Source organism: Hirundo rustica, chromosome 5, assembly GCF_015227805.2.
Source record: "Hirundo rustica isolate bHirRus1 chromosome 5, bHirRus1.pri.v3, whole genome shotgun sequence".
Classification (NCBI taxonomy): Eukaryota; Metazoa; Chordata; class Aves; order Passeriformes; family Hirundinidae; genus Hirundo; species Hirundo rustica.
Window position 1 is genome coordinate 36,085,224 of NC_053454.1, and position 123,299 is coordinate 36,208,522.

The following is a 123,299-nucleotide window of genomic DNA, read 5'->3' on the forward strand; positions in this document are numbered from 1 at the left end:
TATTGCATACAGCTTAAACGGTTTCTCTGAGCCACTTTAAGAAAGATACAGGGAAGAAAAGCCTCTCCTGACCACAGGTGTCCCCTCATTTGATGTCCCTGTTACATGGGATCTGGGGTAGTCTGTATCTCTGTTTTGGCCCAAGAAGTCCCCTTTTAGGGCAACGCTATTAGCTTTTATGAACTCCCCTTTACATATTTAAAGTGACTGTAGTTCCACTAATGGCTATAATTGTTCCAGACACCCATTAATTTTGATTTATTAACTTATTCAATTTCCCGTATTGTAGACTTGCCCACACTGTAAGTAATTTACTGTTTTAATATTGTGGGTCAATACTAATCATATTATCTGTAAGTTGTTTAATTAATAACAATTAGCACCTCCTATCAAGAGCTCATTTTCCTGAAAGAGCACTGTTAATGTGATTTTTCAGAATCATTACCTGTACCCACTCCCAACTGACTATTCAACATGTTCCACCAATAAAGATGCTTTAAGCAGCTACAGTAGCTTGTCATCTCCCATGATTTTATCAAGAATCTTGTCATATTTACTTTTTTTAAAGCCTTGGCCCTCCAGCTGAGTTAATATCATGTGCACCTCATTTTCAATGTCATAAAATAGTATTGAAACAGCATGCGAGTGTAGGAAAAGAGTTTGCCAGCATAAACAGCATCTCAAAAACCAAAGGGTAAATAAGAACTAAAATGGTCTCTCTATAGACACGTGTGAGTATATACTTCTTTCCTTCTTATGATTTTAAGCTGACTTCTGTTTTTTCTGAGCCCACCATTATTTTTTAATATCAGCCACTGGAATTACTGTGGTGTTTAAAAAGGAATGCATGGGTATTACAGTATTCAAGTCCCTCTCATAAAGATGCTTCCAACCCCTCTGTGGTGTAGCCACTTGGTCTTTCATATCAGCAATAAACACAGAAATTAATATTCAAATTAGTCAATATCCATTTGCAAACCAAATACTCATCTTCTATCAGTTTTTCACCAGAAAAAAAAAAAAATAAATAAATCGAGTTTCTGAATTTAAACTGAAATTAACCCCCCAAAACCTTCACATTAATATGCAGTGACTTGCCCAGTGACATAGCAAAAGCAATGAGCTGTTATGCATCAACAGACACGGATTGGTCACACTCATTTTAACGCAGGAGCTAAGCAGGAATGGGAAAGAACTAGAAGGCAGTGTGCTGGAGATGGGAAAGAAACTCGTCTGCACAATGGTTGGCCAATCCTGGCAGCACATCCTCCAGGGTGCTGAAAGCTTACATACACTTGAAAGAGGCTTAGATGAGCTCCTACAAAAGAAATCCTCCCAACCCCATTATGGAGCCCCTTTACTGGGGAAGTTTTTGCTGGAAAACCCCACCATAGCTCTTCTTTCCCCTGGGTGCCCACCAGTGGCTGGAGCTAGAGCCAGAGGCTGCTATACCCCCACCTATTGCTGGGTGTGATTCCCCCCAACAGTCTGTCCCTGCATAGCTTTTAAATCCAGAAGTGAAGGCAAGGGATCAAATATCCTGCTGGAGGATGCTACCTGAAGGGCTCAAAAAAGCCCTGCTAGTACAAAACCTCCCAGCACCAGTGGAGGAAGCAAAATAAAAGACTAAATATCCGCATGGCAAACTCATACAATGTGATTATAACCCAAGTGATTGCTTCTCATCCAACTTCCTACTCAATTTCACAATGAGGAAGGTATCTGCTAGGTGTAACCAGCTTAAGTCACTCACAAACCACACATCACTTTTACTGCTACATTAGCATAAACCCAGACTTTCCATGTGGTCAACAGAAATGCACACAGGAGCAGCTCTTGTGCTCTCACTGCCTCCCGAACCACGCCAGGAAATGTGGTTAACCCCACACAAAGTACAGCAACGCTAGCTGTGACATAGCAAACAACATGGCACGGAAAAAAAAAAAAAAAAGATCAATATTACTATTTTTACACAGATAAAGTCATGCAAAGGGAGGTGAATGAAGAGCTTGAGTAGCATGGAGAAACCCATGACAGACCTGAGCCAGGTCCTTGATCCATCCTTCTTCCTTGTGGTCCCTGGCATGGGACGGTCACCACTCTTCACCACATCCTCACCTTTACTCCCCTGAAACTGGCTCTGCTGCGGCAGGTGCCCATTCCAAGTTTACTCTTTCCCAAAAGAAAGGGAGGCAAGGGAGCCATTAATACAAAGTTTTAGAAAAACCATACATGGGGTTAACATGTCAAAAGCTGTCAAAAAGATATTTACCCCAACATAGCTGGAAGAGGTGTTAAAATACAATCCTTTACAGTCACTTTATCTTAATCTTCTATGTTAAAAATTAAAGACTGTATTAATACAGTGTCAGACTAACTTAATAGTACTCTTTTATCAAGTTGATACGATGGTAGCTAATTATTAAATGAGTTAATGTATGCCTTGTTATTTAATCTGCCATGACTGATAGCGAACTGTGTCAAACACTTATTAGACACTCATTCCCTCTACACCTAGCTGACACGAACACGGCTCACAATTAAACATCCGTGCTCCCTCACTGCCAGGCACAATCACATTGCCCAATATGAGCCACTAGATACTCCTTGGTCCAAATTAGGACCCTCTTTCTCTATTTTCCTTATACTGACGTTTCTTCATCCAGTTCAACATCAGCTTTTTCATTAAGGTGGTGGCAGTAACTCAAAACCAGACAAGATGTTTAAGAAGTTCTAGGGCCCATCAGGCTCTAGAAACTTCATTGAAACATCCTTGAAGCTTCATTGCAAGAAGCTGAGCTGGAATCCATTCAGACATGGCTTTTGGTAACAGCACTGCCAAGGGGGGATATTTCCTTTGATCACAGGAGGTCTTACTGCCACAAGGCCACAAGGTACTGCTCAGAGCAAGTAAATTGCTTCCCCATTCCCAAATATGTGCATGTTGGACAGTGCATTGAGCAGCCTGGCCTAGAGAAAGGTGTCTCTGCCCATGGCAGCATGGTTGGAACTGGGGGGGTGTTTACATTCACTTGCAATCCAAACCATTCTATGATTCTGATTGTTGGGCCACACTCTCACTGCTTTTCTGCACTGCCATTCAGTCCACCCAGTACCAGCATTTGGCTGGAAATTAAAAAAGACAACTACCTTCTCTCTTCTTCAGCCAGATTCACTGGCCACTCATTTTGGGGTTGCTGTTAGGGTTATCATAGGTTGGCACAATTTTGTTTTCTAGATATAGAGAAATGTAAAATGTTTTGCCCTGCCCTGACCGTAGAGTGGGTTGCGGGGGGGGGAGGACAAGGACCTATCAAAAAGCTAGCTGAGATATTGGCAGCTAAGTTAACTAATAGGAAATGTCGATGCAACTTTGGAGGGGACATTTAAAAACTAACTGCGGGAGATCAGCCTCGCACCCTCGCTTTAGAATCAGCCCTGAGGTAACGTCGTGGGTGGCGGGCGGCCTCGGGTCGGGCCTTGCTGCTCTTTTGGGTGGCCGGGCCGGGCCTGGCCGGGGTCTGGGGCCGCTGCCTGCACAGAGAGAGCCTGGGCCGGGCCTGGCCGGGGTCTGGGGGCCGCTGCCCTCACAGAGAGAGCCTGGGCCGGGCCTGGCCGGGGTCTGAGGGCCGCTGCCCGCACAGAGAGAGCCTGGGCCGGGCCTGGCCGGGGTCTGGGGGCCGCTGCCTGCACAGAGAGAGCCTGGGCCGGGCCTGGCCGGGTGTCTGAGGGCTGCTGCCCACACAGAGAGAGCCTGGGCCGGGCCTGGCCGGGGTCTGAGGGCCGCTGCCCGCACAGAGAGAGCCGGGGCCGGCTGAGCCCCTTTCCCTTGTTTACTGGCAGGGGAGGGGGGCAGCTGCAGCTCGGCAGTGCGGGGCCATGTGCTCAGACCACGGCAGAAAGGGCCAAGCCAGGGCCCAGCCTAATCGCCGCTGGCAGCGGAGAAAGCAAGCCTGGAGCTCCATAACAACTCTGAGCTGAGCCACACTGGATGAGACCGAGGGGTGGAAAAAAAAGACATCTACCATTTTTTTTCCATCAGCACAGCTTTGTATTTTTTTCAGCTCCTGCAGCCTTGCGCAGCTTTTTTTTTGCAACCCTCAACAGATGCAACCCTTTCATAGCAACACAGAATTTTTAAAGCACAATTCTTCCTTGAGAGAAAGAAGAAAGAAAAAACAGACGGTACATAGAACAGATACTGCACGAAGTCAGTTGGATGAGAAGTGAAAGAACTAATAACATTGGAATAGGATTGAAGAAGTGGACATTTTTAACCAGACTTTTCTAAGGAAAATGATAAAGAAATGAACTGTTCTTTGCAGCATCTTAGTATTATTTGGGTAGAATGCTATTCTAATCAAAATTAAGGACTAATATAATGGAGTTTTATTCAGGAACTTTGAAACCCCCACTCCTGGGTCAAAGGGAGGTCTCGACCTTTGAGACAAATAATTTTAGATCAGAAGAAGTATTTGTAAATAATACCCCAGATACACTGAGACGCTTTGCTGATAGAGCATCACAGTCTGCGAAAACTCCAGGCGGCAGAAGATGTGTGACATTGAGAGCAATGGACTATTTTGTCTTGTGGCAAATGTCTTCATAAAAGATCTTAGAAAGACTCTTCTCCTAAAGTAATGAGTGATTATGTCTAAATAGTGAAACTGACTGAAATTCCCAAGTTGTGACTTTCTTTGTTGTTCAATAAGAAAGTTAATAGTTTGTAAAAGGAGAAAAGCATGTTTTTAAAGTGTCATTCTGTTAAAGTTTTCCTTTTTTCCCTCAATTTTTTTCTTTCTTTCATTCTTTTAGTGTATGTTAATAAAACTATTTTTGTTCATTTTTAAGCTTAAGCCTGCTTTGTTTTTTTTTCTCCTAATCTCTCCCTCCCACAAAAAGAAAATTAATACTAAAACCCCTACATTAATTAGTGTTTCTGCCCGGTTTTATTAAATTAAAACCATTACAGGGTCAAACTGAGCCTTGTACTGAAGCAAGGCTACTGCTCTTGGGACCAGAAAGAGTGGAGAACTAAGAGCAAGATGCAAAGCTCAACATACCTAGTTTGCTTTAGGTCTTCTCAAATTGCTCCTCTTTCACCACTAAAAGAACTGTTGCCAGTACAACTGACAAGCAACCTAATATTACATTCACTTCAGATATCAAAGAATACACCCTTCCTTAGCAGAAACTTCTCAAAATCACCTAAAGCCACCAACAGGCTGGAGCGATTTCAGGCAGGCATGCACTCTTTAAACACCTGCATGAGCCATCCAGCTAACTCCCCAGCCTGCTCCATCACTTGGGCTTTGTTTCAGGGAGTTGAAGGTGGGATGCTTGGCTTCATCACTCCGTTATGGAGCTGGCTCAGGTCCACTTTCGAACCTCCTGGCCAGGGGAGCACGTCTGCAAGCAGCCCTGAAGTTCTGACTGCGTGTGAGCTTAGGAATGGGATTTAGCAAAGCGCCTCTGTGTCTGTTTATACCTCTGGAAAACATCCCAGTGGGCTTTCAGAGGAATCTGAAGGCTAGGAAAACGAATGCTTTGAGTTATTCACATACCTCTCTCACTTCTCTTGAGAAGTTTTTATAACTTCTAGGAGGCTTAGGACAAATCTTCACCAGGGCTTTTGGCTTCTGTATTGTAAGGTGGCCTTGCAACATGCCAGGGCATTTTGAAGTTCTTTCTACTGGGAAAAATCAAGAGTGAAGCAACTGGGTATTTTATTTTATTTGTTGACTTACTTGAAGAAAAGGGCAGAAAGCGTAATATTAAAAACCTGGCATAACTTCAGCTCATATACAGTCTCAGGAAAAGGCTTAGTCCTAAAAATGGAAGAAAGTTGTTTGTCTGCTCATAAAGAAGTAAATTGGAAATAGATTAAAATATAGACTGTATAAGAACAGTTTCCCACCTGCCTATGAACGTCTAAGGGAAATTACCTGAAAATGCAGAAATTGTTATACAGATCAAACAAAAGCACTTATCTATAATTACTGGACTTATCTGTTTGTCTCAGGACTAGCAGCAACAGCTCCCATTGTCAGGGGTAAATATGGTGCTGTGATTTGTATTCTCTTCTTCTATCTCTTCCACCAAGATCACTCAGGAAAGGCTTAGTTTATTAAAAAAAAAATTGTTTCCTTAACTTCACTAAATAAAGGCAGATTGAAGAGATTTGGCCAGATATATGAGGGAGGGAAAGAAAGCAAGAATAGCCAAAAGCTCTTTAGAGAGGATTTTCTTCCCTTTTAATAACTTTAGAGCTGGACCTGCTAGTATCTCAAAGACTTTGGAAAGTCACCTGGGAAACTCCTCACATTTCTGCTATGTCCTGGCTCTCATCCTACTTATTCAATAAATAATTATTAAAGTTTTAAGTATTCACAGAGGAAACCTCCTGTTGCTTAGGCTGAACAGGCTCCTGCCAACTTGACAAGCCAACACTGCACGGATGATACTGAAGCCAAAGGATAATTATCCGGTTTATGTGAAGCTGAAGGAAGTGAGTGCCCTGCTGGTTTGTAATCATTCGCTGTTGGCCAGAGGCCATAGGGACTTGTCTCCATCACACGCCCTCAAGTTTACAACTTTCTTCTGGGAAAAGATGTGCCTGTGCAGCTCCCACTCAAAGGTGAAAGTGGTTAATCACACTTACTATTAGAGCTAAGGAGGCACTTTTAAATACAATAGACTAGAATACCAGAAATATGTCTTATGTCCTAGGCAGGCCCAAAATGCATCTCAGTGTACAGCACTGACATCCAGACGATCCGTGTCACATTTGGCCCCGCAGCAGATGGAGACCCTTCCTCTGTGAGCAGTCACACCTCCAACTGCAAACGCTCACGACCCCACGGCTGCTGAGAGAGGACAAGTCCCTCCTGCCTGAGCTACTGCCCAGCACCACTGTGTCCCCAGTATCACCAAATGCTGAGGTTCCAGGTGAGAAAGGAGATGCCTGTGCCCCAATTCATGCACTCTGCAGCCATCCCTGCATCTGCCAACACTTCCCTTCCTGCCCCACAGGTCTCTCCCAGCAAAAGACCAGGAACAGCCCTTGTGCCGGGGCCAGGGTGGGAGCTGTTTGCCATCTCCATGTCATATTTATGGTGTTGCAATGAGGTTCTCATGTGCAAGTGGGCAGCACAGAGGACAGAGCATGGGGCTCAAGCTGTGAAGATAGACAAAGCTGAGAGGGATGGGGATGTTGGAGGGATGAGGTGGGACTGCCCCAGGGGCATAAACTGCACAGGCTCAGTGATCAAAGCAACTCCCAGTAACTTCTAAGCCACAAAACTGTCATTTCAGAGAGGATGTAATTGCTAGAGGAATTACTTAGTTAATCATCAGGGGACATCCATTATAACAAAAAAGAAAAGCTCTATCCGCGGGGCTCCCAAAAAATCAATTACTGAAAATGGTCTGCTGGGGCTCCCTGGAATCACTATTGGCTTAACTGATTATTTCTAATTTAATACAAATCACACACTCGCCCTCACATTTTCATCCACCCACTTCCTGGAAGACAACCTAATGCCTGTGCCTGGATAAAATATTCCACGAATCCCAAACCAGTGTTGCTGCAGCCTTTTAGAGATGAGAATTTAGATGTTAGATATTTTGGAGGATTTGATTGTGCCTTTAGGTGCAGCACTGAGCTCCTCCTCCAGCCCTCCAGACAAGAGCAGATCCTAGAAAATGCTGAGCGGATGATCCATTTCCAAGGATAGCTCCTCCACATTTCTTTCTTTTTCTCCAAAGATGACAGAAAGTTGGTACTAAGGTGTGCCAACAGCAAACTGTGGTGCTCTTCCATGGAGAAAGGTCCAAGTTCTGGCCATCTTCCTACCACTTTCTTCTCAGAGGAAAGGTATAAGCAGATAAACACATGTCTGGGCACTGCAAGTCTTCAGACAAGGGTTAGGATAAATTTCTGAATCAAACACACTCTTAGGATAAAATTAGATTTCCCACCAAGAAAATTTTTGCTAATCTTTGGCAAGCTTGCTTTTTTAACATACCATCTAAAATCAGAATCCTTGGATGAGGAGGAAGGAGAAAGTGAGAAATTTTGGCTATATAAAGGTTTATATTTTAAATCGCTCTCCCAGGAGTCCATCTCATGCTCCCTGGACAGATTTTCCATCACAAACTGTCCCACACATCCCAGCAGTAACCCCAGAGGTGGTGCACCTGCTTATCAAGGCAGTGCTGTACTACCTAAGCACAAGAGCCAGTGGAGAGAGGGAGGTGAACCCCACAATTCCTCTTAAGCAACCCCAGTTTCCCAGGCTGCAGCCACCATCTCCTCCTGCTTCCACCAGCTCAGAGCCCAGTCCTGGCCAGTAAGGAGGAGCATTTCATCATGCACCACAGTCAGGGAGCTAACAGGGAAAAAAACATATGGGAAGAAAACCTGGATCCTGATAGCTCTGGAGACTCTCTAAGCAAGTATTTTTGTATTTGTAAGGAGACCAGCTTCTGTCTGCAGCAGCTGCAATGGGTATTTGGGCCAAGTTGTGGCAGATGTAAAAACCATCAGTTTGCCTCTGCACTCTCCCATCCTATGGGCCTCAGCCACTCACCCCTCAGCCTTCTCCAGCCTCATTGCAGTTCCTTACAAAACAAGGCGCTGCACACTATAAGACAAATTATCAAAATCTAGCCTTTTCTGTTTGGTTTTTTTTTTTCAACAATGGCGACATTAGGAGGCCATGTGTATTTGTTTGGTGAGAGTGCAATAGGCTGTGTGATGTCAATGTTTTCTCTTTCAAAAGCAAGTGATACTGAAACTAGCCTCCTCTTAACTTCATCTATTTTTTGCTAGCTTTGGGGTTTTCTTAATACGCAGTAGGGAGTCTTTTAGGAAATGTGTTCTCTTTACAGCTTTTTTTTTTTTTTTGTCCTACAGTAACCCTTTTTAAAATGCTGAGTATATGCTTGCTCAGATAAATATGTATCTGAACACACAAGCAATTATCCTATTTTCATATAATTAATTTTTTTCAAGCTTCTATATGCATTTCCTGCTCATTTGACCATGCAATAATTAATTAGCATTAATTATCTTAGATTACACCTTCTCCATCTACACACAAATTCAATTAGAAAGGCAGGCTTTTTATAGCCCACTTCAGAGGGAACACCGCAAGCAGTGAAAACATATCTGTGGTGAGGACATATTTCACACCTGCCAGAGTATTGTGAGAAACTATTACTATTTTTCAGGAAACACCAAAATCAAAGCTAGAAACCCACGTGGTCTCTGCTGCATCCATGCCAGAGCCTTCCCCCTTCTCCTTCACTGTCCCTCTTTTCCACATCCATGGGGATATTTTCTTCCTGGAAGAAAGAGTATTTCCTTCCTCTGCATTTATCTGTACTTTGAAAGTCCTCTTGCTGTCTGGACCAGTCTCATGGCTCTTTGATGTCTTCTTGTCCATCTCCAGCTGGCACTTGCAAACACCCAATTTAAAGCCCTCATGCCCCAACTCTGATCACCTCCAGCAGCTCTTTCTCTGCACTTCAGGAGCCAGCAATTACAACAGAGGACCAATATCTGACATTGCTGGCAGATGAAAGGGCTTCACCTCTGCGCTGCTAAAAGCTGAATATGTGTTTTTCCATGCTGGGTGAGCGTTTTGGTGTCCTTCAGGAGGGGCATGCTCACTCAGTCCAGGGAGAGGCAGCTGGGTAGACTTTTCTGGTAGTGTAAGACCTTTTCAGCCAAACCATTTCACCACCTTTAGATCAAATCCTGAAGGAGTGAGACTGGAGGATATCGTGGTAATCACTGCCCTCCTAAATTATTAAGGATGAGATGGCAGGGAAAATTACCACCCCTGGATATCTAATGCTACTTGCATGCTACAAAAACCCAATCATAAGTCAACATGAAAGGAAGGAGAAAAGTGCAAGAGCCCAGACAATGCAGCTTAGCACAGAGGAAGTGGTAGCACAGTTTTCGTCAGAAGACCAACCACACTCGATATTGCCCCTGGGACTGAAGCTTTTGAATTACCAGCACAAGGAGATTAATCATCTTGCCCTTGAAAAAAAAAGAAAAATATATAAAAAAACCACCTCCAACCTGAGGCTGGGCAGATGAGCATCATACTGATGCAGGAGATGAATCAGCTGCCTGTGCTGACTCACAGGAACACCACTTGAATCAGCTGCTGCCAAAGGCTGTGCTGCTGAGCCCCTGCACCCACACACCAGAGGAGACCCCCCACCTAAAAGCTCTCAGGGGGAGGGAGGGAGGGAGCCAGGGATGGTGGGAAACATGTGCCTTGATGTGACATCTCTGTGCCACTGAGTCAGACCCTGTTGACTGATAAAAGCTTTGGGTTCATGTGCCATACACCTGCATATGTGTGTGCATATAAATCTGCATATATATATATGCACATATATACGTGCAACTGCTTACGCAGTCATACTTATACCCAGAGACAGTACACATGATTTGGCAGATGTTGGCACTGAGGGATATTTGCAGCTTCTGAGAAACTGATCATCCTTCAGCCACGTGTCATAAACCTGTTACCTGGAAAAGGGAAAGGAGTTTCTCCTCAGGGCATGTAAGCAGCCTTATCCTAGCCTTCCCAGCAGGGCTGGGTCCAGTCACTGTCTTCTGCCCGGTCTCTGAGTAGGTGACAATGCTCCCTGGAAGTGTTTGGTGGTGTTTCTGAGATCTCTGCTTCCTCAGAGGGGAGATGGCACTGACATTAATGCCCCTCATCCCCTTCCTTATGAAGTCCCTTTCTGTGGCAGGAGCCATTTCTTCCCCAAAAGATAATGCAAGGAACAAACTTGGCCTCCAGGTATGGTGGCAGGTCCCCACACCCGCCCACGCAGCTGGAGGCTCAGCTGTGGCAGGGAGATCAACAGCATCCCTCTTTCCCAACAAAGCCAAGAGGAGACGGGAAGAGAGGTGGGAAAGATGTGCAGTAGCCACTTCTGCAGTGTTTTGGTCTGGTCCCTTGCAGAGCTGGGTGAGGCAGCAAGAGGTTTGTAGGCTGCCTAAAAAGAGCATGTTGAGGCTGTATTTTGGAGTCATGAGCCTGCTGTTCAACTGTTGGTCCTAGTTTTGCTCCCAGAGCACTTAAGAGCATCTACCAAAATGCCCTTTGGTTGTCCTAAGCTTCCTACCTTTGCCTGAAGATTTTTAGCATGTGTCTCCTGGCAGTGTAGCCATTACACAAGCCTGGCACTCCTCTGTCTCCTCAGACTCCCTTGAGAGTGTTTTTGGCAGATGAGATTAAACCAAACTGCCCCAAACCACCCAGCACTTCTCCTTCCCAAGATGCACACTGAGGCAAGCCCCTAGGCCAAGCCTACCCCCGTGCACAGAACTGAAGGAATGAGGGAGGATGGTTTTCACATGTTGGTGGAAAGCAGGTCAAAGGATGTGCCATCAGCTGGGATGTATCTGCACCTTGTGGCTTCCTAGCCCTCTCCAAAAAAGCATCTTCCATGGAGGAAATATGCTCACCAAACTTCCCTGCAGTGCCTGAGCACGGCTTAGGCACATGTGATGGCGCTCCTCGACTGGGGATGAGTGCAGCCCTCTCTCAGGAGGCAGTCAACAGGACAGCTGTGGTTCATTACAGACAAAAATGAGATTGTCCGGTTTTGTTTGCTTATAGAATTTAGTTGTGTAGAGCGGCACCAAGGAGCTAAACTTTGCTGGGCAAATTATTTTCCTCTCACTAGGTTAATGATTTGTATACAGATAGATATGCCAGGACATGGTTACAGTTCATTATCTCATGGAGCCACGACCAAAAATCAGAAAATATTCCCTCAGGACAAAGTCTCCCAAATCCAGCAGCTTGACAGATAGGATTTGCATGAAGCTTGCCAACATCTAAAGATCCTTCCCACACAGCAGACCTAAGGATGCAAAAGCTGCCCTCAGGGCTGGCGTCCCAGCCAAATCCTACAGGAAACCTCCTGACACCTTCACCGTTGTGCAAATGAGAGATTTACACATAAGCATTCAGGAGAGGGAATTCACGCCCCGCGCATTTTGAATCCTCTGGAAATGCCTTGCCCGTAGTTAAATGGAGTAAATGAATTAGTGTTCCATGTCACCACAGGCTGTCAGTAGCTGGCATCCCCAGTGGCGTCTCTCGCCTGTGGATGCCGAAATCCCAGGCGTCAGGCAGTGCCGCTGGCAGCAGCAGCTTCTCACCTCGGGCAGCCGGGAGAGCTTGCACGGGGAAATCTTCCATGAGACTGAAAGGCGACTGCCGGGGCCGGTGCTGCCAGGCGTCTCCAGCAAAGAGCCTTCCATTCGAGGCCGAGGTGATGGGGAGGAGCCCTGCTCACTCAGGTAGTGACTCCCGCAGCACTGGGATGCGGCCCGAGGGTCAGGATTGCACAAACGGCTGCAGGAGGCTGTGATGGGAAGAGGTGGCTCTTCCTGTTCCCCTGTGTTTTGTGTCAGGAGGAGGAACAACCTCCCTGGTCATGTTAGAACAACTTCTCTTCCCCTCAGCGTCCTGCAGACGATTTAAATTTATCCTTGTGCCTAGCCCAAACCCCAGCTCCATGAGACCTAGCTCCCCTCACGTCCCTCGCGCTTGTCTCCTTGTGCCGCAGAATCCCGCAAAAAGGCTTGTGCCTCTCTGGGCTGCAGAATGCTGGCATCTCCTTCCACGTGTCCTCGGACACATGGAAAGGAAAATCCAGTAAGGGACAGAGGATGTGGTGGAGGTGGGAGCAGCACACTGATGTGTCCCACACCTAACAAGGCTCACCCTTCCTCTCAGCTGTCCCTGCTGTGGACTACACCAGCCCAAGAGCAAGCTGTTGCTGTTTGGCCCCGAGGGACATCAAGCCCTTCCCCAGGCTGCCCTCTGGGAACCATAACATTTTGTCAGAACAAGGAAAAAAGCAAGAGAAAAACCCAAAATGTCCCGAACCAAGCGCTCCCAGACTTTTCTAAATGAGAATTTAAACATCTGCCAGCCTATCTGCCGATAGCAGAAAGCAGATTGCAAGCGTAACAGGATGCAATCTAGACAGACAATTCCAGGGAGAGCACCAGAAGGCTTAATATTAGGACTATTGGCATTCACAGCCTTTGCTAATGCTTAACGATTGTTTGTGCTGATTTGGGTTGGCTTCGCAGTACGGAGAACACTTTCTGTTCAGAACTGAGAGAGACCATCAAGGCTTTCACTGACTATCTCTGTAGCTGCTTTCTTGCAAATGTATCTTTTCCACACCTTAATGTTAAATAAAGACATCAACAAAGTTAACGAACAAAAGTCAACTCCCCAGATTGTACTCTCAAAGGATGGACATTTTATAGGCAGTTTTCCACCCAAGAGCATTACTTCAGGAGAAAAAGCACACCTGCAGGACTCAGAGGGATATAATGCCACTGAAATCCTGCAAAAAGCACCAAAAGAATACAAGAGGTTTCTGCTGCCTAGGGCTACCTCTCTCTTCAGAGAAATCCCTCTCTAAATTGCCCCTGTTGCATCTGAGAGCTGTGCTGCTCTCTTTAATTTGGTGTGTTAAAGCCCAGGCAGGCTGGGTCACGCTGCCACTCTCTGAGATTGCTCCCCTGATTTTAAAGTGCCTGTGTACTTAAATTAAAAGCATTTCTCCATGCTTTGGAGGTGAGTTTGGCTGCTCACTGACCTGCACCAGCTGGTGCCCATCCTTCCTCAGGATGCTCTGCCCTTAAGGTTCAATCTGTACCAACACAGAGGTACTTTGGAAAGAAGTCCCAAGCCCTCACCTCTGGGGAAGGGGCACCAAACAGAGCAGGGCTGTGGGGACGGCCACCACATCTCCCAGCCACAGGTAAGTACAGACAGCTCAGTGCCTATTGATTAGCACCCAACAGCTGGAAGAGTGTCAGCACCTTTTTGGTGGCCTGGAAATAGATGTGAATCATTAAATCTCATTTAGTGCTTCCCATAGGATGAGGCCTGGCATACGATGAGTGTTTTTTCTAAATCCAGTGGCAGAAGAAAAGTCCAACAGGTAAATGGGGAAAAGTGGGGGGAATTTTTTTTTTTTTATTATGTAACAACCTGAATAATCTTGAAAGTCACACAACAACCAATGAATCTATTGAGAGGAACAGTCCCAGACCCTCAGCAGCCTGCAACATCCCACCCAGAGCAAACCAAGCCCTTCTTCTCCCTTCATTGGGCAGTAGCACTGACAGCATCCTGCTTTCCCCACACTCAGGCCAGCCAAAATTTGTGATACCTTAAAACAGAGCTGGTTTTACAGTACAAGGAAAAGGAGATGAATGCAGGTCCCCTACTTTCTCAACTGCACTGTGGAGAGGGAGGATATACCTTAAAAAGGAGTTTTCCATGGCTGCATTCTGTGGATGCTGCTACAGCCGTGGTGACGAGGATGTCAACTAGTTCCCTGCAGAAAGAAAAGGCTGTTGCTTTTCTGTGGGACCACAGGGTGGGCTGGAAAGGTGACTGGGAAAAAGGGTGAGGAGGAAGAAGGATGAGAGGAAGCTGAGCCCAGGACAAGCCCTTTACCTGGCAGGTTTCACTACACATCACATTTCTTACCTAGCTCAGTGCTCTGCTGAGGAGCAGCTCCCTGCCTTCACCCCTGCCACGACTAAAGACAGAAAACAAACAAGGAAAGCAAGCCAGGGGGCAGGTAATGAGGGCATGGTTAAAAAATGCAAACTCCTTGCAGCTGCTGGATGAATGCACAGAAGGTCCCTGCACTCCCATGCAGATACCACTACAGGTGTGCACGGGCCAAAAGGGCCTGGAGGCATCATTAAAACACACTGTCACCTCCATCCACAGGTGATGCACGTCAGGTACAGCAATGCCATGAGGAGCCTTCAGGTGGGGATTTTTACCTCCCCATTGCTGCTGATTTGCACGCAGCAAAACCATGGAGTTAGGAGAAATACATCAATGAGTTTAAATGGACTGAAATGTCAAAAACATCAATTCTAGGTGATTGATCCACCTCCCAGACCAGATCTTGCCCACCTTGCCTCAGGAAAGTTTGTTCTTAGTGTGACTCAGACTCTGACCTGCACTGAAGCCATAATGGCAAAATTCATTGCTCAAAAGCTTTGCAAGAGAAGTGTTCTTCTTACAGACTGTTGTCTGTAAGAGCCAACACACTGTGGGGGACAGGATAAATTTTATCTGCTGGGAAAACATCACATTCAAAGCACAAGAGGAACAAAAGAGAAATTAAGATCTTGTTTTTCAACATGCAAAGTGTGGGTTTCACCTAAGTTTGGAGTGAGGGGGGCATTATATTCATCAAACTTTTAAGCTGTCTTTCCTGAGAGCATTTATGCCTACATACGTTTACATCCCTGACAGTAATCTAGTACAGACACTTGTACACACGTACAGGCAGTGTCCTCTGTGCAGCTGACCTGGTGAAATCCCCCAGCAGATGCCCAGAGCTGTTACAAATATCAGCCTCAGCAAACATCAGCTCCGCTGCCTGTTCGTTCTCCCTGATGCAATTAGGACAGATTAACATGGGTGACTAGATGTGAAAGACAACTGCACCTCACCATCTCCATCCCACCCACATTTATTAATTTCAGTCCTGCCCTTTTCGTAAACTTGTTGCACTCTTGACCTCCCTCAGACGGAGAGTTTTTTCTTGCTCAAAAATTGAGAAGAGTTCTGGCAGGGAAAGAGTCAGCTGAAACAGTCAAAGCCACAGGAGTCCCATAGCAACAGCCCACAAAGTTTCTTTGATAACCAGGACACATGCGGGAGCTTCACGAGCTCCCTAGTGGGCTGCAGCCACCTCTCTTGACTCCTCTGTCAATCCCTGGTTTCAAAAGCCCAAGAAGGACAGTGAAATTTACATCATTACAATTCTTTTGCATGGGACATCTTGATTTTCTCTGTTCACTTTGGAATGCCGGGAGTCTGCTCTCTGCATAGACGTCCAGCAGCAGAGCAGACATCTTCAGGTTTGTGTCATGCTTTAGTCACAGTAACAGCACAAATGGCTTAAAAGTGTGATCCACTGACTAAACTGGACCACACAATCACACAGCACAGCCTTTAGGTAACCAGCTAAAGCACCATGATGTGTCTTCCAGATAAACCCTTGGTGGAAAGGCTCTGGCACTTCCCCTGCTAAATTATTTCACAAATTAAGAAAAAAAAAAATGCCACTTGCTCTTAAAAATGAGAACCTTTCAGGCTGAATTTCTCTAGCTTTAGCCCTCATCTACTGTGTTTTGTTTTGTCTTTGTCTGATTCCAGGTTCAGTCCACTCCCTGGCATCCTAGCAAAGAGCAATGTACGTAAAGTGTGCCCCCTCCTTCTCTTGTGACAGTGTGTTTTGTAACTCCCCAAGAGTGGGCAGCCCAGCAAATGGCACATCTCCACTATTTATCTTACTTCAAGCACTCAGCTTTTATTTTCTGCATGGTCTCCAACTGGGAGACTATTGTTCTTCCCGAGACTCTTAGAATAAGTCTGTCATGATTTTCTTGTCATGATGGAAACATGGGTCTGTGAAGAACTGTAGGTGGTTTCTGGTCCATCCTTGGTCTGTGTGGATGTTTCCTGATAGGTCTTACCCTGCTGAGCCTCTGGTGTAATATCTTCTCCAGGCAACTTCTTTAAGTGCAGATCAATCTTTACAGTCAGAAATTATTGTCCTGGCGATAGATGTGCATTGCTGCCAATTAGCCCAGGTTTTTCTTGCTTTCTTTCCAGAGGATGTGAAGGGCAGCTGATGCTCAGCATTTTAACAGAATTTAACACGGAGCAGATGCCTTACCTTGTCCTCACAGCTGCCAAAATCCCAATTCAGCAACTCCAAACCCTTCTGTTCAGGGGAGAGCTTTGCTGTATAAGCTGTCATTCCTGCAGACCACCTCTGAACTCCCTCATCTAATATATTACCAGAAGAAGCACAGCTCTCCAGCTGACTGCATTCCTCCATCCAAAGCTTCACCAAGCTGTGAGCACCAGAGGATAGCTCCCTGCGGGGCACACTTCACCCTTGGACAGCACCACTGGGCTGCTGGCCCCGGAGCAGCCTGCTCTGCTGGTGCCAAGCCCGTGCCCCTCCTGGGGACCTGTGGGCAGGGGGCAGGTGCCCTTCACTGCCAGTGGGTGACTGCTCAGCAGCTACTTGTGCAGCACCTTCCTGAACATCTCCCCTCCCACCAAGTGGGCTGTAACAGCGCTCCTCTTGACACCCTCCTTTCTTTCCTCTTTACCTGTCTCCAAAGTCATTCAATAAATCTTCCCCTTGCTTCCTCACGAATGTCAGATGAAGAACAGCCTTTCCTGGTATTTGCTGCAAAATTTAACCCCCGTTTTCTCTGCTTAGTTTTCCTAAATCAGCTGTGCCCTTCCATATCAGTCTTCCAAGCAGTAATCTGTTCCCCAGAGTCTCTTTGGTGCCTGTTAAATCCTGGTTTGCTTCTGTGCTAAGTATCCAAATACTTCCTGTTTATTTTCTGTACTTCTGGCATGATTTCTGAAGGAATTAAAACCAAATCTGTTTATCTTTGCTAAATCCCTCGGCTGATAAGGGTATTAGTGTTCTTATTTGCAAATGGAAGAGCAAGGCAAAGTAGAATTGGAAGTAAAAATCTCATAAAGTGAGTCCTTAATATGTGATGTCCTGAAAACATCCAGCAGTTGAATCTTCTGAAAATATCAGATAAATATCCTCTAAAATTCATGTCCCTTAAGGTGCTTCAGTTTAGGGACCTCTAATTAGTGGCATCCCCACTCTCTTGGTACTGAAGAAAATTGAGGATCCTGCCACAGAGGTGGAGAGCTCATCCACAGCTTTTTTGTGGAAGGAAATAAGATAAGTATATTGCAGGCTATGTGGCAGTCAGAGTCCTCGGTCACAGATAACCTTCCTCTATCAGAGCAATTACTTTTTAATATGTCTCCTAATTTTTCAGAGATGGAATTAGCAAGGCAGACATCATCCCAACAGCTATAATTATTATTTTTTCTTTAACTTTTTACCAACTTCATAAAATCATTTTTTCTTCATCTCTCAACACCTTATTAAGGGAAGCAGAAGACAGGGCAGGTTGTCACCACCAAGAAGCACTACAGCTATTTTTCATTTTGACAGTGGCATACTATATTGGAGACACTGGCTGCATGCAAAGGTGCATGTTGCCAGTTTAAGGCTGACCACTGAACATGCTTTGGAGTCCAGCCCTCAGCCCTGTCCAAAGTACCTGCTGATGCCAGTGACCAAAAGCAGATCCCACCTGCATCACCCTGCTGCCAGCCAGAAAGGGGCACATGTTGGCACGTTTTGATGAATGCCTTTTCCTGAAAGAAGAGAGAATTTGTGAGGTTTTTAAGCTGCTCGGGTTGTCAAGGGCTTCTGCTGGTGCCTCACAGGTGCTGAGTCCTGACAGTCTACCCTTCTTGCTCTTCAAATCCTGAGATAAAAAATGTACCTTTTAATATAACGCAGTGACTTGACTCTGATGTATGTTTGCATCTTTCAGCAGAGATTCTCAGCAACTTTTTGAAGAAGGGCTGAAGGGTAACTGTATATAACATCCCCACACCCACCCAAAGAAAAAAGATTGAATGCACAGCTCCTTTCTCTAGGTGCAAAAACCCTAGGCTACTGCCAGTTTGTGTCCAAACAGGAGATTCCTCGGGTGTCTTGCCCCTGAGGAGATATGCTGCTGACTCCCTGTCTAAATCAGTAGCAGGCATGTAAGAAAAAAATCAAAGCAAGCTGACAGCTCAGCTAGGACCAAGGACAAACTGCTCTGCCAGAGAAGGAAATCAAAAGAGACAAAGAAAGCTACAACATTTATCTTCTTTATACTTTGCTTCTAGATTAGAAATCCACACTAAAGAGACCACCAGCACACACACATTTACATTACTTTTGAACACTATTTAGCTGCTTAAATGCATGCTGCAAAGCAGTTAGCTTTGCATATAGCTTTCATTTACAGGGTAAAACTGATTTAAGCAGAATTTAACTCAATATAGTTGTGTCTGCACTAAAAGTGTGAAGCAACATGACACTTCTGCTTAAGGGCTGAGAACTTCCGAGTCACAGGGCAATGGCAACCCCATTACAAGGTTTGGGGTTCTCATCCACATACAGAACGGCAGGTTCTGCAGGATGTTTTCTCATCTGGGAGAACAGCAACCAACAAGTAAAGTTCTACTGAGCTTGTCAAGAAGACTAATGATTAAAAATTAAAAAGCTCTTTGAGTCTTGCAGCCCCTGCCTTTCCCAGCTCCTGCCCAGGCACACAGCTCTGGCATTTGCCAAAGACTGGCATTTGCTGTATCACAACCCAGGTCTCTGTATATCAGCCTGTTAACTGTTTCGTCGGTCCCTTCTAGTTTTCCCTTGGCACTTTTCCCTTTGCAAGACTTTCTTAGGAGCCAGCTTTCATTATATGCCAGGAAATCACAGGCTGCACTGCAATAAGTGGCACATATCCTTGACATCTCTCAGTTAACAGCAAAACTTCTTCCTTCCTCATTGAGAGATGAACTGTAGAAAATGACCAAATTCCTGATACATAAAGTTGTATGTTTAAATATATACATTGGAAAATATCTAACTGAAAGGGATCAGTACTTATTACTGAGACTGTCAGTAGTGTCACCAGTAGACATCAAGCTCACCTGCAACAGACACCTTTCCTCAGTGCTACAGACATGGAAAGCCTGTTTTCAGACACCTAATTCAAAAATGTGGTTTCAGGAGATCAGTGCTCAGTCACTCCTTCATTTTCTACCATGATGTTCTGAGGAATGTGAAGTAAGTTTCCAGGGAGAAAAGACATTCAGCTCCCTTCAGGGCCCAGCAGCCGAAGGAACTTAGCCTTCCATCCATCCCGTTCAACTTGTAGTCCAGCAAAAGTCACGTTCAGAGACACAGCAGAGAGAGGCCCTTGAAAACAAGACACTGCTCAGACTGGGACACTTTTTGCCAAAGCTGAGATGGCAGAGTGAACACCAGTGATTGCCAGCAACAGAAGCACCAAACTCCTGCAAAAGCCTCCTGCAGCCATCCCTGCTTCACACAGGCCCTGCTCACACTGCTGCCATGGGCTCATCATACGCAAGTGATCCGCCTCCATCACTGTCACCAGGAGGAGCACACAGGAGTCTCCATGGCCTCATCCCCCTGCCTGCTCCCTTAACGCTGCTGTGGAGCTGCAGGGCAAAGAGCTGCCAGCAAGCCAAGTGATGCCGAGCAGTGCAGCAGACCCCATGGGCAGCACGTAAGGAGCCATGCCAGGATGCCACCCACAAGGCTGTGGAAGGCTTTGAAGATAAGGAGAAAACCAAACATCAGCAGAGAAAGCAGAGGGAAAAAAAAACAGTAAAGGATTTGGCAGCTGTAGCCGCCTTTCCTCCCGGGTCCACCCGAGCCCTAAGCTATTCATGCAGCTGCAAAATACTCACACTTCAGGGGTTATCAAAGGGTTTTAATTCCTCCAGCAATCAGAGAATGGATGGATACAGCTACCAAATGTTGCTCTAGCCCAGAAATTCAGTGAGAGATGCACATTATCACATACAGGACCTGACACTAGTGCAGCAGTCCTGGTCACACCTCATTGCTCAGCAGTTCTGAGGAGGGTTAAAAGCACAGTTTTCCTCCCCAGAGCTGGATTGACTGATGACATAGCTTCGAGCCACCTGATGGCTGCATAATGCACTCGACAGAAACACAGCACAGCTCACCACACTTTGCTGTGACAGGCATTTTCCTGTGGGAGAACACTTAGGCACAGCAAACCTGACTGATGGAGTGAGACTGGTTGCCCTCTCTGCTCACAGGGAGGTGTTCTGGGGAAGGACAACCATGCTCTCTGCTCCTGCCCCTCCGGGTGTGTTGGTCTGCTGGACTGGGTTGATGCACTTGTTTTCCCAGCTTTGCTGCCTTTCCCAAAGGTGCTGCAGTCCAGGAATGGACACAAATGAGCAATGATGGAAGCCGGGGAGTGGGATGAGCAGAGCAGGAAGGGTTGATTTTGATCCTGAACGTCACCAACTCAGCTGCGTCTAGGATCTGCACACGCTGCTGAGCGCTATTCCTTTGCAGGTCAGCTTCTGGCCCTTTCTTGGAAGGTTATTACCAGAAGTCAACAAAATAAAGTGTCACTCCCCAGGAGTAACTACACACCTGGTGTCCACCCCTCAGCCCAGACCTTCCCCTACATCCTGCAAGTAGAGCTTCTGCTACTCTTGCATGGAAGATTCAAGATTTTACTCCTACAACCATGAAAAAGCAAGGTTGGGATCCCAGAAGGATGAGCTGTACCTTCAGAAAGGGTCCTCCTGCTTCACCTCTGTTTAAGCCTCCCTTACCCCTTCTCCTCTGCCAGGGGCTTCCTTTCCCCAGGGCATTCATCCCAACCATGATCCTGGGGGCAGGAATTGCCTAGCAGATGTCTAGCATGCCAAAATTCAGGCTTTCCAGCCAAAAATGCCTGAGCAATCACAAGGCTACAGTCACCTCCTTAGAGCTGTAAACACTGAAGAGCAAGCACAAAGACATCTCCACCCACTGGCAAAAGCCAATGGTTTAAAAGCTGAGCCATCTACAGCTCTTAGGAAACACACATCTCCCACAAACAGAATGACAGCATTGGGCAGACAACACATCACAGCATCCCTGCAGGCACCCCAGCCACTGGGTGACTTGCTCCCAAACAGGCAAACAAAACTCCTACGTGTTTACTCTGCAAAAACTCATTTGTGCAGTCCTGGAAAAGCCCCTTCCTGGCCAACATAGGAATGCAAAGAAATGACAAATAGTGATCTTCGATTCAGGGAAAAAAACGTGAGGACATGTCCTGTCATCATATGAGTCTGGCAGGGCCACTTCCTGCTGCCTGCTGGCATGGCTGCAGCCTCATCACACAAGCATCAGTGTGATCCCTCAGCTCTGAGCCTGGACACTCAAGCTCATGGATGAGCAGATGTCTCAGGACCTGAAAAAGCCCTGCTGAAAGTATAAACCAAAGCAAAATGACAGCTCACTGAACTGGTCCTGCTGCCTTTCCCTCACCTTGTCCCTCTAGGGCTTCTGGTGCATGCTGCTGTGATCCAGACATGGGCCCATGAGAAATCAGTGTCCCTCGTGACAGAGACAAATGTCTTCTGTGTGGAGAAAAGACATGAGAGATTTTCTGCAGGTCCGAAACATTACAGCAGACAGTCCTCTGGGCTCCAGAGGTTTGCTCCAGGAGGTGAAATGGGGTATCCAGTAAATTTCTTTCCTCTCACCTCACATAGCTGTTCACACTTTATTATGGGGGCAAGAAAACATGAATAAAAATGACATGGAAAGTTGAAGTCTCAGTAGTAACAATTGAATTATGGCTCTGAACTGGTGATTGCACAGAAATTCAAAGTCAAGAGTTCAGTTCATTCCTGCAAGCTATGTGAAGCGGGTAGCTAATACAAACCCACTTATTCTGAAATGCAGGGTACAGGATGAAATATTATCTGCACTGTACATCTCTCTGGATGTTTCATTTGGGGCTTTGAGGAGGCCAAGTACCTTGCATTCCTTCAGTAAGTCAGTCAGGTTTGTTCACTGCAGCTTTAGGAGGAATCTGGCTACAACTCTCATCCTGGCCACCCTGACATCCTTCATAGTGAGCAAGACTTCCTCTAGCAGAGGGGCAAGGCCCACGCTCTTTGAAACCACTGCATTAATTGTGCGCAATTACACATTATATACACGCACGCTCTAACTGCAGGATGCTTTTTACCTTTTGACCATGAAAAACGGTGTGGCCTGGATGGCTCTAGAAACAGCTCCAGGACATTGAGCTAAGTGCATTTCAGCACATTTCCAAAGAAGCTGAGTATCTGTTCTTTACAGCAGACACTTCCTTTGAGGAATGCATACAACTTAAATCAGGGGACAGCATGTTTGAGAGGTAAAAGACTTCTTGCCCCCAATTCTTTAAGGGTGAAAAAGTGTGGAGGGTTTTATGTCACTTCTCACTGTGGTCACATTTAATCACTTATCTCCCCTTTTGATAGATAAGGCAAAGTAAAATGTCTCAAAATGTCTCATCCAATAAATACATTGAAACAAGCAGAACTACTCCGAGGGAGTTCGTGTCCCTCCCATCTGGTTGCTAAGAGATACCGAGTAAACATGCATTGCAGAGCACACTACATTTGACAGGGGTACATACAACAGAAAGCCATTGTCTTGGAAGCCTAAAGATCCTGCTTTGTCAAGATGTAGCAGGATGGCACCGGGTCACTTAGGAGGTTTGTAGGTCGAGATAGCTGAGCACAAGCTGGTGGTGCAGGGGAGGCTCTGGTAAATGTGCCTTGTGCTCTGGGAGGCAAGACAGCACTGCTGGCTCAGCAGGATTGCTCCTGAGTTTATTGAGCCTGCTGATTACAACAGGCTGTCATTAGGGCAGTAAAGTTTAAAGAGAGAGACAGTGAGAGTGAGCAAATAGGGAAGGGAACCACACCTAAGCAAGGAAGCATTTAAAAAATGCACACGCTTCTCATATTCATACGTGCAGGTAACACACGCATGAGTGGTCCCTTATCTTCAGCACCGGAGCACAGTCAGAAAACAAAAGAATCCCAGCCCCGTTTCAAACTCCTGCTTGTGGCCTTTGGGTTTGGTGGTTGTTCGATGGGGTTTCTTTCTTTCTTTGTTTTGTTTTGTTTTGGTTTTTCCATTTTACCCACTCCGTCAGTTACCCAGGTTTGCAGCTGCTTGCTCATGCAAAGGGAAGATAGGTCTTTGCTCCGATGCAGCAGATTCCAGCCACAAAGGGCTCACGGGCACGGGAGGGATCTGAGCCATGCAAAGGAGGGTCACCTCTCCCAGCGCAATGCAAATTGCTGAAGAAAAGCACAGAGAGAGAGAGAGAGAGAGAGAGAGGCCCCGCCAAACCCTGTCAGCGCCGAGCCCTGGTTGGGCAGAACAAGACAGTGCAGAGGATGGAGGCGGCTGCCGTGCTGTAAGAGCAGCTTAGGGACGAGACAGCGCTTTGAACCCACTGAGAGACTGAGCACGTTCGCTCCTTGTCGCGTCAGCTGGATGTGCCGAACCGCGGGATAAAGATAAAGCAACCTCAGGCTTTGATAAAACACGCAAACTTAAAGGAGTTTTAAATATCGATTAAAGCCTGCTGGAAATCAAGCAGGTTCTGTGAAAGCACAAAACAAAAAAGCAAAACTGAGGCAGATATTGACCATTTTTTTCATTATTTACTTTTCAAAAAAGAGAGAGACCTAAGTCTGTTTACATGGATTTAGGCTGCACAAAATGCTGCTGAAGTCAGCTTTGCAGAAGTAAACACAAAGGTCTTCGTCAGAAACCCCGTGCATTTTCCTACATGATAGGGCCAGCCAGCCTAGCACCTTCCCAAGGGCTGGGGAGAACAAGCTGCCTCGCAAAGGTACAGAAGTGACAAGTGACACCCTGCCACCACCACAGAGCTATTTTAGCAAGTTTTAAGGGCAAACTTTTATCTCTAGTTTACTTCTGAACTGTTTCACAGAAGTTAAAGTAAAACCAAAACTCAGACAACAACCTGTGACACGAAAAACAAATTACTCAGTGATGATCTGAACTTCCTAGAAATCACTCTGATCTGCATCAAATGCACCGGATTTACCATCTCGGTGAAGCCCTTTTTCACCAGCCTGCCTTTGCCAGGCAGAGGACACATGGGGATTCAGCATCTCTTGGGCACCACTGAGGAACGCAGCGCTTGTAGATCTTCTCCCGGCACCCCGTGGGGTGAAGGACACACCGGAGAGGGGAAGAGGGTCTGGCCGGGAAGCTAATTCTCTCCTAAAATCCTCCCGGGCCCCGCACGCGTCCCGGACAGGCCGTAGGCACGCAGCCTGGAGGCTGCTCTACTTGGCGCAGTGGGAAGTAGAGGGACCCGCCGGAGGGGTCCCGTCCCCGGGGGTCCGTCCGGCGCCCGGGACTCCGGGCAATGTTTCGGAAGTGTGAAAGCCCAGCGCCGGTTCCCAGGGAGGCGATTTTGCATAGTTTTACTTCTGCTCCCCGCAGCTGCCCAGCTGGAAGGGCTCCAGCTCCGCCGATGAAAGCGGCGAGCGGCGCACGGAGGGGACGGCAGCGGGGACCTGTCCCCCGCCGGCGGGGGCTGGCAGGCTCGGAGGGCACCAACCTCCGCTCCCGAGAATGCGGGGCTGGGACGGGCAGCCAGATTTCCTCCTGCGGCTCCAGCTGTCCGGGCACGGCACCGTTTCTCCTGCGGCGAGCCAAGATCCCATAGTTTGGGAATGGTGCCGCTAGTCCCGCTCGTCACGCACCGAGCCGCGGGGCTGCGGGCGCTCCCCGGAATGAGCGCCCGGCCCATCGGGGGAGCAATCCCCGCTGGCAGCCAGGTGTCTGCGGGCACGGGGCTTCATTTTGGGGAAGCCTGAGGAGATTTTGTCAATTTCCCCCCCACCACTTTTCTTTCTTGGCTTTTCTTTTACGCTGTCAGCCGGCCACCGAGCGCTACCGAGCTGCACCCCCGAGCCTCCAGCGGCAGCCGGGGGAGAGCGGCCCGGGCACAGCAGACGGGCTCCCGGGGCCGTGGGAAAGCGCCGCCGGGGGACGCGAGGGATGCGGGACGGGGGCGTCCCACGGGGGCCGGCGGGGACTGGCGCTGGAGGGCGGTGCCCTTCGCCGCGTCCCGCGAACCCACCGCCGAAAGCAGAAAAGGCGGGGGGGGGGGGGACGGGGGGACAAGAGGGCGGGGGTGGGAATCCCCAAAAGGCCGAAAGAGCGTCAGCAGCCGGAAAAAAAAGCCCCGCGCGGTCGGGAACAGGGACGGCGCCGGTGACGGTGCTGGGGGCGCCCCCGCGCCGCGCGCTGGGGGGGGGCCGGGGGGAGCCGCGCCGCTCGCGCGGGGCGGTGCGCGGGGCGGGCGCCGACGTCAGGGCGCCGCGCGCATATTGATGCGGGGGCCCGGCCGCGCTCGCCAAGGAGCAGAAGGAAGCAAGATGGCGGCGCTGTAGGAGCGGGGAGCGCGGCGCCCGGGCTGTGCGTGCTGGATGTCGGCGAGGCTGAGGGACGCGGCAGAGGTCAGAGCGGGATCCCCGCGCCGGCCGCCTTCCCCGCCCGGCGCAGCCGGGAGGTGTCGCGGGGCAGCGCCGCGCCGCGCCGCCCGGGGGTCGGCGAGGAGGGGCGCCGCCGCGGGTCCCCCAACATGGCTGATTGACAGGGGCGGCGGGGGCGCCACCGCCCCCTCCCCACGGGGCCGGACCCGGGCTTCGCTTCGCCGCCCCTCCCCGCGCCTTTGTCTGCCGACGGGGGACGGCGGCCGGAGGCGCCCCGGCTTTGTGCCGCTCCCCGGCCCCGGGCGGACACAAAGGCGGGCGCAGCCCGGGGAGAGAGGCGGGGGGGGCTTGAGGGGCCTGGGGAGGGCGAGGGGGTGGCGAGCGGACCGCGGTGCCGGGGGGCTCGGGAGGGAGAAGCGCGTGCGGGCGAGACGGGGGCTCGGAGCGAGGCCTCCCTTTTTTCCGTGGAACGATCCACGCGAGCGTTTTGCCCGCCTTGTTAAACCCCGCCGTCGGGGCACAATGTGGCCATGGGATGGAAAGGAGAATCACTTTCCCGAGCGCGTTCCCCTAAAATAAGGCTTTCGGCGAGGTCAGGCTCGTTCCCCGCCAGATGACAGACAAGAGCAGCAATCTCACCACGCCTGAGTCGGACGCGCGGCAGCGTGCGCTCGCTCCGCGGCGTTTATCGGCGTTAAATCACCCCCTTAGACACCAGCGCTCCTTCTCGTGCTTAGAGTTAAAAGGGGGCTTTTCGGCTCGCGGTCTGAGTGTTGGAAATTCAGCAGACTCTTTTCTGCTAAGTAATTTTCCTTTTCGGAGTGAGGTGAAGGGAAAAGTGATGTGGTCTAGCGTGCTTTCATCGAAACGCTGCAGCCAAAGATCTCATCGAAAGATTTGCTTTCCATGATGAGCGGCATGCGAATGTGCAGGCTTTGAGCAGTGATCGGCAACTCTGAATGTATGTCCAGAATCATTTTCTTTTCTTCTTCTTCCTTTCAATGTGAAGTTTAAGAGTTTCGGAGATGAGGAGATAACACTGTCCCTAGTGAAAGCAGGTCAGTGGGTGTTGTTTGTCGGCTAATGAGGCCGTTCTATTCGCGTGTTAATGGCAGGTTGACTTACTGCAGCAGGGGGTGAGTGCAGTCACACATTCACTTGTGTATCTGCGTGTGTATTCCACTATGGCACTTTGGAGCTTGTAAAGTGCAAAACAGAACTTGGTTGCCGAAGATATTCAACAGGGAGATGTCAATGGTCAATAGTCCCGTCTGAAGTCGAGTTGCAGGGGGATCTAACGGCTGGTGTTTAACTCTGAAACAATGTACCCATCTTGGGTTTTAACCCGCAGAAAACCACTATTTGGAACCAACGAAAAAAAAAATCTCTGTAGGGCAGTATTTTGTCTCTCTCATAGAAAGCTTAGTATGAACTCTGCCAGTGAAGTCAGAAAACATTTAAATCTAGAAGCCAGGGTAAGGGGAGGAGGGGGAAAAAAGGGAAGCCAAAGATGTGGAAAGCAACAATGTTTTGGTGGTGGGATTAAACTGCTGTTAAGATGAAGAGCTCAAAAGTCATCTTTCAGTGGAAAGAGTTACATTTTGGGAAGTGACATTAAAAAAACCCTTTGTGAATGCATCCAGGGAACCTCAGAAAGTGGTTTGTCTTGCCTATACTGAACAAATCCTCAAAAGGAGACACTGAGGCACCTGAATCTACCGAATTATCATGGTTTGTAGTAAGGTTTTTAATGAGAAATTTGGCAGTGTGGTGATTCATTGTGGTGGCTTTTAGCCAAGAAAAGTGGTACTGTTTTGATATAGTACACATAATCTTAGACTTTGGCATGTCAGCATTGTTTAAAAAAACAAGAAATGTGTGCTTGTTGTGGAGTTATTGAGTTATTATAATGGACAGATTTCCAAGGTCTCTTGTTGGTACCAGTGCTGCACTGGGTAGCAGAAATACGACGTTGTAAATGTTTTGGCTTTTGCAAGCAGAATCAGGAGAACCTGTAGTTGCTGCTGGAATGGACATTTCAGCTGCCAAAGTTGGATGGGGCTGTTCCTTCTTGCCCAAGAACTTCAGATGCTGCTAGCCTGTCTTCCACAATGTTCCTATAAATATTAACAACAGCCAAACAGCCCTGAAGAAAATGGGGGGGAAACAATTAATCATATTTTGGAACAAATCTGCTGATCAAAAAACATAAGGCCAGGTTGGATTAATGTTATGGACCCTGGTCAGGTTTACCTGGAGTGCCTCACTCCTAAGTTACTTGCATGGACAGTAGTGTGCCTAAGCAGTGACTTTAAATCCCTTGTTCCTTTTTGTTCCAAGTGGAAGATGTATTTTGTGTTCTACAGGAGCCAAGTAAGGTCCTTTTTAAAAAGCTGACAATTTGTCAAGGTGGAATTCCAGAAGAGCTGTCAAATTTGGCTTGTCACAGCGAGTGACCCCTCTGCCTCTCTCACTAGGCTGCTGCACAGTAGCTCTAGGCATGGTAGCAGCATCTCTAAGCCAGCTTCACAACTGGAGCTTGAAAGTGGTAGAACAAAGTTGCCAAGTTTCAAGTAGAGTTGGTGGTTATCTTGGAAACTGTGCTGGAGAACACAACCACAAATTATTTTGGCAAATAATATAGAGTATTTATTTAGTCCAGCTCTTTGATTGCTGTTAAGGTAGTCAGCCAGCAGCATTAAGTGTTGTGACATCATTTTGAAAGGCAATGTGCTAGTTCTGAAATTGACTGGGATGTGCTATGATTCATTATTAAAAAAAAAAAAAAAAAAAAGAAAGCTGTAGTCTGAACAGAGATAAAGCATATGACTGCATCATGGCTGAAAGCCAAAAAGAGAATTGTATGAATCAATCACACTTGCAGCATTATTCCCATCCCTTACTTCATAAGGCAGTGAGTACCATCTTACTCATTTAGTGATATTCTGCAACAAAAATATGCTTTTCAACACTGAACAAGTAACTACTAACAAGTTGCCATAGTTCTGGTTGTTACTTTATCATCACTGCTTATATGCTCAATTTGCATACCTTATCCCAATAATCCTAGATAATAAAACCTTACAAATGGAAAGTACCATGAGTAATCAACCCCTCAGTTACCCATTGAAAAGAAATCACTTCTGCCTTACCTTAGGGTAGGTAAGTTTGCTTAAAAAAAAAAAAAATCTATATGTGTTTTCATATATATATGGAAAATCACCCATTTTGCCAATGAACTGCTCAGTGGGTGGATGCAGAGAAGGTGAGGTTAAGGAATAAAATTCTGACCCTCCAGCATCAGCTGGACTAATCCCAAAGACAGATGATGATTGACCCAAAAAGGTTGTTTGGATAAAAATATTGGGAATGTGCCTTGCATTACATAGCAGGAAGGAAGAAGGTAGAGAAAAACAAGGTCTGAGAAATAGAAACAAAAGCTAACTAATTTTACCCACATATCTCACACTGTTCTTGAAATGAGGAAAAAAAAAAGTCCAAACTTATAGGTGGATCAGAAAGAGTTTTCTACTAATTTTTCAAAGTAAAGAATTTTAAATCTGAGGTCACTTTAAAGAAAATTGCCATGCTTTGAAAAACACTTTAACAAATAAAAGCCATAAAGATTTAGACTCCTGTCTGTCTTTTCAAGCAGGCTTGTTCACCTCTGTAAAATACCTTCAAGAATGCTGAATCATCTTAGTGACCTGAACAAAATTGAGGCTGTCTTTAAAAAGTGAAGTTTTCTGTGGAGGTGGAGATTCCAAGTTGGAGTGTTGTTGCCTTGTAGTATACATATAGCAAGAAATCCCAGAAGGATTATTCTTACAGATAAATAAAGGCTTGCAGTATTTGACCTAATTCCTTGTGTGTGTGTTTTTCCTCTTACTGAAACAAAAATAAAAAATTAAATACAGGAGGCATTTCTGTTGCAGTGTGGAAAGGAATAGGCTTGTTCTGTGCTCAAGTTCAGCAAGAAAGGATAATTCAGCATTTTAAGCCTAATCAAGCACAAAGTTTTGTTAAACCACAACAGGCAGCTTCAAAGATGTGAGCAGGTGAGTGTTTAGATAGCTAAGATAACCAGCTCCAGCTCAGTAACCAAATACACCTTGGAAGTGTCTTCCCCAGGTACAGGGCAGTACCATGTGCACTCTGATTAAATACTATGATGCAATTTAGACAACATGAAATAATCTTCATGTGTTCTACCATTCTAGCATTACCTCTAAACTCAAATATATACCACATGTTTTCCCAGAGTACGAATACTGATTTTACCAGGTTTATGCACGGGGAGGAGAAGTTTCCAGGTTTAAGGTGAATTTTTGCCAGTGCATAAAGAACATTTTCTGCATTCTTTACTCTAACATAAGCTACCCTGTCCATAAACTCACATTTCAATGACTAAAGTTTAAACAACTCTTCTGCCTAATCTCCTTTCCAATAATGCATCAGCAGTCCAAGTTTGTGTTCCAGTGTCCTGGTGTGAGCTACTCTAAGTCACGTCGTGTTGGGAAAGGATTTGGCTCCATTGCAGCGAAACCCTGGCTTACCAAGTGGGTAGGTTTAGGTCAGGACGATGACTCTCCATGTGGTTGCGTGCACGTGGTTTGAGTGTTTACAAACAGTGTCCCAGCATCCTCAGCAGCTGCCTTGACGCAGCCAGTGAGGACAGAGTTCTAGGAATGTCCTTAGTCCTCACGGACGGCAGAGGAGGGGGGGAAAAAAGAAAAAAATGCAGACTTTTAAGAACACATATCATAGTTTGGGTTTTGGCTGAGCTTTCTGCAACTGTGTTGCACTCTAGACCGCTGTATCCTTTGTCGAATGCAGTTGTTTTTTTGCTCTGCGCTTGAGCGCAGTCTGGGCTGTGTTGACAGGTTTGTCTGGAACAGACTGAACCGAAGCATGAGATGGGGGTTAAGGGAATTGTTGCAAAGGTTTCAAATTATTTTTTGTGCCCTTCCTCCCCTTTTAAAAATGTACAATTAATTCAAGTCCCCAAAGCTTTTATAACAAAATAGCTCTTTACAATATAAGAATCCCACTGTAAATGGTTATATATTTTTTCCTAATTAAGCATGATTCACTGCCTGTTAGGATACTAGAACAATTCCCTTTTTAAAGAACAAGAAAGAAATCATGAATCCTACTAACTTTATGAGTAAAATCAAATAGCTGAAAGCCTTTATTACTTAATGAGACATGTTGACACAAAGAGGCGTTGCTGTTACAAAAGCTTATACCACTGCAAGGCAAGTTTTGGAACTCCATTAGCTGTAAGAAGTGTGGTGGTAATTTCTGCTTTTACCCAACCAAGTGAATAATGTCACCAATCGGTCGCCTAAAAAAAAAAAAAAAAAAAAAAAAAGTTGAAAAAGGAGTTGGGGGGAGAAGTGGTATTAATTGTTGGGGATGCCTTGCAAGGATGAAAATTTTGTGATTCTGTGAAAATGCAAATGCCCTGTAGCTGGTCAGAAGCACCCGACTGACAACGTGTTTCATGCTCTCCCCTGTGGACCTACACCTAACCTGTCAGACTAGTTCTGGTCCTCAGAGACACTTGAAACCTATGCCCTCCATGTGCTGTAGGACTTTATTATCAGAGGTTCTAACACTCCTTATCCAATCCCATGCACATTTTTCAGACTTTCTTAGGCAGTTCTGCAGGAAGCACTCAGAACATTGTGCAAAGCACTTGCTCTACAAAACGAATCCTAAGATCTGTTTTTTCCTCTTAGGGAGGAAGCAGTTGGTACAAATGCCTCTTCCACGTTCTGAATTTGTCTGGATGAGTCATGTTATTCACTGTCATGCAAAAGAGTAGGAAGGCTGATCACAGATTTTGTGTTATACACGCAGTTTCTGTGAGCAGTTGTATGTTCACATTGGTTGCTCCCATTTTATGTTGATGTCTATTATGACACTGTAATTTTATAATTACACTGCAGTGGTGTCCTCTCATTTGCAGGACAGAATGATTTGTGTCAGATCCAGAATCTGCTTCTGTTTCAGTAAGCTCTTTACCACCTTTCATTTTCTTTTCTAGCCTTTTTTTTTACCTACAGTTCCCATTACTCTTGCACTAGCTGGGTAGCAGAAAGTAGCAAGCAGAGTAAAGCACGTGAGAAAATATGTGACAAAGGCATTCCCAATTTTGTGCTGACTATTTGTTCCTTCTCTTGCCACTTCTAGCGCTGTTAGAGAGATCAAAGGGCAAACATTAACTCTGGGCCTGATGCTGGCAGGAGAGTTTTGCCCTCATCTTGTGTCCTTTAGTATCTTTCCAGATTTGTCTCTTCGAATGAAAAACAACTGTTCATGCAACACTCAGCCCCATTTCATGCCCCTGATGCTTTTTTTTTCATCTTTGTTTAATCTGTTTGTTCTTTCAGTGCTACTTCACTTGTGTTTGAAGTCACATTCTTTGAAGTTATAAAATTTTTATACTTGCCAAAGGACACAAAACTCTTTCAGCTCTTATGTAAGCAAAAAGAAGAAAAGAATTATTGCGCATTTTCTCTTGTGTGCAAGTAGTATTACTGTCCTCCTCATGGTAAAATGAGGAAAAGGAATGGTTGCAGTAAAACTGGAGTTTCTCCTGTTTTCCCAAAGTTAAAGACCACAGAAGTGAGGTATTTCCAAGAAACTTCAAGTGCATGTACAGCTTAATAAAAGGAATGCCATTTATCCCTAAAAGAGAACATATGAAAGCTGGCAAATACATGGGACTCACCTCTTCCTGGGATATGGAGCAGTGGCGGTATGTGTGCGCACACATTTCAGGTTTTAACAGACTTTCTTTTCAGAAAGTATGTTTCCTCTGCACTCCTTTGCTTGCTTTTCTATTTCATCTCAGGTTTGTCTGCCCAAAAATGTTCTGAAGTATTACTTAAATGGCAACACTAAAAATCAAAAACATGAAAGCTGAACAACTGGCAAGGGCCAGATTTAATACTTACCTGATTTTGTGTATCTAGTAGACATTTTGTGGGAAGGAAAATGTATGCTAGTGTGTTTCCCATCCCATGCACAGGTAGTTGCAAATGTACACATTACATACCTAGGAGCAAGTGAAAATACAGACCAAATAGGGAAAAACAAAAGAAATAAAGATTAAAACTGTCCAAAGCAGAAGAATACAGCCTTTTGGTTCTCTGTTGTTTCTATGGTGCTTTCCATACTTTACATGGAACATTTGTTTTCCTTAAATATGTTTAGACCTGTACTTTTATGCTTCCCTGTAATCCTTAATGCAGAGAAGCTTCTGTAGGTGTGAGAAAGCAGTGAGAAAAACAAGAACTGTGCTGATCTGTTTTCTTTCTTTCTATTACTCTGTGTAGTGCCTGAAAAGTGAGAAACCAGGTAGGAAGATGCAGATTTCTATCTATTTTTCCACTGTTTCTACGTTGTACAGTTGACAATACATTAAGTATACGTGGCTTTTTTTTTCCTAATGTCAGCTGACTTGTGATCCTTCAAACTGCCAGTTTCAGAAAGCCCTATTCATTTTTCTTGGGCTCGCCAAGCTACACCAGAGACATTTGGAGCAGTGAAGGACTTAGTCAGTCATAATACTTTGCAATACTGAAAAAAGAAAAAAGTAGTTTGAGGGCTTTCTTTTCTTTTTTTTTTTTTTTAAGGGAGAGGGAGAAGAAATGTATGGAAAGACTACCAGTATAGAAGCTGAAAAACTAAGTTTTACTCAGAAACCCCAACTTTTCAAAGCAATTGCAAGTTAACATGTATTTTGCTATAAAATGTAGACTCTAGCTGATGAATAAGAAGTTATGCTTCGGCAAGAGTGGGTCTAACTACTAACAGAATAGCTGTTTTTTCTTGAAACAACAAGCTGGTTGGAGATACTTTGTTGGACAAGCTGGAGCATGAGTCTAATTCAAGATGGCAAATCCGATGCTTCGAAATATAAGGAGACTGGATAGAGTGAAATTAATTATTGCACATTAGGAGGCACCTCATATCCCAGCCACGAAACAAAATCCCACTGTGCTTGGGGCTGTACAAACATAAGCCATTTTTGTTCTGTCTTACTATTTAATTCAGTAAAAGAGGCAGAGAAAAAGGGTCTGGCAGCACACAAGGGGCCAGAGTATTAGTAACTCTTGTTTATAGCAGAGGCAGGCAGCTCGCTTTCAAAAAACTAAATATTTGCAGTAAATAAAGCAAAGCTGCTATTAGTGCCTGCTCTCTGTGTGTGCATGTGTGTGTCAGAGGAGTTCTTAAGCAGCACTGCTGCAGCCTTTTCCCCAGGGTGCTGATGTTAATGAGCAGGCAAAACATGCAAAGAAGGAGAGAAAGGGTATAAAATTAATAAGCAACAATCAAGAGCCAAAGCACACAGAGATCATGCAATGTGGTACAAACCCTGCTGGAGTCATTCATTTCTGTGCCTTTTTTTTCTTAACCCTAGAAGACCTACAGGAAAGCTGTGGTGTAGCTGGAAACTGAACCCGTATCTCCTAAACCCTGGTGCTTTACCCATGATACCCTCCTTCCTGCTCATTCAGAAGTTTACTGATCGTTTTCTCTGCTTACGAAGATAACAGAAGTATCAATTTTAAGAAACAGAAACTAGATGCTTTTCACTTTTTTTAAAAATTTGGTTTTCAGTAGCATTTTCTGTTGACTGACAACATGTTCTGTTTTTGCCGCACAAACTTTCAGACCTCTAAATCAGCAGTGCTTATCCAAAACAACTCAGCAAATTAAAATTAAATAAATCTCGAGGAAAGGGATGACTTTTTGTTCACTGCTTTGTGGCAATGTTTACACCCTCCACTCCGAGTGAGAAAGGATGCAGGGAAGAATGTTATCTCCATTTTACTGGCTCTGAAGGAGTCTCCATGTACCTCCAAACAAATAATTAAAATAACAATAATTAAAAGTAGTAGTTGTGTCAGTTAATCACAGTTTGTGAAACAGTTATGACATTTCTATAAGTAGGTACTCCAGTTAACTCCCTTTAATACCCCTGATCCTCCTATTCATTCAGGCAAGATTTCCCACAGTCTGCAAGCTGTTCATGTACATCAGCTCCAATCTACCACACAATTCCCATTTGATCTGTTTTATCAATAAAGGTTTGTCAGGGACCACGAACCTTCATGTTGACATCACACTTGGTAGCAGAGCTCAAAGGAGGGAAAAATACCAAAATAAAACCAGTTATAATTTGTTGCCAGAAATCTCTCTGGTGGAGATGGGATACACAAACCTGCGTTAACCTGACATTAACCACAGCAGCATTCATAGCTTTCTATTCAAGAGTCCGCCTTCATCTCCTAGACCTGAATTGGAGATAGTAAGCTTTAGTGTCTCTGGCTTCTGAGAATTCCTTTTTTGTGGTTCATAGTCACAGCTCAGCCTGCCTGGTTACATAGTGCATTTAACCAAGAGCCCACCCCATTTATCTTCAGCACATTCACGGACTTGTGATACAATCCACGATGAACTGCATTTGGAAATAAAGTCCAATAGGTAATTTAGCTCGTGCAACATCTTTGGATGCTAGCAGACACAGCTGACCGTGAAGGACAGATGGATTTTTCCCTGCCATGTTTAGAGATACAATACCACTGCAAACTAGTTTGGAAAAAGATGGAGCAGATCATTTGGACCTGCCTCCCACAGTTGCTCCTCTCCCCACAGCAGTTTGGAGGTTCAGCCAGCCAAACCCCACGTGGCTCATGTGCATGTGGCCATGCTGCTTAACAAACACCCTCTTAGGCGTCCCCAGGCACCACTGGGTGCCACACTGCAGCTTGTGAGAGCTCCTGTTTTTCACCCATGGTCTTGGCTGCATGTAGCAGTCGTGGTTAAAGGCAGGGCTGTGATGTGCTGTGGAGCCTGCGAGCTTGTTCAGGTTTCCTCATTTTAACATGTAAACAGTATTGAGGCCAGGGGTTCAGAGCAAGATCGTCCACAGTGAGTCAAAAATAGAAACTTCATTGCTCGATAGCGTAGTAGCACTGGAGAGCGCTAGCTAAACGTACACACAACAGTGAGGAAGGTACTTTTCTGCTCTCCAGAAACACTACTAAGGAATTGGGTAACATTTACAGTAGGGCAGGATTTCAAAAAGCCTGTAGAAATGAATGGACACTTTTATTTTTTTCATTTCCCACTAATAAACCAGGGACGACTTCTTATCCAGGTTAAAGAGATGGAGCTCAACAAAATACAAGTAGTTCAGAGCAGCTAGTATTTAAAACCAGAGCTGCATTATCACTCAGAGAAGACTGCCTTAGCTCTGCTTTGTTTTAGCAGGACACTGGCATACAATAAGAAAGAGGTTTGAACAGCTGTGTGTTGCAGCGTTAAATGGCCTCCCATAGCTGAGGCACAAAAGGACAAAGCCTGTTTCTTTCCAGCTGCTCAGCTCAAATTGTATTCACTTACTTTTGCTACTCTCCTCACCAGTTCAGAGTTCAAGGACTCGTATAACTACCGTACCTTGAGTTCAGATAACAAAATATAACTACATGGAGGGAAACAAACAGAAAAGTTTTGTTCCTCAAAGACGACCACTTTTTCTGTACTCGGTCCCCTGTTTTGTTTCGGGGTGTGCACAGTTTATTTTTCTCCTTTTGTTTTACTTTCCCTCCCTGCACCCCCTCCCACTCGCCCTCTGCTGCGTGCACACCCTCTTCTTCCAGCCGCCTCTCTGGCTTGCCTGGCCGAGAAGTGCAGACTCAGCAGAGACTGGTAACACTTTAACTCTTTGTCCTGTTCTCAGCTCTGCCAGGAAAGGTCAAAGCAAATGAGACTTACAGCTGTGCTTGAAACAGAGCTGCTATAATGGAGAGGGACACTGACCACAGACTGTTCCCCCTGTTGCATGTTTCTGGTTTTTTTTTTTCCTTGAAGCATATAAAGTATGTGGCCAGCGTGAGATGAAACTTTGCATAGGTTTGGGTGGCTGGATCTGCTTATTTCTTGTTAAGAGGAAATGAAAGACTCGTGACTTTTGTTTGTACTGGCCATATCATGCAACTTCTACTGATAAACAGAAATCATTTAGGAGCTACTTCCTCAAATGCCTGAAACGTGGTCTTAATTTCATCAATGCAAAGCCAGCAAAAAGCTATTACAGACACGAAGTCTCTGTTATGTGTCTTTGAAGTCATTTTGGAAACTTTGGCAATGTGCCCTTATACAGTTCTTTTCCCTAAGAGTCACAGTTTTGCATTGTGTTCTGGGACCATGTGGGCTCCAATTTTAGTGACTTAGGGCAGAAAGGAGTTCCATTTTTCTTAAGAACAATTCAACACTGCCATTTGCTGACACTGACAGACGAACCTGCAGGGCCACCATCAACATTAGCACACATCCACGTGTGCCACGTACAGGAAAAAGGTTCCCACTTGCCCTTCAAACACCCCGCCACAGTGTCTCACAGGGCTGCAAGGGGTGTGCGCCAGCCAGGGCGCCGGCGCTGGTTGGCTTAGCGACATCACACTGGCGCCAAGCTTTACCTCTTGGCTTTGGCACTCCAGGTCACGCTGGTGCCTCGCCACGTGCTTATGCGCACATGGCAGCAGTGTTTACAAACATGACCCCAGAACTCTTACGGGCAGTTATGAAAGAGGCAGCGAATGCCACATCCCGCGCGTGAAGCTGACCTAGATCGCCAGAGCCGGGAACGAATAGCAAGGTGCTTGTACCAGTGCAGGCTCTGAGAGATGTTCAAAGCAGATGATTCTGCTCCCAAACTGTTTTGAAGTATCATTGTCATCATGAGAGCGTTTTCCACCATAAACTAAAAATAACTACTATTGACTAGCAGGAGCGGCGGGTAAGTGATTCAGCAACTCAGGGATAGAAGTGACTGTATTCTTCTACACTCTAAGCCTGTTTCTGCGTTGAACTTACTCAGTACACAAAATTTTCACAACGGGAAGGAAATCCAAGGCTGGCTTACTTTGGCTAAAAGAAAAGAGCACGGCATGACTGTGTAGTTCCTGATTGACAGTTCCTTTTTTATTCCTTTTTTAACACTCGCACTCAGGCACTAATGAATGCTTTGTAGTCAGGCTGTGACCATACATTTAGGAAAAAGATGCCTTAGTAATTTCAAATTAAATACTTGCATCTACAAAATATGAATACCACTTTATGGCTGATTTGGCTTTTTGACATGGGTCTTAAAAAAAACATAGCTGAAACACTGCTTCAGCAAATCAAGCACTGAATGCTCAACTGTCAAATGTCCATGTTCTATCTTCACATGTATATTTTTTACAGTATACATCTACTGAAAAAAAGAAAGCATCCCTTCCTTACCCTTGAAGCTCTTGAAAGAAGTTTGTATTGCACGCCAAAAAACTCCAAAGCAGTTTGCTTTCTAGAAGTAAGCAGTTTATAGTAAAGTGGAGTACATGATCCAACAATTAGTTCTTGACAGATTCTAGAATTCTTGAAGTTCTCAAAAATACATGTGTGTGGAGGAAGAGAGGTACTATAACTGTGAGTGATTGCTTAAGATAATCAGAGTTTTCTTGAAAAAGCTGCTAAATGAGCAAAAATAATCTGTCCTTGTTAAAAATCACTTCCAGTTTTCACTTCTGAATTGAAGAATTTAATCTCAGTTTTGCAAAAGCCTCCTAAATGATTAAAAATTCTTTTTCCCCCTCCCAAATAGAAAGTTTGGCTTTTCAGAAGCACAAGAGGTAGTAGAAAAATGGTAGTTCTATTTTATATTAGTTACTGTAATACATCTCAGTGTTTGTACATATCATAATGATAAAGCCTGTTGGAAAGACACATTATGAGCTTCTCCATGCCTCTTCTGCAACACAGTTCAATCCCACTACTGAATAAAATTTTTCTAAGTACAGATGTCATCTTTTCCAACCATACCCATGACAGATCTGCCATTAGAGTTGTCAAAATTCCTGCAAAGTTTCTTCACTATGTAAACAAAATGAAACAAGAAAGTGTGACGTGTTCACACTGGCGTGGTCACTAGCTCATTTCATGTGGTCTCTGATAGTTCTAACCTGAATTGGGGAACTGCTCTGCAGGTCAGCTCTTAACCCATTGTCAGTTTTGTCCAGTCTTCTAACTATTTTTAATCTTGTACTTAGAATGTGAGCAAATGTACTTTGTCAGTTATTGATGTCTTTTCACTGCTGAATGTTCATTACAATCTTCATTACACTGTATATAACAGATCTAGAAATAAGAATGGAAGTACTGAAAATAGGTCACTACTGTGTTCCTATTTTAAGAGCTCTTTGTAGCACTTCTCCTGCCTGAGGAAAGTAAATCCTTTCACCTTCCTGTGAAACTATACAAGTATGGGCAGAGTGAGAGAATGGAGAATTAGAGCCTTAGTGTAAAATCATCCCTTAATGTATATAGCTCTCCTCTTGGGTACATCATTGTGCATTCTCTAGAGTCTTTCTTCAGAAACCCTTAAGCACTTTTTAAATAGTCCTGGATCAGAAAGTACTGAGGTTTACAAGGACTGGATTATTAGTATTTATGATGTCTTTGGGCTTTACCAGCACATTTACTTTAACGAGTGTAACGACTGCACAGATACACAAATTCTGTCTGGTGAATTTTTGATTCAGAGAATGTTCTTATTGCTTATGATATTTTCTTACATTATATGAAGAGCTTCTTTTAGTCACCCAATGAAGAGAATATAAGGGAAGAAGTGATGCTTATGATGAAGTTTATTTTATTCAATGCTTTTAGCTGGGGGCAGGAGGTAAGGGAACAGTGTAAGATTACCATTGTATGCTATTAGGGTGAATACTGCCATTGTGTCAGTTTAGATGAGTATCTCAAAATAAATACAGACTCTGTCATGGATTTGTCCTCTAGGTAAAAAAGCAGTGGAAATCTTGTTTAACAAGTTCAGCAAAAGGCACACCTAAAGTTTAATTATATCTTCAGATGCATGGGTGCAAGTCTTACTGAAGAGTTTTACTCAACTCCCAGAGAACAGACTTAGGAGTTTTGATTTTTCTTATACTTGGATTGATCTGTAGTCATGACAGTGCACAGTTGGGGAAGAAAATCCCTTGGCGCTATAAACAACTATTTCCAGCCACAGATCTCTCTGCCACCTAGGTGTGTGGAAGACAGCAAGCTCAGTTCATATTTTTCAGTCAATACTCCTCTTTCCTCACCACTCTGAAAAGCCAATCAACCCAAAAACCAGGGGAAGATGGAGAAGAGATGAAACAGCATTTCTGGTATTTACCTGAGGGTTTTGTATTAATCACAGAATCACAGAATAATGAGGTTGGAAGAGACCTCTAAGATCATCAAGTCCAACCTATGCCTTAACACCTCAACTAGACTATAGCACTAAGTGCCATGTCCAGTCTTTTTTTAAACACATCCAGAGATGGTGACTCCACCACCTCCCTGGGAAGACAATTCCAGTGCTTTATTATTCTTTCAGTGAAAAATTTTTTCCTAATATCTAACCTGCACCTTCCCTGACGTAGCTTGAGACTGTGTCCCCTTGTTCTGTCAGTTGCTGCCCGGTGGAAGAGACCGACCCCCACCTGTCTACAACCTCCCTTCAGGAAGTTGTAGAGAGTGATAAGGTCACCTCTAAGCCTCCTCTTCTCCAGGCTAAACAACCCCAGCTCCTTCAAACGTATCTCTTGGAGCTGGGAATCTTGGATAGGATCTGAATTGCACATCAATTGTGCTCCAAAAGTTGAAGCACTGAGTGAGGCAATGAGAGGACTTCCTGACCTAGGAGGTAGACAGACCAGGTCAAATTGTTCCTCTGTCTCTCTTACTCATTGTTTTCTCAGCAGAAGATGGTTCCATAACAGACCAACTGCTTAATGGTTTTGCGCACCGAGAATAAAATGTACAGAACATCTGCTGGACAGTATATTAAGTTACACTAACAACTGCCCACAGCACTCAAAAGCAAGGTGGGAACATGTAATGGGCCTCCAAACTACAAGTTCAGCAAAAACCACTGGCAGAAAATATTTCCCATCACCCTACTTAAAAACAAGTCCTGTAAATTCAAGAGTCACAAGAACTATAATATGTGAATAAGAAAACAAAAACAGTGAAAGGAACAAGGACCATTTCAGATTTTTTACAGTACTGGGGGAAAATGCCCAGATGTGTTCTTAGAAAAGTGAGAAAATCCCACCTTACAGAGTGAGTTAAAAAAAAAAAAAAAAAAGAAAAGAGTCTGAGCCATACCAGCTTCCCATGTCTTTCAGTCCTAAAAGAAACACTTCTGTGCTTTACTCACCAGCCTGACTTTGGCCATGGCCAACCTTCAAAACGTCAAAATATGACAAAAGCCCTATTTCTAGCAGTCAAGTTATACATCAATGAAAGAAAGCAGCTGCATATATTTAACAGCCAAGCTGCAGAAACCCTGATTCATGAATTCAACAGAGATACACCAAAAGCAGCAAAATCAGACTTCTCTTCTACTCGTTTCACTATCCTGGCAGTGATCACTTTCCCTGATTTTTAAATCCTTGCTTGTAGGTCTACAAACATAGAGTATGGCTGTCCCAAGAATGGCAATTTCCATGAAACTCCACACAAAAGAACGTCATGCTTCGGTGTACAGTTTTGATGTGGAAAATTTGGGTTAGTTTAATTTTGAGAGGAAGACTGGCCAGTATCTTTCCTTTGTGAACTCCTTTTTGGCCTGCTCAAACCTGCTTGCACCCTTATCCAGGAAAATTCTCATACTGAACAGCCTTTCCCTGTACCAGTGCACAGCAGAGAGAAATTTGGTCAAGCCGTTCCTAAAAGTTGTATGAAATAGTCACAGAAGAGACCATTTGTTCCATCTTCTTCTCCCAAGTCAGCCAAATCAGAAAACTGGCACTTTTGATAAACAGGTGGATAATCTGCTCTAGAAGACCTCTGCTAATAGAGAGATGCTGTACTCTTCAAAGTCTTCTAATTTTGATGAACGTTTTTGCCTTTTGGACAGATAAAGCATTCCAGTTGAAGCCCTGCCAAGGCTTAAGAAGAAAAGTAACTTAATACCTGGCAAAGCCACAAAAAAGAGTCTGTGCAAAAATTGCCTTTTTTTCTCAAAAAGGTTGACATAACTGCTCAGCTTGATGTGCACTCTAACTCCAGGAACTCCTGTTCCTCATTCAGTGTTTTTGCTCATGATTGTTCCTGCCTTGAGACATTGCCCTTGGGCTACCAATGTAAGAAACGCCCCCTAAGAAATTCAGAAAAAAAAGATGGTGTGTGAAACAGAGAAGCTGGTGTCATCAAGGAGGAGGAACTGCATAGTGAGAGGATCTTAAGTAATTACACATTTTTGTGAGGGTCTGGTCTGATCCATTAGAATGTTCATTTCTTGGCCAAGGACCATGCCCATGTTATCTGGGCACACTGCTGCTTTTCTGTTCATAATGCAAAGAGTTCACGGATGAAGATCTGGACAACACAATAAACAGCTTAAGTGTAGGCACTTGTTCAATGTGGCAGTAAAGAGAAGTAGGGAAAACAGATGCAACACAGTACTTAATCTTAGAAGTATGTATGGCTTTATTAAGCCGTAGTGAATGAAGACAGAAATGTGTTTCAGAGAATGCAAAACACTAGAAAATATTTCTCTTGAACTATAGTGCCATGGTTTGTCCATGGGAAGATTGTAACTCTCCTCCTCTTTCTTGTTCCAGTAGCATTTTCAGATGAAATTTGCAAATTATGAGTGGTCCTATATATTCTGACTCCAAATACAATAGCTTGTGCTGGATCAGGGCCTCAAAACAGGCAGCACAGAATAAGGGAGCAGGAAGTAAAGCACAGTGAAAATAACTCTGGAGTGTGAGCTAGATAGCATATACTGAAGACAGAGAAGGGCTCTGAGGAGCTACCTTTGGCTCTCTAGCACAGTTTGAAGAAAGACAGTATTTAAAGAAGGTAGCAGCCAGCATATTTCAAATTGCTGAAAGGAAACAAAGACAGTGGGTGTGTTTAATCTAAAGACCTTGCCATCACAGCCTGTCACTTAAGCAGGTTCCTTTGTAAGTAGCAGACATTTCTGTGAATTACGACCATGTCTAGGGTCCTGCTCCTTAAGGATACAATCTTTAGCTGGTTTCAGTCTCATGGTTTTGGCTATAAGATGGTGGTTAGCTGAATGTATTACTGAGTGATTATACATTTCTCTGAGGCATATGCCCTTTAGCAGATCATGATATGAACAGACAGTTGTTTCCTTCAGTATGGCACTTCTCAGCTGCTGCTGGCTGTTTCCCTTTGTGCTCCTTCCTCTATAGACTTCACTACAGTATGCCTGAGAGTACTGCTGCAAAAACAGGGTCCAGAAAATTTCAGAAACACGTACAGACTGACCATCTACCCCAATAAGCTATTTTCTTCATTTGCTCATTTTTGCAACATCCCAGAAAGTTGTAGTTTATGCCACCAGCAGCAAGTGTGGCCACTTCCACAGTTCTTTGTAAAGCAATGGCACGAACTGTTAAATTATCTAAACAGAGCAAACAAGTGTTTGGTTTTTTTGAAAGATTAGGTTGAAGGAACAGGAAAAAGCTCTCTCCTTTAGTTCTTTCCTTTTGTTTCTAGTTTTAATATTTAATGAACATGTGATATTGTTTTAAGCTAGTCCTGATGGTCTTGTGAAGTTAGTATTTAAAGCAGATGGTTGCAGTGTTTTAATAAGGTGGTTACTATAGAAACACAGCACTGTGAAAGCAAGAGTTTCTGTAATGCATAGTTCCCTCACTAAACATTTTAAAGAATCCTCATCTACATGTAGCAGGCCCAAAGAATACTAACCAAGCAATGGAAAAGAGAGATAATATGCCTGGAGTATTTACTTCAGCTGGGGTCCACTTAAACCTAGCTGGATAGCTGACATTTTTGTGGCTTGCTAAAGAGCTGCTTGAAACAACATGAAACATGAGAAGAGAGATAAGCAAAAATATTGATGGAGGAGATGACTGTGGGCAGGAGACAGATCATTTCAGTTATCTTTTTTTAGAAGGCGAGTTGGACTGAAACATTAACACAAACAAATTTAAAAAGGCAAAACACCCCCAAACATTTAGCTAATACACCTAAATATTTACTTCATCATCCTTGGGCTTTTTATTTACTTCATCCTTGCATATTTAATGTTGCCTATCAACACACTTGTTGCAACCTAAATGCATGGGGAAGGATGCATCATCATGTACTTTCAAGGATTTGGGCTTTTTATTACTGCCTCTGGCTTTCTTTATTTTGCCAAAACTGTTTTAACCTGAGAGTACCTAAACTCTTCTGCATGTGCCAAAGCATTTTACAGGCTATGACACATACTTTAGAAATCCTTTAAAAATGTTAATTATATATATGAATATGATTTGAACTAAATCAGGACATTCAAGGGGGTAAATGACAGTCTTTTTGGAAGGGTTATGAGTGCCGTGTGCAAAACTGAGCAGGAAAGTGCTACCTCATCTGATTGTGTCCTTCCCTCTAGGAAATTTAGAAGTAGTTTTCAGCAGTCTCAGAGGGTGAATACATGGAGATACTGGTTGTAGAACTGTAGAAACTATGAAGCAAAGAAGGCTTCAAAGCAACACTGGATGTAAAGATAGCAGTTGTGAGAAATAAACATCCTGTCATACAATCTGGGTATCCTGCAGAAACTCCTGTCTTGCACTATAGTCAGCAACAGTGCTGACCTGTACTAAGTTCAGAGGGAACTGGAGACAACCGAGGCATTTTCTTTGTTTTATCCTTTCTTTTGCTTCTTTCTGTTCACCTAAACTCAGCTGGTGTTTGTGCTTGCATGTTTTTTGCTTCCCTCTGTACTTTAAAACACCTAAAGTGGGCAGGTTCAGTTGCAGGGTTTACCTCTGTTAGGGAGCTGAACATATCATCATTTCAAAAGCAAGAAGGGGAAAAAAAAACCTGTGAGAAACACTCAACTAATAGGGTTTTTCCTCTACACCGAGACTTAAATTCTTTCATCAGTTCCTGTTTCTGTATGGTCACATCTGATTCCTTTATGGGCTTTTTCTATGACTTAAAACTTTCAGAAAAGGAAAACCACACGTGATCTAAAACACCTCCCACTTTTCTGCCCTGTCACTGTGACCCTCACCACTGTCATCCTCTACACACCCGTCAAGATACATCTTAGCTACTTTGCTCTGTCCTTTAGTTTCTCTCCTTCCAAACATCCCCATTGCATACCCCATCTCACTTATGAGGCTTAGCCTGCCTCATTGCTCTTTGTATTTCTCTCATGCCTGTTAAGTATTACTGTGAGCAGCACTGCCCACAGGTTTGCAAGTTTAGCAAGTCTAGAAGTCAGAGGTAGTCCCTGCTCAGCTTTACAAACTGTCTGCTTTGGTTTTGATGTATTTACAGTGCAGCAGTTGAGCTATAGACAGATACTCAGAAATGCGTATGAAGCCCTTATCATGATGCTCACTGTTCTAAATAATTCTTCAGTACAGCATTCACTCTTTGAGGATGAGGGAACTCACCCTTAGACTATCTCCACATGCACTTACAGGTACATTAAACACACAGGCACAGCACACAAAAACAGACATCTCTGGCTCTGTTTTCATAATAGGAATATTTTTAGGCATGACAGATACTATGAAGGAACTCTGCCTGGCTGCACTCAGGATAGATGGGGCAGGCTATTTTAGGTTATTACATAGCAGTTCTTAAAAAAGAAAGCTTTGTAACTTGCAGACAAAAGCTGAGGGAAATCTGTCCCTCAGACACCAACAAAAGGAGCCCTAGGAGAATGTGGTCTGCATGTAGATTTAGCCCTGGACCTATTCAGTGGCCTCAGGAGAACTTGTGTGATCCATGAGTACCTGTTTCCAGTCCTGGCCTTTGACTGCTTCTCCATGTAGGATTGTAGTCCCTGCACTGAAAAGCTTTTTTCCCCTTTTCCTTTCATTAAAAAAAATGAACATGAGTGCTTTTCCACAGTGGTGATTAATTAATCTCAGAAATAATGTCACTGACTGCAGTGAGATCACATGTGAGAACTTGCATGCATCCATGGAAGAACTCATTCTATAGCCCTTTGGAAAGAAACATAACAGTGAGGGGAGTCAAAAGGGTATTTTATATACTTCCAGTGTCTAACAGGAGGCCCCCTAGCTCAGCAGATGCTGAAGACATGCCTGTGGTACATAAACAGCACATAAATATTTTTTCTGTATAATTTGTTAATTATTTTTAAGTGCAAATACTGGGTAGAGGTGCAAAGCTTGGAAGTGCAGCGAGTGAGATGGTGTAAAGTTGGGAAAATCCTTGCACCCTAGACCTTAAAATTCTGCTTTTATGATAGAATGTGAAAGTCAGAAGACGCAGAAAGCTCTTATAGGAAGATAACTGGGGGGGGGGAACCACACCAGAAAACAACCAACAAACCCATGCATAGTATGGCTTGCAATAGGAACATTCTGTCACTTGTCTGTGGTGGCACTGGCTTATTCTTCACACAAGCAGAAGTAGAAAAAAAGTCTGGTGATCACAGCTTCTGGGAGATTATCTCATAGCACTATCTAGGTTAGTTCTAAAGGTCTGGAAACCTTTTATGTTGATGTAGTCATAATTAAATGTGATCCAGTTGCATTTGTGGAATTAACTAATCACTGGTATGAGTAAGGGGCTCACAAGTCAGCCAGCAGTTACTGCGGGAAAACCTCTGTGGCTTAAACTGAAAGCTGTTGAGAAATGTTGATATTTAAATGGCAAACACTGTAGCTCAAGAACACGGGGAATAAGCAACTCTGCTTCTAACATTTCCTGGCATATGACAGTTTTGATAAGGGGATTACTCTAAACAAAATTCTCAGTCTCACGTATGTTCATAGCTTTAATTAGACCAAGCGTAGATGGAAATTTGCAGTCTGCTTAACCTATTTAAATCTCTGATACGTTTCCTTTGCACACCTGTTTGAAATAAAGTGTGAGTGGAAAGAATAACCTCGTGGTGCTCTTCCAGGGTTTTATTGTACAAGATAGGCTTTGTCTGCCTGAGTTGCCTTAGTTCCTTAGTATTTAAAGTAGTTTTTAGTAGACAACTGGGATCTGTGTGTGGAGAATGCTTGTTGGTGGGTGCAGCAGGAAACTGCAAGGAGCAGGCTACAAAGAGGATACTGTAACCTAAGTAGTGTGAAGACTCCACTAGTTAAGTCTCATAAATTGCCATGATCATGTGCAACTAATGCATAATCCTGTCCTGTAAATTATATTTTCTTTGGTAAAAGTATACTGTTCAGTCTTTCAAAACCACAAATTTGAATGTTACAAGCTAAGGGAGGTGGTTACTGCTGGTCAGCAGGAGCTATCCTCATAGGTTAAAGTGTGAATATCAAGTCTCTATATGTGATTTTACATTAACTTTTAAAAATATTCCATGTTTGCTAAAGGGGGTGTTAGGTCTGTTTAATTTTGAAAAACCACATGCAAGGGGGCTGAAGATCATTACTACAAAAAAAAAAAAAAACCAAAAAAAAACCCAAAACCAAAACAAAACAAGAAAAAAAAAAACACAACAAACCAGAACACACTATTGTGTGGTAAAATTAAAGTGGCAGCTGACAGATGCCAGCATCACAAGGATTACACAGCTGTACCCACCACACCTATCAGCCTGACCGAGGAGACCACAACCCACAAGCTACATTACAGGGGCTGCATATGTGATGACGTTTTTTAAACCAAAATTCTAAAAAGACCTTCCCATAAGAAGATATAACCACATGAGAACACTCTTGATTTATTAAAAGAAAGAAAAAAGTATGCTCTGTGAAAGTCCCTGCCACACCCCTGTTAAAATGGTGCTTTTTTGAACTTCATTCTAAGCTCACTGAAGTGAGTGAAATAAATCTAATTTCAGTGATCTTGGGATCATAAGTTTGATTAAGCAAATGCTGCCCAAGTGCCTAAGTATAAGTGCCTATGAAGGACTACATCAACTTTTCGTTAGAAAGCTTTCATTAAATTCCCACCTGAGTTATATTTCTAATGAGCCCACCAACCTTCGCGATCAAAGTTCCTAATGATTTGTACTTTAGCAGCAAGCTTGCCTGAACACTTGGGCTTTCTGGGGTTTTTGCCTTCTGACTTCTCCCTCCCCCTTATTTACTCTGTTCTTTTCCTATCAGTATGTGCCACTGTACTGTACACGGTGCAGTTACATTAGCATTTATCTGATGGAGCTGAAAGCCTAGATCTTTCTCTGTAACTTTTGTGAGCCAAACTTTAAAAGCTTCTCCTTCTCCTCCCCCTCCCAGATCCCTTCAGGGAAGAAGCAATATGAACAAGAACACGCACAGATCTTTCAAGAATACAAATTATGTTCTGAACAGAAAGTTGGCTCATGCATGTCAATTACTTGTTATAAAGAATAAAACATTCACCTATAGTTAACCTTTAGAGGGAATGGAAAACACAAAGTTATTGCTTGCTATATGCTTTTTACTTAAGTGGCAACTGGCAAGATGAACTGTGAAGGGGGGAAAAAAAAGCTCTAGAGGATTCTGGGAGAGTAATTTTGAGCCAGCAAAGAGAAAGTCTTGCAGCAAAGGACAAAATTGATTTGTTGCTAGGGTGTGCAACATGGGAAGAAGAGACATGCTCAGCAGTGGTGCTTAATTGTCCTTTCTATACTCACTGCACTGTGTGTAGCCAGGAAAAAAAATAAAGCCCAATCCTGAGTCAAGTAATGGAAATGCAGAAGAGTTTGGCCTGCCTGATCCAACGGAACTGCTTAAACTGCTTGCTTATGCATGTTACTAAAACACCTGTGGTTTTGGTCACTAGAAGTTGTGCCATGAATTATTCACCATGCTTGTTTCTGGTGTATCTATTAGTAGGTTTCTTTTCAAAATGCTTTTGCCCTGTATTGCATGTTCTCAAAGCAGTAGTGTCTTCAGGAGAAGACTGTATTGGCCTGTAGCAGCACAGTTGTAAGCCTGCCACCCTCATTAGACAGGATCAGCATACTCCATGACTTACTAATGTAAATGTATAGAAAAGTATAATTAGGAGGGCAGGAGGAATAGAAACTGCTTGGCCAGAGTGAAAGCACCAGAGCTGATGGACAAGGGAGTGAAACAACCTACTGAAATCAGATTAACATTTTTTATAAAGATGCAAAGACACAGAGTACCTAACCTTGACTCTTTTTTCTGTCCTCCAATATTAATAATAAACCGGATCTCACTCACTTCTACCCTTGCCTCACTCCATGCTGCTCCACACTGTTAGGGAGAACACACTCATACCCTATAGCACCTGTTGTGCTATAGACTTCTTCATAGAGTGCAAGGACCAAAATATCCACTGCAGTTTAGTGGATAAAATAAACTTTTTAGACCACTCTAGAAGTTACAGATGAATACTATTTTTTTAAAATAATAGAAATATTTCCTTCACATCTCTTTGGTGCCTGTGTATGGGTATAAAGTCTGGTTTCATATCTGAAGCCAAAGGCTTCTATGTTCACAGTTCAGACCCAAGTGGGAAGTTGACGTGTGAGGTTATTTAGTAGTCTACATCCTGACCTGATGATGTGTACCTCAAAAGCCATAAGGAGTAGTTCATCTCCACACTTGCTCCAGACACTCACATTCCTGACAGAGAGAGGCTGGTGCTTAACTGTAATACTATCCATGGTGACAGTCAGGTGATGGGGTTGTGGCTGGGATTGCTCAGGTCTTTATATTACTCTTGACTTTTCACCTTCTGGAGGAGAAAGCAGAGCACTAGAACCAGGTATCCAACTAGACCATTGGGATGTACAGGAACTACATTAAATCACTCCTGGTTTGTTTGGGGTGGAAGGTGTTAAATAAGGGCATTTCCTTCTTTGGGAAATGGGTACTTGCAATAGAAAGTTATTTTTAGTCACTCCAAGAGTTGATACACAGAGCCTTGACCTGTCTGCTGATAACACATTACCTCATTTGCAGCTTCACTGTTGACGTGTGCTCCACTATGTCCTTGCTTGAACCTGGCAGGCACCGTGTGGTGCAGTTGCCATGGAACTGTCTGAAGGATTAAGCTGCAGCAAGGATGTTACTACCTTTCAAACCAATGCAGAAACCCCAAATAAATTCTAAGTAGCAACATATCTTAACAGGAATGCTTGAGGGACAGGCTGACATCTGTGTTACACCAGGAATATCTGGAACAGTGCCATTTTACAGGAGTGCAGTAACAGCCTCACTGTTAATCCCACTGCTCAGACCTGAGCCCACTGTGTAATGCCATCGCTCAGACCCTGAACCAAAACACAACTAGTATGACTGCTGAAACCAGGGGAGCTGCCCTGGCCCACAGCAGTGCAACACCTGCCCTCCTCTCCACTATTTCTTGCAAAATTACCGGATATTTTTGGACAAAGCTAACAGGGCATCCTCGGCAAGTGTCAGTCTCCTCATAAAGCTTGTCACAAACCGTGAGTGGCTACCCTACAGATTCCCTTCCTCCTCTGCCAGGTTTTCACTGCTGCCAGCACAATGCCACATCCATCTGGACAGGCAGACAAGTCACACTCCCTTTGGAGCCAGGCTGCCTTTCCACGAATTGGCGCAGGGATGGCATGGCGGCATGCCGACGGACTGGAAGCCTTCCGCCGGGAGTACGCGCGTCACCTCTGCGGCACGCTCGACATCCCTTGGCCTGAGGCCCATGGCCTGCAATCCTGAGTCAATGCTCACACTGGGTTTGTCACCCAGCTGACAGTGTAGTGACCTTACTCCAGGACATGGATTTGGTTCCACGTGCTGCAGAAAAGATATCGTAGAAGCCATTTGATCATTTTGAGTGGGGCGTTCACAGCACTTCTCATGAACTAACTAGATGGGTAAATTCATCCTCCTGTATTTTTGCCACACCAGAGACCTTTTCCTCATCGTGTCCATCACTGTTACCACCTGGTCACACCACACTAGATCTCAGAAGGAATGAAGAACAACAATTGTTATTCACAGAAAGCTGAAGTTCACAATTTTGTTAGATTAGTTTTAAAAGAAAACAGAAAATCCTATTTCTTATCTCATTTCTTGCCTCTATAAACTCTTCTTCACCTCTCACTTGTTCTGTTCACTTTCTTCTAGTTGAAAAATATCACTGCTTTATTTAAAAATATGCTTTTATAAGCTTTTTCTTCCACTATCCAGAACCTCTTTTTTCATATCTAGCCTTATCCATTTCTCATTCTCACTCATCCCTTCTTGCTCTCCTTTAGGATTCTTCCTTTGATGTCACTGCTGTTTTTCACAAAGGCCAGACATCTGAGTAATCTAACCAAGGTCTGCATCTGCATCTGGACATATACAGCACTCTCCTTACTCAATTCTTAGCAGCTGCATGCTCCCAAAGCACTAACACATTTTCTGCCTCTGTGACTACCCTACTTCCCTTCACATACTTCAAACTTTTCTCTTCAGTCCTGTGACCAAACTTTGCAACCATCTTCAACTGTTTCCAAAACAGTTCCCTTCCCAAATTAAAAATTAGGAAGGAACTTCTATCACATTCCCAGCTTTCTGATCCTTTTTGTTCTAAGGCTCTCCAGCCTTTCACATGTGTGTCACTTTACTGTGTGTAAAATGTTCTCTGGGAAAACTTGTTGACTGGCACAAAATTCCTACCCTGCAGTTGCATGACTTAGCATGCATTAAAACAACACAGAATTTTTCTAAACTGTACCACCTGTCTGCCCTACCCTCTTCTGAAGAATTGCTCTGGGCTTTACTTCTGATTTACCTTCCCCAAAACATTACTTATCAAGCTTCTCTCCACAGAAGACAAGAAAGCTGAAAATCCAAAGTACTGTCCTCTAACCTGTCCAATTACAGTAAGTCTGTTACTTCAAAAAGGCCTGCTTAGTTTTACTTCTTACCTTCTCACCTCTCTCTGTGATCCCAAACAGGGAGTGTCTTCCATGAACCTGTTCCACTTGTCTCACGAGGAGCAACTAGCATAACCCCCACTGGGGATTGCAAGGTCCAGGACTTGACTACTGTCCAGACTTTTTTAAAATTACCCTTCTCTGTTGTCTCCTCGCTACTTCCAGTTCTTACAGATAGTGTTCCCTAGTGTCCTCTGACTTGTGGTTAAGGTTCTGTGTCTGACAGCTTTCTGCTGTTTGGTTTGAAGACATTTCCATGAATACCAGCAACTGTTCTGCTCACTACCACAAGCTATTGCAGTCATACATCCCTCCTGTGACTAGAAAAATACATATTAAGGTAGTTTTCCCAGCAAAGGCAGTAATATGGGATGATATTGTGCATATGCACATCCATCCCCCACAAAGGAAGTCTGATTCAACTGTCTGCTTTCAGCCATATATAACAGATTTAGTGCTCCAACTGTTGTGAAGATCAGAAGCTGAGAAAAGGAAAAAGACCCTGTAAACATCCCAGTGAGGGAACAACAAACGCGTAACTTCATGTCATTAAACACCAGAGAACCGTCATGGGAGAGAGCCCTTAAACATGTTCCAGCCACAGGAAAAGCTTCCTGTGAAGCAGGAGAGTGTCACTGCTGAAACTCTCAGTCACCCAAGAAAAGCAAACCCAGGGTAACCTTAGTCTCCCTGAGGCTTGGTGCTCCTGAAACTACCTGCTTGGAAAGCATTCCATGGGTCCCAAATCAGAAATAGTTCCCACTCCAGCCAGAATAATTAGTATTTGCATTTCAGCTCAGGAGTACCAAATATTAGTTCACAGCACATGTTCTTCATGCTCAGAATACAAGTAACAGTAATGGTACTGAAATCCCTGGAAAAGACCTTACCTCTTAGGTTCGCACTTGGGTCTAAAAAGCTCTGCAAGTAACTCAGGATAATGTACTGATTCTGGAGGAATCATCAGCCTGTTGGGGTTACTGATCTACTAATCTTCATGTTATAGCACTTCTACTTCTTCAGCAATGAGGTTTCTGTATAACCTGCTTCAGTGGGATAGAGGTACAGCTTTACAGGATCCTAATAGAAGCATTTATTCAGGGGAAACTTCAAGACAGAATGGGAGTTTTTGAGGAAGTCTCGGACTACATATTATTCATACTGAATTATTCATACTACCATAAAAGGCAAGAAAAAATTCTGTTACATTGTGCAAAAGTGATTTAGAATAACCTGTGCAAGGCTATAGGGAAGAAAGAAAGCATATGGCTGAAAACCCTCAGGAGTATTCTGGCTTGCACACAGCGTCATGCTCACTAATACAGTTGTTCACATTTCTATATATAGCTCTGTGTATCCCCAAGATTGTCAAGGTGTTCTGGATAGTTTACATAAATAAAAACCCAACATGTAAAGATCACTCTTTTCAGTTCCTGCCCTTTCCTTACTCTGAACAAAAATTTAGTTAACTATTTCAGATGAAGACAGATTTTTGTGCCTGTAAATCAGGCTACTTCATGCCATGGAATGCCCTGGACTCCAACAACTTCATCTTTGTTGAGGGTTTGGAGCTAACATAAAGGGAAGGTGGATTTACACACGGAAGTATGAATCCTACTTCCTGTAGCATTTGGCTTTTCCTTGTAACTAAGTTTATTTATCTGCTTAGCAAAGGAGGTCCAGTATCAAGGTGAAATTGCTACTGCACTTTTTTTATCTGTTTTATTTTCACGACACTTTAGCACCTCAGCTTCATAAGGCCGATTCTGGCAACTGTCCACATATCAGCAGGATCTTGTGGAGGTCAGCAGTTCCACAAATTACATATAGGACTGCTAACAGAATGGCACAGGCTGGTGTTACAGAGAGCGGGCTACCAAAACACCAGCAGTCCACACCAGCGCTCAGGTATCCTGTGGGATTGTTGTGTTCACAAGCATCTGACCTGTGCATTCTGTGGTCACCAAACCTGCATACCTGACTTCTGGTCAGACAGGCCCTAAGGACCATCTCTCCAGCAGCATTCAGATGTTTGGAGAGTCAGACTAGTACTTCTGTAATTCCATAGAATTTCTATCTATGTTTGTAAATCCCCATGACATGTCCATCTGCATGTCTATGTGCTTAAACACCACTGCACGTTCTGGCCCATCTTTCGCTCACCTCCTCAGTCTCACACTCAAGTTTTGCTGAGTGCCATGCTGCCATCCCTTCATAGGCTCAGCAGGAATAACCATGGCTTCCCCTCCGTGTCCCTGTGCACTGCGGGCACTCAGCCAGCAGTCTGGCTGTGCGTGTAGAGCTGCTTCCTCAGCAGCTGGCTCACGCCCAGCGAGGAGGCTGCCTCCAAAGCACGTGGATGCGCATGCAGCTTTTTCCAGCACAGCAAAGCTGTCCTTCTCCAAGTCTTGAGATCAAGGTCCTCAGAAGGAGCCAGCTCGTTTCTCCCTAAGGAGTTTGTCCATTCTGCCGACAGGAAAACTCTTATGTGCTTGAAAGTTTCACAGCAATTATTCCCAAATTTAGACAACAATGAACGCACATGCAGTGGAGTAGCAGTGAAAGCAGTTCTCAGCGTTTCATGTACACACAGAGCTGATGTTAGTCACGCACAGCAGCCAGATAGAAATCCAGCCTGTTGCTTCATGATCTCTGATCACTGTGGAAATCATTCTGTTGCCCACTCTGCAGCAGTCACCTCACCACTGCGTTCTCCTCCTGCATTTGCTGGTTTTCCCCATTACACAACCCACTTAGCTATTTTTCCTGAATTAAAGTTACTACCATTCCTTGCATGTTTCCATGATTACTCCATGATTATCTATGATGTAATTAAGAGCTCTGCCCATTTGGCATGGTGTATGCGTTCTGGAGTAATGCAGCACTCTGCACTCCTACTTGATGCCTTCTGGTTTCCAAGCAAGGCCATGGGGAGACAGACGTTCAGCTAAGCAGCAGAACCCAAAGGGTTTCTAGACCTAACCTTCCTGGCTTAATGGAAAATCTGTTTATTGTCCTCGCAAATACCCAAAATACTTCTGAAATAACAGAAACAGAATTCTTCAGCTTAAGCATATTTCCTTCTTTTTCACTATAATTAAGAATTGCCTGGAGTGACTCACCTTTCCCCATACAGCCCTTCTTGATGACTTCCTCCTGGACTGTACCCTCCCAGCAATGCTGGCAGCCATCAGAGTGTGAGAGAAGGAAGGGACAACCACCCTTGGTATTTTCTTCAGACAAAACTGTTCCTGAAGTGTTCTTTGGTGTGTTCATTATTGTTGTCCATAAAATAATGAAAGGAAAAACGTGCCTATGTTAGCCTGTCAAGGGAAGGAAGCAGGGCAAGAAGCTTGTTTTTAATTAGTCATTTCGTGAACATTTGTGCAAGGACAGACTCTGCTGCCAAACAGCATCTCAATTAGTACGTCCCTGTGGGCAGACCTTGCTTGGATTGATCTGTGTCTTACAAAGGTGACAAAGAGAAGGTGCTGAAAGGATTTGTTTGCTTTTTTATTATCTCTTTTTTGTGTTGCTAGGAGAGGAGGCTAGTAGAGTGGGTGGTGTCTAACTAGGAGCAGTGACCCAATTCATTAAACCTGGCTTGGCTCCTGTGGGACTGGAGTGAGACAGTGCAGAAGAGCAGGCTGGGACCACACTAGAGCACAGAGCAAAAGCTCTTTCTAGTGCTTTGTTAGGGAAGAGAGATGACACATGGGACAGTAAGGCAAGGATGAGGAAGGATTTGAGAAAGTAAAAGTACACTGAGCAAAGACACTCAAACCCAGACAGCAGGTTTTGTCACTAGTTGGTAATACTTTGCAAAGCATTTATCAAGCTCTCCAAACTTGGGGAGGATTTTGGGGAGGGCTGAAGAAGAATTGAAGGAAAGGATTACATTTTTCTTCAGAAAAAAATTAATGAAGAGTATTTTTTTCCTACTGAAAACAAGGTGTGCATCCAACGATATTTCACCAGAGAGATATTTTAAAGGTTTTGGTGTTTTTGTCACACAGCAGAACAGTGTTTTGCATCACTGAAACTCCCTGAGGAGTGCACTAGCATTTCTCAGCATGTTAATTGTCACATAGTGCAGCGGGTAGCTTCTGCTCAAGAGAGGGGGGTGGCAGTGAAGAGATTAAAATGATGATTCAATCAGGAGATTCTCAGAAATCTGCCTAGTGACAATTTTTTTTTTTAAAGACTCAGGCTCTGTGACATAGTTACAAAGGAGAAGTCTTAATTAAAATTAGCAGGCAGATGAAGCATTTGAATGGACATCTTTCAATTATTTTTCCCTTTCAGCTGACAGTAAACCCTCTCCTCCTCTTCTTTTTTCACAACAGCTTAAGTTTGCTTGAACAGTTCTGCTTGTCTATTTTCTTTCCATAACAACAAAAAAAATCCTTTAAATTGTACTCTCTCTAGAGTGCCATGCAAATAACTTGAATTTCTATGATTCCTTTCAGCCCAGAACAATTTAGAGGCAGTTCTGCTTATCAGCCTGTGAGTTAGTCTGTATATCACTCACTATCCCATTGTAGTTTGTGAAACAGGCACAGAAATTAACTTAGGGTCTGCATCACCATTAGCTTTTGCTGGGTGTCCATAACAGAAGTTACACTTGGTTTATTTGCAAGTTTATCAAATCAGAACAGAAATGTTGTTCAACTCTGGCTCCAGCTGCTTCTGTTTCTGACACCTGTTGACAGTTAGGGATGAAATTTTATGCACTAGGACAGACAAGCAGAAAGACAAGCAGAAACTCCAGCTGTGGAGATCCTAAAGCTAACATGAGCCCTTGAGCTTTCATATACATATACATATGTATATATATATATAAACCATGTAAGAATTCACTTCTACTAGCAGTAACAGTGAACCCTTCATGGTTTATATAGCAGTATATAGCAGTAAAGTCACGCCATACTATATGAATTCAGATATAGGTGTTATAAATGATGGTCATCAACAATTTAATTTGCACCTCCTGTTTCACTACCCTTTCATCATGCAGGAAAAGCAGGCAAAGCTCTATTGCATGCTTTCACCAGAGAAATGAAAACCCAAACCCATTTCATATCCTTAAGTCAAATTTTCCTGACTGAGCAGATAGGAAAAGAAGGATGTACTCTTGAGTAAGTGACAACATTTAAAGGACAGACAAATGAAATCTATTTTTGATTATCATTATCATATGGTTAAACAGAGCACAAGGCCAGGTAACTTGGCTTTTAAGTTTGTTACATTCCTAGATTTTGGAACAGCTTTCAGCTCAGCAACTTGCTATGTGTGTACTTTGCCAGGCAGAACAAGCCAGCTTGCTGTATTTCTTGCTAGGGTTTGGAATTAAAATGTAGATTCAAAGCAGATGGGGATGTTTCTGCAGCAGCTGAATAGAAATACACAGAAAATGAGAAAACTCGTCCCTCCCCTCCCCCTCCCCAACAAAGTCAGCTATCATCTCCTTCTGACAAAGGCCTATTCTTCTGCAGACCCCATAAAATTATCTATCTGGTGAAGATCTGAATTTATGTACTATCAGGGCCCTTTGTGAAGTGCTGGCAAGCCCTTGGGCCAGCAGAGCCTCATTGTTCGCAAGGCCGCTCTTTGAGAGGAGCAGAGCGACCTCTGTTCAGGAACTCCTTCAACGCTTGCTTTACGTACAAAGGGAAGGGAAAACAAAACAACGAGAACCAAAATCAGCGAAACAGAAAATTATTTCCTAGATGGCTCGTACCTCAACAGTGTTCAGTCTAACCTGTTCTCTACTGAAGCAGCACAGCAAAGCCATATTCCTGGATTAGAGGTTAGTAAGCACAGACAGCTGGTCTCCCCCCGGATCTCTCCCCTACACTGACCTTGCACAGGGAATCCCTCCCTCCTTTATCCTTAGATAAACTCTTGTTGTCCCTGAAACTGGAATAACTGTGCCATCTCACAGTCACATTGCCTCCGCATCTGTCATGCATCATTGTGAACCACCTTTGTTTTCAGCAGGGAGTTTCATGTCATTACCTACCTAAAACAGGATTCAATCAATGTGCTAGTGACTCTGAGAGTTTTCTTTACCATGGCACAGGAATATTTCTTCTGTTTGGATTTTTCTTTTCTTGGCTGTTAACTAAGCATTTCATGAGATGATCACTTAAAAAAAAATCAAAAAAGAACAAACTCAAAAAGCCCATCCACCCTCTTTTTTTTCTCTAGAAAGTCAGCAAATCAATTCAGTTTCAAATCTGATTGCTAATCGTTCTACCCTTGGTGGGTGCATTTTACTTCTACAAGCTTTGGATTCCCCTCTTCACTGTTGCGGTTTCTTTTTCTTAGTCTTTTCAGTGTAATTAGTCTCAGCTGTGATACTACGTATTTTCTTCTTCCCCTGGGCAAAATACACCCCCAAACAGTTTCTCTGTTCTTTCCCTCCCTCTTTAAATAGTAGTTTACCTTTCAAGAAAACACAACTGCCTCCCTCTGTGATACTGTCCTTATCTCCTCCATGCACAGCAAGAACAAGAATTTCTACTACTTGAGAAAACACCCATAAGCTCAAAGAGAGAAAAGGTCAACTGTGACAATGATTATGCATTTCTGAAACTCCTCATATCTAAAAAAATTCCTACTTTATGTCTGAACTACAGAACTAGGGTTTACCCTTGAAAAACCAAAAAAATCTTGCTATACCACTTGCATCACCTGCTACAAGGTGATGACACTGTTCTTCATTATGACAAAAGCTTGTTTTTCTGAATTGCTAGATGCCATTAAATCTTTCCTTCACCCCTAAAGATAGGCAAGAAAGCTCTTAGCTCTGTTTTACCACTGGAATGAATAAAAGGAAAAGGAATATAGAACTTTTTCTGTGAGACAAGAAGTGTAAGCACAAGATTCTCCCAGATTTTCTTTCTTTCTCAGCAGCACTCAAATACTGAGGCTGAAAATGAAGACAATAAAAGCAGCCAGCTGTGAGGACTGTAGAACTGGGGAAAGAAAGATTTCTGCTCATCCACCACTGATTCAGTTTTCCACTGTAAAGCATTTTCAATCCTGCTTGTAAGACAGACACTGAACATGGACCAAAGTCAAATGGGGTATGAATTTACATACCTTCCTGGGTATGGGGAATTTTTCAAGAATATCCCTCTTATCTAAGACCTTGTACTGTTATTTTTTATCCTTCCAGGGCTCTGCCTCAAATGCTAGGATGCTAAGTATGCATTCAGGATCAACATCATGCAGGGCAGGAAACTAATGCGCCTACTTTGTGCGTTTTGAAATCACCAAAGATTTTAAGAGAAGAAGCATAGTTTCTCATTTTTCATTGGGAGTGACTTAACTTTAACTAAGCTTTGTGTCATGAGTAGAGATAACAAGTGAGAGAACTGTGTAAATCTTCCCAGCAGATGATCTATTTGACAGGCTAATTTTGTCAAATGCACTAACTATAACATTGAAAGAGAAAGCTGATGATCTCTGCTCTTTTGAGGTGTCAGGTACTTAATATTATCTGTCTTCTTCATTCAGATACTATAAATCTACTTTTTTTCCTTTGAGAAAAGAGAAGATTAGAAGGAGAAGATGAGAAATACAGAAACTAGAGTTTAAAAATAAAGAGGGTTTTGTGGTTATTGTTTAAAAAGGCTTACAGAAGAGCTTTCCTTCAAGCAAAAAAAAAAAAAAAAAAATGCAAATAAAACATTGTCAAGCTATGAAACACTCAGTATTACAACAGAAGAGCACTGTGGGAGTTACTGGGGCATTTCCTTAATCGATGGTAGAGCCTTTAAGTTACTAGAATCTGTAATGTTTCTGTGTAAAAATCTGATCTCTGGACTGGTCAACATCAGTTTTTCCATCCATTGCAGTGGATGCAAGTTTATGGTCCTCTTTTCCATGTACAGTCCATGGAAATGCAAGTATTAATAAAGAAACAAATAATTTTGCAGTTATGTAAGTTGTTGTACCTAAAATTAATCTAAATTACGATAAGGCCACAAATGAGAACAAAAGTTAATAACAGACTGTTACAGCTGCTCCTCTTTTCAGTCAGCTTATTGAAAGCCCACTAAGTCTCAAGTCAAGCAAGTTAATTTTTAAAACTTAAAAGCTTAGCTGTTTGTTTTACAATACCTATGAATAGTTCATCCCTGAGCTTCTGGTCGGAAAAAAACACCCTATATCCTGTCCTAATGTGCTCAACATTTTGCCATGCCACGCTGTACATAGTTCATGGCCTGCAGCCGCAGTTTTATAGTGTCTGGCCACCCTGAATCCTTCAGGGAGAGTTACTCAGTTATGCTCCAGCATAACATGAACTAGTTACTGTTCATGTCTTCATGTGAGAAGTGCAAATCTACTCCTGAAAGATAATGTTGGCAGTACTTGCCTTAATTAACCTGGCTCTGTGTATTATAAATACATATCTGTAGCTTTAACAGAAGGAGGCAACAATGATGCTCAGAGTGCTTACAAAATGTGTTTCCTGCATTTTGTGCATTGTTATGTATTGGTTACTGCAGTTCCCTATGAGTCTATAATTGTGGTTGTGACCTATATAAGCAAAATAACTGGCAAAGGCTGCTGCCCTGTTCCAGCTGGAGAGTAAAGGAAGTGGTGTCACGTGCAAGCCCCAGCATCATTCAGCAGTTCCCTGTGGGGAGTGAGAGGGCTCTCCAGAGACAGCCTCAAAGAAGCGGCTTCACAAATCCTTACAGGTGGGATCTCAGGTCAAACGAGTGTGTGTGCTGGTGCCAGGCTACATGAGAGGAGAGTACTACAGTGCAAGTCAGCAGAACGGGAAGGCATTTGGAGCCACTCTGCACTGGGAAGGGTCAAACATCCATATGGGCCAGTTCCTATAAAGACTGATTTGAATAAAAGTTATTTCATTTACTTGGAAACAAGTGCCATAGTTGCAAAGCATGAGCTTAAACTTTCAAATAAGTCAGTGCAAATTCCGCAGTACATTGCTACCGAGCCAGATCGAGGGGGAAGCCTCTGTAATTAACACCCAACAAAGGTCACTGCCTGCCAACTCCAGGGTTCACAGGCCCATCCCCACAGATGCTGCAGGGGCATCCCAACAATGGGGACTTGAAGACTGTTGGTTGGCAGTCCTTGGTACAGGACTTCCATCTACAAAAACACTGTCACTGTTTTCAGTCATCAACACTTTTAGCCACAGTCTCTAGCTGCTGCACTGCCTTCCTCCAGCTTCAGCTTCCTGCAGTTCTGTGGAGCACACTCCCTCATCCCCATCCACTTCCTCTTGGTAACCTTGTAATGGAAAATCTCTCTCAAAATCTCTCTCTCTCTTCCTTGTTGCTATCTGAAGTGCACCAATCTTTCCTCCAACACAAATACAATCTGACACAACAAACAGAGGGAGAGTTATTACTGCTGACCACATATTTAATCTTTTATAGCAATTTCCTTTGGAATCCCGATTGAGCTTTTCAGTATTCGGTAGACACAGGCTGTTCCCAATGTGTTTCTTGTAAAGGGGACTGCAAATCCTTGAGCTTTGTATTTCCCTCCTTTAATTTACAGCAACAGCAGTGCTTACCAGCATCTAGTTATTTCCATGATAGCCTGTTTGACCAAGTCAGGATTTAAAACTGAACGTCAAAGAAGCATCTTCTATATCATGGAGGTTTGAGTCATATACAACGCTGTGCACATTTTTACAAAGCAGGTCCTCAGCCATTAGCCCACAATACCAGATTTGTTTTAGCATAATTTCAGGATCTTTCCTCAAATTCACTGGCAGCAGCACTAGTAGAGTTAAAATGTTTTGGTGTTCTGTTTTAGCTCGAACAACTTTTTGCTGATTTCCGAGTATCTTGTTTTACAATAGCCTCCTTCAGGCAATAGAGTCCAGACCAAAATTTAATCTTCAGAGAGCATAACAAAAGGAATCAGCCTTAGTTACCAAAAGATCATTAAGCAGTACCAGCTGTTTTCAAGACATTGAATTTTTTCAATGAAGACAGAAAAACTGAAGTGCAGACTAAGACTTTTGTGCTGCCTGGTTATATTGCAGTGTATGAGAAAACATCTAACAGCTCTGAAGACATCTCTGCCTCCACAGCTCCAAGAACAAAGGCTGAGACAGGGAGCTCAGGCAGGGGGAGGTGAGGAGCTGCTGGGATCCCCATCAATTTCCAAGATGGGACTGGGGCCCTGCAGAATGATATGGCCACATGCCGTGTTGGCCCCCTGCTTGAATAGAGGCACGTGGTTTTGTTGGGACGTATCAGTGACGGGACTTTAAAAGTGCTAGAGGGAAAAGGTAGGAATAGGATGGCCTTGGAGCCATCAGCACCCTGAACATAGAATCCAAACAGCTTCATGCCATAATTTCTCTCCATCATGCTGCACAATTGATGCACAGCAGTATGGGGACATCTTCTGTCTCTAGCATTCACGTGATTTGCTTTAGTCCTCCACATGCTTTTTTGAAGGTTAACTGCAGGTATGCCAAGATTTATTTTTTTTTCCCATCTTGTTTTCAGTTCTAATTTTAGGTGCAACTAACTTTTCAGAACATTTGCTTAATCACCAATACCTATCATACACTTTTAAGACAATTTTGGTTTGGGAACCTGAGGCACATATCTGATTTATTAAATGCCGTTCCCACAGAAAGTTTTTGTGATCTAGATGAGGCTGTTAGGAAGGTTTGTTGGCTGGGGAGCGTAATAAGCAAATAAACTGCCATTCATCCTTGTCCCCCACCCTTCCCACAGTAAAATTATTCGCCCATTTTCTCATAACCAACCTGGCTGACCCTCAAAGGTTAACAAACCAAAGATAAAGTGCCCCATATGCATTTGACAATGGTATGCATGTTAGCTTAAATGACTGCATTAGGCATTAAGTATCCTGATAGATGTCTCCTCTCTTCTCCCAGCTCCCCCCGCCTTTTTTTAATAAGAAAAAGCAGCTGTTCATTGCCCCAAGAAGTAGAAGTAACACTACGAATCACAGACTGCTGTATTTCTTCTGAGTAAAACCAGTTGCATGTATCAGAGCTTAATGCCTATCATCGTTGCTTTGCTCCCGAAACTATTCTCTCCCTGATGTGTTTTGGGGAAGCAAGGGTGACAAAGGGACCACAGGTTTGTGTTGGCAAGAAAAACAGGGATTGTGCTATGCAATCCACTTGGCGTACGAGGACATGCACACGCTTACGGGAATTCAAGCACACAATGCAGGGCGTTCTCTCCTACACCTGCATTCCTGAGCTCAAGACCACCACAGCTATGAGGCTGCTGGCTGCAAGACTAGCCTGGCAAACACACTGCATAACCTTGCCAGGTAGGAGCAGTTCTGCAGGGCTTGTGGGATCAAGTCCTCATTGCTGGAGGTGTGGATGTAAAGAATGAAAAGTCACCTGACCCTTTTGAGAAGAGCTTGCCTGCTTAGGTCCTCTTAGGAAGACTAAAGAGAGGCGTTTAAAAGGCTTCCATTAACTTTCATCATCTGTAGGAAAGATGTTTACTTAAGCTGAAAAAAGTCTCAGCTATGATTTATGAGTTTCATTCAAAGTAATCTCATATCTTAGATTTTTCTGTAGTTCCCAGCTTTCTAAATCTAGTTGAGTGTGTACTTTACAATGGTGAGCTTTTCATCCACACTGCTTCTTTGTGCACTGAGAGCACGGCTGTGTTGTGGACAGACAATAATCAATTAGTGAAACGGTATCTCGTGACTGAGAATATGAAGTGGGCTTTGCAGAGGCTGACAACAGCTCTTTTAACTCACCCCTTTCTGTATGTCTCTTAAATATCCCAAAATATCAAAGGTCTTTCATTAGAGCTTCAAACTCTCTCAAATCCATGCAGGCCACTAGATACCTCAGAAGACTATGAACTGATGTGAGCCGGCAGCAAGTGGCGACTTGCCAGAACGAAGAACAACCGACTGTTTTCAAAGCTTTGAAAATATTTGAAATGAAGGACAGAGAGAGAAGTGTTGCACTTCCCTTCAGGACTGCTCAAATGCCGCTCTTATAAGTGTCAGCTGTGGGAATCTGAAAGTCTTAGTGAGAGTTAAATCACAATCTGCCAGTTCCCCTGGCTCCTTTTAGCTTGGCAGTAGTGAATTTTCTGCCTCTTCATGTTGCATCCCGCCACAAAGGGAAAAATTTAAACAGGAGAAACAATGTTCCTTTGAATTACTGCAAATTAAAGGAAAGCAGGAATGCCAGCTTGTTCTGGGGGCCCAACTGTTTCTCAGCACAGCAATTCCAAGTTTTCATCCAGTCTTTTAATTTGGTTAAAGGGAGAAACTTTCTTGCTACAGTGAGTGTTTTTAAGCAAGCATCCCATTCACAAAAATCTAGACTTGTTATCGGTTTTCAGTTTCCTTGGAATATCAAAGTGATATTCCACAGAAAGGAAAAAAGCCTGTATCCTTGTAATCATCTTTTTTCTCTAGTATTCTTAAATGTTTCTTGTCACAAAATACATAGAACTCCCCATGTACTGCCCATTTATGCTTAAACACTAAGAAGTTTTAAATGGCTCTACATATAACCCACATCCTTTCTAAGTGGGGATAGAACAAGATAAGAAGTAACTGAAAAATGGCCTCAGTTGTGTGGAAGCACAAACTGGAGCCTATCACTTGATCCTCAGAACAAGATTAACAGTGGCCTTCTAAAGAAAAAACTAAAAACTCTTGGCAAGGAATATAAAACTAAAATTAGAAAGTGAAGAAAAATACTATAGCCAAGATGGTAACTACAAAAAATACGTTTTTCAAGCCAGGCTTAAGAAGCTAGGCTGTAACTCCTCAATGAATGCTGCCGTGATGTGAAATTGGCATCTCTTGACTGACAATTTGTTTGGATCCTGAACCATTTTATCTAAGAAAATCAATGACCAAGTTCTTCCCAAACTTGTATTCAAACTGAAAACAGAGTCCCACATCTTCATCTCAAACCTAAAGCTGGAGGTAATGGCAACAGTACTCATGCCAAGCTCTCGTGGGTGCTCGCAACTGTGCTACGGCAGCACCAGCTCACATTTTGTTTCTCTCCCAGAGTTTTGCTTTTATCAGGATTAGACCTCAACCGTTCTTAGGCTGTCAGCTGGCTCTGGTCATCAAAACCACCTTGTCTTTCATCTCTGGTACATCAGGAGAGGTATCTATAACTGTTTTCTCAGATCTGGATTTCAGCCCAATAATCCATGCCATTGTTCTGCGTAGATTGCAATAACCCACACGAAAACTGCTCCCAAAGACCACGCAAATGCAGAAAAGTTGAATGGCAACCACAGCTCCAGGGAGCATCTTCTTATAGACCTCTAAAAATGCATTAGAATCTTATCTTCTGTGGTGCCTCAGCAACCGTGGAAGTCAGAACAGATGTTTGTGCGAGTAGCTTGAAGACTTAAGCACACTGAAAGGTTTTAAGGAAACAACCTTTTTTATAAAGCTCTGCTAGAAGTAACAAGCCTGTTCTGTTGATTTCAGTGTGATTTATACAGTGAGGGAATAAAACTGCTTAGTTACTGGGGGGAAAGTCAAGATAATTAATAGAGGTTTTTCAAAGATTATACAGGTATGTGTTATAGCTGCTTCTGTATCAAGCATCTGAATTTGGAGAAAATCTAGTAGAGTGTAGCACATGCATAATGCAGACTGTGGATTTGCTATGTGACCTCCATGTATTTGGTTAGGGAACAAATGGTATGAATATAATGAATATAGATCCACCCAGGGAGGAGATTGGATGTCATGAACTGGGTTGTTTATTCTGTCTAAGGGGGGAGCATTAATGACAGTCTTCAGTTACATGGGGAGAAAAAGCCATAGCACAGAAGGGAAAAAAAAAACCAAACAAAAAAAAACCGGCTCTGCATGTCTGTGGCAGATGGGATGAGCTGATCTAAGGTTATGTTTTAAGTGGTAGAAGCTTTCTAATAAGTTAGATTAATTACTGCATGTAACTGTGTGTTATTATGCAACCCTCATCATCAGAGACTTTTGAAAACAGGTTGGATTGGACTGGTACAGGTCTGGCTGATGTTGCCCTGAAGCCAAGGAACAGGGCACCGACAATCCTATTTTTCCTGTGTGTTTATGGGCAATTGGTCTGGTTTGTAAGTTGTGAAAGGCACAAATTGGGAGAAATAAAACTAAATCACAAGTGGGAATGAAAACACATTTTTAAATTAAATCATGCAACAATTACCACAGTGTAAGATGTTTCCTCAATTCCTCCAGCTTCACTGTATGGAAATGAACCCCCAGCAGGACATGCAGGGGCAGGCAGCATCTCTCACAGGGACAAAGGGCATCTCATGGCTCACTGCCCCTGGCAGGGATCCCCAGAACCTGCCCCTTGGCTATATCAGCACACACAGTGTACACTGTGTAGTGTGGGAGCTGCCTCTTTGGCTGCCTCTCATTTCTCAAAACACAGCACCCAAAAGTTGAGTTCACTACAACATCCCAGCCTAGGTGCGGCAGAGTCATGAGAAAAACAGAGGAGGAATGTGTGGAGGGGTGTAAAGGTTGCTGTAATTATGCCAGTGAAGGGGCTGAAAGCTCTGCTTTACCATCTGGACATGGAGGAGGCACCAGTCAGAGTACACCTTGGGGCCATCAACTTCCTCTTTGCATTCTCCCCTCTCGTCTCAGTATGACCTTCAACTTTTAAAAAGAAATTTAAGAAAACTGCATTTTGTAAAAAATTCTGTTTTCAACAGAAGTGTGAGACCAACAGGATTTCCTATTTGAAGTTCAAAGGATAATGGAAACCAGAGATGTATAAATAGGTTTTCTGAGGACACTGCAGCCCAAAAGGTTTTGTTCTCTTCTATCCACTCATATGTCTATTTTCTAATATTACTGTCCCAACATGATGAAATCTTGAAATTTTTAGCTGGCCAGTTTGGTTTTTTTTTTTCCCATCTAGTGGTCTTTCACTCTGCCAAAAGCTGTGATGAAATCATCATGGCTAACTGACCTTTGACTGGTGCTAGGAAGTCATCAACCCAAGAAATCTGTGCTATATCCAGATCTGAAGCCAAATGGACAAAGATCACAGAAACTGGAAGATGACGACAGTGACCTCTTGGTAACCTCCCTAAACAGCAGGTTGATAACATCAAGTGTGCCTTGAGGAATGGTTCAGCCACCAACGCTTGCTTATCCTGGCGGGCTCACAAGAGGCTGCACTGCAGAACTTGGCCAGAACAGCAAGAGAAATCAGCTGTTGCTCTTGGGGAGCCCATTTTAATCAGCAGCCCAATCACCATCACCATTTGACACGTGGGGTAGCTGAAGTACTGAAAGGAAAATCATCCCTCAAAACACATCCTTTCTCCAGACATCAAAAACATGTCAAAGCACCAGTTGTGCACCTCATTCACAATGGTCAACACATCCAGCCTAGCATAATGGACTGAGATTAAGAAAAAGAGACTGTTCTGTTTTCCAACCCCAGCATCTTTGCCAGCGTTGAATTCACAGGCACTGGGGAATTACCAAATGATGTCCTGTGTGGGTCACAATTTGAATAATTTTGCTGGTCCAGCCTTCACAGAGAAGTTTCTCATTATGCAAAAGCATCTCACTCAACACACACTTCTTTGAGCACCCCTAAGATTTAAGGCTATAACTCCCATTCCCACAGCCTTTCTATTATAATTATTAGATACAAAGGTTATCAAAAAAACACCAAAGATGAAAGGTTGCTTTAGTTCAGCTTCCCTGGATTTGTTAAAGATATCTAATAGTCAGGGTAGTGCTCAAGAAATTGAGCAATACTGGTCCTAGAGTATATTGGCATGCCAGCACCCAAGGTAGTACCAAACAAGCTAAGCTGGGGAGCAGTGCAGCTCTGTGGAATGGCCTGTCCATACAAACCACCTGTATCCACCATACCCCAAACCTAACTACAGAAAAGAGCTCATGACTGGCAAGAACATAAATGCCAACCTCATCTTGAATAATCTGGTTATTGAAACAGGGTCCTTTTGTTTCTTAAATTCAATATGGTTCTGAAGTTTGATCTTTTAGGAAACATTTCTAATCTGGTCATACCATGGTGGCATTTAAAGCAACCACTTAAGGAGCTGCGGTATTTTGCTAGAAGTGCTACACAGTACAATTAGGTACAAAGTTTGTATGGAACACAAATCACAAAAAATGGGAACTGGAGAGCTGTGTGATATGACATCATAATTTCTGTTTGCTCACATTTTATAATCCTGAATTCATTTCCTTTGCATAACTGGACAAATTGTAGAGGCATTTAATTTTTACTTCCCTTGATTTTATGCAATTGTTAAAATAGTACAAATTTTCACATCTGGGTAGAAATTATGGAATATCCAGTCTTGTTGATGGTTACGTAATATAGGAGGGGAAATCACTGTTTAGCTTTACTATCATGCCCTCTGTATTAAGGTCAAAAATCAAACTGATTCAAGTGCTTTTGCAATTAGACCATTGTATCACTGAAATGCAGGAACTGGTGTCAGTAAATTGAGGGGGGTTTAGCACTAGTTGATTTTAAAAATGCATAAATTTTGAAGCATCTGGCTTGGATAAGATTTAATGAATTATTAATCCTCATATGTCACAAATCCCATGTTCTTCATTCCTGCATGTCTGCTTATATCTATATTCACTAGCCACCATTTTCCCTGTAAATTAAGGATAAATTAGCTATAAATTAAGTAACAAATTTTATCCATCCCACATTTTCTTTTGTTTGACACAGATTACATAGATCTAAATGCCACAGAAGACAATTATATTCATGTAATACGACCTTCCGCAGAATGCAGTCATCATGTCATTGAGGAGTTTCTAGATTAACCCCTTAACTGCTCTTCAAAGCTACAATAAGAAAGCAATATGAATATTTTAGAAAGAAATATAGCTTTAACTAAAAAACTTCAAGAGACAGGCAAGGTATGGCATCCTTACTCAATTTTTTCCAAAGCACTGCTAATGCCCTAAATAAATAAACTATCCAAAAGAAGAAACAGTTGAATGTAATGCAAAAGGACCCTATTGTAAGCCATAGAGCCCAGCTAACAACAGTGTCCTTGTCCTTCTGGGGCCTCCTTTATATCTGCCTTGAAGTTTCACTGTGCTTTCCTCTGCCACCACACATGCCGTGGGGCAGCAGTGATGCTGGTAAGGAGCAGAGCAAATCCTTAGGGGATGTTGTGGGGTTTTGAGCCTCAGTTCACCTTGGGTATGAATGCAATCTTTCTTGAATCTCTCCCGGTCTTGCCTCTACTCTAAGCTCGCATTGTTTCTCTGTGTATAAACTACAGTACCTTAAATGCAAAACATATAGGAAATCCTTAAACTATACCATGTATTCAACTTTTTATCCCAGCAATAATAGAAATGTCTCACTAATAAGGAGCTTTGATGTGTTACATCACCCCATAGCCATGTGAGTTCGCTGCACATCTTTTCTCCTCTAGGGACACTGGCAGTTGCTTACAGGTGTTAACCTAGGGTACAGCTGCAGCCCCTGGTCTTCAGCTAGGCCAGGGAATCACTTCCCACAATATCAAATCCTGCTGTTAAGCGTTATTGTAACTGCTTACAAATCTTGTTCCAGTGTTAAAAAAGAGAAAGCTTTGTCATAGGGTTAGTCAGAAACAATTTTGCATGTATGCAAGTCTGGAAGATTTAAGGTTTTAGAACAGAAAATGAGCTTTCTGACAATGTCATGCATGAGAGCCTTTACCTAAGTAATAACCACTCGTGCCTCTTCTCAAATTTTCGTTTGTTAGTGAAACAGGAAAAAACCCCAACCTCTAATTTTGGGAGCTTTTTCACATGTTGGAAGTTCAGTATTTAGAACTCTTTGCCAGATGCATGAGTTTCAGAGGAGAGATGCAATTGCACAACAGCACATAACGATATGTAGCCACAAGCGAAGCCAGCTACTGTACACAGACAACAGGTGCAGGAGAGTGTAAGCAGAAAGTACAACTTACCAAACTGGAGTTTGGCAAGACATGTGGGCAAATTCACCTCCTGTTGAGAAAATGTTAGAGAGGTTTCTTTTCTGGGAGCCATTTAGACCTCTGTGTCATCTGGCAGTGGCAGAAGGGTGCCAGCTGGATGGAGGCTGTGGCAACACTCCAGGAACAACCCAGTGAGCCATCAGCAAGTTTCTGGGTATCTGACTTCTGCTTTCCTGAGTTTCATACTGATAATCAGTTGAGCACAAGTCAGCTGAGACTTTGATCTGAGGATGTGTACTTCTGCTGGGGAAAAATGTCTAACTCAGCTAACCCCAGAAGGCGAAACAACCCATCGACATACCACCTTTTGATCCGCAAGTGCTCTACCGCAGCTATTTCCCCACCTACTTTTTCTCCTGGGAATCTTTCCCAGTTTTGCAGAAGACTGTAGTCCCCTGCAGTGAGTGCATTTATCCATTCATTCATCTGAGCTGCTTTGCATTCACAAACTCCCCGGATACAGGTGCTATAGAAAATAAGCTATGAACCTCCAGAGCTGTCTAAAACTAAAGAAAGATTTTCTGTGAAAGAAAATGACACAACTTGTGTTGCTGCAGAAATGTCTCTTGTGCTTTTAACAACACCTTCCACAGTATACTGGTATAAGAGGTGGTAGGAATTTGCCAAACTTGTCCATAAAACAAACAACAAAAAAATCTCAGGCTCTCATTCAGTGCCTAGTTTCCAGTTGGTGCCCTGTGTGTGGCAAGAAATAAATGTACATGCATCGATTGCATCTGAAAAAGTCAAAGAGTGGTAGTCTGAATTATAACTTGAATGCATATTGATGGGATGAGATGCTGATCCATTTGCACAGTAATGTGCTATATTTAAGTCACGCATCATGGCACCTTCAAAGAGGCCAGTCATAATTATGATGGATTAGACTGCAGAGTCAGTCCTAGATGCAGTAATTGTTTCACAGATGCTGATGATGTGACTTGAATTTCTAATGAATTATAAGCTGAAGAAAAATATGTGGAGCTTCTAAATGGTCTGGATAAAATACAGCTATGGGAAAGACTATAAAGACTAACTGCTGCACTTGAGGGAAGGTAGAATTTCTTTGAGAGGTAGAGAGTTCACCCCACAATGATTGTAAGGACAACCACAAAGACTTTTTAAGGTGCAAGCAAGTAGGAATACTACTTCATCGTCTCCCAGTTAAAGCCAGTAATAAAGATACCATGGCCATTTGTTTTTTACAATATAAATTACATTACTTTACATTTGCTGTGATTTGTAGCTGCTTGAGGAAGATTTTTACTCAGGTGTGACTTGAGGATAGTGAATAACCTGAGTGTAGACAGAGAGAAAGTATAATGGAAAGTCACCCCATCCTAGATGCACTTCAAAGAATGCAAATCTGGCACTTTTAATGCATGAATTAACTTTGTATTTTGAAGAACCAAATGATTCCCATGTTCTCTGCAATGTCTAACACCAGTGCCTTTTATGCTGAAAGTTCATAATTTGGGGGAACATTCCATGAGACCTTTGAGAATGCCATGAACAATAATTCATCTCACAAGATAACCTTGTGGGGTTTGAGGACAGCATGAACCTAAGACTATTTTCTGACCACAGATATGCTCCTTTGAGGAGTTTGCAAGCTAAGTGAAAAGAAATCAGGGAGCCCTCACTTCTAAAAAAAATGGTGGTTTATCTGATAGATAGTAAGGAGTCGAGAAGAAAGATTTTCTGGGAATTCTCAGAAAGAATTTGGTTGCAACCCACAGGATATACCAGAAAAAAAGCTGCAAGGCAGACTTTGAGGGCCAGACAAAGTTTCTCACAGCTTAGTTGAACAGACTAAAACGTTTTTTAGAAGCAGCTAGACAGCACAGTGTTAACTACTATGGTGCCCTTTATTTCAATTCATACTTGCAAAATGTAGCAGCCTACACAGTCATGTCTGGAGTTCACCTGTAGTTTTTAGGAATTAAAGGTGTGAAGGCAAGGAATGGCTTCCAAATTAGTCTGGCATTTTATTTTTGAGACACTCTGGGAGCACTGTTCTGCTGCCTGGCCTAGAATGACACATCAGAGGAATCCTTTTCACACAGCTTTCTGCTAAGCATGGAACACTGTCTCCCTGGGAAAGCTGCAAAGGCTCATATCTTTAGGTACTATAAAGCTAGGGTGGGAAATACCTCTAGAAGGGAATAAGCCTACGTACTAACATGTCAAAAAAATCCAGGCAAGACCGACAAACATTTTTCCATCTCCCTGTTCTTAGCTTTACCTGCAAAAATCCTTTTTAAAGTACTGTTACTTGCAGCAAAAACTTGTCTACTTCTGAAATAAAAAAACATAAACTGAGTAAAGGAAGGAAAAAATCCACCAAACTTCTGGAGGTCAAAAGTAAATCTAAAAACAAATTTTGCATTTGGAGGAAATTGATACAAGTTTTCATATAGGTGCTTGCTCTTCAAAATGTGCATTTGAATTGTCCTGCTACTGAAACCAGACCTGCAAGCAGAGAGAATTCTACTGGATGCAATATATTGAATGAATTAATATTACTTATAAAAACATTTTAGAACCATATTACTAAACAAAGTAAGGCAATACTGCACTAAAAATATAAATTACATTTAAATAACATTTAAAACTACATTTTATTAACATAAAAATATTAATGTAGTATAAATACATAAGCAGAGCAACCATAATGGGAGAATTTTTTCAGTATAATAGTTCTTCCTATGTAGTGGCAATAGCAGCCACATGTAATGTTTCTCTTGACTCTGCAGTCCAAGCAGAGCTGACCTGGTAATGGAGAACTCTTCAGATTCTCCTTTATGCAAACCAAAAATAAAAGTATCAGAACATATTTGCGTATGTCCAAATTTTCTCTGTGCAACTTCAAATCTGTAAGGCCTGCTGTCAGTCTGCCTTCTGTCATTCTGACTGGTTGAGAACCATAAAACAACAAAGAATAAATTACAAGCAGAGTCAAACAAGGGCTTTATCTATGTTAACTGAGTCTGTGAATTCTGGGAAGATGCAAGTGAACAGGATTAGCTTGTGATTGCATGGAATTTGCTTGCTGCACATTGTCAGTACTTTTGTCCAGCTAAAAACTTCACTTTGTAAATAAAGAGTATATGAGAAAATGGGATTTCTCATCCCAACAAAGAAGAAAAATAATCCTAGCTCCACGGCTACAGAGCTCAATTCAAAACCCAAAGCACATTTTAAAGCCATGCTTGATGTCTATATGTAAATTTGAAAGGATATTGATACTGGAAAAAAAGCATTTCAATCAAACCTTTCAAAAATCACTATTTCTGTCAGCCTTACCGATCTGTTGATGAACTGTAAGAGTTCCTGTGGACAGCAGTGAAGCATGGCTTTGTCTTGTGTACTGTGCCACTTCCGTGGTCTTTAGGAATGCCAGTTTTAAAAGACCCTGTCAGACAGCTGAGGACAAGAAAAAAACATTTTTCCCTCTAATTGGAAACTTGGTGGCAATTCTCCAAGTCAGACAAAAGATGTTTGGCACACTTAACCAAATTACAGGATTAGCACCAAGTCTGGGAACCGTGGTTGCAATATGACTTTCTGCCTTACCAAGGGTAAAATGTGATGACAGAGGAATCAGTGCAAATCATTCAAAAGCAGAGAATATTTTTTGCACAAAAACTACAAGAGATTTCTTCTGGTGAAATATCTTCTTGTGTGTTAAATGGGGGTAAAGGAAGTCACTCTGTATTTTCACTCTTTTCATCTTGAACAAACCTCTAAGGAAAAGGGAGACCTGGGGGTGCAAGATGCACCAAGGATAGTGAAAACCCCTTGGGTGTGCTTGGAGGCTCGCACTGTGTGTGGGAGTTGGTCAGGATAAGGGGTGCTTGAGCATTGCAGGAATTGTCAGTAATTGGCTGTCCTTCAATGGAAACTAAAACTGACTTAGCTCCCCTGTTTCTTTTCTCTTTCAGATACGTTCAGAGGGTAGCCTTGTGGATGGCCTCGGAGCAGGCCAGATGGAACAGGACAGAACCAACCATGTTGACGGCAATAGATTGAGTCCATTTCTAATACCACAGTCTTCTCACGTTTGCCAGGCAGAGTCTTCTGCAGTGAAGCTACAGAATGGGAGTCCAGCAACAGAGAGGCCTGAAGTGGAAGTAAATGGAGACCACAAGTCACTATTCAATAAAAGCAACTTTGGAGTGCCCCACCCAAAGGGAAGTCCAAACAATTGTGTTAGCCCTGACCTTTTACAAGAAAAGAAAGTATACTCCAAATATATGCAAAATGGTGGGATCAAACGCACTTTTAGCGAGCCCTCTCTGTATGGACTTCATGAGAGCAAGAAAGTGAAACAAGACAAAGAGGTAAATGGAGAAAAAGCTGAGCCAGAGGACAATAGTGAAAACCCAAGTGTCTCCAATTGTTACAGTGAGAAGAAATCTGAAAGTTTTACAAGTCAAGAAAACGAAGCTTCAGATTTGATACCGTCTACAAGATACAACAGTGTTGGTTCAGAAAACCCTCATGACCTTCTGATTCAGGATGAGCAGGAGCGGGAAAATATTCATTGCCATAACAGGGACATTGTCTTACTACTTAAGAATAAGGCAGTGCCAATGCCTAATGGTGCTACAGTTTCTGCCTCTTCCATGGAAAGCATGCGTGGTGAACTCCTGGAGAAAACACTGTCTCAATATTATCCAGAACATGTTTCCATAGCAATGCAGAAGAACACATCTCATATCAATGCCATTACCAGTCAGGCTACTAATGAGTTGTCCTATGAGACAACACATTCATCCCATACCTCAGGGCAGATCACTTCCCCACAGACCTCAAACTCTAAGCTGCCTCAAGTGCCAGCTGTAGTGGTTACTGAGGTCTACAACACAAAAGACTCCAGTAAACCACCTGTATTGTCAGGTAGCTGTTCACTTCAGAAACCAGATCTACAGCTACAGCAACAGATTCCAGGCTATGACCCTCACCAGTTAGCTGTAGGAAACAGTAATGTTCATGGAAGCATAGGGCAGGTTCCCAACCAAGACCTCTCTCTAAGTTCCAGCAGTAACCTGCAAGCTCAGAGCACTGCTCTGGAAAGGTACTCTGAGCAAGCAGAAAATAATGGTGCTTTCTTTACACAGAACTCAATGTTTCACAAAGATTCCTCCACCGCTCCTGCTCCAGAAATGAACAGTGCACTGTCTGCCGCGGTGCAAGAAGGACACCATTCCTATGACAACAGATGTGATGAAACTCTTTCTGGGGAGATAAAAAATGACGGACAACAGGAGGGACCAATGTCAGAAAGTCCCAGCCTCAGCCAACAACAATTTTACCCTCAGCAGAGCCTTCTGCAACAGGCACAAGCGTCACAACAAGATGTCACTGAAAGCAACCCACAAGCTGCTGTGGCTGCCTCGATTCCACAGCACCCTGAAGAAGTGACGCTGACATCAGAACCTCCCCTCCAAAACCTGCACGCACACAGAAGTGAGGGTGAGTTGCAACAACATTATCAGCATTTCCCTGGACAGAGAGAACCTCAGACTCCCCCTCACAAAGAAAAGGACCAAGTGAAAGAGCCTGTACAACAGGCTCAACATTATTCAAAACCAGCCTGGATAGAACTGGTTTCCACCCAGTTCCACCAGGGAGAGCCTCCCCAGAAGCCCAGGGAAGCATTACTGCGGTCAATTCTTCAGTACCAGGCAAGCACAGCCCAAACAGTCTATACAAAACAGCATGCTGGAAGTCCTGATTCATTAAAAGGGCCCTCAGGACAGGCCCAGAGCCAGACAATAATGCAACAGGAACAATTTCCTCCACTGTACAAAAGCGAGAGCTCCCAGCTGCATCCCCCAGCTGACCAGCAGCTGCAGTTCCAGAAACACTCACCACAGTCAGAGCTCACAAAGGTGGATTCCCTTCTTAAGTCCCAAGTGCAGCAGCACCCTCCACAGCAGCTCCATATCCAGCCAAGATCAGAACTACAAGCTGAACAGCCTTTAGGGGCCCCCTTGAGACAGCAGTACTTGAAGCCCCAGCCAGGGGAAAATGGGCAATTCTTGCATTCACATATCTTGCAACAGATGCTGCAAAAACAGGCACATCCAGTGCAACTGCCATGCAGTCCACAGCTAACCCCAAACCAGCAGCAGGCTCCACAAATGAAAACTAAAGACCTACCCCAAGCCGTATCCCACCCCCAAAGCAATGCTGAGCAGCCTCTGGACAGGAAATCCTTCAATCAACTTAAAGTAGATGAATGTTTCCAAACTGGGAGCACGTATGCTAAATCAGCTGCATTCCCACTGCCTAACCCTCAGCTAGGCCTAGAGCAGGTACAGACCATGAACAACAAAGCTCCCCTTTACACTCAGAAGGCAAATGCCAGTCTCCAGCACCCTTGCCCAAACAATAGGCACCTAATTTCTGAGAAGAAAGGGAACACCACAAATATGGAACGCTTTGGAGCCAACAAAATGCAGCATGTGCAGTATTTTTCAAATAACTTGACCGCAAAGCAAGATGCGAATCACTGTTTTCAAGAACAAGAGCAACAGACACAACAAGCCTCAGTTCTACAGTTGCCACTCCTCCAGCCCTCACAGGGCTATGGTGCTAGTCTGAATCAAGACCTCCCGAGCAAACAAGCTCCACAGATCCCTCAGCAGTACTTACCACACAGTCAAACTGCCCCCCACGCCCAAGACCAGAGAGGCTGTCATTTGCAGTCCCAGACCCCAAAGGATTTTCAAAAGCATGCTGCTCTGCGGTGGCATCTTTTGCAAAAACAGGAGCAACAAGCATACCAGCAACCCAAAACTGAGATTGGTTCCAGTGCAGCACGCAAGCCTATAAAAACTGAGCCTGGCACAAAGTCTAACGTCTGCATGCGCCCAGCAGCTGGACAGCTGGAAAACAAAATGTGGAAAAAAACAATTAAACAAGAGAATCAGCACTTTGGCTGTGAGAACATGCAACAAAAGAGCATCATTGAGACAATGGAGCAGCAGCTAAAACAGATACAGGTCAAATCACTGTTTGATCATAAGACTTTTACTCTCAAATCACCCAAACATGTGAAGGTCGAAACAGCAGGCCCTATTACCATCCTATCACAAAATACCAGTGCTGCAGATTTTGACACTCAAACCCCAATCTCAGATCAGCAAACAAACTTGTCTGCTGAGAAAACCCCGACCAAAAGAACAGCTGGAACTGTTCTCAATAATTTTTTAGACTCACCTTCCAAGTTATTGGATACTCCTGTAAAAAATTTATTGGACACACCTGCCAAAACCCAGTATGATTTCCCATCTTGCAGCTGTGTTGGTAAGTGCTCAGATGTACTAAAAACATAATAGTTCACAGGAAGGAAATGAGCTTTCAGGTTGGGATCACAGGGTTGGATGTTTTTGTTGCAAGATTTTTTGCGAGTTTTTAAGAACAGTAATTAGAGAAGACTTCTAAAACTGGGATTTTACATACTTATGCCTACTCCACTTACCAACCCTACATATGGGCTCTTTCTCATTATTTAATAAGGCAATTACCTATTTGATTTTTCAGTCAGAATGCTTACAGCCTCACATCCATTCTCCTTGAGCAGCAGACATATAACAACAACATACTGATAAAAAGTAGGTCATAACTTTATGACCTAATTTATTTGTCAAGGTTAGATATAGCTTTTAAAAAAACAGCCCCGGTCCAAAACTTTAGAGCCTTATGGCTATTTTTTGCTCTAACAGTGAAATTGTTGAGGTCTCTCTTAGTAAAGCCTAAGCCAAAACAGAAGTCAGATTATTCCTCACTTGTTGCAAGAGTTTATCCTCCTTTTCAGGCATTTGTCTCCTGTAAGGCTAAATAAATCCACATTTTAATAGATAAGCTACACAAGCAGCACCAAAAAAAGCAGTGAGGGGACTCTTGCTGCTGCTTGATGGCAAACCCTGTCTCCAAGAGCTGGAAAAGTAGAGCAGAGTGATAGGCATGGTCCCCTAGCCCAAGCTTTCATACAGTACTGGCACTGCACATAGCCAAGTGTAACAGGCACTTTTTAGACTCTACTGGATAAACTATTCAGGCTCAGACATAAGGTTCAGCATCAAAAATGAGAAGAAAAAAAATAAAAGTTCTTGTTTCAGTTACTAGGATTTTGTATCAACTGAAAAAGAGGAAAGTTGAATCAATGTTCCTACAAAACGCAAAGTGGACCTTTTGCCTTTTAGTCTGTTGGGACTATATCTCAGAGATATGTGGGAACACAAACAGGAAGCAGCGCATTTCTAGAGATCCCGGGAAGAACTCTGGAAGCCAATTCCTTACCGTTCCTTGTTTTATAAGAAACAATCTTCAAAATGTAGGGGTTTTTTGAAAACACAGTTGTCATTTGTTTTTGTTTTGTTTTAATATTGTTTCTTCCATATAGTTAGCACAAGTTTTTCTGGCAGTCATTTCCTTATCATCACTTTTTTTTTTTTCATACTGAAACTACTAAGCAAACTTAAGAACTTATCCCCTATTTACATTTTAATTCTTCAGTCCTAGCAGACATTAGGAAATACAGGAGTATGAAACTCTCTCTGAAGAACCCAGTGCCAGAGCATAATCTATAGGTTTATTGCTCTTATCAATTTTGTCCTTAAAAAGATTAAATTAAGTCATTCCCCACTGACATGTTCAGATTTACACCATGCTTTCATCGTGATTCCAGAGGCTGTCTCTCAAGAGCAGCACCACACATCCAACTCTTGGAGTTAGAGTGGCAGAAAGCATCAAGTCAGCATTCAGACATCAGCCAGCAGAGATGCACCATCTCCTGAACCCAAGCAAGGCCTGGCCATTTCTTTCACACAGCTGGAGCCTGCTTCCTGGTATCAACCCAAACATATAGCATGTATTGTGACTGCTGATATGGTCCTACCTACACACAGAAAACTGAGGCCACATTCTTGGCATACAAGAGTTTTGACCAGGCCTTGTGATTTTTTTCAGCAAACTTAGTTTGTGGGTTTGGGTTGTGGGGTTTTTTTTGTTTGTTTGTTTTTGGGGTTTTTTTTTGTTTGTTTGTTTGTTTTGGTGGGGTTTTTTTCCATTTCATAGTCTTTCTGTGGGTGGCAGGAATTCTCTGTGTAGTTTTTTTCTGTGGCCAGTTTTTCAAGCTGTAAGTTCCTACACTGTAACGTGCCTGCTAAAAAACAAGTACTGTACAGCTCCCTAACATCAATATTTACCACTGTTATCCCATTAATCCTCCTTTCTATATACTGGGAGAGGAGGAAGTGGGAGAAGGAGAAACAATTGTTCGCTGATAACAAGAAAACGCCAGCTTGAACGTCAGTGTAGAGCCTGAGATGTGGAATAAGCATTTGTACTAGGGAAAGGCACACAGTCCCTTATCACAGCTGTTTGCAGGATGAGCCATTGCTTTGCATGTCTTGTACAAACTGTGCGGGCAAATACCTTAGGCATAAGTGTTTGAAAACTGACCCCAGGCCCATACAGCAGTCTTCTAAGCAAGAGGTAAGCTTTGCTATGTGAAATTTTACATGAAAGAATTAAGCTTCAAAGTAATAACCTTTATTTTGTTTTAAACAGAGCAAATTATTGAAAAAGATGAAGGTCCCTTCTATACACATCTAGGAGCCGGTCCTAATGTGGCAGCTATTAGAGAAATCATGGAAGAAAGGTAATTAGTGCAAAGGCACAGAGCAGATTAACATTTATCCTTTTGTGGATGTCAGAATTTTTCCAGCTTTTGCACATAAAGAAATAAACAACTGCAAATCAAGTAATTACTTGTAGGCTTAGCTACTCCAGTGTTGCCAACATTACGCACCCTGCTATTCACCAGAGAGTCACAATATTTGACAGGGCTAATAGTCTGCTGGCTGGCACAGGCTGTGCCCTGGGAGACAGATGCCAGCAAACCCAAGCCAGAACAAGTTCTCACCAGCCTGCCAAGCAAGGCAGCTGGCAGTGGCTGCAAGGGCAGGCATGGAGCTGGTGTTCCCTCTGGCTAGGAGGATGCCAGCGGAGAAGAAGGATGAAGACCAGAATACCAGATTTCAACATTACTTTTCCCCTCACCAGATTACTAAATGTCTAAATCTCATATATTCACATCCAGAGGAGCGCCACAAAATTGCTGGATGGGATTTCAGCCCAAGAATCAATAAGCAGTGACGTGAGAAAACATTCCCCTGCCTTGGAGTATTGCACAAACCCAGTCCTATCTTGATTACGGACAATCCCTATTATCATGTTATATCCTGTGGTGTATTTATTACATCAATGCCAACCAAACCAGGAATTTTTAAAGGCACAGAAGAGATACATGATATATGCTGTTTAAAAATATGTGTAAGCACAAACTCTACCAGCCTAAGATAAACAAATTAAAAGCCGTCACAAAAGTGACTTCTGCACTGTGAATTCTGCACTATTTGTAGCCAATACTGACCAGATTTTTAGAGGTAACTAGGAATTCAGTTCCCCCCTGAACAAAGAAGCAAACAAAAAACTCTTCAGTTAAGCCACAGACAGATGGGAATTTGATTTGTTAGTACCTTAAAAATCTGGACTCCAGAACAGCAGTGAAGCTCCAGCTAGTTGCAGAACCAAAAGCAAGTGGGCATTACTGCAGTGCTGGGTCTGAGCTAAGAAGCACCGTTTCTTACCAAAGTCTGTTAGCCTGTGCTCATCATTGCGCAACCATGGGGCACTTGTAGCCTATTAAACCCTTCAGATTAAATCCTAAAGCCCTTTCTCTTTCTTAGCACCTCCTTCCCTGTGACTCCTGTGCACGACTTGCCCCAGTAATTTTCAGTTTTGAGAGCAGCTTGAGTGCATGTAAACTACATAAATCAGCTTCCTTCTGGGAAGGGAGAGTGAACACTAACTCTCTGAAGAAATTCTTTACCATCTGTTATCTCCAAGCTCTCATCAACTGGTTCTTTAGTATTTACAAGTATTAAATAAAAGAGGAAAGACATTCATGTAGTAATTTTAATTACAGAGATGGATTTTTTTTTTTTTACTTTTGAAAGTAATTTTTCATTCTTTATATTGACCTTAACTTTTTTCTTTTCTTTTTTGAATTTAATTTCATTTCATGTTGGCAGAAGGAAATCATGAGATATCATAGGTAACATGCAACTAATCAGCCAAGTTCAGCAGAGTATAGCAGCAGCCCCTTGAACGATGACTAGTGTTCAACTGTATGGTATGAACTGTGAAATTCTCTGACTGAAGAGCTCCAGAACTCACTAGATAATTTTGTAACCCTAAGTAAAAAAACCCAAACCTTTCACTATACTCTCAAGCATAAATGTGCAGTTGATGACATTAATCACACCTCAAGCACTTTTTACCTGGCTTCCCATGCATATGGATTTGACTGTTAAGGTATCAGCACTGCTAAAGAAGCCGGGATTTGGATTTAGACTTACAATTAATATTTTAGCTATACCAGAACTATTTTCTTGCAGAATGCACAGTGGATATAGACATTTTACCTCTTCTTTCTCCCAATTCCTACTTCATGCTCAGTGAGATCTGCTCTAGTTTTAAAGCAAATCAGCTTTGGCCTGAAAGCAAACATGACAAACATCAGGCACAAATTCCTTTCTTGACAGCTGAAAAAATTTGGGATGCACTCCATTTCACTTCCAGTGTGTAATGTACAATATATTTCTACAGAGGCATCCACACAGTTGTCCTGCAATCCAGATTAGAAAACTCGTAGAAAATGTTAAGATTTTTTTTTTTAATTTGGTTAATTAAAGAAACAAATATATACTAACATCCTAAACAGGAAAAAGTTACCTAACAGTTGCCTGCAGAACATGTGTAATGTGACTTGATTTTGTTTGTAAAATTTTCTTTGACACTGAAACTCCACAATGTGATCACATCTAAAAATAGGTATTTTTCATTTCCTTTACAGGACAAAAGTTTAAATACAGATACTGGCCCTTAAATATGTCACCAAGATTTTAGTGCAAAAACAAGAGGAAAAAGGGTCAAAAGTTCTTAAGGTGTCATTAAATGGCTGCATAACAGGAATATACCTTGATTGCTCTGTAGGTAAAGAACAAGGAGACTGATGTAGTTAGTCCCCACACTTGACTATTAAAAGTTAGCAGAGTGGCAGAATTCCAGAAATGGTGATGGAAGTGCCGTTTGCCCAGTGCCCAAGGAGCAGCCAAGTGGCCAGAGTGGCTCTGTAACACTGTGGCCAATACAGTTTCTGCCCCTGGCCTCCCCTGAGCCCTGGTGTGCTTCCAGGCAGGTGAACAATCCCAGGGGAATGCCTGGAAATGGCCAAACATATCCAGCACTTTCTATTGAGTCAAGATATCCTTCACATGGCATTTGCCACATATTTCCACCTGGAAAAAGGATCCTCTTTGCTCTGGCAACAACACTGCTTGTACATGGAGCTAGAGACTGCCTTGAGAGCATAACCCTCTTGCTTAAATGCTTCAGCAAGAGCTGAGCCTGCCCACTTTGGCTGCAAGAAGACACACAAATGGTGTTGAGGGCACCTTGTGATCCTAACTGGAGTATAGAAGTGGAGTAGAAGTAAATAAGTAACACTTTATGAGGGGATGAGAAAGTTAGAAAAAATGGATATGATGCAAATTAATCCTGACTTAACTGATTCACACTAAGATAAACAAGGACAGAAAATTGAGTGACACATGCCAGCTGTTCCATGACAACTTAATTATGTACAATACACAGAAATAACTTCAACCCAGAAATTAAAAGAAAAATATAAAATTCATAACCAAAATAAAGAGACTTTTTTTTTTTTAAAGTCCACTTTTCAAAATGTCACCTATAACAAATACACTAAAGAAATGGTTAAAAATATTTGCTAATATTAATGTGATATTGATAATTTTTACCTATCTGGGATGTATTAAAGACATTTTCCCCTCTCAATATATCTGTCTACCACTGTAATAAAATCATCAAGACAAACCACATTGCTTATCTTTCCCTGTCATCCACAGTGTTTATTTTTCTAAGATAAGACTGCAAAATGTGCTCCATCATTTCACTGTTCACACAGAACCGAATGAATCTGCTCATGGTACATATTTTTGTTTTGTTTAAGATTTGGACAGAAGGGTAAAGCTATAAGGATTGAGAGGGTTGTCTACACTGGGAAAGAAGGCAAAAGTTCTCAAGGATGTCCAATTGCTAAATGGGTAAGTGATGTAAACAAATTAATCTAGTCCAGTATGATGGTTAATGTAGCTGACAGCAGTGACATGTTCTGTTAACTGACACTAGAAAACTTAAAATAGCTCAACAGCAGCAGAATGATGGGGCGCCTGCAGCCTGCTCCTACCCATCTCTCACTCCATTGATTTGGTGCATGGAGAACAGCAAAAATAAAATTTAATTTAAAGGTATGAAAACATAAGCAGAAGGGCATGTTTGCTTAGATTTAAGTTTCACACCACCTGACATTTTCATTGCTGTTTAATTTTAGCCTACAAATAAGTCCAGTGAGTACACCACTGTGATGTCTTTAGAATACCCTCCCAGTTGGAGAGAGGTGTTATGACACCCTCTTTGCAAACACTGTCATACTTTGGAACAAATTACTGAGTGGTTTGGATTGCTGGGGAAAGACAGGATGAGCAAAAACGAATACACTATAGTTTTAATGTATGCCAGAATGCACCCTTTTTAGGAAATGCTTTTCAGTCCTTATGCTATTGGAAGGACACTTATTTGAAACACATCTACTGATTTCCTCCCAACACTGTAAAGTTTGTATGTAATCAGAGCAGGTCACGAAACTGTGAAGCTGGTTATGGGTACAGCTGCTTAAGTTTGGAAGGGGAGAGAGCTCCTATGTCCAGTTATTTAGTCCCTTCCTTACTGCCTGCCTTTCCCTGCTTGCTTCCTACCCTAAGACAGATGTCCATTACCCAGCTCTGTATGAGGAGACACCTCACTGCCCACTTCCTCTTGCTCACCAATCAATCTGGGCCACAACCATAACACAGATTCAGGAGAGGATTCCTGCTGAATCTGAGCATGAAGGGTACTTTTACAAAGCTGTTTTCCATCACCATGGCTCTTCATGCCATCAGTCAACCTCTTAAAGTCAGCTTCATTAAACACAAAGGGTAGTCCTGCCCTCTCACAGTGAAAAAACCAGACTGAACTGCCAGACGCAAAGAGGAGGATACAAGTAGAAATAACCTCCCCACATGCACAATAATGCTGAGGTTTCCTGTTCTCTTGCCCTTCACATTAAGAATGGCATCGTTTGTGTTGGGGCTCTGGGGTGCGTGTTGCTGTACATGCAGGTAGTCCGCAGAAGCAGTCAGGAGGAGAAGCTGCTCTGCCTGGTGCGTGAGCGAGCAGGACACACGTGTGAGACGGCCGTCATCGTGATTCTCATCCTGGTCTGGGAGGGAATCCCAACCAGCCTGGCTGATAAGCTTTACTCTGAACTCACCGACACCCTGAGGAAGTACGGCACGCTCACGAACCGGCGCTGCGCCCTGAATGAAGAGTAAGTGAAGCAAAGGCTGTGCTCACCAAACCTGCAGCCCCATCTTCAGACCCAGCTCCTCCACTCATGCTGCTGCCCTGAAACATCTACAGCCTTCCCAGCTGTTTCAGGGTGTTTGAAAATACACAAGCTTTGTAGGAAACCCAAAGTAAACACTCTTATAAACAGGAGAAAACATTTTCCCAGAGTTGTTAAGCACCTCAACATATTTAAACGGGATCTCAGAAGGGGCCAGGATAGCTGATACCTCAACCTTGAAATAAAAGCTGGGTGCACTAAATCATACTTGTGTAAGCTGACACAGACTAGCCTCAATCTAAAGAAATTGCATGGTATCTTTCCCATGCCTTTCTGAGAGACAAGAACATTTAGACCAAAATTACCACAGCTAATCATTGTATGTTACTTTGGCTTCATGAGTAGTGTCATATTTCAGGAATTATTGCTTAACCCCTGCCAGAGGGCTCCCACATTCTTGCAGTGCTGTCAGCACAAGCCCCTGAGGCACCATGAATATGAGTACCTAACAAGGCACCACACAAACATACCCTCACACGAGCAAAGCTGGGTTTCTCACACAAGTGTAGAACCCCCAAAGACCCTGCTTTGCAACCATGAAATTATTCACTCTGATAAATTCTTCTCTTAGGATGTGTATGTGTCTCTCTTGCATTTCTTCATGCTTTACTGGTGGAAGATGATCCCCACCACTAGTTCCCTGGAGCACTGGCAGAATGCTGATGGCCACTGCCAGAGCACCACAGGGGGACCTGCCTGCTGCTAACAGCTGTGTTCTCTTATCTTTTAGACGGACTTGTGCATGCCAAGGGCTGGACCCTGAAACTTGTGGTGCTTCATTTTCCTTTGGTTGCTCCTGGAGCATGTACTACAATGGTTGTAAGTTTGCCAGAAGCAAGATTCCAAGAAAGTTTAAGCTGATGGGGGATGACCCAAAAGAGGTTGGTGTCCATTTCTGAAATGAGCTTCATTTGTAAAGCAATGTTTTCTGTCGCTCTGTAAATAGAGATACAGTACAAGAGAGCAGGGCCCGAGGCCCCGAGTGCTGTACATGTAGGGTAATTAAATAACTGGCAGTCAAAACCGATTGATTCCAGTCACTGAGCCAGCTGAATTGACTGTCCAAATTCTGACAGCTGGTAAAAGACCTGAGACTTGAAACCATGTTTGCAGGCTTTCACAATTACAGGAGAGGGCATGGCCTGAATAATTCTGTCTGTATTAAGCCTGCGATTGAGCATTCCCCAGTGGCACAATGGAAGGTTTACCAGCTAATGGCACATAACACTGCAACTGGGAACCAGAGCAGACTGGTTCAATGGAGACAAACATGATGAAACTCAGAGATGACAATAGGAGGAAGAGGACAGGAAGACTCATTCTACATACAGTCCCGCTCCACTGAATGTTTCCAGACAGGGCTCTGTGTTACAACAAACTGGCAAATGTTTAAAACGAGCCAGAGTAATAAACATTGACCTTAGCCTGGACATGAGATACCCTGAAGTTATGACTGCAGTGACTCCTGGACATCTCCAGCAAGTCATGTGAACCTCCAGTGGCCCAGTCTGCTTTCTGGCAAGGATGTGCAGATTTAGTCCCTTGCTTGTGTACTGGCACATTAGTGCACAGTTTCAATGTATTCTGTTTGATGTCTTACACAAATCCAAGCATTACTCTCTCATGATCAGAAAGACAGGTACTTCTGTGTCCTACAGCCTGTGCTGAAGAATCCACTGTTCAGAATACCATCATAACTAACAGGTTTTCCTGCCCACTGCTTTTCCACAGCAACAAGAACCATAGGATACCTCTCCTCCAAACTTGCTGTGGCACAAAGCCCTCTTTATCACAGCCTGCAATCCCAAACTACCTACATTTCTAAGGTGGATATCTGGCCAGAGCATAACAAGGCACTCTTCCAACTTGCATGCTTGGATTTACTTCCTATGGAAGCCAGATTTAGGCAGGAAAGAGGGTTTTACCCTCCAGTCCTGGTCCCAAAGTTGGGGGCAGCCAAAGCCTGTATCCAGACCAGGGGCTGGGTTCCACAGCACAGACACAATTTATAGGCAGCACAAACAGAACCCTCACCAATAAAAACTAGAAGTTATACTAACAAATGCTAACCTACAGGCCATACAAAAGTTCCACATTCTGGCAGTAGGCACCAAGTCACAGCAAGATATTTTTTGATAATTTCATGTCAAACCAAACTAGGATACTGTCCCATAGTAGGGAATACAAACTTTCAATACACCAAATGCAATCCTCTCTGAAACCTGTTTTCTCACAGCTCTTCACATCTTCCTTAAATACAAAAAACTCCTAAAAATGAATACACCACTCCAATATGCCACCATTCTGTATGCACTCAAAATTAAAGATAAGGTCCACATAGAAGTGAGATTTTGAACTTGGGATTCTCATCCTTAGGTGACGGGGAACAACTCTGGAGTATGTCATTAGATTGCTTTTTTAAAACGCTTTATTCTGACAGTGTACAGTTAAGAGAAAAAAAGGGGGTATGGTCATTCCCACCTCCATATCACCAATTACTAGACACATCCATAATTCTTCATTGCTTAAGGACTGGGAACTTTTTGAAGGCTATAATATTTAAATATTTCTACATTTCTGCGTGAAAAAATATTTCAGTATGTCAAACTGTTGTCCTTGCAATGTGCAAACCCCTTAAATTCTGATGTTATTTCTCTCAAGCTTTCTGAAGAGTATTATTTTCCCACAACTCCTATAAAGGAAAATAACAAGGATTATCACACTTAGATCTAAAACATACCCACATTGAAAAATGAGATTTTTTTTAATATAAACCAAATTAAGAGTATAATATGTGATGTTCCATTGCAGGTTTCCCACTAAACTGCTATAACTGCTCCATTCCTTTAAAGGCCTTGGAACAATAAAATTAAAAGGAGATTCACAACAGTCACTGTCTAAACACCAGTGATATTGGTTTATGCCTTTACACAACTGTCAGTGTAAACATGATTGTGTAAAGACCCTAACTTGTTGGATCCCAGATGTACAGTATGGAAATATCATTGAACCCTGTTTCATCTCTAACAGGAAGAAAAACTAGAATCCAATTTGCAGAATCTGTCAACCCTGATGGCACCTACCTACAAGAAGCTTGCACCTGATGCATATAACAACCAGGTATGATGGGGGAAAAAAGGAATACAAGCAGTCATGGAAATAACCTGATATTTAACATACTTCCCAATGCTTCAGCCTTGCACCAAACCATTATATACATTTCATGCCAACATTTCTTTGATATCAGCATGAAGTCAAATAGAAATGAACAAGTCCACTTAAAATGCTCTCACAAGTAGAGATCTGGTCCACTAAACAAAAGTAATCTTTTCTCCCACATCTACACAATAAAATTATTGCACTCCTCAGCTCCAAATTTCTTGATTTAGCATGACTTACCATCCAAACCAGCAAAGCTGCCATGAATGTGGTGTGAGATTGGCAACGATTTGAACTCAAGTCCTGAAGCCACAGTTTCAGTTCTGCTCACTCAAGCAGCAGATGAATTTAGTTTTCACCAAAACAGCCTTTTATAAACATGATTTTAAAGTGAAGTTCTATATTTGAATACTCTCAGCCCTGTGTATACGCACAAGTGCCTGCACCAGCCTTCTTGCATGAGGGGATTGTGCACGCCTGCTTTCCGTGGATCGGTGTTCTCGGACACCAGCACGTTCAGAGCTCTGATGAGGTTCCCAGTGTGGCTGTGTCTCATCAACATTTCATTACAAAGTGTCTTTCAGATAGTTACACCAAAATTTGACAGCACACCACCTGCAAACATGTAACTGTTGACCTTCGTTTTCATTGCTCAGGTTTATTACTGTTAGGAACATTCACAGAAGTTAAGGTCCCAAAACTTTCAGCATCTACTGCAAACTGTGACATCATCCTGCTTTCCTTTTGACAGCACTATACACCCAGCACAAGACAGATTCTCAGCTTTAACACAAAAACAGTAAACTAACACAAAACTGTCCATTATTATCTGCTGCAAAATTCACTCCTTCACTGCGCAGTTAGTAGCAGCTAGACAGGGTAAGCAGACTCAGTGCAGACTTACCCAGTTTCACTTACCTGATAATGTTCGGAGACTCCTTATGGAGAAAACTGTGGCTATGTGCCCACTAGCTGTGCTAATCTGTCCAAATATCTGAGAGACATTCTGCAAGACAGAATAGGAAGAGAAGAGGAGAGGAGGGAAAAAAAAAAAAAAAAAAAAAAAAAAAAAAAAAAAAAAAAAAAAAAAAAAAAAGAGAGAGAGAAAGAGAAAAAAAAAAAAGGTGGTGAACAATAAATAGTTTCTTTGCTTGGGCTGTTTTTCTTTTCACACAAAAATTCACTAAAGAACTTTTCTTCAAGTAAGCTGTGGTGCTGCCCAACATTGTTTGAAAATACATGCTTTTACAATTTTCAATCTTTTACTTTATGTAATAAGGCATATGTATAGCTTGGCTTATTTCAGGAGTTTCATGTAGACCTTGTATTTACACAGTGGGGAAACTGTACTCGAGCTACTATCAGTGGCTTTAAAAAGAGATGATTGAGTTCTAATTTGTATGATATTGTAAAAAGTTCTAAAACCAAAAAACCCCAAACACTAAAACCACATTTCAAATTCCCAGATTATTCTAATTCAAATCTGGACCACTTCTGGATTAGAATCAAGAACTGGAAAGGGTCTGTTTCCCAACTGGACCGAACAGAACATTTTGGAGAACAGCTGCATCTGTGTAGTTTGATCAGACAATTATAGTCAGGCTAACATTTCAAACTGCTCACATTTAATTCCAGAGAAGTTTACACAGTTTTGTTCTGCTTTTATTTGCATATTCTTGGGAAGGAAATAATCCAGATTTGAAAAATAAATGTCTGTGAGCAAACTAGACATATTTTTAGTGATTTTGAATGAAGACTTGGCAAAGCTTCTAATCTGATCTTAACTCAAAAAGGGATCCATTAAGTTCCATTAAGTGTAGATGTTCTGTACATTCACATAAAAGGTTCAGGAATTTCAGCAAAGCATTTTATAAATGTGGTTTCATTTTTAATTTTCTAAATAAAATATGAAATTATCATTTTTCCTAGGCTTTATCTTCTATTACAAAAGCCTTTCTTTTTGTGTAAGGTCCGGTGTTGCGTTGTGAGTTCTTTGTAAAGCCCCTTAATAATGACTGCATGGGTACAAAGTACTGTCTTGACTGAATTCTCTCTTTTTAGCCAGGAGTTAGATTTGTATTTAAGCTAATGAAATAAATGTTAAGCATGCCAAAATACTACAAATCAAAAAGCAAATTATTATTTTTCATTAAGTCATTCTGAAGTCAGTTTTCTAAAGCCATTTTCCCTTAATAGCTTGGTATACTTCCAGTCTACACAAACATATCACTCTCAGAGTGCCAGTCACGGAAACGGTGCACTGCATTTGTCATGTAAAAACACCAACCCCTGGCAGAAAATCAGGACTAATACACAAGGAAAAGTATTATTGACCAATTTCACAATTACGCCAGAGACTGATGGTACCAGGGAAAAAAGCAGCAAAGAATGAAGTATGGATACGAAACAGCCATCAAATTGCTGTAGTTTATTTGCTTTCAAGATGTGTTTGTTGTCAACTCCAAGACACAAGGGGGACCTGCCCTTTGTCACAGCAGAGCATTCCTTATGCACTTGGCGTCCTGGAGCACCCAGTGAAACCTGTCCTGTCTCTCCAGATTGAGTATGAACACAGAGCCCCCGAGTGCCGCCTGGGTTTGAAGGAAGGTCGCCCATTCTCAGGGGTCACCGCCTGCCTCGACTTCTGCGCTCATGCTCACAGAGACTTGCATAATATGCAAAATGGGAGCACTCTGGTAAGTCTGGGATGTGTAACAGCCTCCTCACTCCAGCCCTCAGCTCGTGAGACTGAATCATTATCTCCTCTCTATTTAAATTTATACTGCAAAATGCCAATTAATTTTTAAAAAATCAACAAAAACACAATAGGCAGTAACTAAGCTAACTTATTACCCCCTACACATTTTTCTTTCAAATAAATGAGACTTACAGCATACTAAAAAAAGGTTTAACACAGACCTAGTAAAAGAGGAACTGTGGAGACAATGGAAATAAAGTCCCAGCAGAGCTGAAATGCCTGTTTCAGTGTTCCTGGTACAAAATGGTTCATATTTGTCCTCTTGAAACCCTTCTTTTTCTAACAACTTTGGATTATATCTTCTGGTAAAATGGAAATAAAAACAACTCCTTTCTGAGATAGTTCTGGAAATTCATGGTTTTATTCCTGCTTTGCATGAGCAGAAAGTCTGCAAGTCCATGTACCCTTTACTCTCCTCAGTTCTGATTTCTGGCAGGTACAGCAGAAGTTCTGCAGAAGATACTAGAAAAGTAAGCTGGATTTCAATGTGTATTGGATTATTTCTGTGACAAAACAGTTGGACCAAACAAAGAAAAGAATACTCTTCAGTTATGAATAATCATAAAGGCTGTAGTTTGAAGCAGCTGCCTAGATTCACAGTGCAGCTCTTATTACAACCAAAGAGAGTATCTGCCTTTTTAATTCAAACTGAATTTTTTCTGTTATCCAGGTCTGACTTAATTCACCAGTTAATCACTACCAATAGAATGTACATTTCCAGCTGAGCTTTCTTCCCAAGGCTGGGACAATGATTTTGCTGTAGAATATGTCTCTATCAGCATCTTTTTCCACAAAGATCCTCCCAACACCTGTTCTAGCTAGAACTAATACGTCAGACTTGCTGCATGACAAAAGTAACTCCCCTAAATTGTTTTATTAACATTACAGTTACACTGTAAGGGGGTGTGAAGTATAACACTTATGTTGTATAACTTGAGTGTGTTACATTGCACACCCTCTCTAATAGGTAGCTACCTCATGTATTGTAGTGGAAGAATCTTCAGGTGAATACAAAGTCACAGATTTCACTGCTTTAGCTCTCTGGCCACAGTAAAATGGATCACAGAGTTTATTTCACATGAGGGTAATCCCTAACTATACTGTTCATTTCAGCACAAGTAAAAGAAATAGATATCTATACACCTGTTTCTTTTACACTGTCCAACAAAGTGATGAAAGAAATTAAAATTGCAGCTTGTTGTGATATGCAAAAATTGCACAGAAACTTACAGTTTACAAAGAACTTGCCAAATGCCAGCGCTGACAGTGTCAGGGCAAGGCACAATGCAGAGGTAGAGTTTCAGATCTCTAATACACTTTTCTAACAGGTTTGCACACTGACTAGAGAAGACAATCGTGAAATTGGCCAAACACCAGAAGATGAGCAGCTCCATGTGCTCCCACTATACAAAGTCTCTGATGTGGATGAGTTTGGAAGCACTGAGGGCCAGGAGGAGAAGAAGAGGAACGGCAGCATCCAGGTCCTTACTTCCTTTCGACGAAAAGTAAGGATGTTAGCAGAGCCTGTTAAGACCTGTCGGCAAAGGAAGCTAGAAGCAAAGAAAGCAGCTGCAGAAAAGCTTTCCTCCTTGGAAAACGGGTCTAGCAAAGCTGAGAGAGAGAAGTCTGCTGCAGCACGCAACAAGCAAGGCACCTCTGAAGCAGCAGGTCATGCAAAGCAGCTGGCAGGTAAACACAGGAATCTGAGTGGGGTCAGCAGTAGTAAACATCTTACAAATCAGGGCCAGTTATAACCAGCCTCAAGAAAACCATTATTTTCAGTCCAAGAATGTATTGAACTAAAAAGGCAAGAGATTTCTTGAAAGTGAATGTCAGTATTATATAAAATCTAGAGTGCCAAATTTGGTACAACTCCAGAGAAGAAAAAATAAAGAAAAGTTGCAATGAGAAACCGTTTCCTGTTGGACAGTAAACACTTGTAAAAATCTAGAAACAAACTCTGCTTGCCATCCAGTGTATTGTAAAGTATCTTTAAAGGACTGGTAGTGCTAGAAGCCATGAAGAGAAGTGTGTGGTGCTGCTGCCAAAGAATGACCTACACATCATTCAATGTCTGCCACTGTTACAGAGATCCTCCTAATTTCAGGAGATGCAAGCATAACCTCTTTACCACTATTTATACGCTCCGCCTCAAGATCAAAAGCAAAGCAGGTTTTCCATAGTGGAGTAAGTGTTTATGTCAGTTCTCAGCAGCAAATTTGAGAGTCCTGAGCAAAGGAGTTATCACTATTATAACTAAAAGGAGTTATATATTATAACTATTTTATTCTTGCTGCAGTTTTCCCAGAGAGGAAAAAAGCATACAGGGCCACCCCGAAGGTCACTGAAATACCTATGAATAGAAGTCAGCTGTCCCATGACCCAGGCAAGGGCTGCGACCATTAAATGATGTCATTGCACTTTAATGAATGGTATTTTTGCTCTTATGTCTTCAGTTAATGTCACTTATTAACGCACTGTTCTGTCTATCAGTGACTGTTGGTTTTAACATACTGCTAGGGACATTTCTTGCAGTCAGTTTTATTCATGTAGATGAGAAGAATTATTTATTCTTGGAGAAAAGAAAGTCACTTTGTGCATGGCTCTTTGGGTGCACTTTGATGCTCCATTTCATGGGCTACTTAAAAGATGATTCAACTCTTTGGATTTTGTGCATGTGACTCTGAACAGGCTGCACTGTCTTTTTCCCCACGTCCACTAGCATCTGATCTCGTTGGATATAGGCCAAAAAGGAAAGGTAGCCTTAGTATTTATTCAGCCTCTTAAAGGATGGTGTTTGAGATATGAGAAGGGAGTAGCTGTTGATGAATCTACTTTTCTTAGACATATCATATAAAGTATTAAATTTGTTGGGTGGTTGGTTGGTTTGGGGCCTTTTTTTAAAAAGCCTGTTTGTTGTGTGGTTGTTTGTTTTTCCTTTTTACATCTACAGATCTTTTACGCCTTTCAGGACCAGCCACACAACAGCAGCAGCAGCAGCAACATCCACAGCGCTCTCTCCCTAACAATCCTCAACCAAATTCCATTAACTCTTACTCGGGGTCAGGTTCTGCAAATCTCTATGGAAGGTTGCCTAATCCAGCCAATGCTTATCCAAACTCTTCGTACACTTCAGATCCATATGGAGGGTCCAATCCCATGAACCTCTATACAACCTCATCACAGTCTGCGGGGTCTTATTTGAATTCTTCCAGTCCCATGAACCCTTATTCAGGATCTTTAAGTCAAAATAACCAATATCCCCCCTACCAATGCAATGGAAACATAGCTATGGACAACTGCCCCTCTTACTTGGGCTCCTACTCTTCCCAGCATCAGCACATCGACTTGTATAGTTGCCAGAGCCAAGACCATATGTCTAAACTAAGTCTACCACCCATTCAAACATTATACCAGCATAGGTTTGGGAATAACCAGAGTTTTGGTCCCAAGTACTTGAACTATGGAAACCAAAATATGCAGGTAGACTCCTTCAGTAATTGCACCATTAGACCAAATTTACACCACGTAGGGTCATTTTCCTCTTACTCAACCCATGAGGCCAATGGCCATTTTATGGAGGTTGCCTCAAGGTTAAAATCTAATCTGAGTAATCCAAGCATGGATTATACCTCCATGAGTAAAACAGGTGAACATCATCACATGCAACCCCCTCCACATTTATCACATGACTACCATTCTGCTCCAAGTATGTTTAGTGGTCCTCCTAATTCACTGCATCTCCAAAATAAGGATAATGAAATTATTTCACATGCAGTTAATGGTTTGTCTAACATGCTTCCAGGTCAAAACCATGACAGGACAACTCCCCAGGGTGGTTTAGATAAAACTGACGTGCTGAATCCAGAAAAAGCAGAGGATCCCGATGAAGTCTGGTCAGATAGTGAGCAGAACTTTCTGGATCCAGAAATTGGAGGAGTGGCAGTTGCTCCATCTCATGGGTCAATTCTCATAGAGTGTGCAAAACGCGAGCTCCATGCAACGACTCCCTTAAAAAATCCCAACAGGAACCATCCCACCAGAATATCCCTTGTATTCTACCAGCACAAGAGCATGAATGAGCCAAAACACGGTCTGGCTCTGTGGGAAGCAAAGATGGCTGAGAAGGCAAGAGAGAAAGAAGAGGAATGTGAGAAGTACGGCCCAGACTACGTGCCTCAGAAATCCTACGGCAAAAAAGCCAAGAGGGAGCCTGCGGAGCCCCATGAGCCCTCTGAGCCAACATACCTGCACTTCATCAAGTCCCTGGCACAAAGGACACTGTCGGTCACCACGGACTCCACCATAACCACATCTCCATATGCCTTTACACGGGTTACAGGGCCTTACAACCGATATATCTGACTTCACACCTTGGTTGGTTACCTCATTTGAAACAACACCTTGTCACTAGGGTAGTAGGTGCTTTAGGTTTCGTGGAAGGCAAGGGTGGAGAAGAAAACAGGGTTTTTATGGAACTCATCGGTGGAAGAAGCCTCAGCTCACCAGCAAAAAGAGGTAAATCTCACTAGAGCACTTGTTTTCCACTGATTTTTAAGTGGTCACAGATTGCACGTAGGAAACAAGACCAAAGCATCCTATGCAAAAAACAAAACAAAACAAACAAAACACACACACACACAAAAAAACCCCAAACAAACAAACAAAAACACCACACAAGAAGAAAATAAAAGGAAAGAAAAAAAGAGAGAACACAACAAAGTGTTTCACAATTTACATTGGAAAACACTGGCTCTGTTACAGAAAGAGATAATCTGCAAATGGATTTTTTTTCCTTATAGTTTTGCACATCTGTGGCCACTTTTAATGTCATCAAGTTTGCATAGTCATGGAACAGGAGCAAAAAAAACCCTAAAAAATAATGCTGTAGTATTACAACTGCAGGAATCTTAAAATAACATCTGGTGCTGAATCTATGATGTACTGAAATACTGGAATTATGGCTTTTTAACATGCAGTTTTTACTGTACTCTTAATAGTCTTTTGATTTTATTTAACAAAATAGATAAGTATAAAACAAATACACAGCAAAACACTGAATTTGTTTGAATATTCTAAAACCATGGTGCTATCTAAGAGAATGGTGTCTTTATTTTATCAAACAGTTAATGCCTTTATAACAAAGTATCAATGATGTAGTCAAATGTTCTTTAGCAACAGGGAGGAGGACCTTTTCATTCATGTATGTATTGAAGTTACCTGGTGTTAAAATAAGCTTAGTTTTTAACATATGGGAATTACAAAGACCTCTGGATTTTGCTCATCCAGTCAAGTCCTAGAAAAGGACGATAAAATAGAGAGATATTTTTTTTTAAATAGTGTTTCAAAAGCACTTTGTCTACCTAAGCTTGGCAACTTGAACAATGCTAAGGTACTAAGACATTAAAAAAAAAAAAGTTTACTTTGATTTTAAAATGCAAAGATAATTTTTTTAAACTAAAAAAAGCTTTTAAATACTTTTGGTTTAGCCATGCATCAGCTAGTGGGCTACATATCCATTTTTAATACAGTCAGCTATGGTAAAAATGGGGCTTACTGGATATAAGGGAATAAATACTTTAGTACACAAAACACATTTTTTTCTGGTGCTCATCTCACACAGCTATACTGTAAACTGTTTTCTACAATTATTATGACAAGTTCATTGCTCAAGTATGTACAGTTTTAAGGAAAGAATTTTATATTAACCACAGGTGATAATTAGCAGCATGCAACGAACTACACCTAGTTAGCTTGGGCTTCTGCTGTTTCTAGAGATCTGTGCGCTCCCACTATGGAATGGCAGAACTGCTTTTGTGTTGATAATTATGTACATTGTGGTGCAAGTCATTTCTTGGTGCAAGTGGCCTCTTTTCCAGGAAGACTGAGCAGACCGATGCCTACACAAGATGAATGAAACAGGGTTAGTTCTGTACGATTCCGTTGATTAATAGAAAAAAAAAATAGGCAGCTGGCTTGCTGTGGTGGTTTTAAATCATTAATTTCTATTAAGAAAAAAAAAGCAGGAGAGTTGTATAGTAAATTAAATTGTAAACAAGACTTTTTTTAACGCAATGCTTTAGTATTTTAGTACTGTAAAAATATTAAATCTATATATATTTGGGTTTTGAGCTGAATTCACATCATGGTGCTACTCAGCCTGCTACAAATATATCATAATGTGAGCTAAAAATACATTAAAAGGTTTGAGTGATGTTCCTACTTGTCATATACCTCAACACTAGTTTGGCAATAGGATATTGAACTGAGTGTGAAAGAAAGTTTATATATTGTATACCATCTTTTTCCCCCGATAGCCTTTGAAAAAAAAACAAACAAAAAACTAAACAAAAAAAACTCTCAATACTTGACATTTTAGCAAGTATAACTTGAACTTCAACTTGCTTATTCTTTTTTTTTTTTTGGTTCTAAAAATTCAGGGATATTTCAGCTCATGTTCTCCTATGCCAACGTGTCACCTGTGTGTATGTAAAGCTGTTGTAGGTTAAATATATTATTCTTGGGTTTTTTGGTTTTGTTTTGTTTCAGGGATTTAATGTTTTTCTTTTGAATCCCTTCTCTTATTTTTCTTGTACATGTATTGTGTAACTAAAACTAATTTTGTAAATTTGTTAGCTCTTTATCGTAACAGAAGTGTTTAAGAGATTTAGAATGTTTTGACTGTTTCAAATGATTAAACAAAAAGAAAGTAGAATGCACTGAGCTGATTAAAGGGAAAAATGTAAGGCAGGGGTTTGGCAAGTGACTGTTTGCTAGAGTTGTTCAAGTCACTCTCTAAACAAGGCTTCTTGAATACTGTAATGAATAAAATAAAATATAAAAAGGTACAGTCTGTACAAGGGCTTCCCTAAACATGCAAACCTCCACGTCCCAGCTATATCTTGTGCAATATACTGTAAGATTAAGTTTGGTCAAAAGAAATTCTATCCAACAGAATCTCAACCTAACTCAAGTAAATCAAAGGAGGCCTTTGGGTTTAATGGTCAAATATTTATTATGGCAATTTTGTTTTTTCCTCGGTCTGTGACTTTACCCACTCATTAAAACAAAAGTTTTGCCTTTTTGGGAAAAAAAAATAATACGGTTATATGTCAGATTAAGTAAATCATGATATATATTCATCTTTTGGTGATTTTTTAAAAATCCTATATAATTCATGTAATTCATAGTAGATGTTTGGTTAATATGCCGTGCACTGTCATTTGCCAAACTGCTGGCAGCAGGAGCAGGAAGCTTAGTTGGTGAATCAGTTTTGTATTGTAAATACCTGAGCTGTAATTTTTGGTGTACAGAACCCTGCCTCAGTTGGAATGAATGACAAAGCAGACAGAGTTGCTTGTATAGGATTATCAGGTTGACTATAGCCATACTTGAAGATGCTTCTGAGAGTTGTCAACTTTACTTGAATGAATTTTTCATCCTGATTGACGCACAGCAGTATGAAGTTCACTTCTAAAGCTAGTGGTTAACTTGTGTAGGAAACTTCAGCAGTTTGACACTAAGGTAATGAACTTCTGTGTGCATTTTCTATGCTTATGTTCTACTTGTTTTTTTACTTTAGTTTCATTCATTTTCATGAGATGTTTGGTATGTCTATAAAAAGAATCCGAGGATGGTTATAAATACTGTAAGTATTGTAATGTAATGCAGGTTATTTGAAAGCTGTTTATTATTATATCATTCCTGATAACGCTGAGATGTGGGTGTTTTTAATAAAATTTATATTTATTTAATGCACTCTAAGTCTGTCTTGCAGAAACATGTCTTTCCTCGTCATTTTCACCAGCTAACAACAAAGCAGGCATCACGGTCAAACAAAGTGCATCACTAGGGACTTCAAAACAGGAAGCCTAGGCATGACATTTATCCCCAGTTCTGCTTTGACTCTTACCTCTAACAAGATGGGACACAGGCTGCTGAGCCCAGGCTACTGGTCCATAAAAACTGTGTTTATAGGGAAGGAGGGAAGCATTTTTATGGGCAGGAAGAGACAGTAGAGCTCAACTACTGGTTTTCCATTGGTGTTTGTGTACACAAATGAATATGGCATATTCGCTGCTCAAGTAACAGCCACAAATGCACACCTAGCAGAGGCAGAAGGGGGTGACTCTAAGCATTCATTGGTTTGGTTTAAGGTATTTAGCTGTACCTGGTTAAGCATTTTTCTACTTTATTTCAGATCACTCCCAAATGGTGGGATGCTTCAACAAATAGTATTGTGCCAGGGGAGGGTTAGACAGGATGTTAGGAAAAATTTCATCCCCAAGAGAGTTGTAAGATTGGAAAAGGCTGTCCTGGGAAGTGGTTGAGTCACTATCCCTGGAGCTATTCAAAAGACCTGTACATGGGGACGTGGTTTACTGGTGGATTTGGCAGAGTAGGTTTACAGTCGGACTTAATGACCTTAAGCGTCTTTTCCAACCTAAATTATTCTGTGACCAAGAAAAACCCCAAAACTATAGAAGCTGAAAACCTCAGGTATAATCTAAACCACTCACAAGCTAGATAAAAGCAGAAGCAGCAAGAAAGTGCCTCTGAATCAATACCAGAACAGACATTCTTGGAGGCATCAGACAAAAGTTTGTTCTCCTGGTCCTTTTGTTTAACTTCAGGGGTTATCAGGACTGAATTCTGAAATAACCCATTCTGTGGAAAAGACAGAAATTGCTCTCTCCACAGCTGCAAAATGTTTCTGTGACAATTGCAAGAATTCTCAAGCTTCCTTTTTTAAGAGCCCGAGTTTGTTGTCAGCACTGGTCACCCCGTCCATCAACACCACACACCTTGGAAAGCCCCTCTGCTATGCACATTCAGATCACCCAGTGTCTTGGGAATGTGGTGATTTAAAACTCAGTAATGTTCCCCACCCAGTTCTCAGTGTATTCCCAGATGGGAATGTCTTGAGGCAGGCTAGCATCCTGCAGCAGCCAAGTGCTGCTCTTTTCTGTGCACAGGTGCACTCGCTGCATCAGCCAGCTGAACAGATGGAGGCATGGGCTTTAACAGAGCTCTCGCAGCCCTTCAGCCTTCCTTGGAAAAGAGTCCTGCTACTAATGAACATCCCCACTGGCTGCCTTTCAGCATAATTTCTTCAGTGCACTTCCAGACATCTCATTCCAGAGGTGCTAATATGGCACAGCATGATCAAGATTGCAGAGAAGTCAAACCAGACCTCCCCATGGCACTTGTCCTAGGAACACAGGTCCATCCCCAGATTTGGGCAGTCTGCTGCTGTGCCTCGGGGGGCCATGACAAGGCACCGCTCACTGTCACCACTCAAACCACTGGCTGTAGCCTCCACACAGTGGTTACAACTGGAATGCCCAGCTGAGCATCCGAGTAGCTTCTGCCTCACCTTTTCTCTTCCACTCCCTATCTGTTCTGTCACTTCCCACCTTTCGACATCTCAGAGAGAGGACAATACAGCTTTCTTTGGGAATGACTGGAAAGCCTATGGTGACAAGCCAAACCAGGGTGAACAAACCCCAAGCAAAAATTAAGAGCAACAGGTGATGATGCTCAGAGGTATGGAAAAGTATCCAATACAGAAAGGATGAAAGAAAAACATAACAGATTTCTCTTGGAGAAGCAAAGCAACTTACAGAAGGCAGGGATTAACTCGTGGGCAATGGTGGTTTCTCCAGATGCACACTTTCAACACACTTTCAAATAGGCAATATTTAAGAAAAGCTCAAATCTTCACTCAAGCAAAGCTCCAAGCAGAGGAACAAGACCATGGATTTAACATGAACCCTGTGGTTTACCCTGTCAGCAAAACAAAGCCTCTCTTGAGGAGAAATCCACATTCTCTTGCCCTTAGGCTGTTCCCAAGAGCAAGGCCCTGCCAGCAGAGCCCTTTGTTACTTCTACGTGTGGAGTGCCACCCCAAACCTGCAAAGGCTTGCTGGTAATCCAGCAGCACTGATACTAAAACTGACACATACCATCTCAGCAGCAAATTAATACTCTGCTATTTAATGGACACAGTAACATTTCTTTTTCCTGAAAAGGATGCATCTGTCAAGTTCCTGTTACGCTCGACTCTGTTTACCTAATGCAGATAGAACTAATAATTTTGAGGCACATTTTGTCTCAGAGGACTGACAGTTCTACCCCCACCAACCCATGAGCCACAATGACTGCTCTCCTTGCATCACTCAGAGAGACACTGCTTTCCAACTATGTTTATGCATTGAGTCCATTTACTGTGACCTGTAAATGATTCCCTAAGTTAGTTTAATTAGGGAAAATATTGTGCTGGGAGAGATTCTTGCAGAACTTGGGAGACAATTCAGCTCTATGTTTTACTTGCCTCACTTCTAACCAGCAAAGGGAATATCTGTCATCAGGTCAGAAAGTTCTGGTGATTTAAAGAAAAAAAACAAAGAAAAAGCTCATTTTTGGGGGGGAAGAAAAATCTTGCACTGGGGGCAAGAACGTGAGAAAGAAGGAAGAGGTCTGTTAAAGATCTACTTCTGTCCTTTCCAATGGGAGAACACTGAAGCTGGAAGCTGCTTACTTGACTTGGATGTTACAACATGGGGCTTAAGCCCCAGACCAACACCACACTGTCACTGCAGCAGAGTCGGGGCCAGGGGCCCCTGTCCATGCAGAGGACACAAAGGACAGATCCTCAGATGCTAGGCCATGGAGAAGGGAATGACATACTTTCTAGAACATGCTGTAAAAACATCTCCAAGGCTTTTCTGTTTAAAAATCTCTTTACTCTTGACTTCAAAAGGTCTCCTTCCTTGCAAGTTTGTGAGAACAAGGCACCATTCTTTCTTCCCCAAAACCATTTTGCCATTAGTTCAAGTTTGGAGTACTCACAACTTTGGCACTCAGATCCTCCGTGTCTGAACAGATTCTGATCATCATTCTAAAAGGCTTGAAGTACTCTGAGGTACACACAAGCACATCCCATCAAGCCCCTCCATCCCACATCACAAAGAAACACCTCTCACCATTATATGAAGGAGTGAGGGAAGCCTGCTGTTCTACTTCCTTTTAAGATGGGGTTTAATCCTCAGTGCTAAAACCAGCGCCACCCTCTTGCTTCATGGTCCCAGCAGCAGAATATCACTGCTGGAGGCAGCCACAGGAAGGTTTACAGGGATTTTTCTTTTACAACCCAGCCAAGCCAACCTAAGTTAACCCATTACTCCCACTCAAGATTTGCTTCAACTACCACATTAAATCCTTTGTCTTTAGAGTATTTTACATAAGGAAAATCCTCCCAGAGTAGGTACATTTCCTCCTAATGTCATGGCAACACAGCTGTACACTCCTAAATCACAGCAGAAAAGCCAGCCTGGCAGGAAGAGCTTGGGATTGTGGTTCAGCTTTCTTTCAGTTTCCACTGCATTAGCAACTGGAACCTCATTGCATTTTCAGGCGTAATCATCTTCCTCTTATTTTTATGCTCCCATTGTGATTATTTGTAAAAATGACAGCACCATTATCTTCTTGTATGTAAGGCTTCATACAGACCACTTTGGTAAAGAGATTTAACTGGAGGGGATGGCTTAAAGTGCAGTCTGCTCTTGAAAGGGCTGGGTAAAGTGGTATCCTGGGGCTCCCAGTCTGCATTTCAATTATTGTTGTAGGCCAACGTGCTTGATTTGGAAAGGGGGGGAGGGGGGGCGGCATTTCCTCGCCCATCTATCCCTCCCCAAACAGATGCAACAGATCTCTGACTGGCCCTTCTCCCCACCTGTGTAGTCCTGGCTTTGTTAACATTTGTACAGGCACAAAGCTGGTCAGATGGCAGCAATCCAGTCCTAATTAATGAGAGCAAATGGTTTGCTATAAACAGAGGAAGGGTTGGCATGGGGGAAGGTGGCAGATGTCAAGCAAAGGGAAAACATCTATTAGCTGTTCCATCCTCTGCTGCCACCCCAGTGCATGTGTTTTGCATGACAGCCCTTCAGTTCAGGCCCTGGTTTAAAACATCCAGACTCCAAACACTGGATCTGTATTCGAACATTTGCAGCATCCACACAGCCTTCCTAAGACAGGATACTGGAAGGGACTGTATCCTGTTATAGGCAGAAGGCAGATTTTAAAACTTCAGACTTGCTTTTCAGGAATTTATACAGTTTTATAATCAGCAATCCTGGCAAATCTCCCCTCTGCCTCTTCTGTGAACACTCTCCATACCAGAAGCAAGCGAGCATTTTGTCAGAGGACTGCAGTTTGCAAGCATTAATTCTCCCAGCTCTCAAGATGAAAACGATTGCTTATTTGCATGAAAGAATTTCAGTACCTCTGGCACAGGATGCAACCAAGAGCAGCCTGTTTCCACCTTCACCCAGCTCCTGCAGGAGCCTTAGCCGAGCTGCACAAACTCCTCAGCTGAGCTGCTCCAGGGAAGACAGGGACCAAGTCTGTGGCACAATGCACATGTGTTGCAGAGGACACTCTGGGCTCCTCTTGTCCACAATGCCAGGCAAGAATACTAGCACAGAGTAAAGCCACCTGTAGTGAGACAATGCCACTGTGAAGGGATGCCAGGTGATACCAAAGCAGTAGAGGGAAGAGAAGGGTGTCTGACAGTTCCTGGAGCACTCAAGTTGCAAGGCACAAATCCCAGTCACAAGACAAAGGTGAGACTCTCTCATAGGACTACCAAGACAACACTTAGATCTGCTCTCTTGATAATTTTCCCAGCAGCAACACACTGGCACTTTACAGAAGGATTTGCATCTCAGGACTCTTAGGCCCAGCACAGGCAGAACATAGTTTCCAAGTTAAATCAAGTTGAAAACCAGATGTGCTTTTGACAAGGAAACCAGGTCAAGTGTAGCCACAAGGTTTCAGATCTCCTGCAGCTGTGCCTGTTACATGAAAAAAGCAGCGTTGCCTCCTTCTCCACCACATTCTCTGTTGCTGCACAGCAGCAGCTGCTTCCTTGGGAAAGCCAGACAAGCAGCTTAGTTACACATTCTCAGACTCCCCACAGAAAAACACATTTTAAGTGCAAGGGAAAGAAGAAAACTTCACAAAGCCTGAAGAGAACAAGTTTCTGTGAATCCAGCGAGTATTTTTACATTCTCTCTTTAATGGATTTTTCAGTTAGGCACTAAGGAACTACCCAGATACACAGGTGAGTATACCTATCACAGAGGATGGCTCAGGCTGGAAGGGACCACCATGGCTCTTCTGGTCCAACCTCCCTGCTCAAGCAGGGTCATCCTAGAGCACATGGCACAGGATTGTATCCAGAGGATTCTCAAGTATCTCCAGTGAGAGGGACTCCACGATTTCTCTGGGCAATCTGTTCCAGTGCTCAGTCACCTGCACAGTAAAAAAGTTCCTCCTCATGTTCACATGGAATTTCCTGTGCATGCGTTTCTGCCCATTGCCTTGTGTCCTATTGCTTGGCATCACTGAGCAGAGCCCGGCTCCATCCCCTTCCTCCAGATGTTTATAAACACTGAGGCTTCTGTTGCCTGCTCTCGAGGCTGAACAGGCCCAGCTCCCTCAGCCTTTCCTCATAAGAGATGCTTCAGTCCCCTCATCACCCTTGTGGCCTCTGCTGGACCCACTCCAGGAGCTCCATGTCCCTCTGGTGCTGAGGAGCCCAGAGCTGGACACAGCACCCCAGATGTGCCTCAGCAGGGCTGAGCAGAGGGGCAGGATCACCTCCCTCGAGCTGTGGCACTGCTCCTCCTAATGCAGCGCACCATGCCAATGGCCTTCTTGGCCACAAGGACACACTGCTGGCTCATGGACAGTTTGTTCTCCACCAGGACACCCAGGCCTTTCTCCACAGAGCTGCTTCCAGCAGATCAACCCCCAGCCTGTGCATGGGGTTATTCCTCCCTATGCATATGGTCAGGTACAGCTGACATTTAATTAGCTGGGAATATTAGAGCCACTTTCTTCCTCTTCCTAAGAAAGCAGTTTGCTGCCAGTTGATAGTCACAAGTGACATGTGGCTGTTAAGTTATACTGTGAAGATCTTTCTACAAGGAAAGCCATGGATTGTCACTCTAGGAAAGCCAATTCCCTCTTTTAGGAGGGTAATGTGTTATACTTGTGATAAACCAACCAAAGGTTTGCTGCACATGTGATTCCTGCCTGTTTGCCTCTAAAGCACAAACCAAGCAGTGAGCAGACACTGTTTGACCCATGGAAGGCCCTGCTGCTAGCAAGTACTGCCAAATTACTCCTTCAAAAGAGCAAACAAAGTGCTTGCCTGTTCAGTTAACACTGATCAACTACAGTTAAAAAGAGAGATTATACATTACACAACCTCTTGCCACAGAGGCTGGAAGGATATCTCTTGCCTACCACACACACACACACAAACATCTTCCAAAATGCAGTTGGATTCCTCTTGGGAAGCATGGTCACTGTTTTTAAATGACTGCCAGAAGAGATTCAAGCCTTCAGTGCAAAGGAAAGAGCATTACTCCAAGACATGCCTCTCCTCCAGGAAGAGGATTCCTCCTGCCACTCAACCCAAATTATAATAATGCATGTGCTGGGCCAGAGGGAGAGAACAATGCCTACACAGGGAAGCATGACTCTGTAGTATGAGAATGAAGAGCTTTGCTGCCTGTTCTCATTTCTGCTTATGGATGTAATGTTAATATTAAAGAGCACATTAAAAGACAGTGCTCAGAAATAGCACTTGACCCCTGCCTTCCTCTTCACAGGCAAGCACCTTCCCCTGTAGGCTCCCTCCTTTCCCAGCTACAATTTAAAATCAGCTAGAACAGAGGTGTGATGCTTGTCAGGAGCTTGGCTCCCCTGAGCAATGAGTCTACTTTGATCACAACTTAGGCAAAGAAACTCTTCATTTTGGGGTCAGGTGACATTTCCCTATGAGCTGGGCTGTGGGACTCTCATTCTAAGCACTCCCAGGTGTGTACGAAAGGAAAATCCAGCTGCTCATAGATGTCAGGGAGGTTCCTCACCTCCAAGGCTAAGTAGTGACTGAACAGGGAATAGACAGACTGCAGCATCTAAACTCTACTTAAAACCTACTTTAGGTATCCAAGCCCCTAAACTCAGTTTCTAGGTCACAGGTCACTTCCAAAAGTTCTGCTCCAAACCACACAGGAATGTTACAGGAATAAACAATCAATTTAAGTGTTTGAATACTGTGGTAACAACACCTGATTTTTGCATGCTTGAACTGGGCAAGCTTAACTGCTTTTTTTCTGTTTATGTTAACTTTCTTTTTTCCTGCTTTAAACTTCCACTCTTATGAGGTAAGCCCTATTAAGACACTTGGGTTTTCCTCATCTTTGCTTTAAAAGTACCTCCTTTAGAGAACTGTTCCATTGTCAAGCACTTTATTAAAAAAAACAGAAAAAGGAAAAGGGTGGGTAAGGGAGAATGAGTGAAAGATATGGCTTTCTATAAAATCTTTCATCTCATCTAGTCCATCTCAAAGCAGGTATAGACAAGAATAGCTGCTCAGTGTGCATGTAAAATTGTTTTACTAAATGTGGAAGGAAAAGCATTGATTCAGTCTCATAGACACGAGAAGTCAGGATTGCACAGTTGCCATTAGTGCTCTTGCTGCTGTGAAATCTGAAAGGAGTGGAACAGCCACTCGCTCAGAGGCTAACATAAAGGCAAAAGGAAGCCAAAATTACTCTTCTGAATTTCCCCTTACTGCTGCTATAATTGGGCACCTCAAGGTATTTTCTTCTTGTACACAATGCTGAGCAACGCATACATAGTAGGCAGCACAAAACTGACAGCTTTTTTGTTGATTTTTCGTAATATGATCAATCAAATATTTCACTATGACCCATAATCCTATGTGCATCACCAAAAGATGGGAAAGAGGCTGAAATGAAAAAAAACCAAAACCCGAAACACACACACAAAAAAACCCAACCAAAACCAAACAAACAAAAAAAAACCCCACAGAAATAGAGATGCAGATCTACTTACTATTTTTTCTCCAGTAAAAGCCCATACAAAATGGTTTCCTTTCCAATTCTAATCACATCAAGTACTGGCAAGTGGAACTATCCAAACACCACCGGCCAAATCAACTTTCAGCTGGAGATGTGCCACACAATTCAAGAACCATGCTTGCAGTTGCCTCAACAGCCAGAAGAGTGTAACAGGACTGGCTCTCAGCATTACAGGTACACTGTATTCCCTTGTTTGGAAATAACAGCATGAAACACTAAACAAAGCAGCCCCCTCTGCAAAATTTACCAGCTTGCAGTAAACTGCCCCAAATGTCAGCCTGAAAAGTGCATCTTGCCACTGGCTGACAGCACTGCAGGCAGAAAGGCCTTATCCCAACTTATCAGCACTGACCTCAAAGAGCTGATGGGGATTGCAAATGGCCAGGGGCAAAAGGTGTTTTCTACTCAAATGCATTCTTTGGCCCATTAGGGTAAGACAATTAGAGGTGAAGACACTGAAATTCTCTTCCTTGAGTGCAAATCCATGCCTGCAGAAAGCAAATCCCCCCCATCACTGTCGCTGAAGGGCCTTTAGAGCTGGACTTGATGATCACTGTGGGTCCCTTCCAACTAAGAACATTTTGCAAAAGAATGAAGCAAATCTTGAAGTCTGTAGAAAATACGTGGCCAAATACACTACAAACTCTTGGAACCTTAAAAGGTTTCAAGCTGTGCATGCTGAAAACCTTGGAAAGCCACCTGCTTATTGGAATATAAACAGGTACTTCAGCTTCTTTTTAACATCTCACATTAACTAGCCAACACTCAGCTGGCCACTTTGGGAAGTACTTCAGTGCAGACTAACTGTGGATCAGGCTACAGTAACATCCATTCCCATAACTCTTGAAACATCTTTTTTTTTCCCTTCCCCCAATTACAGATTTACAAAGTAAGCCTTAAAAAAAAAAAAAAATTTGATTGCTTACAAAACAGTGCAGATACACTGCAAAACCTAAGTTTTGGTATATAAGCAGTAGAGATTCTGGGAATTAGTTATGAAATGCAGAGTTTTCTCAGAGCCTTGCTTTACAAGGCTGAGCTCAGCAAGTGAGAGCTGTTTCAGACGGTGCTGCTCTGACCCTCTTGCCCTTTTACGATCCAAGAAGCTCTCGTAACAGCCTAGCTCCCCAAAAGGCAATTCATAAAGTTTGAAAGCACTAAGACGACAATGGATATAGGACTTGTGGGAAAGTTCAGGGCAAGACAATGCAGCCATTCTGCAGAGTGCTGCAGAACAACCATGAAGGTGTAAGAACTGACACAGAAGTGGGTGAACTGCCCTCACCCTTGTCCATTAGTCAGCAGTACAACAACTAGGCAGCGTTTGCACAACTTCAGCCAGGCATACCACAGTTTTTACTCCAAGATGCACACGAGCTACACTGAACCAGAAGCACCATCTGGTAACTGCTACCAGTCACAGTAAGACGTGGACTGGGGATTTCTGATTGGATCGCATGCAACAGAGGAAAGGCTGGCTTGAAAGAAAGAAAAAGGAAAATGCTCCATCTCGTTCAATATTCTCCTCACAGAAAAAAACAAAACAACAACAACAAAAAACAAGACAAACAAAAAAAAAAAAAAAAAAAAAAAAAAAAACCACCACAAAAAACCAAAAACCCACCACCCCACAACTGTAACAGAAATAGTGAAAAACTGCACAATTCTGGCATAACACAGAAAGGGGAAGGAGCGAACAGTCCGAGGAGAGAAAATGTGACTGTTTTTTTGCTGTGGATTCGATTTCACCATTGCCTGTTAGAAGCTGCAGGAGCCCGGCTGAGACAAAGCGGATCGTTTACACTGCAAAGGCAACCTCCTGAGTGTCCGGTTTCTCCATGGGCCTCATAAGGAGAGACCTGAATACAAACCATGACCAGACGGCACTACCTACAGAGCAGCCCCTGGGAACCCAGCTTGGCGTAAAGTCATCCATGGGAATGGCAGAGAAATTGATCCCAGCAGCCAGAATTCAGTTTTCAGAGCTGCAGCGTGGGACTACCACGATGTCAATAAAAAACCCAAAAAACTCCCAGTTCTGTGCAGGGCTCTGGGAGTTTCTACAGCTTACAAACTCCTCCAGGGATCTGAAGATTTCCTTCTCTGCATCCATTTTCAGGTGCTGAAGAGATATATCTGCACAACTATAGCAATGCACCCCCCACACCTTAGCAGGTGTTCCCACATTAGGAAAAGATTTGGGTTTCATTCTTTGTTTCACTTACAAGGCAAAGAACCAAAAACTTTGATGCTCTTCTCAACGTAAGTGGCATTGTGCCAGGACAAAGGCACAGACTGGATCCTTGAAATGTAACTCAAGCACTGCAGCTATTTCTATTGGGCAGCATGCCAAACACCCCACCTTGATCATTACATTCTTAAAGGAGAGCAGGAGACTCTCGGTGCATTTTCTGGGTGTGATAGCAGGTGTATGGATCCTCTGTGCACGGCTTTTACTCTTTTGTTTTGTATAGTTTGCTATTTTTGTCTCAATTAAAAGTTTTTGCTTTTCAAACACCTCCAATCATGCTGTCTATCTATTTTTATAAGCCATTTCTGAGGCTGTGGGCAACCCTCAGAGTGTGATGTACCTTTGTGGAGCTAACAACATTCTGGTCCCACACAGAAATGCACCCCACAGCAGGATGGAAACAGACTTCTCCTAACAGAGAAGGAAGGTCTTTAGTAAACACCATTTTCCAGGCTGTTAATTCTGCTTGGGACACCCAGACTTTTATGCATCAGTTACGAGACCTCTTACATCTTCTAAGAAATCTTGCTTTCCTCATCCCTCAATAGTCTCAGACCTTTAAGCCTCACTGCACTGTGACTGCAGCTTTGCAGGAGCCTTTCAGAGCTTGTCACCTCTTCTGCCAGGCCCACCTCTCTGACTCAACAGCATCAGCTGGCAAACAAATTTTAAAAGCAAAAATAAAATGCCATTCTGGGATCTATTAGGTGAAATCTACTCATCATTGTGCTATTTCTGTTCACAGTGGAATATTTAATAAATTGTACGTTTGTGTACTACCTTCCATCAGCCAAAAAAAAAAGCCCAAACCTGCTTATTGCCTTCATGACATTTCCTTGCTGTGGATCTTTAATACTGTGGCCATCGATACTAATCCTAGGAAACGAACAAAAGCCTTCAACCATCAACAGGAGCTCACATAGGAGTCTACAAGGGAACATCACATCAGCTTTTGCAGCCACCAAAACGCTTGTCAGTCAGATTTTTCAGAAGAATCATATCTATGAGCCCTCTTCATTCCTCTCCTCTCTTTTTGTTTAATGCCCTCTAACCCCCTTCATAGCAACTCAATAACCTGTTTACCATGCCTACAGAAAACAGTATCATAAAAAGAATACTTGTGACCTGTAAGAAAATTAATAAAAAAGCTTATCTCACAAAGTGGCAAGGAATGGGATTTAAACCGAGATGTTATATAGGACTCAAAATTCATTGATATGCATTGTGATCCTTTTACATCTTCCATTTTAAGAGAAACAAAAAATATGAACAATAAAGCCCCTCACCTTGGATACTTTGAAAGGAAAGTCAGTGAACAAGACTTCTCCAAGTACTCTCACATGGGAGCCACACCCAAACTGAAAATTTTTGATTTTAAAACATCTTGAAAATGAAAAAGCTAAAATGGACCTGGGGTTGACTCATTCCCTTGGGCTGGAAGATGGCACAATGACTGAATAGCTAATAAAAATAAATTATATTCAGAAAGTCTAGGAAAAAAGTAATACACTCTAATGTAATTAGCAAACGGGAGGTAAGGAAACCGAAGGAGCAAATGCCAGAACTTCCTCACACATTAGAAACAAGTCAGCCCCACCCTTTTTCAATGTCTTTCACAAGAAGAAAACACCTACACTTCTGTAGCCATAACAGACCTCTTGTAAAATAGCCTGACTCGTTCTGGATACAGTCAGCAGGCAAGTTTATTTATTTGGTCAACTGGCGGTAGGTTGTGTAAACAGTGTAAAATTACCAGGTTCCTTCACCTGCTCCAGCCAGCTTTGCTCATGCTGGGCTTGTCCCCTTTGGAACTGGGACATACCATTGCTAATGAGCACTCCCGAGTCCCCACCCTGCCCGACTGGGAGCTGTCTCAGTTTGAATAGTTAGACTTCTAACATACTTCTCCCTTATCAGCTGAAGGGACAGGTTTCACCCTCCAAAGTAAATGCTTGCAAGCTCCAAAGAGTCTAAGCTGTGATTCCTTCTGTAAGGCACAGAAAGCATTAACAGCATGAGTAAACAGAAGGTCAGTAGCAGCCAGTTAATAAACTAATTCATGCTTCTTAACTGAAACTCAGTCCCAAAATTAGGAAAGATGTAGCTGAAACCTGAAATGTTTCCACATGCAGGCAGCATCTCAGATTTCTGTTTGGTAACCCAGGATCATGGCATCATTCCCCTGGACAGGAGGTTTTACCTGTTTTCTTGGGCCTCAAGACACTAACCTAATTTAAACACACGAGCTCTTGCGCTCAGTCACGTATTTACTTCCAAAACGTGTTATTACACTAACAAAACAGTCTTACCAATGCTGTATTAAAACAAACCAACAACCCCCTCCCCCTTCCAGAAAAACCAAAAAATATCTCAACAGACAATCATTAGCGGTAAGAGCATTAAGAGCATTTAAACACAGCCTGAAAAAGGTTAAATGCAGGAACAGACTTGTCTATACATCACAAAAGTCCTTTACAACTTCCAGTGACAACATAGAGAAGCCTTTCACTTTCTCACGGCCCATCAGAAGTCTTAATCACAGCCTCACATTCCCCCGCCCATTTTACCAGAACAGATGTCACACCCCTCATCACGGCCCATCCTTGGGCTGGCTCAGGGAACGCCTCCAGGCAAGGAGCCTGGGACGACATTACAGACCCTCTCGCAGGCTATTTCATCACACGTGAAGCACAGAAAGAACATAGATAGTTACAGCACAACCCAGAGTGGTTTTATAAGTGTCCAACTGGGTTATGTTTTTATTTCTTATTTTAGAAGCCATATGGTAAATACAATCAACCATAAAACCAAAATCCAACTATCCCGTATCAGTTACCAGGTGCTTTATTACACAACATATTTTCACATGTTTCAGTGATTTCTTTTCTGACAGTGCTGAGGGCTAACAGCAAGGAGTTCAGCCACAGTGGGACTCGAGCAGCTCCACAGGCAGCATTGCAGGGTCTAACCAAACACTAGGCCTTGAGCAGAGCTTTGGACTGTGTCACCAGTAACTGAGCTTGCCCAAAGTCCAAAGACAATCAGGTTCCTCAGGAGATGCAGGCAAGTGGCGGAGCCCAGCCTCCTTGGGACCTTCAGGTCTTTATGAAGAAGCAGCATCACTGGTCTATGATGCACATCCTCTGATTAAAAGAAAACAATTCTAGTCCTACTTTAAAGGCAGGAATCACTGCTTTTACACCATGACTAATTTGGCATTTAGCTGGGATGTGGAAGATTAGGTCTTAAAGCCTCTCTGTTTGGGAGGGAATCCAATTCTATAATTCTTAGCTCCCAAGAAAGTATCCTAACACTTAAGCAAACAGCATCCCAGAGTCTGAACTTTCTCCTCTCTTCCAGGGGGTGTTCATGCATTTATCATTATATGAAGAGCATGAAACACTAGAGCCTCCCTCGCCACTTCAGATACAAGCACTCAGACTACAAATCTCTCAGGTTGCAAGATTAATTCAAAAAGTTGGATGAAGGCTGCTCTCACTGAACAACTAATTGTTTCAACCTCACTGGAAAACTCCACTGTAAGACACATGGTGAAGATTCCAAGGCTGAGCCCAAGGAAGGAGTTAAATTGCTGCCTCCTCACAATCACCTACTACCATAATCTCTTTTCCCCTTTTACTGAGCTTTGCATTTCAACCACAGCTGCCATTTCATGATGGGAATTACACTTCCACAGCACCAGAGCAATGATACCCAAGATGGCCATCAAGAACAAATCTTGCTAAATCCTGTCAGAGCAGTCACACTACAAGGAAGAGTTACACATACTCTGAGGTGCAAACATGGTGGGAAGGACAAGAGACAACAGAAAAGCCAGTTGTTACTGCTCTCCAACACACTCTTAAAAACCTTCAAATTTTAAGCTTCAAGATTTCTTGCCAGTTACATTGCTTGGTACCTTCCACACACACTGGTAGTAGGTATTAAACTGAACTCACCTTCTTAGCTTGTTTTCCCCTAAAAGCTGCCATGCTCTCTACCTTGGAAAGAGGCCTCCTCTCCTTTGCTCTTGTTTTGTACCTTCACTTAAGAGGCAGCAGGTGCACCCTGAGAGGGGAAACCCTCCCCTCACTGCTGGAGAGCAGCCCCCAGCCAGTGTCAGACTAGTCCCGGTCACACCCACTCTCCCCAGCTGCAAACCCTCTCAATCAGCTAACAGAGAACAGGTGAACACATTACTAAAAATCTGTAGTATCGTGTCAAAACCACAGCAGTTTCAGCTGGGTGCTCTCCTCCTCAACAATGCCTGTCATTTTCACCAATAAACTGAAATACTGTGCCTATGACTGATTCTGTCTCATAGGTGTGCCAGTTTACCTTTAAAAAAGTGGAAATGACAAAACCTGCTTTTTTCATTCCTCACAGTTAATTGGATTTAACTGGGTGGGGAGGAAGGAAAATCTCTCTGTGCTGGTTTGGTTACTTTCCGTGTAATGGTGTAATTCAGCTTTTCCCTGACACTACAGAACCCAGCTATGCCTTGCTTAACAGCAAAATCCCATTCTGGGAGTCCAGACAGTTTCTGTGGCTCCACAGCAGACTGTCTGAGACTGCTGTCTGGGGCACAGAAGCATAATTATACTAATTATGAGAGAGAAAAGATAATAGATACAGAAGTTCTTTTCCCTAATCAGCTCTAGGTCAAAGCTTTACCTACAGCTAACAAGGAAATAATCTATTAATGAGCCCACATCAGGAACCAGCAGTGCAAACACAGAAAGTCATAATTTGCAACAAATGGGTTAGAGCTACATTTTTAAAAAACTGCAGTCTTGAGCTTATTTAACTAAAGACATTATCTTTAAACTGCAACTGCCTTGGTGCTTGGTCTTAGCTTAGAAAGAAGGGATCCGCATAAAACGATGAATACAATAACTCTGAAATTTCATAATTAGGGCTACCAGAACAAATGCTGAAAGTCCAAATTAGCCTCTGAAAATGCCTATGCATTATACCAGGTATTTGGAAGACAGTTTTTCCTATTTCTTCTGCTAAGCATGTTACTTATTCAAGAAAAAGATGCCATCTATTCTTGAATGATGTTAATGCATATACCACAGGACTCTGGATGTTAGACCATCCCAGGCAGCTTAGAGCATTCTAGAGAGACTGGGTTTTTTTTCTTGTAGAACTATTTTATTGTGTACTCCATACACAAATAGAAAACTAAGAAATTGATTGACAAAAATGTCAGTGCAGACTTTGGGTATGCTACAGCTGAATTTTTTTTGTAACAGCTGGTAAATATCCCACCAGCAGCTGAAGTGCAACAGGATGCAAGGAACTGATTGTAAGTGCTGTGGCACCTGTGCTTCTAAGAGCATGGTGATGCAGACATTAGAAGCTATCCTGGCTATGTCTCAGAGCTGTTCCTGTGACTGATAAGCTTTTCAGGGTAGCTGGCTGCAAGCAAGCCTGCTGGTTTGGTTTGGGTTTTTTTGTTTGGTTGGTTGGTTTTTTGGGGGGTGGGTTTTTTGTTGTCGTTGTTTGTTTGTGGGGTTTTTTTTTTGTTTGTTTGTTTTTGTTTTAGGGGGGTTTTTTGTGGCTTTTTTTTTTTTTTTTTTCCTTTCAGGAAAGAAACAATTGCACAGATACAAACTAACAGATGCTCTGCTGGCAGCTGTAGTGAAAGTGGGACATGGGGTCTGGGCTTTATGATAGCTCCTCTAATTCTATTTCAACTGTCATAACTGTGTAGTTATTGGGGGAGTTAATGTATATTTAATACGCAGCCTGCTGGGAAGAAGGTTTGAGAAGAAAGCAGTGCCAAACACTACTTTTCCTCTGTACAAGCACATACTTCCATAGTATTGTGGTGTTAGTGTCCCTTAAGGAGCAAGATGTTAATCTATTTGTGGACCTAGGTTTTTGACACAGCAGGGCTGCACAAAAGGACATCAAAACTATTGCAGTCTCCAGATTTTGCAGCAGAAGCTACAGTTGTGATTTTGGCAAGTAAGTTCCTGATGCAATGTGCAGGAAAGAGCACAGACCATGCAAACTGCTCTCTGCAGCATGAGCTGGTTCAACCAGCACCAGGGAGCACCAAGGAGGGAGAAGCTCCTTAAATGCCCCTCTTCAGGGGGCTCAGGCTGTTCATACCGGGCAACAGGCAGCCCTACTTTTCATCTGCCGTTCAGCGTGCTGAGTTCTGCCCTGCCTACCCCTTTGCTCTGATGAGGAAGGGCAACATCTCTACTACACAGCATGAGCAGAGGAAGCAGCAGTTTCCTTGCTCTTCCTTAGCATTTACAGCACTCATTCAGGATGTGGGAATAAAATACAGTTCTGTGTCTACACGCTGGAACTCAGATCCATCTGTTCAGTTTTGCAAGGGCTGAATTTCCTCAGAAACTGGAGAACTGAACACTCTGAACTATTGTGTAAAATGATCTGTCTGGAAGCTGCTTGGATGAAGCACTGCAGGGACAGCAGCCTGTCTATGGCTCAGGTGACACAGATGTGCCACGGCATTTAGCCATGAAGAAAAAACCACAGGCGTTTCTAAGAATGGCAATAGCAGGACTGTCCAAGTCCAAGGCTTTATGTATGAAAACCAAGGATCATATAGTTTTCCAAATTTAGATGGTGACAAGCGGGCTACAATAGGAGCAGTATTAGTTCTTACTGCAGACCAGTGCTTGTGACTTCCATGCTCCAGATCAGAGGCGGGACAGACAGCATTTCATCCATGATAATCAGGCCCACCACAACAGAGCCCAAGCACAGTGCTTCCCAACAACCCAGACATAAATAAATCACAGGACTATTTGTTCATTCATAAGATTAAACAAACAATATTCAAGGCCATGCTTGCTTCCCTGTTACTTACTAAAATTTGCCAAAAAGAAACCATGCTAAAACTGTGTATCTGCTAATAATTTGACTGTAATTTCCCTTTTTTTTTTGGCCGACCAGTAATTCAGGATTGCAGCCTGAGAAAACACTCAAATTATGATGGTTCTTCAAATACTACCATCCTTTTCTAAAATAATTTAATTTCTGAAGATAATGGGGAACAACTATCCAAAGCCAGGCAAGGCAGTATCTCATCTTGTGTTAAGAAAAGTCTGACAACCTCCTGTCAAAGACAGAGGTCATAGCTGCTTTGTTTGTGATCATAGTTAAGAGTTCAGAGACAAATAAGGAAAGCATTCACTGGAATTGTTAGGTTCATCTGGGAGAATGGGAGAACTAGCTTACACTCTAAACAGGATAAACCAGCTCCTACCGGTTTACATAAAACACCCTAAATAACAATGCCAACACCATGTGTCAAATCACTGAACCAACAAAGCACAAGATCAAATTGCTGTTGGATAATCAACAGGGCCTCTGAACCAGACTGTGCTTATCTTCAAAGAACCAGTATTCACCTACTGATTCTTTAAGGCATCTCATGCTCTTACACCCTAATTTTCTTTATAAAATCTTAGAATGCAAAAAAGATGGTAAAGGGAAAGCACAAGCATAGTATTGAAAACATCTAATCTCTGTTCAAATGCACCTTTTGTGGCTATCACAGGACCCTCAACATACACAGGATGGTGCTCAGCACTGCATTCCTCCCGAATCCCCTCCTCACAACCCTGAGTTTCTAATATTATCTTCTAGACTCTCATCCAGCTGAAGTGACCTTGGCTGGTGCAGAGAAATTACTTTATATTGCTACATATTGAATTTAAACATATCTGCAGTGCACTGTGTTTCTGGTCTGTCTGGCTCAGGCAGCTCTGCCTCAGTATGTTCCTATTTTATTTCTGTACTGCAGCAACCATTCAATCACTGTACCATTCTTAAATATGATCCTAGAAATGACACAGCAGAAGTCCATTTTTATTTGTACCAGCAATTATTGATCACTGCCTGTTTCTCAGCTTTTGGGGTGGTTTGCTTGTTCCTGAGTTTTGGGGGCTTTTCAGGGAAAATCCTTTCATAGAAAGGATTCTGTTTTGATTTGAAAACAAGAGAAAGAGAAGGGAAAGTAATTATTATCCTTAAAAATCTGTGTCCATGAAAGCTGTGTGTTATTTTTCAAGTAACACAAGTTATTTCCTGCCTTTTTATTTGCGATTGCAATTATTCCTATGTTGATAATGTAGGAGGCAGAAGCCAATTTGCTTGCTTTTAACTATGTTGACCATGCAAAGCAGATTTTAATCTAAACAATAAGCAGATTGAAGCCAGAAATAAATGTTGATCTCCAAGTAAAGGAAGCCTACAGGATATTCCCAAAGTAATATTTTTCAGGATTGGTTCCACTGATATACGTTAAGTGAAATAAATTGGCAACAGTTCCTTTATTGACAATAACAACAGAAACCACAGTAATTCCAATCATGATTTCCATTTCCTAACATTTATAGAGACCACCAGGGGTTTTTTTGCTTTCTGGCTTTTGGGTTTTTTTCCTAAGCAATTACACAGCATAGATGTAGTTAAACAGAGGATCCAAAATGCATCTGCCCACCTCTGTCAGTGCTGCATTTTCCCTGACTTATTTAGTAAAAACCAAATTACATTCCAGATTTATAGAGTCTGAAAAAAAGCCATTAGTGAGATTTTGATTTGCATAATTAAAGCATCACCATGGAAAGTAAATGTTATTTATTATCACAAAAAACAACAAAATTGAAGTGGTGTTATTAGGTGTTCACTTGCATTGCAATGGAGAGAAAGGTCAAAAGCATTTAGCATTTTTAAAAAAGCAAAAATATCTTCAAAATTGCTCACTTCCAAACACCTAATTCATTCCTTACAGTTCACTATAGCTCCCATAATTTATGAATCCCAAGGACGCACTTCAACATCTGCAATTTCATTATTTCATATTTTATACCATTAACTTAAAATTTTGATGAGCCATTGTGCAGGTAACAAGTCGAGAAGTTGAATATTACTACTGCAGGAGAAGCAATGAACCCAGCTGTTCAGCATGATCAAGAAAGGATTATTTCCTGTGACAGGTCATAGCAGAGGATTTTCTTGCTGTTGTTTAATACCTGCAACAGCTGAAAAAACAGCTGCTTGGTTTGAACATTTCAAAGTTTCCCAATGAGAAAATAACATTTGTTTTTAACACCTTTTGTGTTTTGAGGAGGCTTATTTGGTGTGTGTTTTTCAAGAAAAAATGCAGAGCTCACAACCAACTTATTTGAGATCTTTCAAGTTCGTAAAATCCTACTCCTCTTTTACTAAAGCACAGCAGTCTTTCATGAAAAACAACAGGGTAGACATACCCTAATAGCCTCCTGGAATAAACAAGGCTGTCTTATATATACATTCAGCAAAAAGTACTGAAAAGTTGGATCATTTCCAGAATAGCAGCGAAATATTATGCAGCCAGTAGCGAAGTTCCTCTCACTCCTGCTCTTCCACAGAGGTGGCCACAGCTACCAGTAGGGCAACATCCCTTGAGGATATTCTTCGCCCCCCAGGATTTGCCTTTAGCCAGGATCTAACCCCTTACTCCAGTTTTCTCTCCCCTTGTAATTACAGGAAGTAAAGCCGATGTCTCAACTACTCCCTGCCGTTCAAATTCACGCACTTTCTCCAGGAGTTGCTCCATCAGAGCAAGCCATACGTGCCTCACACATCCTTTTCTGAAGAGCTCTACGAAGCCAAAGAATTACTGCAACAGAACTAAATTAGCCACTACCATCTGCTTCTACCTCCTCTACCCAATTTCTGCATTTAGTGTTGGACTAAGTCTAGAGAAACTCTGGTTCAGCAGTTCTGCTAATGATCACACAAGGAACACCACTATCAGCTTGCTGCACCTAAATGGTAACAACTCCTTTTAGAAGCAGCATTCACTTGTGGCACTGTAGTTTCAAACAGGCTGAGAGCAGTAATTCACTGGCTGCCCTTCATCTAGGTTAGGACTTCCCAACCTGTGGTTTCCAACACCATGCATGATGTGCAAAGCCAGTTCGAAGAGATATGCACTAAAACCAGACCCGCCCACAGTTGTTTCTGTGGAGGAAACAGGGACAGTAAATACTGCCCATGCAGCTCAATACTTCCTCCTGTGTCTGCCAGCAGTCCCAGACCGGCCAGTACATCTCTTTGTGTGAAAAAAGACAACGCTGAAGGTGAAAGTTAACAATCTTTGTGTGTTTACTCATTTGGACAAGACTTCTTTTGCTGTCCTCTAGGCCTGGGTTTTCACAGAACCACGCTTTGTGCACAAAAGTATTTATTTCACTGTCCACTGTTTTCACTACCCAGCATGAAGTATAGCACTAGAGATTCTCTCGTGACACATGACAGTGAGTCCCAGCAGTCCCTCTGCTTTCCCTTTCCCTGACTTGTCCTGAAGTAACCAACAAATTACTTAGTGAGGATGTGAATAATGTGACCACGCAGGCATGCAGCTGTGCTCAGTCATCTGACTGCCATGTGGTATTAACTTGGAAGCTTATCTGGATGAAGCTGTCATTTGCTTTCCCTCACCTCACCTTGCTTCTTTCCATACCTCATCAAAGTCTCCTATAGGCTCAAATGGCATTTTTCCGCTCAGGGTATTGCACCATTTGCCACAAACTCATTTCGACATCACGAAAACCAACTCCCTACAACCAAGTCCTGCATGGGGGTGGGAAAAAGAAGAAGCAACGGCAGTAACTCCCATCTCCATGCATACCTCCCTAAGGCAGCAGCATGCTTCCAGAAAAGCAATCCTCTGAGCTGACACCCTGCACCACTTCCCCTTTCCTGTCTCCGTCCCTGTGCAGGAAGCGAGCGGGAGAAGCTCTGCGGTTACTGCCTTGGCCCCTTCTGCCAGGGAAGCAGGAGCGAGGCAGGGAGAGCAGCGGGCTGCCCGGGGAGCAGCGGCTGAGCTACCCCTGCTGCTGGCGGGCAGAAGTGCGGGGCGCGGCCGGCTCTGCCCCCGGGGAAGCGGCTGCCCTTCCCCACTGCCCACGGCCAAGCTCCGTATGTAGGTGTTTAACCGAGAGTCACCCGGAGGTCACTAAGTGACTCTGTCTGCAATAAAACTTGAAAGCCCTGACGCCGTAAATCTGCCGCTTGCTGAAACCGCTAAATCACGTATAGAAATCAACATCTGTTGTACGTCGTCAGTTTCACAAAGCACGACCACACTTCAAATTTGGGATCTGGAGTGAAAACAGACAATTTTCTAAGGACTTCAGGAGGGAAAACTACCCCGGACTTGAGCCCACTGTTTGTTTTTGATAGTTTTAATTTGAACTTAGTATTTATGCATCTCCCTCCCCCAAACATATTTCATTTGCCTGCACCACTGAACTGTGCTCTCCCAACACCTTCCATAAGTGACCACCTTAATGAAATAAACCGTTGGCTGTTCTAACTCGACACAAGGAATTGGACCAGGCCACTGGACACAGAGCAGAGAAAAAAAAAAAAAAAAAAAAAAAAAAAAAAAAAAAAAAAGCCATTAACATGGAAGTACTCCTTCTGTTCCACTCCTTCTGTTTCCAACTACCATTTTTCTTCCTGGGTCAGTGCCTGCATCCTAGAGGATCTTTTCTTAAGGCACTGCAACTAGAAAAATAACACAAGATAGATTGAGAGCTTGATGGCTTTTAAGAAGGGAATGAATCAACTGTTCCCCCTAAGATCATCCTCCTTTCAGAAGTGGTTGGGGCCTAAAATAACTGGGGAAGTTGAGGCTACCACCTCTCTAACCCCTCACCGCAGTCTGACCATGTTCCCAGAATCAGAAACAAGCTGCTGTGGTCAGTGTGTGTCATGGGGTTTGCAAACGATACAGAAAAGTTGATGGGCTCTGAGAGACACAAACCCAGGCAAAAGGGCCCTCTTTCATTCACTCCCACTCACAAGTATAAAATCAGAACAGTAATGTTCCCATCAGAACAAGATGGGAAATAAATCCCTCACAACTCCAGTTCCAACAGTTCCTATGAATCTATGTTCTCCAAAAAAGAGTGCACAAGTGCTCGCTTGCCTGCACATTCACTGACCAGTAGAGCTCTACTGTTGCCTAATCCACATGGCAGACCTATTTTTCCTCTGTGTAAATTCCTTAGCTTTTCATTCTGCTGCCTTCTAAAAAACAGTCAGAATACCTCTGAAGGCAGACATATTTCATACAAAATACACATGGGATGCCAAAGGTCTCAGAAATCACTTGTGGCTGGATCATACTCTGATGCTAAGTCCTGCCAGCCCTCTCCAAGAACATCTAAAATGGACCTAGCTAGAATTAACAACTTTGGAGGGGGAAAAAAAAGAAAGAAAAAAAATGGCCTAGTGTTTGCCAACAAACCAACCATAAAAGTTCCGTTGAACTTCTCCTTTCTGCTTTCCTCAGATGGTTCTCTTTTTCAGATGGAAAGGGGAACTGTATAAAGAAAGACTTTTCTGATCCTCTTTCCAAACAGGCTTAATGATCATCCAGGGTTTGAAGTTGTTGTTAGGAGTTGGGTTTTGGTGCTTTTTGAAGGCTGAATACTTACTCAAATTCTGCACTTCACGGTCACGTCATCCTACCACTAGCCGTGATCCCACTAAGTAAAGCCTTGTTTCCTACTGTTTAAAACAGAGGTTTTATTCCTGCACTGCAGTTCCAGTTCTGACACAATCTATGAACAGATCATTTCCTCTGGCTGCAACAGGGCAGAAGAGATGTCCATCACTAACTGTTCACACCATGCTTTGCTCAGTTACCACTTCCTCAAATCTGCTGACTTTAGTCTGGTTATCCCTCTGATAGACATTTCTATAAAAATGTCCTTGCTTCACTTATACAAGCAAAGCTATAAAATTTTGAAAGCTTGATCTGAGGGGTGGAAAGCTCATGAGGCATTTGCTACAGTTAGATATTGTGCATCAACAGCCTTTTGGGGACAGCCTACTCAACTGTCTCAATCTTACCCATAAAATCTCTATTCCAGTACTGCTTAATTTAACATAGCTAACTCGTGCATTGTCAAAAGATGTAACATTTTTTAGCCCCCTAACAAGAAGAAGGGAGGATGTCATAGAATTCTGGATATACTCACCTTCCTTTACCTCCCTCTCACGAGCTTCAGGTTCAAACAGAATACCTCTTGGCATTCCCCCTCTACACTGCTGCACAAGGGATTAAAGTAGTGATTAGAGGACAACTTCTAACAAGAGTAGATCTACCTCAGCCCATTTGACAAATTAGAGGAAAAAAAGCAGGATATACTTAATTGATTATTGCAGCTGTTTTTTGCTAGTTATACTGTAATTCAGTTAATAAAGTTGCAACTGAGTTTAACTTGGCTCCATGTTCTTTAATGTAAATAATCTGCTGCTGGCATTAAACGTGTTAACATTTGAGCATATGGTGGAAACACCACACTTCTAATGAAACAAACATCAGCTTTAATAAAAAGCCAAATACACAGACTCCTACACCAGAACATCTTATTAATGGAAAACTGCTAACAAAGATACTTACTTACTGGGACTGTATGGATAGTTCAGTTTGGATCGCTAGTCTCATCATACAAATATTTTCAGCCACCCTGCCAAAGGAATTGCCTCTACTTTATACTTTCATTAATATACAAGATGGGAAGACAAAAGAAAGGACTACAGCAAGTCGGCATTATGTGCAGAAGTTTCTTCATGTATTAAAAGATTTTAACTTCCCACCCCTGCCACCATGTGTGATGTGAGAGTTCTCTGTCAGTGCTGTAGAAATATTTTACAGTAACACAGGCTAGGTAGGTCAGTAATCTCCAAGCCAGCTCAAAGGGTTTGCAAAAACAATTCAAATTATGCTAGCTTAACCCCTGGAAGGCAGTGACTCCTCACTCTCAAACTCTTTTAGTCCGGTCTCATGTCAGAGAAATACATGAAAGTTAAGTGTCATTCCTGAAAGCTCCAGGATTCAGCTGAAAAAAGGACACAACAGAGGGGATTTCATTTCGGGGAAAAAGCTTCCTCAAGGTGAGTCGCACTTCTACCTCTGAATGTAAGGCTTCCTTTTCTGGACCTCTGCAATGTAGGTCAGCAAGATTAAGATACAACAGCAAGCATTTAAGGTCCCAATAGCCTACATTTTTACTATTTAGGGTATGCTAAATTTATCCTGCTTACATGCTGTTACATGCTGTTTTGTGTTACGAGCAGCCAGTCTCCACATAACACCTAACAACACCTAACTGTCAAACAATAGCACCACGACATTGCAGTGTGGAAGCTGAGGGGACAGGGTCTGTATAGAACTCACCTCTTTCACATACCAGCCACTGCCCCTGAGTAACAAACTGGTATCCACTACTCCTCAAGTTCTGTCCCTGGCACAACAGGAACAGCATTTAATTCTTCTACAATATCTTACCTTTTTCTTATGCTTATGAGTGTTAGCTCTTTGAGGAGCTATGTATATTTTGATGTATCTACTACAATGCTCTCTGATCATGATTACAAGTTCTAATAGATGCAGAAAATGGTTACGGCTGCAAAATTAGGTTCCTCCATAATTCATATTCTGGAAAATAGTATTTTTAAAATCAGGAAAAAAAGCTTCCTAGATGTTATACACAACGAGAATTTCATTTTCATGGATGCTCTGTATTATTTGATG

The 123,299-nt window shown here is 42.7% G+C and overlaps 1 protein-coding gene and 2 long non-coding RNA genes across 5 annotated transcripts; 1 reads left to right on the top strand and 2 right to left on the bottom strand.

Moving 5' to 3' along the window:
- Positions 1–5,792: 5,792 nt before the first annotated feature.
- Positions 5,793–14,688, bottom strand: LOC120752767 (uncharacterized). Its single transcript, XR_005700805.2, has 3 exons — positions 14,568–14,688; positions 14,337–14,412; positions 5,793–10,054 (listed from the first exon to the last, which is right to left on the bottom strand). It is a non-coding gene; the product is annotated as an uncharacterized LOC120752767 (long non-coding RNA).
- Positions 14,689–25,933: 11,245 nt separating this feature from the next.
- On the top strand, positions 25,934–98,254 carry TET2 (tet methylcytosine dioxygenase 2). 3 transcript variants are annotated; one of them, XR_005700802.2, is made up of 10 exons: positions 25,934–26,072; positions 73,916–77,288; positions 79,557–79,647; positions 83,086–83,179; positions 84,296–84,504; positions 85,313–85,463; positions 87,613–87,702; positions 90,300–90,437; positions 91,828–92,686; positions 93,453–93,560. XR_005700802.2 is itself a non-coding variant. In XM_040064337.2 (10 exons), exons 1-10 carry the CDS (start codon positions 26,043–26,045, stop codon positions 94,862–94,864), a joined length of 5,949 nt encoding a protein of 1,982 aa, XP_039920271.1. In that variant the 5' UTR covers positions 25,934–26,042; the 3' UTR covers positions 94,865–98,254. The 3 variants fall into 3 exon arrangements, 2 of the variants coding, with proteins under 2 accessions (XP_039920271.1, XP_058276639.1); XM_040064337.2 differs by having other exon boundaries at positions 91,828–92,188; positions 93,453–98,254; XM_058420656.1 differs by having other exon boundaries at positions 91,828–92,188; positions 93,471–98,254.
- Positions 73,959–112,797, bottom strand: LOC131378556 (uncharacterized). The gene is made up of 3 exons (XR_009207849.1): positions 112,672–112,797; positions 88,660–88,747; positions 73,959–74,093 (listed from the first exon to the last, which is right to left on the bottom strand). It is a non-coding gene; the product is annotated as an uncharacterized LOC131378556 (long non-coding RNA).
- Positions 112,798–123,299: the final 10,502 nt, after the last annotated feature.

What these genes read in the sequence shown, in the direction of transcription:
- TET2 (XM_040064337.2), top strand. Translation starts at nt 26,043, where the DNA reads ATGTCGGCGAGGCTGAGGGACGCGGCAGAG. An exon ending in GGCTGAGGGACGCGGCAGAG is followed by an intron (nt 26,073 to 73,915) that starts GTCAGAGCGGGA and finishes TTTCTCTTTCAG; the next exon opens with ATACGTTCAGAGGGTAGCCT. An exon ending in TCATGCAAAGCAGCTGGCAG is followed by an intron (nt 92,189 to 93,452) that starts GTAAACACAGGA and finishes TTACATCTACAG; the next exon opens with ATCTTTTACGCCTTTCAGGA.